This window comes from Centruroides vittatus, unplaced genomic scaffold, assembly GCF_030686945.1.
Source record: "Centruroides vittatus isolate TY-2023 unplaced genomic scaffold, ASM3068694v2 contig_1154, whole genome shotgun sequence".
NCBI classification, from domain to species: domain Eukaryota; kingdom Metazoa; phylum Arthropoda; class Arachnida; order Scorpiones; family Buthidae; genus Centruroides; species Centruroides vittatus.
The window spans coordinates 804,693-934,112 of NW_027120741.1; the positions used below are offsets into that span (position 1 = coordinate 804,693).

General features: G+C 28.6%; 3 protein-coding genes across 7 annotated transcripts; 1 reads left to right on the forward strand and 2 right to left on the reverse strand.

Moving 5' to 3' along the window:
- Positions 1-6,234: 6,234 nt before the first annotated feature.
- On the reverse strand, positions 6,235-17,125 carry LOC136978769 (chaoptin-like). 3 transcript variants are annotated; one of them, XM_067274610.1, is made up of 3 exons: positions 16,907-17,125; positions 11,043-11,572; positions 6,235-10,133 (listed from the first exon to the last, which is right to left on the reverse strand). In XM_067274610.1, exons 2-3 carry the CDS (start codon positions 11,568-11,570, stop codon positions 6,699-6,701), a joined length of 3,963 nt encoding a protein of 1,320 aa, XP_067130711.1. In that variant the 5' UTR covers positions 11,571-11,572; positions 16,907-17,125; the 3' UTR covers positions 6,235-6,698. The 3 variants fall into 3 exon arrangements, with proteins under 3 accessions (XP_067130711.1, XP_067130700.1, XP_067130709.1); XM_067274599.1 differs by having other exon boundaries at positions 17,063-17,122; XM_067274608.1 differs by lacking the exon at positions 16,907-17,125 and adding an exon at positions 13,537-13,553.
- A 13,206-nt stretch (positions 17,126-30,331) lies between these two features.
- On the forward strand, positions 30,332-60,943 carry LOC136978791 (glutamate-gated chloride channel-like). Of its 3 annotated transcripts, none has more exons than XM_067274618.1 (9): positions 30,332-30,514; positions 51,575-51,651; positions 51,976-52,055; positions 52,316-52,380; positions 52,465-52,685; positions 52,765-52,847; positions 53,376-53,516; positions 53,849-54,270; positions 58,907-60,943. In XM_067274618.1, the coding sequence occupies exons 2-9, from the start codon at positions 51,587-51,589 to the stop codon at positions 59,243-59,245; spliced, it is 1,416 nt and encodes a 471-aa protein (XP_067130719.1). In that variant the 5' UTR covers positions 30,332-30,514; positions 51,575-51,586; the 3' UTR covers positions 59,246-60,943. The 3 variants fall into 3 exon arrangements, with proteins under 3 accessions (XP_067130719.1, XP_067130715.1, XP_067130726.1); XM_067274614.1 differs by having other exon boundaries at positions 30,333-30,582; XM_067274625.1 differs by lacking the exons at positions 30,332-30,514; positions 51,575-51,651; positions 51,976-52,055 and having other exon boundaries at positions 52,317-52,380; positions 52,446-52,685.
- Positions 60,944-61,025: 82 nt separating this feature from the next.
- LOC136979089 (condensin-2 complex subunit G2-like) lies at positions 61,026-119,976 on the reverse strand. Its single transcript, XM_067275004.1, has 27 exons — positions 119,669-119,976; positions 116,293-116,457; positions 110,731-110,845; positions 109,798-109,955; positions 107,812-107,949; positions 105,387-105,481; positions 105,211-105,280; positions 102,159-102,251; positions 101,663-101,755; positions 98,898-99,023; positions 95,240-95,335; positions 95,018-95,101; positions 94,347-94,499; positions 92,557-92,779; positions 91,308-91,588; positions 86,874-86,951; positions 86,551-86,796; positions 86,252-86,425; positions 85,981-86,094; positions 81,190-81,345; positions 80,776-80,875; positions 79,601-79,776; positions 79,372-79,512; positions 79,193-79,287; positions 75,121-75,227; positions 73,008-73,131; positions 61,026-61,308 (listed from the first exon to the last, which is right to left on the reverse strand). Exons 1-27 carry the CDS (start codon positions 119,750-119,752, stop codon positions 61,251-61,253), a joined length of 3,543 nt encoding a protein of 1,180 aa, XP_067131105.1. The 5' UTR covers positions 119,753-119,976; the 3' UTR covers positions 61,026-61,250.
- Positions 119,977-129,420: the final 9,444 nt, after the last annotated feature.

Genomic DNA, 129,420 nt, shown 5'->3' on the forward strand with positions numbered 1-129,420 from the left:
CATCAAAAGTAATCGCAAGTTGTGAAGACACGTGATAATTATCTGAGATCACATGATAGCCCATTTTCTTAAAGTTTAACAAATATTGGTCAAGCCTCTATTATTTTATAAATACTCAATATTTATTATGTAAAACCTTCAAATAGGAAGCGGTTAGTGCTCGAACAATTACAAACGTAAGCAGATTCCAAGAGTGTTCGGCAAAGTTGCCAACCTTACAGGAGAAAACTATCGTATTTCACTTAAAATTATCATACAGCGATTTTGATTCGTTACACCCAAGTCCTCTTACGTTGGTTACGGCCGGATGGCTGAGCGATCAAAGTGGCAGCATACCACTCTGGGGGACCCGGGATAGAATCCGGATGGGTCGAAAAAGCCCCAGGAATTTTTCGGGTGGTGGTCTGTCTGGATACGTCAGACCCCGTCCCTCACCACCCGGCCGCCCCATTGTAGGCCTGGCCGAATTCATAATGGACTTACCAAAAGAGACCCTCTTAGTGCCCACAGGACAGAGAGTAAAAAAAAGCCTTCTAAGCGTAGAAATATTAACTAGATTCCCCTACGTCAGAATCTCAAACTTTTTATCAACGAACCCTCTTACAACTAAAAAATTTTTAGACCAGTGTAATAAAATGCATTAATGGAGTACCTATATTTTGTACAAATAGAAGCACAATGGAATTTCAACTCCAATTCATTTGAAGTTAAATAATATACTCACAGCTGTCGAGTGGTGAAGCTATAGAATTTTCCTTGGGCCCGGGGAAAACTTAGAGGACTGTAGCGGTTTCTACCGCTATAAAATTAATAACTGAAAATAAAATAAATGGTAATGACCTAAGGTATGAGAAGCCAAAAAGTATAAAATTGGTTGAATTATCACAATTTAATGTACTGTACTTGGTAACCAGTGGCGTGCCGTGACATTTGATGATAGGGAAGCTGTGTTTCTGTAAGAAGCAGACTTCCAGGGGCAATCAGTTAATTGCGCGTCAGTAATGGTCTAGGGTCCATTCGTACATGGGTGGTGGCTGTAGAGACCAAAGACGACAAGTATCTGACAAAAACCGTTTATTTTAACATAAAATAAACATATACTATGTACTATACAAAATAGTTTGCTTTAGGACAATCAGTCGTTCGGACGTCCTGAGCGTCGATGTGGTTCTTCGATTGTGGCGTTGACAAGTCTGTAAGGCACGGGGAGACTTCGTCCATTGGAGTCGGGGACACGGTCTAAGTTTGAAGTGGCACGGGTTACAGGTTGGCACAATAGACGAGAAACTTTTTTTTTCTCCTTTATTTTGCGTGTTGATACACGGCGTTTTGGTTATTCGGAACGTTAACCGAGTGCCAGGTGTCCTCGATTGTCGGAGATTATATCAATCTCCGTTCTTTCTTTCGTCCATTTTCATTGGTCGTTCTCCCTCAATCACGCTTCTCGAGTGGTTGATCCCTCGTTACTAAACGTAACGAGACTCTTACCTGGAGAGTGAGAAAAGTCAAAATCGAAGACGACTTCTTTCCGCGATTTATGGTTTCTGCCTGGCAGTTTGATATAAACAATGGGTGTCCGACTACAAACGACTTTTACCTATGTTTTTTTAAACTAATAAATTTTTCTCTAAATTAACCGTTTTTTCGCTTCTTTCGTGACGGGTCAGACCTATCCGGAACCTCACATTTCCATAAAAGTTTTAAACAAATACTGGAAATGACAAAAATAAACAATTTATGTATTTTAGTTCTAAAATACAAATAATACATACATAATACAAATTAATACGATACAAACAATGATAGAAAAACTTGCTTTTTTATTTTATAAACTAATTCTATTCGGCGATTTTTTCCGCAAAGTCGTTAATTACTTTATCATAAAAGTCGCTGGTCGTCGACTCCATCAACGTATTTAAAAGCTCTTTTTCTATCGAAAGCGACGCTAGCGACCACAATTTTTCCTCCGACCGAGTGTTCCTGGCCAATGTATGAATTCGCTCCGTGGTCGAAAAACTGCGCTCAACAGACCCACTGGTAGATGGTACCATAAAAATTAATGATATTAAATCATATAATTCTTTTAGTACGTCTTTGTTCGGATCGACATTAATTATAATACTTGTTATGTCTAAGAGTTACTTGTCAATATAGTCCGGACACGAATATAAATATTGCGCTTCACTATGTAATTTAGATAAATCAAAAAATTTCCATAAAATTTACTTAATTTAAAGAATTAAAACACGCTTGGAAAAATTGTTAATAATTTTAATATTATGAAAAACATCTAAAAGTGATAAAAATTCTAAAGATTTTATGTCTGAAAATCTGTCAATATAATTATAATTTTCTTTTAATTATACTGTAATTAAATATAACTTTGCAAAAAAACGTACATAAAAATAACATTGAATACTCTTTACTTTTTAAAACTTAAACAATTCACTTAATCAGATAGCTCCCTGCCAGTGGCTAAGGGATAGAATCGTTGGAAGCGTTACACGTGTGTAGTTTCCACCAGCTAAACCGGCTGAGGTTGGTGCTCTGTAAAGCGCATGCGCCAATGCCCTCTGGCTGCTTTACACTATTCAGTTATTCTCGCCGTGAAAGCTGTCTCGGAAGCGCTTCCATTCCGCCACTGACATTCGAATATACAATAGCAATCTTATCGTTTTTTTCACATATAGTATAGAATTTTTTAATAAGATACATAATGCAGTTATAATAAAATATTAATTTTAATTAATTCAAAGTACGTTAAAATATGAAAATTTATATTTTAGAAAATACAAGGGAGGGTCATTGGAAGGTGGATACGGCGCTTCCACCGCTTCCAATGACGGCACGCCACTGTTGGTAACTAAGGGCTAAAAGCAATGAATAATAATAATAATAATAATAATAAAGAAAATAAAATTTGCAAAACTGCTTTTTATTAATAAAGAAACATTCTATATATTTCATTGTTCAAAAACAGTATGGAAAAAGGAAATGGTATGGAATGTTGTTCAATGTGTTGCCCATCGTTTAAGTGTGAAATTTGAAAATGATGTACAGGTAGGTCTCCTACAACGCGGTACCTTTACAACGCGTTTTCGCTCCAACGCGGTTGGAAAAATGCGGAAATTTTCTGACAACGCGGTTTAGGGTATTTAGAAACGAATTATCTTTCACATAACAGAAAAATCGCAACGGATCACATAAGAGCAGTGGAACTTGATGGAACAAGCTCAGATCTTGAAATAAGGCCAGTCAAACCTTCTCGAACGACTATAATAAGTGACGATGAGGACTGAATTTGTGAGCATAACATTATGTTTCTTTTTGATTTTGACTTGAAATCATAATCTTTTTAGTTTTTATATGATGTTGAATTTTATTTAAGCTTTTTATATACATAAATTTAAAAAATGATGAAAATGTTACACCATAAAAGGCAGTTTTTCTCTTTTTAGAACCGAATCCCAGTTTTTGTATTAAGTTGGTGTCTCTTATAACGCGATTTCCCACAACGCGGTATTTTCAAGGAATGTATCTACCGCGTTGCAGGAGGCCTACCTGTACAATATGTTCGGCTGCCTGTTCCCTTGTGATGCTTCGCACACGCAATGCCCTTAAAGTCCACCAATGTTGCAAAGTTATCATGATAAACCTTTAAAGAAACATGCACGCTCTGACAAAGTGATGGCCATCGTACCTGTAACCAATTAGAATGGCATTCACTAGTTGTCAGCATATTTGTATCCAATCTCGGCTGCATTTCACGTGATTATTCGTATCACATTTCTTTGCTTGCAGCGCCGTAGCGGACAATTTTGGAACTAAAATTTTTATTTGCAAAATCCTTTTTCGCGTCCTCTGAATAGCGTGTACACAAATTTTGGTGTCAATCGACTTATTTTTTGGATCTAAAAAGTATTCTAAATAGGACAACTTTAATTTCGAACACCCTGTATCTTACTGCTAAATTATTAATATTTCTATGGCTTCAATGTTTTTTCCTTTAGCAAACTTGATGTCATATAGTAAGCATTCTTAGCTTTAAAGATATTTACGCGTGCCATAGTTTTAGATTTCGAATAACGAAATTTAAAAGATATTAAACGAATATGCTTTAATTAGAATAAATGTAAAAAAGCTGATCGAAAGAAAGGATAATCGGATGATAAATCAAAAGAATGATCGAAAAAGACAGATGATAAATCAAAATCTTATGATACGTTACGTGCCAGATGATTTCTTCCTACGTGCCACTTTGGGCACGCGTGCCATAGGTTCGCCAACCCTGGTATAGAGCTTATCTTAATAAATTATAGTACTGTATATCACCTTCTCGTTTTCTACCTTCACCATCTATTAACGGGAGTTTACTGTACTCGAAAAATTTCAATTAGGAAGAAAACAAAAAATCAGATCAGGTTATATTTAAAAAAGGAGAGAGAGAGAGAGAGAGAGAGTTTATTAGAGATGAATAATTTTGTTTATGTATAATGAATAAATTCAAAAATCCTGTTGTTAAAAGTTTAAAATCTTTGGCGAGGCTGTAGACGAAAGGTTATTAACACGAGCAGGATATAAGGTTACCAGCTTTCGGAAACGATGAAGCGAGAGAACAGTTTAAAACTTTTGCCACGAATGTATTTACGCACGAATGTATTTTATTATAATTTCTCGAATAAAAATTTAAAAAAAAGTAATATTGCAATTATATTATTACAGATATATTTTTTTTATTTTTATTAATATAGTATCTAACATATTAAAGGTCATTATTATTATTATGTATTTACAGTATTATTAGATTTATTTATTTTATGTATCAGCTCTTTTGTTGGAGTATTTGAATTGGGCACAGACAAAATTCAATTTGGCTTTCGAAATTGCATCTCTAATATCCGATCTTCCAATTTACATAATCTAATGCGTGCGTAAAATGTAAGTATTCTGATAGATGAGCAGTCATTTGAGAAATGTTATCATGTTTTGAAACCCAATTGGCCAATTGTAAAATCGCTAACATTTTATTCACGCATTGTATTAAAATAAATATATATTGTAAATGAATCTGATGAACACATTTTAAAAAGGAAGAAATTTGAGTGCAGAATCCCAGCAATATGCAGGCTGTCACATAGAAAGAAGTATCCAAATAACAGCTGGAAAGTATGGCAACTCAGAATAATGAGTTGAATGTTCCACGAACTCACGCATATCCATTTTGAGTTTTTTATTTGGGATCGATTTTTGTCAGAAAGATGCAATTTTCAATTCTAATAACATGCATTATAACAATAATACAGTATTTACTTAAAAAGAGAAATAAAATACGTTCAATATTTTCTCATTGAAGCGTGAAATTTGTATTGGGTTCGTCGTTTCGGTTCGCTATTGTTACAACTTATACCCCATTCGGTTGAGTAAATTTTCTTACAATGAGTTTAAAACATTATAGAATTTTAATTTAAATCGGATAATCCAACTATTTTAAGTTTCCAAGTTTAATTTTATAATTTATAAAAGTAAATATTCTTTGCAGTTTTAATAATAACGACGTGCAGATTTTTGATTAAAAAAAGCATAGAACAGAATTATTTTCATAAAGATCTGTATTATATTGTATTTTTTTTTTTTTTCCTCGTGAAAGAGTGCCTACCAGTGGTCGAATGGCTAAAACTATTAGTTGATCGCGAGTTCACGCTCGATCAATGAGCTGGCTGTGTAGAATTTTCCGGATTTTTTTCGTGTATAACATCTAAATAGGGACCAATTTCTCATATTTTATATAAAAACGTCCTTCAGAGTGGTTCTTGAAGGACTTTCTTCGCCCACTTGACAGATCACCCATATGTTGCAATGCCGATTCCATCAAACCAAACCAGTTAAAATTTATCAATATTTTTCTATCGAAGAATTTTATTGTAATAGAAAATATTTTACTATTTCTATCATTTGTTTAAAAGTTAATCATTAAGTATTATTTATTTACTTTTAATTTTTAAATTGTAGTTTACCTTTTCATAAAATCACTTTTTGCCAATAAATAACTATTATTGTGATTTTTAGCACAAAAAATAATTATAAACTAAGTATATAAAAAACTTATTTTATTTATATCTACTCATACAAAAATATTTTTACAATCAATTAAAATATTCCTAATTAATTATTTTAGTAATTACAAAAATGTATATTTATAAAAATATAACTTTTCAATTAATTTTAAACATTCCCAATTGCATTTAGAGAATTGAAACTGGAAAAAATTTACTAAAAATCAAATTCAAAATTTGATTTTTAAGATGAAATTTTTTCCGTAACGTTTGAAATTACACAGTTCATTTTATAAATTTCTAAGCTATGTAAACCTTATTTACATGTTTGTAATCGGTAATATTACAGATTACAACGGCGAAACGTATCACGAGAGAACAAACACGAATTACATATAATACCCGTAATGGTGTAAAAATCAGAATCTCAAAAATTATGGCAATTTAATGCTTGATTTTAGTCAATTTCCCTTATTTTTCATCAGTAAAAATTACAATCTGCATCTCTTACTTGGCTTTAATCATAAATTGACTTCATCTTAAGGTGAAAAAAACTTGTCGATATCTCTAGCTGTAGAATTCGTTAAAACCAGAATTACTGGTCTCAAGGAACATTTAGAATTTTAATTATATAGATGCATCGATTCATCTGTTTTCATTATCGCTTTCGGGATAAGTAACGTAATAAGATGGACTTTTTCGAGGTCTTTGTCTTCCCGAACCGATTGGTGGTGCAGGAAGAGGAAGAAGTTTAGTAGGAGCGGGCAACGTCTGTTGATTCATTCTCGGATAGGTAATGGCAAGCGGAAATGGTGGGTAACAAGTGCAGGTGGTCGGTGGAGGTTTAAGACAGGTGCATTTTCCTTGTGCTCTAAGAGCCAAAGGTCCTGCTAATGGACCGGCTGTATAGTGAGGGCGTGCTCGTCTCAGTCGAATGATACAGATAATGATAATCAAGATACATACAAAGGCAACCACTCCGGCAATTATTCCGATGATCATGGTATCAACCTTGGTTAATGTAGTCTTGTTAATTGCACTAGGTGGAACGGACATTGCGGGTCTACGAGATGTCGTCTGTTCGTATAGCACTTCGTAGGACAACGTTGTCTGTATTATCGGTTTCTGAGATTTTGTGCTCGGAAGTACAGTGGTACTGTCTTCTGTACACACTAAGTCGTTCTCTTTCAGACTCTTTACGCGTCGACTACGTAAATGTGGTGGACTGAAGCATAAAAATTTATATGGAAGTGTCTTTTCTCGCAAATACTTCCATAAAGGAACGAGATGACAATCGCACGATATGGGGTTATTCTCTATACCTAACATGGTTATGTCTACTTGTTTATTTAAAATTGCAGTCAAAATATCCGGAGTTATCGTTCTTAGTTGGCTCTTGGAAAGGTCGAATATAATCTTAGACATAAGTGGAAGAGGTCTAAAAACATTAGAAGATAACGAAGCAATTCCATTGTCGGGTAAAGATATCGTTATTTCGGGACTATTAATTCCTGCAAGTGAACTACTCGAAAGTGACATCAGTTCTTTTCCCGTAATTGCCAACTCTTTCAAGCGAGGAGAAAAAATTGAATGCAATTGATCCTGAAGTTGTGGATCTTTGATTTCCACTTTCAATCGTTCCACTCCAATGATATCGGCTAAACAATATTTGATGTCGATATTATGCAACGACGGATAACCAAATATCCACAGTTCACGTAATTTTGTCAATCCACGAAGTCCTTCGCAATCGAATTGAGTAATTTCTGTGAGATTATCCAAGCGTAGCACTTTAACATTTTTTAAATTAGAAAAATCGCTTCTGGAAATATATACTAAAGGATTACTCGATAAAATTAATTCAGACAGACGAGGTAATTTCAACCAAACGTTGTTTAAATTAACCCTAATGTTAGGAATTTTATTCCTAGATAGATTTAGCGAAGTCAACGAGCTTGTTTTCTGGAATATTACATCTTCGATGCTCTTCAATTCGTTACCCGATAAATCCAGTTCTTTTAAAAATGGGCTTTCTATCGTCGGTAAACTTTTTATTCCAACGTTCCTTACGTACAACTTTCGAACACTTTTAGGCTCACCAAATATAACTTGATAAGCTTCATTAGAAAGAGGATTATCAGATAAATCCAGCTCTTTTACGTTAACTAATACATCAGAATTAGACGGAAGATTTGAAATTTTGTTAAGAGAAATATTCGCTTTTTCTAGATACGAGTATTGTTTTTTTAATGCAGTTGTCGGAAATTCCCGAAAATCGTTTCGAGCAAGGTTAATACTTTCTAATTTGAATACAGATTGCCTATTGAAGAGGTCGTTAGGAAGAGAATTCAAATTGTTTCCACTTAAATCGAGATTCAGCCTGTAAATTCCTTTAAAAGTTGCCGGTGAAAGTGAAGTAATGAAATTATCTCGAAGATAAATCCAGTGAAGTTGGCTTGAATTTTGAAATGCTTTTTCATCTATTTTACTTATCTCGTTTTCTTGAAGTTCAACTGTCCTAAGATTCGGTAAATTGGAAAAATCAAAAGCTTGTAGCGATTTTAACAAATTTCGACTTAATATTACATGTTCTAGACTATTTAATGAAGATAATATTTCTGTTGGCAAGAAGGATAACCTGTTAGAATCAAGATTGACGCTCTTTAGTTGAGGGTGGAGTCGAAAAGAGTTTGGATATAGATAAGTAATATAATTATTACTAAGATTTAACTCTTCTAAATTATCTACTTTATTAAATATTTCAGCTCTAAACGAAGTTAATTCATTATTACTCAAATCTAAATATTTTAAAGCAGGCAAAGTATCGAAAGTAGCTTTTTCTATCTCAGTTAATCCATTATATCCAAGATATAGAAACTTTAAGGAATGCATATTCTTAAAATAACTTTCTCTAAGTTCTTTTAATCTATTGTTATTCAATCTAAAAACGGTTACATTTAAAAATGCTTGAGATGGAATGTAAGTTAACAAATTATGACTCAAATCTAAATTTAACAGTCCATGAATTTTGATAAATGAGTCAGGAAATAACCGTTCTAGTCTATTTCTGCTTAGATTTAAATGCTTTAAGTTTGTCATTTGATCGAAACTATCTGGTGAAAGTGTCGATAATTTGTTGTTATCTAAATTTAAAGATACCATTCGAGGAAAATCCAGTCTGGTAACTCGGGATATATCGTTATTTCCTAGATCCAGATGCTCTAGAGTGCTGCTGGATATTCTCAGTTTATCACTAGATAGTTGTGGAAGATTGTTTCCACGCAAGTTGAGCACACGTAAATTGATAAAATTCTGAAAAGTTCCATCCGGAATTTCAGTTATAAGATTATATGATAATGATAATTCATCTAATTGATTAACGGACATCAAAACATTTTTCGGAAGGGCTTTGATTCTGTTATAATTTACATTTAACTTACGAAGATTCGTAAAAGTTGTAAGAGATGGAAAATTCAAGAAAGAGTTGTGTTGCATAGAAAGTTCATTTAGATTTTCTAATCCACGAAACGTTTTATTATTTGGATTGTATATGTTATTCAAATCGATGATTAAAGATTTCAATTTACTGACACCGGTGAAAAAATTGCTTGGAAATATAAAAATCCTATTTCTGCTTAAATTTAAAATTTCTAAATCTTTTAAGACTGTTAAAGATATTCCATCTAACGATTTTATTTTGTTGGAATGAAGATAAAGCTCTTTTAAAGTTGGAATTTTTTCGAGAGAAGTTATAGGTACAGTATGGAAGAAATTATTTGACAATTCCAACACTTCTATTGCTCTTAATCCTGTAAATACGTCTTCAGTTATCCGACGAAGCTTGTTTTTTCTCAATAATAATACTTTTAAATACGTTAAATTGAAGAACGTCCCATCTTGAAGAGACGAAATTTGATTTCCTGTCAAATTTAATGTCGTTAGAGATTGAAGCTTGGGAAAAGATGATCTTGATAATTCTGTTAAATCGTTTTCTTGTAATAGAAGAGATTTAAGCGATATTAAGTCTTTTAAACTTTCTGTAGGAACAACACTCAAATCGTTCAGCTCCAAATTCAATATCTAATAAATGAAACCATTTGTTAGCAATAAAAATGATTCATATTTTCTAGCAAAAGGTAAGTACACTTTCTAAAATCTAAAAAAGTCATAAACAGCAGGGCCTGAAAAAGAGGAAAGCTCGGGTCTGTAGAGGGACAGCGGCGTAGCGAACATAACTGGCGCCCGACACTTTATTGGCGCTCCTCTTCCCCCTCCAGAAACACATATAGTTTGTCTTGGAGACCATTTGGGCGCCCCTCTGAGAGTGGCGCCCGGTGCATAATACACCCCCTTGCACCCCCCTCGCTACGCTATTGTAGAGGGACCCGAGTCCTTTTTTTATTATTTAATACCTCTAACTTGAATCTAGTAGTAATTATTCTATGAATTTAGTGAAATTGGGGATTGTATGGGAAGTTCAGTTAATTGAAGTATAGCAGCCTGATATTATACTACGAATATTATTAGTAGTATGAAGGATGTATGAAGTGCTAATAAAAGTTTAGAAAAATCAATTTATATGATTTCAAGTACATAAAGGAAGAAAAAAAAAGACATGTAATAAACCTAAAGCGTCGTATCAGAAGGGGTAGCAGACTTTGGAAACATTCTAGGCCCCAAGACACGTGATTGTACCCATAGCCCTAATAAACTCTTTAGATTTTAGAATTTGTCTTAAATTCTTTCATTTATTATGTAGTAATGTTTAAAAATATATGTTTAGTAAAACAATATTGCATATAAACAGCATAAATATTATGTATTTCTTGTTTTATGTCATTAAATGACAACGTTGATGGCAAATTTCATGAAGTGCCATTACGTTTAAAATTAGATTAAGAAAGAACTATTCTTAATCTAATAATTTTTTAAAAAAGAAATTTAATCTAAAAAATATAATTCAATTAGTTAAAAACACTGAAATCTCACCTCCAAACTAATTAGTCCTTCAAAAACTCGGGAATCGATAGATTTTAACTGATTAGAGGATAAATCTAAAATTTTAAGATTTCTTAATTGTCGAAGTTCACTGGTTGAAAATATTGGATTGAGCTGATCACCTAACTTATTGTGACCAAGATATATTTCTTCTAAGGTGTTTTGTACACCATCAAACATTCTTTCTGTCAATCTTCGTAGAAGATTATGAGAGAAATCCACAGTTTCCAGAGGTATAGCACTAGCCGTAAATAATAATGTTTCTAAAGTTTGTATTCCGGCGTGTCTTTGACGATATCCATGGATTCTGTAACGATGAGGAAGAACCGGGAAATTGCCAGCAAACGAAACTCTATCGCAATCGACGATAGTTCCGTTTCGTAAATCTTGATCACAGAAACACGGAAGATTCATAAGCCTTCCAAATATATCTCCACACTGTTTTCTGCACGATGTCAGAGTCAAAAAACATATCAGCAGCATCCATTTGAAAAGCGAAACGTCCAAAATACCTTTCATCTCTATAAAAGAAAAAGAAAAATAAAAAAGTAGAAATGAGCGAGACGTCATTTGCATAAAATGGATAAAATTTCATTTAAGTTTTTTCTCAATAGTTAATCTTATAATTTCTATTCGGTGTAGACATCCCATAATGCATAATTCTCACGCAAAATGTAGCAAGGTCGAGTTAATAAGACGAGTCGAACCGGTTCTCGTCATGAAGATGAAGTTAGAATATTGCAGTTACGAAGAATTTTACATCGATTCCGGACAACTGATGATGCATTACTTCCTGATATTATTTTAAAGCTATTAAAGGACATTATAATTTTTATAAAAGTCATCATAAATGATACATATTAAATTATATTATCTCCTTTTAAATTTTTCTAATTTGATCCCGTTGCTTAAATACATCTACTTAATAAGAATGAGAGAGTGATTATCTACTATACAATCGTGAACAAAGCATTTTAATAATACTAATAAAGTAACATTTACTGTAATTATCTTGTTAAGTAAGATTGCTTACGAGTAGCATTTTTAAACAATTGTAAATTTTAAGTTTGAAGGAGGATTAGAATTTGAATTAAACGACATTTTACGTTTCGTTGATAATTTCTAATGCTCTTTAATAGTTAAAAATAGATTTAAAATTAAATAAATTAAAATATATAAATGCGGAAACAAGAAGTTAGCAATGGATAAACATCAAAGGAAATTTTTATGGAAATTCCTTTTGATTCTCATATATAATTTAAAAAAGCTCATTCGTGATAATTATGTAATATTTAATAACTGATTTAAAATACTCAAGGTATATAATATATAAATTTTTGAAATTCTTTTATTTATTATGCTATAACAGTTATAAATTTGAGTTTTAATTATGAAATAATATTTTTTATACTCGATTAAACAATAGAAATTTATTAAATTTACATCTGCTGGTATCTAATAATTTAAATAATTTAATTAATTTATAAGCACGCTTTTATTTTTTCAGAATTATTCTGAAAATGATTAAAAAACAATAATAATTATTATGATTTTACTTCCGATTTTTACTAAATATTTAATTAATTTATTGTGTGATTTAAAAACAAAAGATCTAATAAATTATAAATTTTGTGGCCTAACTAAAAATAGTTCTAAACTGTAATAGAAATACGTTCATACCTTCTATTTTTACCGTAAATATTAAAAAATTTATATATAAAGAAGGTATTAATATGATATAATCTATATAAACGAAGATACAAATAAACGAATTTAGCTTTCCTGCTAAGATTAGCTTATTTAAAATCTTCAGAATAGAAAAAAAAGGTATAAAAGTTCATAGATCGTTGACCAACCATGTAGTCTGTTGTTACGAAATTGCAGTTTCTCTTCCACCCATCCTTAAGTTGTTGCGGTGATTTAGAGCGATAAAAAGAAAGTCGAGCGACTTTTTAACATGCCACAATAAAGAATTCCTCGATGAAATAAAAAATAACCCATAGGTAAATGCTTTCAAAAGATTACTTAATGATAAATTGAAAAACTTTTTCTATTTATATATCTAGCTCACAGAATAAAAAAACATTTTATTCTGCCTTTTTGTATGTCTGTATAAATTATTCAGGTGGAGCGTTGTAGTGCATTGAATCACCCTTCCTTTTATGATCTACGCGTTGCATAATTTAAATAGCTCTTATTTATTTCACAACTATTTCATACAAAATTACACATCTCTCACGTTTTAAGACGTTTAAATTGCATTTCATAACCTATACATAAGAGAAAACTTCCTTCATTTCAAGGATGAGGCTCAGCCCTTTCATTACATCACCTTCAATTTAATTTAAAGACATTACAATTTAATTATTTTTTAATTACTTCTCGTATAAAGATGAATAATTATAACTGATTTCAGAGAAAGAAATTATTGCCATTTTTAAAAGTTATTTCTTTAAACAACCTCAACAAAAAGAAAACTCGTTACCTAATTTCATTAACACAGATTTTTTCATTAACAATAGACAATATTGTCGAAAGATAAACAATGTCATTGTATAAGTATTCTTCATTTACGACCTTCATAAAATTACGAAACAGTTATTAATAGTAGGCATGAATAATTATTTCACTACAGTTAAACTGGTATGCAAAACAATAGGGATGTTTGTCTTCAATTTTAATGAATAAGATAAATCTCTATACTTTCAAAAATGTAATCAGGTAAGTATAATTTGATGTAATCATCTTAATTAATAAAATCTGCATTCAATTCTAAAATCTTCGAGTGTTATTGACCCGGGTTAATTAAACATAAGTTTGATCTATCAAATCTGTGACCGTATTTCTATGTGTTTCTGACCTTGCCATTGACATACTATAGAACCCATCTACCTACAGTAGGTCACGTTATAGCCTACTGGCTAAACGCATAAATTTGATTATATATTTTTTTTCTTCACTTCCATGATAACTGAATATACTCGTATATAAAATTGTTCTAATTATAATCAATACTTTGATCTCTAATTAGATAAAAAAAAAGTTTATAAATATAGGACTTATACGACAGGATATAATTATAAATGACATATTTATTTAATATGCAGTATTTAAATAAAAATAAATTGTTTTATCCCCCTTTTTTTTGTATTAATAGTTTGAATGAAGAATATTTTAGTGCATTTATCTAGAAGAATGGCCTAATTTAATCCATATAAAAAAGAAATCTATGAGCTGTATTAAAGTATTCAGGAAATTGTAAGATTTTGTATTTGTGATTTGGCAGGTTACGCTTTAAATAAGGTAGTAATTAATTTTTGTTCCGAATATCCGGTTAATCTCAACATGAGGTGTGAAAACTTAGTCAACTAGCAATTTATCACTTTGACAGAAGTTGAATTTCCGTCTACCTTTTCAGCTTGATAGATTATCTTATATAATCATAATATAAACAATGAAAGATAAGCAATAATAAAGGACAGTTTCTATTTTCAATATTACAATTGCTCCTGAACAAACTGACATCGAAAGCTTTTGAAATTTTTATATTTATAATGAATGCGATTCATTTCTAGCTAATAAAGAAATATACAAAAATAGAAGATTAATATAAGAAAGTTATTTTGTAACAGGATATGAGAACATACTACAAAGCAATTAAATTCTAAAAGTTTGAGAAGTTTAGAAAGGGGCGGATTTATATAGCATCTAAATGACTAAAAACCAGATCTCGGCATAGAGGATAGGACCGACAGGTTTTAGGGCCTCAAAATTCAAAGAAAACAATTAAATGTGGTGCATTTAGATCGCCTTGTATTATTTTAAATGCTCCTCGAAGAAAAAAAAATGAAGAATGGTAATTCAAAAAAATTGTCATCTAAAGTATTTTTAGTCGGATTTCATCGCAAAATTATAATTTTGAATCGCTGTAAAAGCAAAAAATAAAAATATAAACTGTAAATATCTTTACGAATTGTGATCCATTCAATAGACCATGAAGACAATCGCATTTGTAGATATCATTCTTCTTTTCACACCTGCAATGACCCGCGATATGGTTTTGAATCATTTGTTATAGCCTATAACATGGTGTAAAATAATTATAATTTTGTGCCTGATCGAACAAATATAAGGAGCGACACGAATCCGATAAGAAATGCATTGTTTTAAAAGGCGTTTATCCAAAATTAAGTCCCAGAAACCTTTGTAAAAATGTATCGATAATATACAATATTTTAAGTTAACAATAATGAAATTCAAGCCCCAAGCAGACCTTAAAGTAGCGCTGACCCTGCGAAACGAGAATAACCTGATGCAGTTCCCCAATTCAACAAGTTACAACCTTCTAAGAACTTCAAAAACTTCAAGTATTTTAAAACTATATAATCATATTAAAAAAAACTCATTTTTAAATTTAATATAATTTATATAAATGGCTTCCATTAATTATATTACATTGTTTCAGTCATGCATCAACGAAAAGTTTATATCTTCTTTTAAAATCGTAGTTATTTTTTCTATATAACAAGTTATTAATGTAGGAGTTTGTTAATGGATCCAATTAACTTCATTAAATATGCTATGCTATTAAATCGATCATTAATGGATCTAAAAAGATATTTACTTACTCATGAGCTGAAGCAATAACATAAATATCACATAATAAATGTGGAAGAGATGTCATTAGCAGCTTCCTCGGTGAATAAACATAAATTTTACACACTCAAACATTATGCAATACAGCCTCAAAAACCTTAATATTAGGCCTATCTTATGCTATCTAACATATATCAAGCTATGAAATGAATACAGAACAATTGTTTAATATCTCTTCATTTTGTATTATTTATATTTTCATAATTCTTATTTTATATTTTAGAAATATGAAAGTTATATTAATACAAACTTAATTCTATATTTATAGGCTACATCAAGATTTTCAAGCACACCATTCAAATTTTGGATTCCTTCTTCACTATTCAAACTTTCTATAACTTAGAACTTACAAGGAAAAGTTGAAAATATTTAATAATTATAAGGGAAATGCTTAAAAATCGCAATTTTGATCGTATTTTTAGAAATTAGTCACGTTGTGGTAAGGAAAATCTCTGCAATATTTATTCTAATTGTAAACTTTTCTATGTCTGTTTCTCAATTTCAACGATGGCAGCGAACAGAATGAACATTGTTCTTTCAGTAAATGAAATATCCTGCTTAGATGTACAGTAAGACTTTTGTTCTAACAAAATCCATTAAAAGATTTTTGTTAAAGTAAATGGTTTCCAATTAAAATTCCTCGACCTATATAAAACTTAGGCTGAGATTAAATGAATTCTGTTTGATGATGATAAAACCTGAATATCCTGTTTATTCTGTTATTATATCGATGATTTCTATTTCGAAATTTCAAATATTTCGAAGGTTATTAATTAAAAAATAATATATGATATTTGCGGAATTTATCTACAATTAAAATATTTAAAAACTACTTCCCATGTTATATTTAATTCACAAATATAAATGGCGTATTAACAAGAAAATATCATTTTATATATAAATGTATATATTCTGTTTTTAAATATAACGGTTTCTTGAATTAATTTAACGTGAAATTTATATATTGTAATTTCTATATAATATATAATTAACTGTATCAATGAGCTCTTAATAATTTTGATGCTTTTAATATAAAGTTACCATCATATAAGGGAATTTTTAAAGATAAGTTTTAACAATATTTAAATCTCAAAATTTGCTTAAAAATTAAATAAAATTACGAATATTTTAGTAAAACATAATTGAGTAAGTATCCATGTTCACCAAATTGACCTTGGATGTAGTGTCTGCCTACTTACCTGGACTGAGGTATTCCCCTTGAGGATATCTGTACGAGGAATATAAGCGCGTTTATTCAACACGGATTTAGACTTTCGAGTGTTACAGTAATCTGTCTACATCTTACAAAGTGCAAACAACAAATACATAACTTGCCGGGGCAACTCGAAAACTACCTGTTGAGGTCAAAGACATCGCTCATCTCTGACTGCGGTTGGATCGTCCACACTAACTCAGAAATGCTACCGAAAAACTGGCGATGTGCATCAGCAATTCGCAGGTGTTGGTCTGTCATTTTATTGGTGGTTTGTTATCCAATAACAGGTTTCGTTTTAGTTCAAAATTTAATATACATACACGTTGATATTTATCGAAGGAATTCTAGATCATAAAGGGTATTTCAAAAATAAATCCCCTAATTAATTGTAAATTGTTATAACCTGTTTGTTTTCCTAGCAAATGAATAGAAATTTGTAAGTTCATTTATGTTTTACTAAACTTTGATTAGTAGACCGTGAAATACTATGATTAAATCGTTCTCAAAGTCAGGTTAACACCAGTTAATATAATATTAACCTGAAATAGTTAATTTTGCATGTTCATTGATAAGCAACATATCTTGAATCTATAAAAATCTATGTAAACCAGTTCTTTAATATACTGTGATCAATTTTAACAAATATTTTTAGCATTAAAAATAATTTTATAATTTTTATATGAACTCGTTTCTTTAAGCCAAGTGTTCATTGAGCTTTCTGTATTAATCTAACACGAGAAAAAATTGACATAAATTTCAAATTATATAAATTTCGATCATGGATAACTTGACTCGGTGATGGATCTCATGTGAAATTTACAGTACAGTACGGTACCAATACATTACTGAATTACACATATTGAACATGTTCTAATTGAAATGAAATTGTTTTGAAATAAAATTAATATGAAAATATCGTAACATTACGTAGTTTATTAATTAAAACATAAATAAATAAATAAAAATCAGTAAATTATTTCTTTATTTATGACTTAGAAATCATTGAGTTTTGCCAAAATTATGCAAAAAAAATTATATTTGTAATAGTAATAATATAATTTTAAAACAATTTCTACATTCATTTAATTAGAATTTTTCAATATCCAACATAGATAATGAACGGTGAAACATTCTAATTAAATGAGTATAGAGATTGTTATATATAAATTTTAAGTATTATGTGAAGATGCATAAAATAATTTATTATTGAGTTAAAATTAAATAAGTAATAATGTTTATTAGTTAATATAAGTTCGATTGGATACAAAATTGTATAATAATTCTAATTCTAATTAATTCAACAAAACATTTTAGTAAAAATAACGATAAATTTCAAGAGACAAATTAGGACTATTCAAATAAATGCATAAATAATTCTGATAATTCTTTTTATATATTCAGAAATCTCTAATTATGCAATTAATTTGTTTTCAATAATTTTTATAATAATTATTTCATGTAATTTTACATAACTTTTACATTTTAGATGAAATGTTCTGCTTAACACAAGGAACTTTTGATATTAACGATAAAATTCGTTGCATTTCGTGAATCGATTGAATAATTCATTCGATTGAGCATTCGAAAAGGATCGGCTGATCAAATCTGAAGAGCATTAATCCGTATATCAATGAGATGAAAAATTCGCTTTCAATTTGTTGAATTAAAATTTATTCTAGTGTACTGTACGTTATTATTTTTCTTTCAACAGATGGCGCCATCATCTTAATATCTTTGTCGAATTCCGATGCATATTTGACTAAATATATTGTAGATAGAGACATTCTTTTATTTCTTTACATAATAATTCGCCTTTCTTACACTAAATTTGGACTTTCGTACATTTTCAGATAAAAAAAATCAGCCTTCGTATAGTGGCGATTTTTGCTAGTTTTGACTATTTTGATTCACGGCCGTTTCCTGCAGATGTACTGTACCATGGCTGTTGGATCACGTGATCTATAAATGCTAAGATGTAATCTAAAGCATCGACGAACATATGGATACTGTTTCACGATTATCTTTAGAAAATGATCAATAATTAAATGTTTCGAAAACTTAATAATAAATTTTAAAAGTACTAAATTTTATTTAATTCGTAAGCTTAAAAATATAAATTTTTATAAACAACGTTTACTTAATATTAGCGAGGTTGAGGCCGAAGTTTCAAACGCGAAAACGTGTACGTCGGACGTTCAGCGCCGCTTTCTTGTAAGCCTAGAAGTTTGACAACGTTGTTTGGAAAGTCAGTGGTATCGTGCTCGACATTCCAAACGCCATTTTCAAACTTCTAGGTTTACAGGAAAGCGGCGCTGAACGTCCGACGTACACGTTTTCGCGTTTGAAACTTCGGCCTCAACCTCACTAATCTTATTAGAGTTGCCATCCAACGGCATTGGGCCGACTGGACCGGCAATTTTAAATCAAGACCGGAGGTCGGCAAAACAATTTAAAATGTAAACAAAATTATATTTTTATTAAAAAGTAGGCCTATTATTTAAAATTATTTTTAATATTCAATAAATCTTCTTATAATGATAAGATGACATTATCGTTATAATTATGAAAGTTTTTGTTGTGATTCACAGATGATGGTGTTGTAGTACGTTAAGTTTTCAAACGCGATTCTTACTACTTATTCGCGCTAAGTTGACTGCCGTTTTGAGTTTTAAAAATTGATTTTTCAAGATGAGACAGTCTAAACATTTGTCTGATTTTTCTTCTAGGGGAAAAAACACGTTCACGCAATTGTACATTTAACAAAACTTAAATGAATGATTTAAAAAATTGGTTAACTCGTAATGATGATATTCGTTCGGCTCGTTGCACCATTTGCCGAACATCATAAAGAACACCAATTGCTAAATAATGGTCAACCTTTTTCTATAAAGTGAATGCTCCAATTTTTTAAAAATTCATTCAAAAAGTTTTCTCTATTCCGTGCTGCGATGCATTTGCCGAACGCATCTTTAATATGATGTGAAATGATCAAAGCGGAATTAAGCACAAGAATAAATTTGAACTTTAAATGTAGTATGTTTTATGAAATCGTAGAAACGAATAATAAAATATTGAGTGCTATTAAATCGATTACTAAATACGATTTATAAGGCGCTCGAAAAAAATCTTCAAAATGACAAATTAAATGCGATTTTATTGTTTGTTCATTTTAAATTACAGTAGAGAGTCGTTAATCGGAATCAATTGGGGAGTGGGGTTGTTCAGATTAGTGATTTGTTCCGATTACCGATTATGTACGAAAAAATATATTAACCTGTCCGATGTTCAAATTTTTCTCCGTTGCGTGTCGCTTCGTGTCGAATTTTCGTCGATTTTAAGCCTAACGAAAATTTTTATAATAATAATCGAGGCTATCGTATCGTTAAAAATTATTTCTGCATTTTGTACAAACAAAATAAATATATTGAAGAATATAAAAACATGAAAATTATACTTTAGAAGTAAATCTAGTATCAAAAACGTTCGATTCAGCACGACACAGTCCGACTGAAAATCGTTCCGATTACCGGCGATTCCGCTTACCGGGGTTCCGATTAACGACTCTCTACTGTACTAATTAAAATCCGCGAAAATGTTTAATTTAAGTACCAGATTAGTTGTTCATTAAGTTAATTGATGAAAATTTAAATTTCATTCTTCTCATTTACCTTTCCCCGTCATCATATCGCCTGGCGAAGCCAGTTTCCAAAGGTGTCAACCCTGAATAACCGAATTATTCTTTTGATTTTAAATACTGTAATCATCAAAAAATTAATTTTTTAACTTTTCTATACGATAATGTTAAAGTAACGAATAACTTTAATAAAAACATGACAATCCTTTATGGATATCAAATTATACATATTTTGATACAAAATTAAAAAAAAATATCAATTAACATCATTTGACACATTCAAAAATGATGCAAATTGCTAGGAATACATACGAAATGATACTAGTGGATTTGTCAATAGAATATTTCGAATCAATTCACTTATAAATTCATTCAAATAATTTAATTTAAAATACAGGGTGATTATAAAATCTCGATTCATTTTTCGTGAAAATGGTAACAAAATCATTTACTAGCAGGAGATATGATAGATCCGAGAAGAGTTTCAGAGAGGGAATCACTGTAGTTTGTGCGTGTTTCAGTGGATTAATATACTCAAAAGGAATAGCGGCTGGATACTGTCAAAAACGAGCGGGAGAAAGCACGAAACTTCAATTGTCGAGTAATATAGTAGTTAATCGAATAATGATGTCTTCAGGCCAGTTTGCATTCGAGTTTGGAAATCACATGCCTTGATGATAAGTCGTTTCGAACAAAATCATACGTTTATCAATTCACAAATAATAAAGGGTTCTGTATTTAATATTTATGAAAAAGATCCGTTCACATATACTGACTGGAGCTTTACAAGGATATAGCTAGAGTGCTATAACGAGGTTTGACTGCATATTATACAAGGCATAGAGAAAGGCCTCCACGAAAAAGAAATTTTGTGATTAATTATTAGAGAACTTAGATCAATTATTGTAAAACAAACTGGATTTCGCAAAATTTTGTAGTTTCGTGAAGGAATGTAAGAGGTCCTACGAGACGAAAATGATAGTGGCCCTAAATTTGTATGTATGATATAAACATTAATCATGCGACCCCTTATAAGGCTTGAACCAGTCATCGCTGCTTCATTTCAGTTTTTTTAAACGGTATATAATTGTTAGCATTTCATCTTATTTTTGGTTTGGTTTTTCACATCTAATAATGTAATTTTGAATATATATGATATATATGTATATATATAAGTCTATTTATTCATAAAATTGTGGCTTAACTTTGATTGAGATGGGACAAGAACAAGTAGAGGTACTTGATGTTCCTCAGTATATAGGTTCTATATGTTTTTTAGGATTCCACCTGTTAAAATAGATTGAGAATCATTGTTTTAAAATATAACATGAAAATTAATTATGTTAGTATTTCCTAACAATAAGACAAAAGTATAATCATTTCCTCTTTAACCTAATACTGTTTTTGCACACAAGTCTTCAATATTAAACGTAAAAAATCGAAGTATAAAAAATAATATATAGTGAAATGAATATTGTGATTTTTATTGATTTATGCAATAAAAAAGAAACCTGTTCTTCTTCTTTTTTTTTTTTTTTTTTTTTTTTTTTGTCAGAATTCGAATAAGAGTATTCACTTGATTATGCCTTTCATTAAAAATAAGTAGACGATCCACACTGTCATTTAAAGTACTTTTTCTTAAACTCACTATTGGTATTTTGTAATATTACAAATGTTAAGAATACAATAATTGAACTAAAAAGAAAGGTGATCACGAGCACAGATGAATTTTACGTCCGTTCCACGTATGTCCAGTGTGAAAGGGAAACAGACCTTTCTCTTCTCTATCCTCTGACCAAGCTATTCCTTTCCCTTCGTGACTCCTCAGTTCTCCGAATTCTTGACGATCGGAGATGTGGAGTTATTGGGAGGGGTGATAATGAGTAGCAGATTTTAAACTCTGCTTACATATTTCACTTTTGCCGTTAAAATAGTTAATGCATATATCATTCTGAATATTTACTTTTAACTATTACTTTAAAAAATGGTTAACTCTGTTCCCTATAATGAAAGAGACTGTTTCTATCGTTGTATCATATTTGGTTCTATTCTTCCGTTTATAACTTCCTTTCCTTTTTTTTATTCTCTACGAATAAAATTCTTCCTATTTCTCTCTTCGATATTTTTCAGTTTCCAATTCTATTTCTCTTCTCTCATAAATTATTCGGTTTTCTTCTCAGTTCTCTTTCCAAATAGATGTGTTTCATATCTAATCTCAATTCTCGACATCAGAGTTCTTTCCATTTAGTTGTTTGTTACTAATGATTTAACACCTATTCTAAACTATTTTTCAGATTTTATCTATTTTCGTGATTTCACAAATCATAAAGATCTATTGCTATACCATAAAGAATTTCTTTATCGTCACAGCCAAAGCTTTTTTTATTGTTTTTCATAGGTCATAAAATTTCTCTAAAACTTTCAACCATCTTAATTATATCTATTGAGTGGACCATTTATTCGAATTGAAATAAATATTTTTAACATAAAGTCGTTATTGATTTAATCCAAATATTATTTCTAGATGTAACGAGACCATAATGAACAGAAATAGGTATGTGTTCCAATTTTCTTCTTTACTCTTTACAGAAGATATAACGATTAAATTTGTCTATAATAATCTGGATATCGACGGTACCATTCATCCACTTTATCAGATAACTTGTATTTTCTTGCTACCGGATCTCAATTCATTATATTTACACTAAATTACTTTTCTCCTTCATTAAATCTTCATGTTTATGTGCTAATTTTGCACATACACTCTGTCTTTCTCCAAAATATCAATTTTGAATTATTGTTTTGCTTGTTAAAATTTACCAATCTTATAACCTCTCCCCACGTTATATATATTTTTTGACTGCTTGACTATTTTCACTCTTTCATTCAATTCTATTTCGTCCATCTCTCTTAATTTTCTATAATGTTTCATAATTAACAACTTTTTGACGTTGCTTTAAAACAGTTTTTTGAAATCTCAGAAAGTGCAATTTTAAAATTTTATAGAAAATTAAGAGAGATTGAAGTTCTTTTCAGAACACTCTCTCGTATATTGGCAGACAATAAGCAGAGATAAATTTGTATGCACAACGATCTCTATGAGTCCTGCCATTAGCAAACCAAGATCTAAATTACCAAGATCGTTAATGGTTTCATGACATGGAAACATGGCAGCAAATCGACTTTAGCGACGAATTGCAGTTTTTTGGGGGAAGCGTACAGAAGATCACAATGTTACAGTGAGGAGGATTACTGATACAGTTGAATGGCACACTGCTCCATTGTTGGCGTGCTGGTCTGGATAACTATCTCATATGACAGTCTATCACCACTAGTAGTGGTACAAAAGACCATTAGTAGTGTCTTTTGTCATGAAGACTAGTAGTGTCATGAAGACTCAGGATTTCCTAAATCTAACGGCACAGGATTTTCTGAATCTAATGGCACTGATTCAAGAAATCCTGTCTTCATGTGTTGCCTTATATTGTAGGCTGCAAACAGCCATTTACCAGCAAGCTAATGCTGAATACAGCTTGGGTTTTCCAGGTATGTCTCCATCATGTTGCCACAACTCCTTAGCCTGTTCGGTCTCCAGATTTGTCGCTTATCGAAACATTTATAAGAACAAATGGAACACTATCTTCGGCCATCTACACAAGTGTGAGGGATGTGGTGCAACATCTGTAGGCAAATCTATCCCAGAATAGCATACTGTGCCTGTATGCCTCCATTCCGACTGTATTGCTGCACGTCCACGCAAGAAGAGTCGTACACGGTATTAAAGGTTATTAATTACACCATTGTATTACAGGATTTTGTATTTTTGTTATGTTATTGTACAGTAGTCACAAATTACTATCGTCATTGCGTTCTCACTAATAAAGTCACTTTTGATTCCAGCGTCTTGATGCGAAACTTTTTGTTCTTAATCAATGAGTGTATTTAATACTTCCGTCATGAAAAATATGATTAATTATTATTTTTTAAAACATTAATAATACTTTAATGCTAATTTTTACAATTATTTAATGCAATAAAACTGTAATTAATCGGAAAAATTTTTTGATTGAAAAATGTGTCACGGGGATCCGAACTAAGTACGATTTTTTAAGCAATTATGAAGCGGAATCAAGAAGCATTTTGCTGTTCTTGTTTTCATTTTATATTGTAAACGATTTAAGTCTTTTCAGACATTACAGATTTTTGATATTCCATTACGACGCACAGGCGTAATTATGATTAATAGAGTTCAGGGCATATAAAAATTGGCACTTCTCGAAACCGATTGTCTTCAAAATTTTGGCTGAATTCCACTAAATTTCTGAAAAAATATGTTTTTACTTTAAAGAAAATGGCATCAAAATATCGTGAAAATAAAATTTTTTCGGCATTTTTCAGCCTTTTACTTTTTAAATACATCAAAATGGCGCCTGTAACACGCGCCCCACCTACCATTCTAGTTAAGCCACTGGTTACATAATCTAATCAAATATAGATAAGACAAAGAAGACACCAAATGTTTGGAGCGGTTATATATTTTCTTTTTCAATGTAAATAAATTACGTTTCGGAAGAAAACTAGAATTTACGACATCTCGCTATAGAAAATAATAAATTATAATGAATTATTTTGAAATACAGAATCATATTTGAAATAAGGACACACAAAAAAAAATTTTATTTGGCTTTTCTTATGAAGTATCATCTTACAACGTATTATTCTTACAATTATAAACTGATTTTAATTGATATTTATATATTTTTTAAATTTTATATTAAATAGTCCATTATATATAACTCTATTGTTTATCTATCAGTCACACAATAACAACCGCTGCTAAACGAGAAATTTGAAGAAGTTGACAACAAATAAAAAATCTTAATTGGCAATAATGTAATGTAGAAATAAAGCTATTAGAATTTATCGAAAATAGTTCGAAATGCATGAAGGAGCGAAGTTAACAAAGTTCTACGTTTTCCAAAGAGTAAAATTTTTAATATTGTCCCTGTAAAGGCCACAATGCACTGAAACGAAAACAAATTACTGATTATTTTAAAACATTAATCCTAAATATGTTTGAAAATATGTTTTATGACAATTGTTTTATTTTATGTATCTACCTAGCTAATACACATAGTATACATTATGAGTATCTTTGATGTTTTATAAATAATTCTTTTTAAAATTTCCATTAACCATTTTTCCGTTTATTCGTCAAACTTGCGGCACCAACGTCGGATAATCGAAGTTTTACTATAGATTATTATTATTATTATTTGTGAAATTAGCAATTAACAAAAGAAGTAAGTTTATTTTTACGATCTTTACAATAATAGTTTCAATTTAAATGTTGAAAATGTATTAAAACTTTACATTATTAACTATTACTACGTGTTTCTGAAACCGAGATAATTTGAATTCTGCAGTATTTTTTTTTTTTTTTTTTTTTTTTTTTTTTTTTTTTTTTTTATAAATAGTCGAGCAAGAACAATTAAGTTCGATTATATTTATTTTAAAAATGTTCAAATTTTAAATTTTTAAAAATCGCTAATTTCTCGAAATTTTAAAATTGGAATCTTTAGAATAAAATTTTCATAACTTCGAAAAATATATATATTACGCTGGGGTAATCCCATATTCTTTGCGATATTACGCTGGAGTAATATCGCAAAGAATTTTAAAGATTTGAAAACAGAACACGCGAAGAAGTGTGTTACGTCAGCTTATTCATTAAGAAGCGTAGTTTCATAAGGAAAGTAATGATAAAAACAAAAGAAATTGTTATCTCGATTTTTCGGATAAGTAAAAATTACATCGTATTAGCAACAGCATTCAAAAATGAACATCCTGACAGCACATGGAAAGACAGCGTAACGTAATTCAACTGCACATGTTTGCAATCGTAACCGCTACCTACTGGGAGTGTTACCAGATTTCTGATGCACATAGCGAAGTGGTTACTGAGGGTGACGGTATTACCCTACTCTCCTCTAATCGTTACGAGGTTACAAGTGTTTACAAAAATATTACGTAATGTAGAACCTCAGTTAAATATGTAATTAATAAAACAATGTAACGTTCAGTACGGCATGGGGTACTGAACGTTCCTATTACATTATTATTATTCCTTAGTACATTTATGGGGATTAATCGAGAATATGCAATTTTAGGAGTGATTACGTGCGATAATCTTAAGGAGTGTTACAAGAGATGGGAGGGCAGTTGAAAAGTATAAAAATAACATTACCTAATTTATGGACGATCCCATACTCTGACATGTAAATATTAAAAATATACTGTATAATGATAAAAAAGTTTTTCTATATAATAGTAATTATTCAGAGATATTTTTATAAGAATCCATCATGTTTTCACTTTATACTGTTAAAAGACGACAGTAGATCTATAACATTTTAGACGAATTATCTGGGTTTTTTATTTTCACATCTTTTACTTGATAAATTAACCCATAAATATATTCAAATTTATTAAAAACTCTAAGAATAAAATTTTATTACTCCGTTTTGGCTAAAGGAAAAAAAATCTTTCCTTGATTTTAGTTTTTAAGTCTCCGTTTTTCGCTTCTTATAGTCTTTCTAGTATATTATATTCACGATTCCATATTTAATGTAATTATATTAAATTTATTCTTATTCATATGCAAATTATATTTACTATGATCATCATTTAATTGTCGTAAATATATCCTGAACGATTGTCATTTGCATGCTAGCATTATACTGTATAATTGTTAAGTGTCGGTGTTGTGTTTATTATTTTAATAATTATATTAAATTTATCATTATTTTTTAAACTTTTACATATTTATCTCAGGATATCTTTTAGTGTTTCTGAATCTTTCAGACTTAAAATTCTAAGAATTCTTTTATTTATTATATTATATTATATTATATTATATTATTATATTTATCAAAATTCAAGATTTCTAATAAGACAACAGTTGAATAAGTAAAAACATCTATGATGTTTTTACTTATTCAACTGTTGTCTTATTAGAAATAATATAGAAAAAATCCAGAAAAATAATAAATAGAAAAACTCAAACATCTTGTCATACATATTTGCCATTAATATATACAGAATAAATATTAAAAAATTGTTTATCCTAATAAATAAGCTTTTGCTCTGAGTCTAAATGATGATAATTGTAACTGTAATAACATTTAAAGTGTAAATTCCATTGTAAAACACATGTCTGTTAAAAAATGTGTTTGATCTCGAAATTTGACTCTTTAATTATATGTTAGTGAAGGATGAGAATTCGGATCTCATTGGGGGCCAAACAGCCTTTGATTTTCTTTACATTAACATGTTATTTATTTGTTAACAAAAATTTTCATCTCTTCAAAGGCTGACTGCAAATTGGCTCAATTCCATGGCTCTTTATTTCAGAAATTTTCTACAATTTTAAATTGTTATACTAGATTTTTATACAAAGAAACATAATATTGATTTCTGCATATATAAAAAAATTCAAGATTACATCTTTACTTTGCAAACGATAATGATAAATGATATTTAATAAATTTTTGATGGTGTGTATCAAATTATAAAAGTAAGAAATTTGTTGCTACAACAATATGATTGCACACAAGGCTAACAACAAAACACGATATCAGATACTTTTATTTCCATTCTGAATGGTACAGTCTGGTACATTAAATATCGAAAAAATGTTGAAAGAGATTAGGAATACATGCAGTTTATAAAGATGAATATGATATATTATTATAATTAATATTTATTTTTTATTTTGTATAATATATATGATATACATAATAAATAAATAAATTTATATTAAATATATAGGCTATATTTTTTAAAAATTTTTGCCAATGAAAAATTCAGAAGATAAATTTAATTTTTCTTCTTTTACCCTAACGACAGCGTGGAATTCTTTTATAAATTTTTAAATTCACAAGATGGTCGACAGATTTTTCTAACCAAATGTTTTTAAAAACATCTTTAGATCAATCTAATTTAAAGCGTATTTTTTAACTATTTGAATTTGACATTTTTTTGCTTTTTTTCTTTTTAATAAAACTAATTTAAATTTTAGTTAAATTTTATTAAAAATTATTAAAACACGAATCTCCCATTAACAATTTTTAAGTCTCACATATAAATGAATTTAAAAATTTTGTACATTTTCAATAAAATTTCCATTCTAATGCCAATGAAAATATACAAAATTGACAAATTATTCTTTACAAGAATTAAAATATTTAACTAACATAAAAATTTGTACATGATCATCAATCTTTTACAATTGGAGCAAGCTTATTAATCTGAAAAATAGAGCATATATAAAAAAAAAAGAATAAATACATTGTAACCAATTCATTAAAAAATCTGTAAATTATCAATTTTTAGGCATAATTAACTAACATTAACTTAAAAATAATAAATCTATCGATATAAAATTATATAAAGGTAGTTTGAAACTTTAATATTGATCTACATTCAAGCTTTGTTCCGTTTTACGATGGTTCTACGAACAATTTGGCTTCAATTATCGAATTTTGATATAAAAGGAGAACTTTTATAATAGTTTACATTAGATTATTCACTTGGTTTTTACTAAATAAACAATGAATATTTAACGAAGCGAAGTAAGGAAAAAAAAAAAAAAATTGTTTAGTTCGTGCAATCAATGAAAATAATTCTATTTTATGAACTGAAAGGGGGATTACCAAAATTTTTTCGTACTAAAATTTAGCTCATGATTCGTGTAATTTAATTTAAAAAAATAGATTTATTCTACTATAATGGGCTGATAAATGCGAGCTTTTCTATTTTACACATATCTTATCTCTTAAATTATTAAGTGACTAACTTTTTATAATTTTAGTCCCGTTTATGACGACGTGATATATAAGATCCTTATTAATTATTTAGCCAAATGTGTTCAAAAAATTCCATTTAACAAAAAAAAAAAAAAAAATCTGTCTGGAACATAATTTTCTGTGTATAAGATTGGAAAATTGAACTCCAGAATTATTGGAAAAATATATTTTATCCTTAATAAAAAGATAAAATTTGTCAGCACGTAAATATTTTAAATATTTTATGCATTTAAATATTAAATGATTAACAACTGTTGCTAAGTAAAACACTACTAAAGTAAAAAGAATGTATGTTAAAGTGGGAAAAATTAATAATTATTATTATGAAAATAATACAAATATATAATAAATAATAAATTAAAAATAAATTACTATAAAACTCAACTGTAAAGAAATACAAAGAATATAAAATGCAATTTAAAGTATTTAAACCTACATTTTATAACAATTTTAATATTAAAAAAAATATTAAATTTTTCCTATTTTAAATTATACGATTGTTAGAATATAATTTATTATACTGTTCAATTTAGCTTTGGATCGATTTTCCATTAAAATAATAATATTTCATAGTTTCAACTTCAGACAGAAGAACACGAAAACGTTAGATTAAAATAATAATAATAATAATAATTTATGTAAAAAATAATACTAACTGAAAATACTGATACCGAGAATTTATAAAATATAAAAAATACAGTGAATTTATGCACAAATATTTGAAATAAATACACAGAAAAATGAAAGATTATTGCCTTTAAATAATTAATTTTTGAAAAAAAATACAATTATAAAATGAAATATATAATAATTTACGACTTTCATTTCTTTAATTTTGGAAACCTCACAAATTACAACGTTAGAAGAGCGAACGTTGCAGATATAATGCTAGGCATCATATGCAGATAATCGGATATACGACTGCACAGTGCACGTTCTTTGTTTTATTGGCTAGACAATAGTGCGAGATTTTGGCAAGTCGACCCTTTGGTGGTTAAGTATACTCGAAGCCAGTGCTCACATGTCGTAACTATGGAAACGTTTCGTCGTCAACAACGCCTCTCTTTGAACGGCTCCGTCTCCTGATCAGGTTAGGATTGTGTGTGTGTGTGTGTGTGTGCATGTGTGAAAGTTAGCTTACCTCGGAAGGAGGTGGAGGTAAGATTTCTTTCCTTATATACACCTTCATAAATACCTTAATAATGCTATTTAAATACATTTTTATCTATATTTTAAGTAAAATATACATTATATTCATTTCAAAATTTATTAAAATTTTTTCTATTAACTAAAATTAAAAATTATTATTTAAAAATTTTCTTCATTTTAGCCCTTATTTTTTTATGTTTAATTTTTAACTACACGTGACGATAAGAAATCAATATATATATATTTTTCGTCCTGTTTCTATAATATTTCTGGAATTTTATAGATTTATTATTATAATTAAACTATTATCTAATATAAATTTATAGTTTTAAAGTTAAGATATTGACTTACCGACTATATACAACGCGTCGACGTACTGCATTGCAGCATTGTTACAATAAGAAATAGATAGAATATTCTTTTTTTGTTTTAGAAAAGGTAATAAAATAATGATGAAAAATTAAATCAATAATTCCTGCATTTATGTATATAACAGTAAAAATTTTTTTTATAACTATCAATATCGGGCGAACGTACTTTTATGGATTCGAGGACGATCGTCTAGAAGGTGCACGCTTATTTAAATTGTTTGGAGTAGGTTCTACTGTATTGTCATCGCTCCTTACAAGATCGATTGATCTCATTAAGAATACTACCGATCTGGATTGTTTGCTCGGTCTGTTCTTAATTGGACCGGATAAACAGAAAAACGATCGATATCATTCTGTCAACAATGTCTACCAGCTTCGTTTTAAGCTGCAATTTTGACTTAATCCTATTGATACTTAACGTAATACACTATCTATATTATTAATGAATAAAACAGAACACGTGACAGAAGTGTCCTCCAAAAGAATGCGAGCAATCGATAAAGAATTCAATTAAAATTTGTCATTACAGGAACAATTATTGTTATTTCGATAATTGATTTCCAAAATTGGGAAAACGTTAACGTTTACACACAAAGAAAATTATAATAATAATTAAAATATGTTAGATACATTACGTTAAACTTTAACTGAATGTAACTAGGAGAACTTTATCAATAAAATCATCATCAGAATCATTATAAGTAGCTTATAGTTCTTGAAAGAACATTAAGATTTGGTAATATGGATTTTGATATTAAAAAAAATCGATTAATGTCTTTTATGATTTCGTTTTCTTCTTATTATCTTGACTATCTACAATACAATTAATAAATGTTATATATTTTTTGCTTAAGCGAGACATATAAAAGGTTTAAAAGAATAAAATATTTTCTATTAATTACAATTATCTATTAATCATTATCTAAGTAGAGTTGATGAGATTATTTTTCATATTTTAATTCATTAAACGAACTTACAGAGCTAATGATTAAATTCATTAATTAAAAAAAAAATATGTGTATAATGAATGGTATATAATTGAACGGAGAAAAGACAAGAATATATTAATATATCGATAATCTTTAAAGTTCTTGTACGGTAATTAATGATATACGACAGTTAAATCACGGTAGAAAATGGATAAAGATACGATAATAATCAATACAAAGTAATATATTTTTATGTTTTAAAATCCTTTCGTCTAATAAATTTGAATAGATATAAGGTAAATCCTCTTAAACTATTATTCATCGATAGCAGTTTCGGTTTCAAATCAATAGAACAATTCAAAAGTAGTATTTCACACGATATGAATTTTAAAAATAAATGCAAAAATATCTATATATTTGTATGCCACATTAAATTATAAATATATTAATTTGAATAAATTGTGAAACAAAGAATTAACACTCATGCACTTTAGAGGAAACGATTTTTCCACGAATAGTTAGACGAAAAATACGTGAAACGAATAATTTTATGCCGAAATTTCATTTCGTAAAAGTTTTTTTCTTCTTTTCTTCATAAATTGATCTGGATATTAGCCAAATTTACCTGTAATAACAACACGCCAATCTCTAGCTTAATTCGAATTTTAAGTAGTCTAATTAAAATAATGAACTTTAATGATTTTGGATAACACTAGATGATCATTTTCTCTGTCTAAAATAGTTATCACTTTTCTCTGCAACACCTTCTTTACATTCTTAAAATGCAAGAATTAAATTCTGTATTTTATTCTCCCCCCCCAAAAATAAAGTATTTTTAGAGAGGAACTCAAAAAATTCTATTCTTTCGATTTTCTTTTGACGTGAATCTTATCAGTTGTCTTTAAAACACGAATCTTCTTTCACGATTTTCTTTAACTTAACTTTTTCGAATTTTTTATTCTTTTTAGAAAATGAAAAAAGAAGATTTAATTTAACATTTATTTGCTAACGGTGAATTAATATCCAAACAATAATTTCTGACGTTAATATATTACGTGGATGATTAATTAATTTGTTAGAATTATTTTCTTTTTTAAGTGTTTGTCATCTAAATTCATAATCTTCTGATTAATTATTTTTATATAAGAAATAATCTTTGTAAAATAATCTTAAGTTTTAGTGTTAAAGTTATGTGATAATATACAGGCATTTTTACTATAAAGTAAATAAAATATAATTGTAAAATTTACAAAATCTTTATTATAAACATTTAATTAAAGTAATATTTTAATTTTAATTAAAGAATTAAAACTTAATTTTAAAAAACTTAAAAGTAAGAATAAATGAATTATTAAACTACATTAATTTTCATGCAATTTACAATTTTATTTTTTATTTTTTAAAATTTATTAAAAAAATATATAATTTTTTAAATTAAAATCTGGTTAAAAATTACTCTTTTTAAAATTATATTATACAGTACATTTTTCTTATTGATTTATTGATTCTTTTTTTATGTTTTTTGAATATTATCCTATTCAAATTTTGTCTAAAAATATTTCAAAAATGATTATTTTATTTTTATGAGAGTTATTCTCCCACAATAAATAGAATTTTTTGTTTATTTCTTTTTATAAAACGAACTTCACTTTCAAGATATTTACGAGAATTATTCTAGAATGGATATCATAAACATCTCGCTTGTAAAACAATATTTTACGAAAAAAAGGAGTCATTCTCCAACCTGCTCTAGCATCTTGTACCGGATTCCTGATTATATAAACAAGTTTACACCATGTTTTTAAAAATAAATAATCAAAAATTCGTTTTGATGTGTCTCAATTTATGTTTTTACAGGTTTTATTTTCAACGAATTTCAATTTTTTACTTACATTTTCTAACGATTTTTGATGAAAATCCGTTCCATTTTTCTTCAAATCAATATACACAAAATTTCTTTAACTCGAAACAAAAATAAGAAAAAATAGCGTAGATATTTTAAAAAATAATCCTCTTTATTAATTTTAATAATTTAAGAGAATAAAATAAACATTTTAACAAAAGAATCGGTTTTATTAAATTACTTGAAAGCGAAAATGTTTAAAGGTTAATGATGATTTTCCATTTTTTTAAGCAATCAAATGACATGGAAAAAAATTTATTCAAGCAATAAGACGGGTTAAAATATATCGACTTTCTTATTTAAATATTTTTAAAATTAATTTCGATACTTAAAAATTGATTCAATAAACCACACATGATCTTTATTTTTTAAATTTATTTTTTTAACTTTTCCTCATCTGTTTATCCAGAATGAAACGTGCTCTTCCTCATCACCTTTCGGATATTTATCAATGATAAATTTCGATTTAAATTCTTGATTATATCTACTTTAAAAAAATAATAATAATAAGCCATAACGGTGGGGATGGTCAACTACGGTTTATAAATTGTAGATGGGATAACGTATGTTATTACAGGGACATTACCTAATGGATCTGGAACAAACGGAGCGAGTTAGATTTATTACTGATTTTTGCAACATCCCGGATAATCAAATATAAAAGATAATTAAATGAGAAGTTTAGGCTAGACTAATAAAATTAAGCACTTAGTCACCGTTGTTCCTCTCCTACATCCTTTATAAATATTAGAACGATTATAAAATTACGAACATTGAAAAAAAATTCCTGTAGAGAGAGAGAGAGTCTAGTAACGTGATCAGTGATACTATTTCAGTTTAATTATTTGAAAATTTTACTTTTATTTCGCTTGAACGGAGTTGGAAACAGTCCAAATATTAATGATGATAAATTTTAGGATTGGGTGGAGTCTCATATTTTTCTATTTTTCTTTCTTTTTCAGTAAACGTAAAGTCATAAATACGCTTTACACGTACATATAAATCATTGTCGACTCAAATAGGGTTGACTTAATTTTAGAAACATTCGAGATTTACTAATGAAAATTTCATTAAAATAAATACTACTACTTAATTTTTATATTATATTTTAAATATTTAATATGTTAAAATGCAACTTTTAATTATTAATTTATTGGTTTTATTTTTTTAATTAATAATTTAATGGGGAGATTTTGCTTAAACTTTAACCTAAATTTTTTTATGTAGAAAACCGTTTATGTTTTATTTAAACTCTCGATTTATAGATGAATGATTAACATAAAAATATACTATAAATTGAAACTATTCTCTTGTAAATTTAGCAGAAACAATGGGATTTTATTTCTGTTTGACTCGAAAACTTGTAGTTATAAAAGTGAAATATTTAAACGTGTAATTAGTCATTAGATATTGTATCATAAATAATCATTAGGGCGAAAATATTATATATATATAAAATTAATTAATAAATTTTTTTATTATAAGAAATTTGCAATTACTCTTTTCATTAATTTTTTAAGTTTTGTTTTACTTGAATGAAATATAATTTCAAAAATAAATAATGAAGTAATTTATTAACAAATCCAAGTTCAGGTTAAAAAATTCTAATTACAGTATTTTTATTCTAAAGTTTGTCATAAGACAACACTTAAATTACAGCTGTTTTAAGTTCTACTTGGAATTTATCCAATCTTCAACAAACGAACTTAATAGAAACTACTGAAATTTTTTTTTTTTTATATATATTTCTTCGAAATATATATAAAAAATATATACAAACAGTTATAATTTATTTAAAAATTTTTTATATCACCACGTAACAAAATAAAATAATGTAATAAACTATAGGAATAAATTAAATTTATTAATATAATAAATAATATTGGTTTTATTCTATTATTTTCTTAATAAAATTTAAAATATTTGCAGTTAATAATTTAATATTAATGTTTATATTAAGCATTGCAAATATTTACCAAGTTTGTTTCCTTGGTAGCAGAATCAATAAAGCCGAATTAAGGCATTCTCTCTTCTTCATGCAACGTGTTTACAATTTTATTATAGTGTTGTAATAAATATAAATTAAGTTAAATTCAATAAAACCGATTTATTTTATGTTTTTCTTCTTTAGAACTTGACTATTAAAGTTGTAATTACAGCCAAGCTTTTTGTTTAATTCATTAGAACTTGTGCTTAATTAAGACATCTATAAATAAATGTAAAGTAAGGAAAATATGTTTTAAATATCAATTGAAAATGGAGTGATGCATAACCACTTTAACTTCAGTACAAATTTAGAAGGGTTTTGCTACCAATTGCGTATTTTTACACTTATTTATGTTACTGAAACTCGAAAGATTAATCAGAAAGGTAAATATTTAAATGCTTTTTTTAGAAAATTCGGAGAAATGGTTGCATTTATCAGACTAAAAATTAAAGTTTTAAAATGCCACATTGTTTTTGCAGAGAAAGTAATACTTTTATTTTCATCTTAGTCCTATGCGTGTTTGCCTATAAGTGAAAGCTTTTAAGCTTTCACTTATAGACAAGTAATATCGACTACTATAAAAGTTAAAGTAATAAAAAACTGCCTTTCACTCAATGAAATTTCAAATATATTTTTTAGTAATTGATTATAAATATATATATAACGTGAAAATCGTAAAGGTTTTATGATATTCCAATATATTTTAACTTTAAACATTTGCTTTGTTTATAAATGTAATCTTTTCTTAATAAATTAAAATATTTTATTTAAATTATAAAGGGAAATCGGAAAATCTCTATATTTTAATTTATAAATTATAAAGTAAATTAGTAAAATATTTATTTATAATTTATGTTAAAATTATATTTCATTAACTCTTATCAAAAGCTTTTATAACGTAAGCTTTTGCTTAGGAATCTCGCATTTTTAAGGCTTCAGATAAGAATAAATATGTGTTTGTGTTGTTCCAGTTCTTGAAATTTAATACAAATTACAAATTTTAGGCCTTGTACAATATCAACAGGCTTCAATATCAATATAATACAGGCTTTACATTATATAAACCTATATAAAGAAGATATGGCAAATCCGCGCTTATCGGTGACTCGAACAATATAAAATCTCACCGAATACATAATTTATAATTACATCTAATATTTTAAATTAAATGTATATCTATAATTGGATCTTTAAGTGTTTATTGCAAGTATCGAAATAAAATCCTTCAGCTCAATTCCAAAGACCAAACAAATGTAACTAACTGAAATAATCTTTCGTTTACGGCTGTTTTATTGCTTCATTTCAACCGATCAGCGCCGTAAATAAAAAAAAGTAATGGTTTATTTATCTAGTTTAACCAATATTGACGTGCGAAGTATTTTTCTAATAATATTTTTGATCAAAGTCTATTCAACCATAGTAGAAGGTTACGCACTTCAATGAGTAGATATAGAATAGTTGATAGCCTCTATTCGAGTGCAAAAAATTGTTTAAAACTCAATAAATTCCTGTATCGAAAGTCAGTAGACTGCACTTTTGATACAGGAAAACACATTAATTTCTTTATTATCTCTTGCTCCAGTTAGCGATTTTCTATACATTTTTAAAAATTCTTAACTTAAAAGTTAAAAGAATGCGACAATTATTTAAATTTTGAATTAATTTAAAACTAGATTTAGTTAAATAAATTACAAATGTAACTTTCGTACAACTGATTAAACGTTTATGAAACTTTTAATAGCAGGGAATATAAAAGAATTTTCTTAAGAGCATAACTTTCGAGTTATGCTGTTATTTATGTAGTATACACCTTTGTTATATTTTCTTCAACTAGTTTAACTATATTTTCTATAATTTTATGTATTTATATAAAAGAAGAATGAGAAAAATACAAATATAATAGAAAGTTTCGATTTGGTAACTTCGTAAATGAATTTTCCAGCCAACCTCTCCATCTTTAAATGCAATTTTAGAATGACTAACTAAGCTGTGTCCTATCTACAATTCTAATTAACTTCAATTGGTAGCAAGTAATGAATAATTGATATATTTAGATCATAGTTTATCAGATTAATTTTGTTATAAACTCATTACTAGTAAACGTTAATCACTGTCTCGAATCTAATTTTATACTCATTTAATAGTAATGTAATAAAAAATTAATAATACTAACGTTCTAAGAGATTAATTTTGATTTATTTATGTATCCAAATGTAAAAATTACATTAGCAGATAGTCCATTTACATAAGCAGACCAGTAGAGTCATTGGATTTACATAAACAAAATTTAATCTTTTATATGAAAAAATAATAATATAATAGTTATATAAATTGTATTTTTATTTGTCTTATTCATTTTATTCATTTGTTTTCTTGGCTTTTGGATTGTAGTTTCACATTTATCCTTATCTCGCTTCTCTTAGTCTCTCTATATAATTAATTCATATGTAAATTTTAATTTTTAATAAATTCTAAGAGTCATATTTATTGTTTTAATAAGATCTTTATAAGCAATACACGTGTTTTATAAATCACAATTTAGCTTGAAATAAATCGAATAAAATACGTTAGATAAATTACAATTTTATGGTGGACACAAGTAAGTGGTTTTCAAATGATACGGCTTGTAAAATCGTTGTAATCTGGAAAAATTTATTTTTTTCTCTCCTTTCCTCCGAAGAGTGTTTCGCATCTCCAGGATAAAATCGAAATAAAATGCAATCTACATGCAAAAAGTAAATTATAGCGGAAGTCCAAAACGGAAAATCAAGATAAGAAAATATACTAAATCAGGTTCTTGCAACTTTTTAAAATAATTTTTTTGCAAAAAAAATTGTATAACCGCCGTAAAAATTTATACGAAAATATCGAGTAATTTTTTCACATAGCCTTAGGCTATATGAAAAGGTTTAAGGTAGAATACAGTAAAAACTTTAATTTAGAACTATACTTAATTTTAAAAAAAAATAAAATAATTAGTGTTTTAATGCTTTGTAAGAAGAATAAAAAATATATTTTGAAGCTTTAAACAATAGACGACAATTATTTTTTTAATGAACATTTGTTTTATTTTTTACTTTATAACATTTACTCATTACAACTTCATAAGAAATTTTAATGGATAAATAAATATTAAAGTAAATGAAAAGAGTGAGGCTATTTGCGAAGATTGCCAAAATGCCTGTAAATAGAACAGATAACAATCTTAATAGGAAAAAACGGAAATAATAACTAGAGCAGAAAACCTTAAAAATACAGAATTTTCAGATGTTCTTATCTGTTTATAACGCATAAACAGATTCTAAATGTTCTCAAGTTACTTAATGCAGAAGGTTTTTTTTATATCATTTTTGTTCATTATAATTATTTAATATTTTTTTAAATATCCTTTAAAAATTGATGTCCTTTATAGATTTTAAAATCATTTGTCTTTGGCTCAAGGCGATCCTAAACATCAACTATCCTTAATTTCTCGAAAATTGCACGTTTAAAGAATAGGTGGAAGTATTCTCGTTCTAATTTTTGACCCGAGCATTATTAATTAAGATAAATTCTTTTACGGATTTCTAACTTACAATATAAATTGTGTAGAAGAGAAAGTTATGTTTATTATGACAAATGAATTAATTTACACTATTGTAACGTTCGAATTCATCGATTAGTTCGTTTTATTGATATCGAAAACGTGAGGGAAACAGTTGGGAACATTTTATTCCCAATACTCTTCTATCAATTTTTTCTGCTTGTCGTAGAATAACTATTGGAATGAAAGAGAAATTGAACATTCTATCATAGAAAAAGGATCTTCTTTTTTTATCTAGACATATAACAGCTATAAACAAACCGGCATTAACTCAAGCAAAGCGAAAGTATCAACGACTACTCGAAAAGATTTCAAACTCGACGTTCTCTTTACTCTTCGTGTTCTCAGAAATTTTTCTATTGATTATCATTAATCAACTTTTGAATTGCTATTAAAAACATTTCTATTATATATTTTCATATTAAACATTTTCTATTGTGTCGAGTTACTACAATAGAGGTCGATAGGTGCGGTGAAATTCCCAATTCATTTGAAGTCATTAAGCTATTCAAAGCTCTGTCCATCAACCAAAATCCCATTCTAAATGCAATAAATCGATACAAAATGTAATTAAATTTGTAATATAGTAATTTTAAATTATTATTTGCTGGATTATTATAATTAAAATTATTTCAATTCAAATATTCGTTGAAAAAATTAGTTCTTATACAAGGATGAAGGAAGTTATATTTGGACGTTGTTAAATCTTCATAATTAAAATTTAAATTTAATATTAGTTTATTATGTAAATTTTTAAGTATTTTTAAATTGTGATTCTTAAACTGGAAATTTATGATATTGCTATGAAATTTATCGTCATTGTTCCAATCTATTGTTTGAAATACATCAAGAATATAATTCATTGACGTTTATTATAATTCAGCGAAAGACTTATCATTACTTATTTATCAATATTGATTCGATATGTCAAAAATTGAATTATGAAAATAGTAGTAAACACATCTAATCATCTATAATAAAAACTTATTAGCACGATATTCCACTATTGGACTTCTTAATTATAATCTCTTTCTCTTCTTTGGTTCTTCCTGGTGCCTTTAAGTCTACGTTTTTTAATTCCACTCGCATTGATGGCGTTATCCTGTCATAAAAATTGGCATTTTTAATATAAAACTTGACGTAATTGGAAGTTTTATGATGAACTCTTCCTAATAAGGAAAGATATCGTTTCTATAGTTATATATGAAAAACAGAAGAGCATAAAACTGATAAGGGTAAAGATATTGTCTTTAAAGGCAATCCACCGGTTTTTTCACTTTATTTCATAATTTGCATTTACATTTATTTAGTTTACTAACACCTGGCACAAGAGCCTGTTAGGCTCTTGTGCCAGAAAACAATAACTAACTAACTATTGTGTTTAAACACTTAGTCGTGTTTTAAATTACAATATTTCTTGTATCAAGAAAGTGTTTTCTGTTCTTTAAAACAAATTTTAAAATTATTACAGTGTAAAACAGTTTTAATGATTTATTTGTAACAAAAGGGCCTTAATTGAATTGCTACAGACAAGTAACATAATCATATAAAATAGGAACACACCTCCATTTTTCACGAATAACTTGATAAACTGTGAAAAGAAAAAGAAAATTCAAAGCGTTAACGCCTTTTACAGTATAAACCCTCAATATTCAACTATAGGTAGCCTACAAAAAACATGCATTAAGTTATAATTCGATTTTCTGACAATTCCCTTGCCTGAATATAAATTAAATAAGATACGTGACTAAATTCAATCGAGTAAAAACTCCGATACATTTCTATAATTTAACATTTTTTTACATACATATTTAAATAAACAAGTTTTATTTTTAATGTCTGCATTTAAATTATTTAAAAACAAATAAAGCATAAAAGTAAATTAAAAATACTTCTGTAAAGAAATAATAAATTAAATTAATTAATCACTAGATTTAAGTAAATAAACTTGGAGAAGAATTTTAAAATTTTAATTGGTGATTATAGAAAAATTTATTGATGTTTTTTTAAGCAGTTATTTTTATTTTCTTTTAAGAAAATTCTCATTATTTACTTTTTATTACTAGAGTGGCGAACTATATGTAGTTTATTCATAAACAATAGCTGTCTTCAAGAACAAAAACCTCTTAATCTTATGTATAGAGTACAGATATGTACGGTATCTTGTTATCAAAGAGAGCATCATTCTTCTTAACTAGTTACAATCAGACGGTAAACAGCAACAAAATAATGTGTATTATTTATAAATGGCAAGAGAGGAGAAGAGAGAAAGAGAGAGAAAAAAAAACAGTTGAAGTAGAATCAATATTTCAACACTACTCAAAGCATAAACGTCTGAGTAAATATAGTGCTTCTGTGAATGTCACTCATCAAGCAATGTATCATGCTGCTGCCGTCAACTGTGCAAAAACAGATTTTTCACATGTCACTTCTCTTATCGTATTTCATCTACCAAATAAAGTACCAACCAATTTAACTTTTGATAAAGTTGGTTAACAAGTAACAGTAATAGAAAATAAAAAATCAAAATGACGTGAAAACACAATTGATATAAACAATGCTCTTCTTGAAAATTTCTAGCTGAACGAGTTTAAGGATAGATACAGTTACGTTACATTAAAAATAAAAGTTTGCTATGAAAATATAAATTTTATAGATGATAAACTTTTATATTTTTTAGATTATTTATGATCAAGATCATTTTTTCTAGTAAATATACGTTTTCCTTTTGTACTCTTATAAATGTTGTATGCAGGGAGAAAAAAAAAGAAAAGATATTTTAAGAATTTTAAACTTGTTTCACTACTAAAAAATATTTTATTGTTAACTCAAACATTGAATTTCATTCCTTGATCTAGTTACAGATCTACAAACTAACGAAATAAATTTGTATCAACTGAAAATTAAATTAAAACTTCCACTAGTAAGAAGTTGCGAATTATTATCGTTTGTAGCAATTATAACACGTATCAACGGAAAATAATATCAATTATATTTGCTTTTTAGATAAGAGCCAATTAGTTTGGTAAAGTAGTCAACGAATGATAAATACAAAAATATCACAGAGTTGACACTCTTGTAGATACTTGGAATGTGAAGATGAGTCAAAAACGTGTGTGTCAACAGTTGATATATTTATTCTGGCGTCAAACTTATTCAGTAAACATACGAGTAGACAATAGTGTAAACTGTGTTCTAACGGTCCGTATATTAAGTTAGTCTTGGTCTTTTTTATGTCATTAAGATGTCAATTTGGTATTTCAATTTATGAAATAAGGATTTTCTTCTTTTATAAAACTCGGTTTGGCAACTTTCCATGTTGTCTTTTCTACTATTTCAAGAGGAGAAACACATATAACTTTCATGAATATTTTCCAAATTTTTGATGAAAGAATAGATATAATATAAATATTTCATTTCGATACGTTTTTAGTGTTATTATGGGAGTAAAAGAAGGCATACTACTACTACTACTACTACTACTACTACTACTACTAAAAGTTTTGATTTATTAAGGCAATTTTAAACTAGTTATAAAAATTTTAATATAATATAGGCCTATAATAAAATTTTTACTTTTTAAAATTATATTTATTATTAATATAATAATTTTTGAAGTTATGAATAAGAATTTCATTTCGGTAGGATATAAAAAATGAGAAGGAAAGTTATTTTATTGAACAATTTCAACACATTTCTTTCTCGTATGCTTTCAATTTATGAATTTTACTGATTATTTATAAAAGACGTAAATCTCTAGAAAGATCTTTAAAATATTGTTAAATGATTCTATAAAAACATCTTAAATGGAAAAACTTATGATAATTGTTTCACATGCCATAACATATACTGTACTTCAGAGAAGTATTGTACGAAGTCGAAGAGTTGATTTCAAGAGTGTATAAAAATGTATAAAATTTAAAAAAGCAAATAAATGTAGGATGTAAATGAAAATTTCTCCTCCAACTGAAACTGAATTATATAACTGTGCCCTAAAAATGATTAATTGATTGGTTAATGCGAGGCACTAGCATATCAAGCTTACTTGGTTGGCAACAATATATGCCTAATACGGACAAACCTCAATAGAGGCAGCATTGGTAAAAGATAGGGCCCAGCTCGTATTATCCTATCTTCCCTATTTCTTTTCATTCCGATCTGTTTCGAGTTTGTGTGTTTATCGGGACTCTTCATCTTGCTCTATCTTTCCACCATTCCTCTTTCTACTCAGTTGACATTCCACTCTTTTTTTTTCTGTTTCTCTTGATGTTATCTCCTGATCTGCACTAAACATGATAAATTAGGAAGATCTAGATCAGCTGACCCGTTATAAATACTCACACGGAACAATTAATGGTATTAAAACCCCGTATAACTAAGTTATTAATAAAAAATTCTAATTACGAATACTTTTCCATAGAAAGAATTCAAGATCTAGAGAAAGATTTAGTTTTTTGCTACGAATTAGAATAGAAACAACGTTTTCGATCTTCTAGATCTAGAGTATTCAAATTAGCTATTTATTTTCTATAACTGTTTATAGTTTATGTTTTTAATTAGCGTGATATTCACCAAATGTAATATTTTTTGTCATATAAAACAACTGAATACTTATAAATGGAAGATTGTAATATTGCTAAATTAAATGCTAAATAAGCTTTTTGGGCATTTTTAATATTTTAAATCTTATTTAATGGTACAGTGAAACCTGTCCAAAACGGAGCATGAATAAAACTGAAAAACATTCGTGTCATTCCGATTTACACAGATTTTATTATATTTATCTTCCAAAAGGATAATATGGCAACGTTAGCTCTTGAGAATTATTTACACTTCTTGACCATAATTGATGTAGTACAGAAATAACGTTAAGTCCGAATGAATGATATCTACCGGTGATCGAGTAGATGAAACCATTGACCACCTGATAATCTGTCGCGGGTTCGTACTCACCCGCGGACTAGGCACGTAATGTTTTTCCGAGCTTTCTTCACGTGTTTAACATCTAAATAGGGGCGATTTTTTTGGGATTTAATTTACATTTAACACCTAAATAAAGGTCAGTTTCCCCATAGAAAGTCTCCGGAGAGTCAGCCTTCCTTGGCAGAGCGCCCATGTGTTGCGTTACCGTATCCCATCAAACCAAACCAACCGAATGAATGAGTAATTCGCAAAGATTTTCCTTTTTTTAATTCTTCTTAAATCGAAAAATTTCTTGAATGGCAGCATCATAAATCACTATATTTACAGTGTTCTTCCTTCAAACAGCCACCATCATCAATGAAGACTGTTGGTTGTCAGACCGTGAATTCGAAGCGAGATTCGAATTCACGGTCTAACAATCATCGAACAACATACTAAAAACTTCCTACCAGTTGGAAAATAATCTTTAATTTAAAATATCCGAATATCCTTAACTTTTTATAAGACAAGATTTCTTTGCTAAAAATTGGGATAATTTGAAAAACTAGAATTTTAAATTTACGGTAATAACACATGAAAGAATATATTAACTAATATACAGGCGCTAATATATACACGATATAGTCTGTTTTAAATTCTTTATATGTTTCTATATGGGTTGTATTTGTTTTCGTTACAGTTAAATAAGTATAAGGATCTTTAGGAATCTGTATATGGAATCGTCCACAAATCACGTAAAGATATTTTTATAAAAGTCTTTTCAACTACCATCCCATCCCCGCAACGTGTTGCACATACCCAAACCCAAAATTACATAATGCATACCACAGCTGGACCCTTATTGCTCGTCCCTTTATCCTCGTGAGATGTTGGCATCCCTAATTGTAATCCAACTATTTTTATTCCCGCTATTTTATTTACTTTTTGGACTGTTTCACTTCGCCCTGTGGACACCAAGAAGGCTTTAAATCATCATTTTCACCTCAAACGACTATAAACACGAAAGATATTATGAAAACATTTAATAGATATATAAGTACCCTCAAAATATATGAAGGTTACGATAAACTCTTAAATCAATATGTGCTGTAAGTACTTTAAATCGTCGATTAAATCTTCGAAGCGAGAGAGGAGAGAGAGAGAGAGAGAGAGAGAGAGAGAGAGAGAGAGATAATGACGTCGCTTCCGGTTTGCTGGAGCACGATGCTATACTTGTATGATTGGCAGAATATAGATCACGTGTCATAGATGAAACTCTGATTGGCTACGTGTGACATTTTTCGATGTTTATTCCTTTATATATATAGACTAGTAAATAAGTGAGGTTAAACATCTTAATAAATTTGATCTTAATCCGAAAGACATATTTACAGTTTGGTTTAAATCTCAATAAATCTGTCTTGAATGGGATAAGACAACAACAATACATGGATGATCTGTCAGAGGGGTGTCTTCCGAGAGGACTTTATGAGAAACGGCTCCTATTTAGTATCAGAGCACGTAAAGAATGAAACCCCCCCGGTAAACTCCACGTGGCTAGTTTATTGGTCAAGGCGTGATCCAGTGTTCAGTGGTGTTATTCACTTGGCCACTTGTGAATATGTTGATTAGTAAAAAGTATCATTCAAAGTATAGGAATTTATACTTAAACTGACAGCTTTCTTTCACCCCCATCGCCCATTTAGTGAAATAGAGATTGCTTCATTCACTTCTTTCATTAATAAATATATTTATTAATTATGAAACTAAATTATTTATATTATTATCTGGTAGCTGAAGATGCATAATAAATAAAGTCATGAATTAATCTCATCGAAAATTATTCATTAGTTGTATTGACTCAAAATGAATTTTTATGAAAGAGAAAAATGATTGATGTTTTTATTCTGAAGTAATCTTATTTAAACTCAAACCAATTTCATAAAATTCAAAATTTATTATAGTAATCTTTACGAATTGAAAAATCTATTCGCTACTCGATTCAAATTTGTAATCTTTAAACAAATTTATGTAACTCAAGCTTAGCTGTAAATTTATCTTTTATATAAAGAACTTTACAGAAGCGTGTACCAAAGATCGAAACTTTTCTGACAATCTTCATATTTCACAATGATTCTGCAATGAAATTCCTCCATCGCTCATCTTTTTTATTATTTCTTTATAATATACGTCGAGAGAGCGTTTAATTTAAAATTCACAAGTCACTATTTCGCTTGTAAGACATATTTTTCGAGCGATTTATAAAGTTTCACCAATATAAAGTTTAAAAATGTTACCTAAGATACATTATAAATTTACTTACAGAAGTGAATATCTTTTATATCATTAATTTTGCATCTTTAACTCAAAATAGAAACGAAGAAAAATACCGTTTTAATTTTCTTATCGACGTAGCAACTTTTAAGAAGCAATAATCGTGTTTACATTAAAAACATTAATGGGAATTTTTCAAAATTTAAACTTGTTTTACGATACACTCTTCAGAATATCCAAGAATTCTATGTTTTTTCTTCAAAAAGTTATTTAAACAGCGAAATGGATGATAAAATATTATTAACTTCTATATTACAGACAGGCACAGATGGAATGGAATCAACGAGGACATTTATTTCGGATACAGAAGGACTCCAGAATGAAGTGTTTTATATAAAAAATATGATATAGACGTGCTGTGTATTAACTTTTTTTTGATAAGTGATGAAAAATTTGTTTTATTGATTTTATTTATGTATTTTTATGGATTCGAAGGAAGATTCCGCTTCATATTTGTGACTGGTTCCAGCTCCGTTTTAGCGTCAGATTTTGTAAAAGTAACTGATTATAATTTGCCAAAGGAATGTTTTGAAAGAATTTCTTATGCTATCAAAGAAAAAATCTTCCTCGTGAGCTAATACAGTCTTCAATGATTCTTATCGCTTAATATTAACTTCACGCCGAATATTTTATGTTGAAAAAATAAGTCTTTTTTTTCATATTTACTTACTAGCATCTCATCAATTTAGGTGAATTATAAACAAAATAATCTACAGCTGTTTTTTTAATATAAATGGATAGATCATGGATCTTCTAATGGGCTTCCTTAATGATCTCCTAATGACAAACTTCATATCGGTTTTAACAAATCTGAAGTTAGAAATTATAATATTGATTTGTTTTTTATTTTTAAATTTATTTTCTAAAAATTCATTTAGTTTATCAAGTAAAAATACGAAAATAAATAAAATAATATGGTTTGTAGATATTTTTAACATGGTAAGCATGGAATCAAATCTGGCATCACATTTGTTCTGATTCTAGTTAATTTGCTAATTCCATATAAATTAATAAATTTATACATTATTCATAAAATGATATTATAAATATAAATTTTAAATATTTAAATTTAATTATTATTAGTTTTTTTTGGAAAAGTGAGCAATTATTTAAGCAAAATTTTAATTTAAAAATATAAAATATAATTTATAAATAGAAGCGAATAAATATTTATGTGTAAATTTCTATCTTAAATTCATTCTCTCTTTTTCTTCTCTTTTATTTTTATTAAAAAATCTGTCTTATTTGACTTTTTAACTGAACAGTTCTAAAATGACGTATTTTATACAATTCCAAAGTGAATTTATTCCCGAAAATCTTCCATATTTTATTCAAATTTGATAAATGAATTCACGGACTATATTCATCTCTTCTACTTTTACTATATTAAATCTCAGTTTTATCTCAAAGGAACTTAATCAAATTTAACCACATCAATTTTATTGATATGAAAAATCTTCCATCTAAAAATTTCATAAATATTCTACATTTCTCTATAATCGAGTTGAGGATTTTTCCTTGGATCCGAGAAACTTAGGGTCTTGTAGTGGTTCCTAATCTGTAAATTAATTTTAGTTTTACTAACATAAAATCTTTAAGGCCTCTTTTCATTAATAAAGAAACAATTTACGTATTTCGTTCGTTCAAAAAAAGGTGGCTAAAGAGGCCCGCTTTACTCCCAGGCATCCAAACTATGCTCTGTATTAAACGGCTTCTGTGTTAGAAGGCTAAATTATATTAAAACCAGATTAGTTATACGAGCAAAGCTAGACATTTTACGTATGCATTAAGTAGAAGTGATAATCCGGCTTTAACGTTAATGTTCGTACATTAATATTGTTAAGAGCGCAATATTATCCAAAAATAGGCACTTCACGATTCATTAGTTGGAGAAATGTACAAATTAAAGCATAATGCTTTAATTTGAATATTGTTTGAACGAATCCTACGAAAAATTTGACCTCTGACATTTGTGTCCTTAAGATATTTTCAACAACTTATTCTTATATAACTATTTTATATTTAAAAGAAATTACATTCATTTTAAATGCAAATTTTTCTTATAATATTTTAAAAAATGGACATTAGAAGAAGGAAATTATTTATCTCTTCGGGCATCACTTTTTAAGAATGATAAATGAAAATTAAATAATAAATAAACAAATTTGATCTGTAGTTCTAATCTTAAAGAATTAGAAAATAATTATTTATCAATTATTATATGAGAATAAACTCTGAAAAATTTTATTTATAATTTTTGTAATGATGTACTGTACATAATTTATTACATTTGTTACTTTAACTCATGGATCATTCCTTTCTTTAGAAATTTATTTATATAAATTAGTTATTTTTTTTATCGCTAAACCATTTGAAGAACAACTGAAAAAAACAAATTTTTCTAAAAAGTAAACTCAATACATATATTTGTTTGTTTATTTTTAAAGTTTAGAATTTCTAAAAAAATTTTTAAAGCCTTGAGATTTAAAATATGATCTTTCTACAAAATAGCCTGGAAAATTGAATTCAGATCATTCTATACAAACCAACAAATACCAGAAGTAGTATAAAGAACAGTAATGGATCGTCAGAAGATGTATGATGTAGCATTGAATCGCAGTATGCTGTATCGCATCTCCAAACACAACTCATGTTTGACTCGAATACAGTTTATTCTATCAGCCAGCATATTGAATTTTCTTAGTAGATAGCGAATAAGATTTCCCACTAAACTATATTAATTATAAATGTAATTGACTTACGTATTCGTCCTATCATATTTGTTAATTCCTCACATTATATTTATCATTAACCCCTCGAGGTATACTTTTAATAATTTCTTTTATAAATTAATTTAATTTTTATTATAATTTCCTTTATGAAAATTATTATTGTTGTTGTTAAAACTTAGAAAAATATTAAATATTCATCTTTAATTTATTTTATAAACGAATAAATTCTATAAACCATTAAATCTAGAAAAAAATTAAGAAATTTAATTTGTCAAAGTATGATAAATGGCGACTTTTTCTTTTTTTAAAAAATAATATCCAAGATCAAATCTAAAATGTTAAAGATGTTTTTTATACATAGAAAAATAAATTGTTCGAGACCATTAATCGTCACACTCAATCGCAGTGATAATGTTTCATAAAAATCAATATTTTTCTATCTGATTATCGAAGAAATTTCTTAGGCAAAAAAGAAATTAAAGCATCAATTTTTACTAGAAGCTATACCAGATATAATGTTATCACTTATCACCAGATCGTTCATCATAAGGTTTTTCTCTCCCCAAAGAGAAATTATTTTAATGGAAAAAATTGAATAAAATTAAGCGTTAAAGTGCTATACTCAACCAGTTCAGCTGTAAAGCTCGTATAACAAATTACATCAAAAATGCTCAAGGTTATACATAAAACAGTCTGCAACTGTTATTTAAATTAATGATTTCAACGTGAGGACGAAACATAATGAATCACTAACTGAGAAGAAAACTTTATTAATCTTCTAGACGATGGCTGAAAACTTTTCTGTGCTATAAATTTCCATTTTATCTGTGGTACCTCAAGGAAATTTAATTTTTTAAGCCAAGCTATTACAGGTAGATTTAGTCGCTCACGTAAAGCTATAACATAATTAAATATAGAAATATAAACTATTTTCTGAGGTTAAAATATCACGGAGTTGGAAATAACCGAATATATTTTCATTCATATTTGATTTGAAATCGTTTATCTGACGTTTTAAGTAAACAATAAGAATTTTAATGTTCCTTATATAACTCAGATACGTACAGTACGTGTATACAAACAGCAATATTTACACTTTTAAATAAACAGAAAATTTCTATTTTAATCGTTTTTAAGTCAGAAATTTCCTGAAATTATTAGATAAATCGTATATTTAATGAAAAAGAGAAGGGACAGAATCGGATAAACCCAAGATTCATGCTCGTAAGCTGACAAATCCATAAATTTTTGGAGAGATGACAAAATTAGATTTTTTTTTTCCTTGATTTGTGTTACGTGTCGCCTTAGAACTCGATACTTTTTCCGTTTATCAGAGGGGAAAATATATATTTCTAGTTCTTAGATTTTTCTGAACTTTTAAACTTTAGGAAAACATCAATTTTATGGCATCAAAAATGTCGATGTTTATTGCAATGCAGAATTCCTAGTGTTGATTAGAATGATGAATGATGGAATTGAAGAAACTTATTCTCATAATCCAGATAGTTCTTTCCATCGAGACGATTTATTACATAATATCGAACCATTCATAAATTTTAATTAAAACGCTTTTAGTTTGATCCACATCTCTTTAAATTCCCTTCGGTGTTGTACTACGTGTGCCAAATTTCAACACTTATTTTTACAAGAGTTTTAATGATTAATGTCTTCATAAATATTAAAAATTTCTTGTGTGCTAAAGTTATAATAATCTCAACAAATTCCAGTAAAAATTCAGATTTTCTTTAAAGTTTACCATTTAGAATTAGAGTAGATGTAGAGAAACGCATTCATGTTTTAAAGTACAGCAAAAACGTATACATTTTTTTCAATATAAAGATATAATATTTAAATTTATATTTAAAAATAAACCAAGAATATGTTACTTACTCAGTTTCTTCTCGATGAGTAATTCATTAGCTTCAGCGAGGGATTTCTTATATAAATTATTGATAAAGTTCTCTAAAAGAAATTCTGTTCTGGTAACATCACGTCAAGAATGAAGAATGATAAAAACTAAATTTTAGCTTGACAATTAAAAAAAGAAAAAAAAATTCTTTTTTATATAATGGTTTTTGCCTTCTTTAAATTATTCAAAAGCTTATTTAGATGATGATTCTATGAGGGATATAAAAATATTAGGTGACGAGCCGACAATTGTATCCGTTGGTTGCTATGGTATCCATTTGTATGCACGGACACTACCTGTCATGTGACAAAGCGTTGTTTATCAAGTGGTCATTTCTGGATATCTTAACAGAACCTCTCGAAGATGGGTGAATGGTTCGCTCTCGTAGCGACTTGGTCGTTTGTTGGAATTGCTGCTGGACAACCACTGTGAGTATATATTTTCCTCTATTGCATCTTCTTTCGCTTCATTTTTTCTATAAATTCGCGATAATTTTAAATGGTAAAGTAATATTACGCACGCACGAAATTTAAAAACGGATCGTTAAACGTAATTTTTATAAATTACAAATCATTTCTTAAAATCAAAAAATGAAAATATCGATCTCTCAATTTAACATATACCTTTAAAAAATTTAAATTACATAATACGCGATTTTGTGTTTCCTTTATTCTAGTAAGAAAAATCGATTGTTTAATCGATTTAATCGATAATAATTTTTATGATTTAATTTACTATTATTATTATTTTAGTTTTATAAATAAGACCGATAAGGAAATTCTGGATCACATTTTGCATCCAAGTCGATATGACAGGCGAATGAGACCAGGAGGTAAATGAATTCCAAAAATATATAATCATTTATATTACACTTTTTTTTTCTTTAAAGAAAAAGAATTAAATCGACCACATTTTTACATTATTGAGACTGATAACTGATAGTTTGAATTCTTTGTTTAGCAATTTATAAAAGAATAATGTTGTATACAACATAAAAATCGATTTATCATAGTTAAAAAGTGATTTTCTTGTGTACTATAAAGTGTTATCATTAGTTAAAAGACAGCTTAAAATCCATTATTCATCTTTCAGATACTCCCATTGTAAATATCACCGTCCTTTTATTATCATTGTTATCACCGGGAGAATCGAGTTTGGTAAATTTTTCTCTTATTTCTTATGTTTTATTTATTCAAAAACTTATTTATTTTCCCTAACAAAGTAATAAGTTATCTTACTAGACGTACGAAGTAGAATTACTTTTGCATCAGAAATGGGTAGATAGTAGATTGATGTTTGATGACGAAGGTACACACAAGTATCTGAATGCTTTGAAACATTTTAATTATACTTGGTTACCGGATATTTACTTCATCAAACATGGAGAAGCCAAACAACCCATTGCTGCACCTTACATAGCGCTTAGGATTTATCCCAACGGAACAGTTAACTACACAATACGGTAGCCATCTCTCTATCTTGTTGAATATAATTAAACGCTTTTAATTGTAATTAATTGAATTTATTAATTTTATTTTCAGGCGCAAGATGATTCTCAATTGTCAAGGAAATCTTAAAATATTTCCTTTCGATAATCCAAAATGCTCATTCGCGATGGAAAGTAGTAGGTGGAGAACTTAATTTTATCTTATTTTATGTATTAAAATCCTTTAAAATTCATAGTTAAATATAACCAATATACATATAATAAGAATTTTATAAACTTACGTCCATTTTAATCGTATTGTTTTATATAAAAATTATTTTAAGTTAGAAAGAACTACATGTAACGGGCTATCTTCATCATAAAAATACTATTTGATGATGATGAGAATAATCTTAACAGTATATAAACTGGGATTAAATAGTATTAAGACGATCAATTCTTGCCCAGGCTAATTTAAAATTGGGATTTAAATAACAATAAAATATCTAAATTTAATTATAAACCTTAAAATTCTAAGGATTTGGTTGAGCTTCCAATTTAGAGATCCTAAGGCTGAGATTGTATTTATACTTGCAAAGTTAATTACATTGTAATTATATATTTTACAGAGCTTTTAAATTTGTGTTTCTAGCATAAAAGATAATTAATTTTAATAATTTAATGGTTTGAATATACTTTGCCTTTTTTCTTTCTTTTTTAAACTAGTTTCATATGAAGTTTCTCAGATGGAGCTCAGATGGTCAGTTGAAGAACCGCCAATCCAAGAGGCTTCTACTTTGCAGTACCACAACGCCTACATGGTAAAGAATTATTCTGGAGTATGTGAACCACATCATACTTGGAGAGGTATTACTAAGTTACGCTCTAAATATGGCAAAAATATTAATGAAATGTTTAAAAATTTCACATGGCATAATTTTATTCGGTAGCAATACGAAATCAGCAAATAAGATTTATGTCGAGTTGAATATAATGGCTATTTAATTAATTACACATCTTAGTTAATCTATCATTTTAAGTAGTTAAATGTAAATTGCACGCAAATAACGTCTACATTAATGGCAGATGCTGTATATTATGGATGGTTATCGATCGGTGTACTTAGGAGAAAATTCACATTCTATAAACATGATATGCTTCTACGAATATTTTAAATATGCAAATTTATTTTTCTTCAGGTAATTTCAGCTGTTTGCACGTCCTTCTAGTCTTCACCCGCGACAAATCCTTTTATTTCAGCACCGTTTTTGTGCCCGGAATGGTACTGGTGACAAGTTCCTTCATTAGTTTCTGGTTGGATATTACTGTAGTCCCTGCACGCGTTATGATAGGCGTAACCACTATGTTGAATTTCTGCACCACCACCAATAGATTCCGATCAAACCTCCCCGTAGTGTCTGACCTCAAAGCTATGAATCTGTGGGACGGCGTCTGCCTCTTCTTTATCTATGTTTCCATGCTGGAGTACGTTGTAGTGAATTATTTGCACAGGAAGTTACCAAGGAGCAGGCCTCCTTCGGCGCTTCCTGTACCCACAGAAATTGTGAGAACTCCGAGCGGACAGAGCCACGTACGACAACGTCGTGGAAGTGATGGAACTGTAAGTCTCACTCCATTCTACCTTTTGCTATGGACTTATATTAAACTAATCTTTTATAATCTAGATACTACGAAACAAATACTTAATTTGACATTTTAGAATAGCACGTAATAAAAATACAGAAATTCTTTACGGTAGATTAATACATTCCAAGTCTACATTCTTCCATATATGAAATTAATTATTTAGGGAATAAATAATAGATGAAATTCTTAACCTATTTATATCTATAATTTAATTAACATTCAATCAATTCATTGATATAAGGATAAGTCCTTACTTAGACTTCAGAATTTTTAATTTGTTTTTAAAGATTTGCAGTCGTTACACTTATTAATTATATACCGTGATAATAATTATTATTGAAATTTTTACATAATTTTACTACTCGAAAATTTAAATTACAAATTAATACAAGAGAAATAAATTTAAAATTTAATTATACAAAAATGAGTTATTAATTTACGAATATTATTTAAATAATTTTAACAGAATTTTCCAATAAATTTTATTATTCTTTCGAATAAACAACGCACACTACGACTAAAATTGTATCATTATATTATTCGAAAAATCTGCATTTAATTTCAATTATACTTTCATTTACGGATTTAAAATGAATGATGTTAATATATGATCAATCGATTTTATCGCCGGCAACTTAAGATTTTATGTCAGAACTGTCATTTAGGTGACAGTTCGATATGATCCTGCAGGACACGACCTCAAAGCTCTTAAGTCTTTGATGCCAAATCCCACTGGTCCAATGCAATTTCCTCTTTCTCCATTCATAAGAATTCGGCTTTTTTCTTAGAATAATTGGCTCTCTTACAATAAACACGTAGGAATATGTGACAGATAAATCAGCTTCTCAATTGAGGCTTTATCTTTCTCTCCTCCCTCTAAACTCTATTATCTTCATAGAAATACTTACACTGTAGATATATTTCAAATTAATTCGGTTTTATATAGCCCGAGTAAATACATTTATAAATATATTAAAATGATAATTTAAAAAAATTTCATTAATATTTCCGGAAGTTTTAATCATAATTTCTTAATAATTTGGAAATTACAAGACATAAAAAAATAAATTTTTTAAATAGTTTTGTCGCTGTTAAAATGTAAATCTTGTTTATTTATTTTTTAATCATTACATTATAAACTGTAATTTTTTTTGTGTAAAATTAGCCCTTGTTTTAATAAATTACGCTTCATTAGTTGGAAAGTTAACACAAGACAAATAACTGTAAGGCGATTCGATTTACATCCTTTCTTATAATTTAATCATCGGCTAGATGACTTGATCTTTTATTTAACTTGCTAATTGATTCTGATCGTGAGCTTTGATGTTCTTTAGTAACCACGAATATGTAGAAGTTAGCATCCAAAGAATACAAGAAAACAACAACTTTAATCAAATTTTGTTTCTATTAAAAGTAATTGCAAAACTTAAATTCGGTAAATTGAGTGTAATTAATTTTTTTTACATCTAATTAAACGTTTTCTGAAAGAAATTTATACGCGACTAGTGTATGTTGGATTAATATATACACAGCGTGTATTAAATGCCACAAATATGTTGGATAGTACAGTATAATGATAAATATTACAGATAATTTTGTTTAATATACTCTATTTTAATATGTATATTACTATTATAACATAAATACAGTAGAACGTCGTTATCCGAAATAACGGGGAGGGATGAATTTCGAACGGGAAGGGATTACACTTGTAGGAAAAGAATAAAAAGATAAATACCTCGAATAAAGTAAAAATATTAATTTTGATTGTAGTACAAGAGTAAAAAACAAAAAAAAATCGAGAAATTTAACAGATAAAAATGATAAGCAAGGAAAAAATTGTCTAATTGTTTTTAATAAAATAAGTATTTTGTTGCAAACTGTAATGTAGGTACTTATCTCTTTTTTTCTTTGAATTCAAAATTTCATATGTAGTATAATGGTAAAATCAATATTAAAGTGGAATATTAACGTAGTAAAAAATTATTTATTACAGGTTTTTCTAAAGAAGTCACTTATTTTGTTTTTCTTTTTAACGCTGCTACATTCCTGGCTGACTCGATCGTCGTGAGAGTTGAAAAATCTGCTTCAGGTTGCAATTCTAACCATGTCAATGCTGTTTCAAATGCATCAAATGCTTCATTGTGCCTACGCACAGTAAAGCATTTGATGCAATAGAAGCCTGCGACTCGTTAATCGTACTTTTCTATTTGTACTGTAATAAATAAAACATAACATTGATATTAATAACAAAAGTTATTACTTAACGATTTCGTAATTTCTGGAATTAGTACTCTGAAGTCGGTTCGGGGGTTAATCGATTTTTTGGATAATCGGCGCTCTACTGTATTATTATTATTATTATGAATCAATCTAAAAATTATTGAGAATATGTATGAAAAACATTTAATATAGTAGAAGTAACTTATCGTACAAATGTATGTAGTAGTAGAGTGTAATTCTTTAGTATAGCAATTGTTTCTTCCTTATGTTTTCATTATGCCCGAAGTTATTTATTAACACTAAGAAAAAGTTCTCAGGCAAAGATCCAAATTGTGCCCTTTTTTATAACCATTTTTCTGAAAATAGTTTCTGTAATTTAATTCAGAAAAAATGTTTTAAATTTTATTTTTAAAACTTTATTACATTTCTTTTGTATTTATTCCAAAAGCAATTATAGTGAATATGATAAAAATAATTATATTTTAGAAAAAAATCCCATTTATATCAAAAAATAAATGTGCCAAATGGCCGAGGCGGTTAAGGAATCAGTCTACCGCTCTGGGGCCCGGGATCGAATTCGGACGAATCGAAAAACCCCAGGAATTTTTCGGGGTGGTTCGCTCCAAATATGTCGGGCCCGTCCCTCGTCACCCGGCCGCCCTATTGTGGGCCTGTGCCGAACCCATAATGGCTTGCTAAAAGAGGCTCTCTTAATGTCCACAGGGCGGAAAGAGTAAATTAAAAAAAAAAAAAAATGTCGGTCCCATCCCTCATCATCCTGCACCAGTGGCACGTTATAGCTTAATTGGACTCAGGTAAATTTAGATTAGGAGGATCCATGTAGTGTTGACTTCGGGAAGATGTTTTTGGGGAAAGATTGATTTGGGGTCCCAGGCAGATTTCCTTTTTCCCCTAAGATAACGCGCCATCGTACTGCATCCCATCATCGATCTGCCCGGACCCACGATGGGTCTGAAAAATGCCCACTTAGGGTCCACAGACGTCAAATAATAAATAAATTCGTTATAAATCAGCTAAAAGAGATTGAAAAAACATTATTTTTTAAAATAAAGCTTTCGTGTCATAGATTTCGATATAGCTCTTTATTTTATTGACAGTTTCGAAAAGATGTTATTGAAAAGTCAGTCATCCGATAGGATAACATCAAGCGATAAGGATTTGTTATAGGTTAAGCTATTGTATGAAATAATTGCAAGTAATCAATAAGTGTCGAGTGCTAGCCGTGCTGTAAATCACGGTTGAGAAGTGCTGCGGATTCGATGTCATAGTATCGTAATAAAGATAATCCAATAGCAAGAAATATAACAAAACTGATTACTATCTTTTCGTCCAGTAAATTGGATCTCTTAACTTGCCACCTATTTTGTTGTTTTATTTTTTCTTCTATCGATAGCTATTCGTGTAAATCTTCAGACAGCTACTACTTATTCGCTGGCAAATTTAATTTAGTAAACGAAAAAATAGTGACTGAACTTTTTCTATAATGTAACATTAACTTTCTTTTATTTTTAAAATTTTATCCACATCATAGATAATTATTTTCCTACCAAAAAAGTTAACTGGAACATTCCCGATATTTAAAATAAATAATATGTCGAAGTTTTTATATATTTAATTATATTTAAAAATTTGCTACATATAATTAAACATGTTTTAAACATGAATTATGTAAGATAATTTTCTGGAATTCTGAATCTTTAAATAAGGACTTATGATGCTTTTAAATAATAAAAACAAAAATTTGAATTTAAGAAATTTAAATTGTATAAATGAATTTAATAATTCATATAAACTCCAAGAATAAGTAATAATATAAAACGTATTAAGAGCATTTTTTAACTACTTGATAAATTATAATTTTTATCTATGTATTGATAAAAATTTTAATAAAAAAGAATTTTTTGAAAATTAAATAATTAAATTTATCATTAAAACTGATGAACTCAGGAAAATTAACATAAGAATTCAATCCACTTAATTTACATGGTCATTACATTTATTATAATGGAAGCTTAGTCATTTTTATAAATAAAAAATGGGATACTTAAACTAAATTATCTTGTATAATAAAAAAGTAGTAAATGGAAGCTGAAGTTTTTCATACTTTGTATTTGATATCAATTTAATTATATATTATTATATTTACAATGCATTTTCAGTTTTTTTAATTCAAATAATAAATGATACTGAATGTATATTAATATCTAGTTAGTTATAATTTTTTAAACTGTTTAGATAAGAAATAAAAAAATTAAATTGTTTAAATGAATATTTAATTTCAGTTATTATTCAATTTTGTAAAAAAATTTATCTTAAATATAAATTTAAAATGTATTTTAATCAATTTTTTTGTTATTTTTAAATAGAAAACAAATTCAGAATCTCCAGGTTCAGAAACTAATGATTTAACACCACAGGAGACACCAGTAATGACAGATTTTTCACAGCATCAAGCACAACAACCTCAACCTCAACCTCCCGGTCCACAACCGACTTTGGCACTATGGGACTGGCTCAAGAGAACACAAATATTAATCATTGAATCTTCCTCCAAACAGAGAATTCCAGCTAGCATCGACAACGTGTCAAAAATAGTGTTTCCTGTATTATTTGGAATATTCGTGTTTGGTTTCTTTCTTGCTCATTCCATTATATTACCATCGCAGTCGGAAAATTGGAATCTTATCATAAATGAAGATTATTAAAAAAAAAAGTTATTAAAACAAAATATAGCAACAAATTATAAAATGAAAAGAGCTAGCTTGCTGGGCAAGCATATTCTATGCATTCTACAAAGCAATTTTGTTTAATGCTCTGAAAAATATAAGATTACACAGATTAACACCACCTTCACTATTATATATAAATATCACTTGCCAATGTTCAACAACGAATACCATGCTCATAGTTTGTGATACATGGCATAATAAACAATTTTCGGTGCCTACTGTATTGAAATCCGGAAGACACATTTCACAATATATGTGCCTTAGTCACAAACTGTGTAGTGTGTTATATTTCATACTTTTACTAGTTTACTAGTTTTCATTGTAAATTTATTCATTTATAGATATTTAAATTATTGTGAAATTCTACATAAACTTTTCTTTTTTTTCTTATATTTAATTCTACAAATTCTGTGTCAAAACTACATTTTTTATAATATTAAGTTGAAGATAAAAATCTTAAGCAAAAAAAAAGTTTCTAGATTGTATTGCTCCAATGTAAATATCGATTTATACTTGAACAAAATTTTAGTTTATGATAATTTAATTTTATATACATAAAATGTAAAAACTTTCCTTAATTAGAAATATGTTATTAAGTAGAACAAATTATTTATGTAAATGGATACAGTATATTAGCAATCTAATTAAAATTACAATTTTGCTGAATTCAATTTCAAGCATATTAATATATACGGATCTCTAAACGTGATACATATCCTTTTAATTATGCTAGATACTTGTTTAACCTTAGAAAAGTTATAGAAAGAGAGCCTAACTTTGAAAATATCACATATTATATCAATAAATAACCAGCATAATCAGTTAACAACTTTTATAAAATCGCTATTATGCTAAATTAAAAAAAAATCCTTTGCTCATTTGTCTTTCCTCCAATATTTCTCTATTTTTCCAGATATTTACTCTCCCATTTACCATTGTTAAATTATATGCCTAAAGGCATATTGTACCATATCTGTATTATAAATAAAGTAAGTCCCATTATATTTTTAATAATGAACTATTATTGTCGTCGTCTATTATATTTAACTTTTACTAGCGATAAATGAAAATTTATTTTAACTGGTTAAAACTGAAATTTTTTAAAATAGATGTGAATTCCTTTCCTAGTTTTGAGTTATTGTATATTGCCTGCTGTAAATAATGCCTGAGGAAATTTAGTTGTGATATATCTGTTAGCCAATAGAATTTGGATGCTTAATATGCATTAAAAAACCAGAAAAAAATTTTAATTGGTATTGTTTAGAAAATTGTGTTTATTCAAAAATCATTTTATATAATTCTGATATGTCATAAAATATATAAATAAAAATAATAAATGTTTTTATATTGCTCTAATGCTATTTATAAAGGCTATTTTTGTTATTAAAAAAATAAATATCTGTGGTTTGTTGCTTTGCGTATGATGAATAGTTTATATATGTCATTATATATTTTGTTAAAAATGTTATTTGTCTCTTGTTTACTTTAAATATAAATATTAAATCATATTATGTCTAATGTAAAATATATTTTGTGTGTACAGCACTACTGTTATCTTTCTTAAATATTATACACAAAAATGAAATTTTTATCTGTCTATTTTTAAATGCAATAAAAATTTATCCTAAAAGATTATATGATTTGATTCTAATAAAAATAATAGTAATAATTAAATATTGAAATATATTTTAATGATTACAAATCATTTACATACAACAGTTAATGAGAATTAATATACTAACTTAAGTATTTTGGTAACAAGTTTATAAAAATTATGGCACTTTTAACTGACAATAATCAGACTAAAACAGCACAGTATAATTAAACTAAACAATTAATACTGTTTATTAATGTTTTAAATCAATATTTAAATATAAAAATGTATTATTTAAATACAATATAAATATATAAATGTAAAGAGAATTGACACATTCATTTATTATTTTCAAAATGTAAAGTTTCAATTTACATAAATATGTCTTTAATCAATGGATGCCTTCAATTCATTCAGTAAGTTCCAGGCATTCTTTATATAAATTCTGAAATGAGATAATTTATTACAGACATTTATAACAAATTAATACTGTATTATAAAATTACATAATATACCTAGTAAATTAGAGATAATTCAATTGAAGATTGGAATAAAAAGTAGAACAACCTTTTTCCTTTTAATTTATAATATGATAGTAAGATTCCTAAAGCAATCTGCAAAAATCTCTCAAATCCTGCTTTATAACAGAAGATATCCCTACAAGATGAATAGAAAAACTCAAAAGTACTAGACAAAGTACATATTCCCTCTTCACTGATAAACTCCAAATTCTCCCCTGACAGATTTAACATTATTTAAATATGTAAGATAAAAATTAAATGCAAGTTTTTAAAAAATACTAAATATCCTTTATTTTCAAGTTTTTTAAAACATTATTATTTTATTGCACTACATTAATTAATCCAAAAGTTTTTTCATATAATCTGTAAATATTCCTCTAAAACGATTAACCTCTGGCATATAAAACATGAAGAAATGGATAAAGATTCATAAGCAAATTTCAAGAATCTGGTCCTCTCTCTAAAATTCCTCTTTACTATTCAATAAATCAACATGATATTGGCATTATATTTAAATCACAAAAATATAAGTTATTTTTATACATGAAGTTAAAGTCTTAATCTATTTTTCAATAAAGCATTAGTGATATTTTAAAAAATACAGTATATAAAAATATTCTTAACTTTTATTATAGTAATATTAATGGAGCATTTAGAAACAGTTGAATAATTTTATAGATAATTAGAAAATTTTAGGATTATTTACGTTTCATTTTGATAAATTCAGTAATTCACCTTCCCAAAATATATTATGAATATATAAACAGAAGAGATTACCATTCTGAATCAATTGGCCAAGGGAAGAATTGCATAAACTATTCCCTACAAAATACTCCTATTTAAACCCTTAAACATTTTTAAAAACACTAATTAAAAACAAAATCGTACAGAATGACGACTTTCAGCACAAGAGGATTAAAAATAAATCGTATATTGCAAGGAAGGCATCATCATTGTCGTAGCTTGAGTATCAAACAATTCGTTATTTATAAAATAAACAGAGAACTACTTTAAATTTATTGAGAAAAGTAGAGTGTAAAATATTTGTAAGTATACTTTTCTTAATCCTTTTCACTGGTCACTATTCTATTAGAAATTTTATAATACATTTATCTATTGGATTCATCGCGACAATCAATAAGCCGGTGACTAATAAAAGATTTAAATGCACGAAACCTGGAAATAGGCAATTACTCCGTTAGTTTGGCAGCTAGTAAAATTATTAATTTTCTACAATCCAATTTTCAAAACAATACTAAATAATTAAAGTTTTCTATAAAATTATAAACGACGAAGTAATTACATTTACTTTTTAATTTTAACGTCATAAGTTATTTTTCAAAATTCCATGATTAAAAATTCTCATTTTTTAATGTAAACAAAACCAGAAGTAATAAATTTATTTAAAAATGGCTTCATTAATAGGAGCAAACAACAGCAATAGCAAATCAAAAGAATACATAATTCTTACTTTGTTTCCTTCCTTCAAACAGAGTGAAAATCCGATTTAATCAGTTGAAAATTGGGAGTGAAATGTATCTGCACTAATATTTATCTAAATTTTCTAAATTCCTGTATTCAGTTCGAAAATCACCCAAACTATCTATCGGCAGAGTAATCACTGATATTGAACACATGTCTTAGATGACGATTTACTTAGAACGTTTTTTTATTTTCATTCCAATAGCATCATCAGAGCAAGTGGCATTCGAAACTTATTTATTATCATCTGTTCCCGTATATCTCAGGTTGCTTGTATCTTTTCTAGAATTCCAATTTCCGGGTAGAATTTTGAACTGATTTTCCTGGAAATTCCACGTATATCCCTGTCCTACACATTTCATTCCATTCTTTATCAAAAGAACGTTGAAAAACTATCATAGCATCAGCTTGAGAAAAGATTTGACCCCTTACGACGGCATAGTTTACGTTTACATTCATTTCTAACTAAGAATTTATTTTAAAATCTATCTTTTAAATTATAATTTAATATAGAATAAACCAAGAATAACTGACGAAGCAGAAAAACTGAGATAATTTTTGTGTGGTATAATTTAAAAAAGGAAATATATTCAAATTTTAAATTAATAATTTAATTAATAAACTTATTATTTAAATGAATTAATTAAAATAATAATAAATTTCATTATTATTCTTTCTCATTGGATATGAATAAATACATAAATTGTACATTTATCTGGCCTATTTAGGCTAGATAAACGTGCATTGAAATCGATCCAAGTCTAACTGGGTTAAATGTTAAATAATAAAAAAATATTCCGAAAAGAGGAAAACATCTCAAATTAAAAAATAATTAGAAATGGTAAAAATGCTTTAGAAAATTTAATTAATTTAGTATAAAACGGGAAATATAAAAGTATTTACAAGCAAAATAAACAACTATTTTTTTTAATTAAATTAAGAGCAATGATAAAACGAAAACGTAACAAAACCACCATTTATATCGATTTAAAAATATCCTTATCGTAGATTATAATTTCTAAAATAAACGATTTAAATATAATTTAGGTGATTATTTAAATTAGAATTTAAATGGTAGATTGTTAAAATGTTAAAAAAAAGAAAGTTTAAATTGATTTCGTTAATACGAAAGTAGCCCGATTTTCTTCGTGATTATTTCCGTGATTTTAATGTATCCACACGACACCGTCAATTCTAATTTAACGTCAATTGCATCATAAAAGATGTTACTCCCCAACGATCTTTTTTTATTGATAAACTAGACCACTCCTGACTATTTAAAACTGATAAAGAATAAGCAATAGCGGAGTTTTATAGATGTGTAACGCCTCCGCATATCTCGTTTTATAGATTTTCCCTTGAAATAAACCTCGGACTCGAACCTGGTTCCTGCGAGACAAGGCGTAACCCGTGATCAAGAGGACTTTTTTCCGAATATACCCCGAGGGACACTATATGAACTCGTAGCATGCGCATTAGGAAAGTAACGTTTGTACTTGGTAATTTTTGGTTATTGGGCTGCAATTTGAAAAAAAAAAAAAATTGTAGACCTATAAATTTCCACTGTTGTCCGTCTGTTTGTCTTTCCTTAATCTCGAGAACGGGGGCCGTATTCTGGTCACGTTCTCTGGTCCAAATGATTAGCCAATCAGCGACTGGCTTGTGAAAGACGAGAGACCAGAGATGGTGACCAGAATACGGCCCCGGATTTAGATAGATGAAAGACAGACCAGATATGGAAACCTTAGTGTCGGGAGGACCGAATTTCAATATTGCACCGAAATTTATCGGTCGGACTATTTAAGTATAGTTATAAGGCAGTAATCGGCAACTGTACAAAGTTACGTCGTACAGATGACGTCATCAGCAGAAAACACGGCGGTAACTCGGTAATCCGTCGCCCGATTTTAACTAAATTTGTGTGTTATTTTGTTTCTATTATCATTTGAGATATGGGATTCTTGAAAAATGTGGTGGTATTTTGTGCCGTTTTTTCTGTATTTTATTACAACCAACCAAACAATCTCAGACATTCAGTAGTACATATATAGATGATTCTTTTGATCACTTATTTCATCTGTATTAGGAAACGTTTCTGGACAACAGATCTCCTCCCCCGATAAATAATAAAACCCATAACAAAAAAAGAAAAATTAATAAAATACATAAAAAGAAAATTAACAGACACAATAAAACATAAATGAAAATTGCAAAAAAAAAAATATAAGACAGAATACATAAAAAATGCCTAAAATATTAAATACCTATAATGCTAAAAGTAAGACATAAAAATATAAAAAACAACATATTAACCGATCCGGAGTACAGAATATTGCCATGGGGCTATGCGGTAGAAAAAGGATCTATGTGAAATAGAAAAGCGGTAAAATGGTGTCGCGTGTATTCTTTACGGATATTCTAAGACGAAACCAGGAAGCCGGAATAAAACCAATAAAATATTTATAATAGAATATGCGATCATAGTATTTGATTCTTTCATATAAATTGGAAAATCATGCCTAAACCTTGCAACGTTTGGATTGTTAGTAAACGGTAGATTAATTAATTAATTTAACAATAAATATATCGAGTTCTCTCAAAATTTTATTGAGAAGGGAAGGGGCTGCGACAGACCAAATCGGCAGGCAATAATCAATAATAGATTGTAAGGTAGCAAAAAAAATAGATCGTAAAACAGATTTAGATGAGATAGGTTTGCAGAAACGCCGCGAATTGCTATTGCTTTAACGATTTTGTCGACATGAATATGAAAAGTTAATCTATTGTCAAATATAATGCCAAGATCACTGTATACATATAGAGCAGACATATTCTAGAATATTGGCATCAATGACAAAAAGAGAAAGAGGAGGGTTCTGAATCAAGGAGAAGCACATGACTACAGTCTTATTAATGTTGATTTTAAGGTTTGACCTTGCAAATAAAGTTGATAGCAGATGTAAATCACATTGAAGAACTGCTGGGTCAATGTTAATCAGTTTTATATCATCTGGGTAAGTAATAACAGTGAACTTGTTCTGATTAAGTAGTTGATCAATGTAAAACGGAGAATAAATAGGCCACTAAGGATTGATTAAGCAACACCATTTAAAAAAAATTCTGCAATGAGTTGCATAGCTTTTCTGGCAAAAAAGTTAAAATTATTTGTGGAGCACGTGTAGGAAAGAGAGGCCATATACCAGTGTGGGCCACAAGCTGTTTCAAAGAGCATAACCAAAGGGTGCCCACAGGGGTCGGTGTGCGGGCCACTCCTGTGGAATGTTATGTTCAATGCATTCTTGGAAAATAACTTTGGTCAAACGCATAGTATTGCGTACGCAGACGATGTGTTCTTGATATTAGAGGGTAGATCGAGAGCAGTCTTGGAGGATAAGGGAAACAGAATGCTTCAGAGCATCTATGAGTGGGGCGAGAAGCACAAGCTTAAATTCAACACACAGAAAACGAAAGCCATTGTGTTTAACAGGCCTAAAAAGAGTAACCTCTACCGGAGACCGCCCCACTTGAAAATGAACGGCAGCACCATCAAGGTGGAACGCACTCTAAAATATCTAGGTGCTATTATTGACTTTAGGCTAGCTTGGGATAGCCATATAGAATATATTACTGGGAAAACAGGACTTATATGTCAGGCATTTGCTCAAGTCGCCAAACGGAACTGGGGCCTCAATTCCAAGGCCATGTCGGTTATTTATGATGGCATTTATGTACCAATTACAACCTATGCGTGCGGCACGTGGGGGTGGGCTGTCACCAAGGTTCACCCCAGACGTAAACTATACTCCTCACAGAGACGTGCTCTTCTGTTGATCTCAAGAGCTTACCGCACGACCAGCAACATCTGTCTACAGGTTCTGTGCAAAAAACCGCCTATCGATCTTGTTATTACTCAGAAGCAACGTTACTGTAAATTGAAGTGGGGAGGTAATATACAGACTGAAACCGAAAACATAGACAACAAAGATATTGAATGGCCATCACCTTTCGGCAATACCCTTCCACCTTTTGAATCCTATCTGGTCACCCATGACAGTACTTCTAGTGCGGACCTAAAAGTTTACACAGATGGGTCATGTCATGACAATGGCGTGGGAAGTAGCTACGTCGTATACAATGAAGATAATGAAGTATACCACCAAAAGTTCCGTCTGCACTGCAAGTGCACTATTTTTCAAGCAGAGATGTGGGCTATCAGCAAAGCAGTGGAGCATATCAGCACTAATTATAACAATATGCATGTCTCTATCTTCACCGACTCACTATCTGCCCTCAACCTCTTAACTAGCAGAAACCAACATCCAACTGCAGAAAAAATCAGAAGGGATTTACATGCTTCCAGTTGCACTTTTGACATAAACTGGATCAGAGCACACCAGGGTGAGCGGGGAAATGAGAGAGCGGATACTCTGGCCAAGGAGGCTGCCACGGACAAATCCCTCTCCATTTCGTATTGCAAACTGAGTCAACGCACACTCCGCAACTTTCTGCGTAAAGAGACTCTTACTCTCTGGCAGCAAAGCTGGGACCAACATGAAGATCATATAACTCACACCTTTATTCCTAACCTCGAGACATTCCTGCAAAATAGTTGGTACACCCCCAACTACTATAATTCTCAAGTATTCACAAATCACGGAAGGTATGCTGCTTATCTGGTCAGGTTTGCCCACGGCACATCACCACTGTGCCCGACTTGCAACGTTGGGGATGGTGCTCTACACTACCTAAATGACTGCATGATATTGGATCAGCATAGACTTGAGTTACAACTTTTACTTCGGGAGCAGGGTGTGGGGTGGCCCTGCGATCCGGCTGACTTCTGGAGGACACGGGAAATTTTCCAGGCTTTCGACAACCTGGCTAGAAAGATTAGCCAAATCACACATAACCTCACTTTCCGCTAGGGGTACCACGGGTGTTCTGTCCTTTTGTGCTGTCCCCATGCGCTGGCACTGTAAGAGCGAAAGCATGCTCGTACAGCCAGCTGGGTTCCTTACTCCTATTTGTTATTACGGTTTTGCCGACACGCGCAAAGTTTGTCGCGCGGTTAACTGTTAATTCACTCTCAATTCTTTCATTTATGTCTGTAAAAATTTATATATCAGCATACCTGTAAATTTACCTGTCTTTATTCCCGGTAGTGCCCAAAGCGGAACCGGGACATGTACTAAAATTGGTACCTAATAAACTTAAAATGAATGAATGAATGAATGAATGTGGAGCACGTGTTACGAAATTTTATTTAAAAAACTTTTTATATTATTATAAAATGGCAAAAAAGTTTAATTTTGAGGGTAGAGACAAGTTTTGTAAAAAATTATAAATGCTAATAGTGAATAAAATCATCATTAAGTCCAACCTCACTTGAGATATGACACATGCCCCCCTTTATCTTCACACCCTCTTGACCTTTAACCACCAAAATTTAATAGCATCAATGCCGCTAATACACAAGCCTTCCTGCAAAATTTCAGAAAATTTCGACAAAAGTATAGAAGTTAAGTTTCAAAGTGGGTGAAAAAATCATGCCCCTCCCATACACTCTCTATTTTACAGTTCATGTGTTGAAATTGGATCATAATACCATAGAAACTTTCAGCATATTTGTATTACAGACCCTAGGGTGGGGATGATGTTCCTCATGATACCAACTGTTTCGTTTTTCAACAGAACAATAAAAACCATTATTATTGTTTTTTGTAATACAGTAATTTCTGAGGGTGTTAAGCTTTTCTCAGTCTTAGATTGTGAACACACAATTTATATTATATCCATTGAAAACAAAATAAAGTTGTAATTAACAGGAACATTTAAAAATGCCCAACCTAAAATTTGAGAAAATTTGTTAAATAATTCAAATCATTAAATGTTTTATATAACAGAATTAAAATAATTCATCTTAAAGTATAAAGATTAAAATGAAGAAATGGGATTCTATAACAGCAAAGAGGGGGGGAAACAGTGAAAATCTTACACAAAAAGATATGGTAAATAAATTTAATATGGTTTATTTTTAAGTAAATCATCCAAAAATTTAATTCAAGAGAGAACAATATAAACCTTAAACTGATATCTGATTATGTCTGAATGGTATAAATTTAGAATTTCTTATCCTTATGAATTACTTATCTGATATTTATATTTACAAATGATAACTTTTAGTCAGCTGACATAAATACATACATACAAGAAAGACATCAGCCATACACAAAGTGTTTAGCCAGCAGAAAAGATGATAAGGGAAAGGGGAGGGAAAGGAGGAGGGAGAGGAGATAGACAGTAGAGAAAGGTAGAATCTTTCTGAACAGCGTACATATGGCTACAGTATCCTCTATGTTTGATGTTGGCATGCAATTTTTATGCTGCAAGGCTGTAGTCCCCCAAAAAAACTAAAAGAAAACCTGAGTGTAGTAAACACCAATAATTGAGTGCCACCACGAATAGCTAAGTGTAGAAGTTAGTGCCAAGTGGCTGTTAGTAGGAAGACTTATATCTACTTAATACTAATAAAACTGAACACGATCGCAAATCTTAATACTACTTAACAACTAGACAGACAGCAAAAAGGAAACAAACACAATGACAAACTAGTGACAGACAGCTGATAATTGAGTACATGATTTCCTATTGTGTTTGCTATTTAATAAATCAACAATTTTCACAGCACTTTAAACCCAGAGAAATTTGTTAATACAGTAATAAAAGATAAAACCATTTCAAATGTCTGTTTCAGTTTCCAAACATTCAGGTGCAAAGTTTCAGAATCAAGTTTCCAATTAAAAACTAACAAATAAAGTAATGATTATTTTATCAACCAATAAAAAATAATAGACCAGTTGAAGAGTGGTGCTAGTGGATCAAGCTTAGCTCAGGAATATAGAGTTGGAGATGCCATAATATTGGACATTAAAAAGAACAGTGATGCCATTAAAAGATTTGTGAGTGTACTTGACAGTGAAGATGGAAGCTTGGCACAAAAAAATGATGAAAATAGCAGAAAACCAGGACTGCAATTTACATATGGTTCATGCAAGTATGTAGACAAGGACAACCAATAAGTGGCTCTTTGATTTGTGAAAAAGCTCTTGGAATGAACAAGAAACTAGGGGTATTGCTTTAAAGCAACTACTGGCTGGGTTATGCATTTCAAATCTAGGCACGGAATTAGGAAATTTGACATCCAGGGTGAAAAACTGTCTGCTGATTCTGAATCAGCTGAACATTTGAAAGTGTCTTTTAAAAACATGATTGATAAGGAGGGCTACAAAAAAACCAATGTCTACAATGCACACAAAACTGGTTTGTACTGGAAGAAAATGCCAACAAAAACCCTATTTTCTAAGAATGAAATGCCAGCACCTGGTTTTAAGGCAAACAAATCACGTATCACTGTTATGGTATGCAGAAATGTTACATGAACACACAGGCTACCTTTGCTAATCATAGGGAAGTCTAAAAATCTGTGGTGTTTTAAGGGAGTAAAAAAATTGCCAGTTACCTACAAGAATCAAAAGAATTCATGGATGGATACAAGCATTTTTAAAGAATGGTATGACACTGTATTTATCCCTGAAGTCAAAACACATCAGCTTACAACTGGAAATTCTGAAAATGTTTTGTTGTTGATTGATAAGGCCCAAAGTCATCCCTCAAACATTTCACTGGAAAGAGAAAATGGAAAGCTTAAAGTTGTTTTCTTGCTTCCCAACGTTACTTCAGTCTTCCAAACAATGAACCAGGGGGTCATTGAAAGCTTCAAACATTATTACAGAAAGGCATTGCTACATATGGTAATGATTGGGGAAGAATATGAAAAAACAATTCAGCAAGTGTACACTGAAATTAACTTGAAGGATGCTGTGTACACTGTACATGGCAGCAGAAGCTTGGGCTACTGTCAAAGACATTACACTAGTACTGCTCGGAATAAGCTCCTACCATCAGGTGAGTCTTTTTGGTGGCTCTTCAGGTGCAGTTTCACTGCACCTGAAGAGCCACCAAACAGCCAATTTGTATCACAACTGTTTGGGCTGGTCAAACAATGTTCTGGATCTGAAGAATGCAATAAGGAAAACATTCAAGACTGGCTTGAATGTTATGCGATGACCCTGGCTATCAAGTATTGTCGGACAATGAAATCATTGCCAGTGTCATCGACAACCAAGACCCTTGCAACGACAAGGAAGAACCTAGCAACAACGACCATGCAGAAAAAGGACCATTCAGCGGGGAAGTTTTTCACTGCCTTGAGATGACTATGAAGTGGTTAGAACAACAAGAAGAATGTGATGCTATCCAACTGCTGTCTTTAAAACGTGTGAGATTTAGCTGCTAAAAACAATTTTGGACCTCTTTTCCTAAACTGTAGACCTACTTTAATGTACTGTACAGTACTACTTTATGTAAGATAAGTATTTGTAAGACATGTGATACAAAATATATACAGTACAGTTTTGTGCACTGTATATATTTTGTATATTATACAATATTAATATTAATATATTTTTTCGTAAATGATCAGTTATCTGAAAAATCAATTATCCAAACAACCCAAGACCTGAATTGTTTCTGATAATCGATGCTCTACTGCAGAGGTGGCCAACCTTTTTCTTACCATGCGCCAATTTTTTGACAGACAAGTTCAGATGCGCCATATAACTCGAACACTTTTTATACCATCTTACGTTCATTGTTAGGGGTTGATAAATAGAGATAAGAATAAATCTGCTTCGCTTAGGGGAGAAAAAGGAATAACTTAATCACACAGTTAAATTAATTAATTTATGCCAGTTTATTGAAGCACCAATTTACAATAGTCAGCAATGATCTCCTGTACAAGAGAGTGATCGCTTCATGATGGTGCTATAGCTGCCAGGACACCACCGGGCTCACTCAGAACTAGTGCTGCCAGATGTTTTTAGTGTTTGTAACCAAATTTTTTTAAAAAAGTAGCCCAAAAGTAGCCAATCCCGAAAAAATTATTTTAATAACCCAAGATCTGTCGATAAAATTAAAAAAACCATTCGTGATTTTCCGGCAATAACTTTAATCACAATAAATGTTTTCGGCCATTTACATGCCTGTAAACTGATCGGAAATAAAGATCGCAAGACTCAAAATACATGCATACACTGTAATTTACTATGTGGAGAACACTAATTTTATCTGCAAAGTAGATTGCAAGCGAATTGTGCAACAAATGAACTTGCCAAGACAGACTATAAAAAAATTAATTTTTCTATGTAATATTCTTAATCGCAAAGAAGCCAAATCTGGCAATGTTGCTCAGAACTGACTGAAGTGCCACTTGTAATCGTCCAATGTGCCACGTTTTGGCCACCCCTGCTCTACTGTATAGGCCTATATATAAGATGAGCAGTTATTTATTGTGACATCATCACAAGGTTGAGCTGCAATTTTTAATCACATTTTCAATTTATTTAATTTAAAATATATGCTTTCCACCTCAAATTACTAGTGGCTTGCCCCCTGTACATCATACTTTTCCCTTTAACAATACAGTCATGTTGGTCATCTATCTAATGCCCTTCAGGGAAAAATTTTTGAATTGAAATAACATGACTTCTGGTTTACATTGGAAGTTCATATATAGTTAATTGGGACCTCCTGCCCCTAAGGTTTCCAAATCTAGTCTTGTCTTTCATCTATCTAAATCCATTCTGAAGATTAAGAAAAGACAGACAGATGAACAGATGTCAGTGGGCATTTATAGGTATACAATTATTTCAAATTGCAGCCCAAAGGCATAAACAAATAGCAAATAAACAAGTCATATAAGAAAATCTGATTTCCAAGATTCTAGAAGAATGTAAAAATGAAATACTTAACTAGACTGATGCATTTTTGTTTTTATTCCATATTAAGATTATTTGAAGACTTCCTATAACATTTAGTAAGCTGGTTTTAATTTATAAAATTGCATTGCATTTTGCAATTCAATATATTAAATCAAATTACTAATGAACTGGATTCTCCAAATGATGGACAAGTAGAATATCAGTAAATAAGAGAAATTATGCAAAGATATAGCATAATAATTTTTAAAATAAATTTTAACTAGTTTATAAAATTATTTTAATAGAAACTTAATCATACTTACTTATCAATATCTACAAAATCATCATCATTCTCATTATCTTCATTTCTAGAATTAATTTTTTCTAATATTACACTAACAGGTATTATTATTTCTTGGATATCACCAACTTTCAGTTTACATGTTGCTAGTAGATATTTAAAAATAAATGAGTAATGTTAATAAAAACTATGTATTAATAAAATATAAATACAGAATATCATATGATGAATAAATATTAATTAATTAAATAATCCAATTTTTAAACTTAATAGATGCCATAATTATTTTAAAATCATTTTGGAACAGAACAAAAATCAAAATCTTAATAATTAAAATTAATAAAATGATTTACTTCATTAAAAATACACCCTAATTATTAAAATACAGTAGTTGCAAGATGATAATTCTGCCTAGATCTAGGTCATATTATGTAATACAGTAATCTTGTATGTAGTTTCATATGTCAATAACTAAAGATGTACAAATATTAAAACTAAAATGTAACTAATATTTGAGAGCCTAATTTTTAATGTTTTTTACTTAATCCTTTTGTCAATATACAATTAATTTATTTTATTTACTGTTAATGATCTTAATTGGTGACAGTCAAACATGCTTTAACTTGAACAATTAAAGTCATTCAGTTTCCTTTCTCTTTGACTTGTAAATATTAACAATAATAACTTTCAGTAATACTGTAATTTAGAAATGTGGATAAAGACTAAAAATGAAAATGATGCAGTTTTGTTGAACACCACTGAATATTTGGTATATAAAATTGATGTTACATTGTTTATCATAGCAAAATTACTCTGTTGATTAATACAGGATATCTCTCTGAAGAATCATAGGATTTCAAATGATCATATTTCCAAAACTTACCAACAGAGAATGGTTAGCAATATAATATATGAAGTGTCCCAAGATTTTATTGCTTATCTCATAAATATTGTATGTAAGCTCCCTTAGTAAGACAACACACTTCTAGTTGGTAGTCCAGTTCTTCCCACACTTGATGTAGCATGTCTGGTGTCACTGATAGCAAACATTCACAATTCACATTTTAAGTTCTGGCAAGTTTGTGCATTGGTAGCCTGCACACAGTCTTTTGCATCCTCCAAAAGAAGCAAGTGCAAGGTATGAAATCTGATAATCTGGTAGGGCACAGAGTCATTGGGTCCACTGTGTCCAATCCAATGATGTGGGAGCACTTCACTTAGGAAATTATGAACATCCAGATGTCAATGCCCATATTTTAGAAAATGTAATTGGTGAAATCTTTGTTATGGAAAGAGCTACATTGGCAACATGTCCAAGTAACAATAATCAATCACAATATCATCAACAAAGAAGAAAGGCCCATATATCTTTGCTTTTGAAATAGCACAGAAGACGTTCACTTTGTGTGACACATTCATGTTCAGTGTTTGAATGTGCATTTTCTATGCCATTCTGTGATTGACCATCCTGCTGACATGAAATATGGCTTCATCACTGGAAATGATATGAGCAGAAAATTTATTCAAGCATATAAAGTATTCACTCTCCAAACACCACTTACATGAAACTTGGAGTTTCCATTTCCAACTGTTTGCCATGAACAGTTATTAGACAGATGTGTTCAGACCTTCTTGTCCTTTTATTCAATTGTTGTACTTCTTAAATTTGTTAAGTTAATGAATATTGGACTTATCATACAAAAAAAGGTTTTAGAAGAGTAAAATTTACCCTTTTAAAACATTTTCCTGTATGATTTGTTAACTTGACAAATTTAAGAAGTTACTAGAAAGATAATTATAGACATTTAAAATCCAGTGATTCTTTTAGAAATGTCCTGTAATATAATGTACAGATATTCACCTCAGCAAACAAAACAAAGCTTTAAAATAAAATAGTACCAAGTTTTTGGGTTGCTGCCCAAATTAAAAAGGATGTTTGGAACAAAATATTTACAATGGTCTTATAAGAGCAAAAAATAAATAAATAAATTACTATTGGTTCATACAAAAATGAGAATTTATTTATTTTTGCTCTTATAATAATGGGTATAATAATTTTACATATAGTTATACACAGATACAATACATAGTACAATATTATATTAAACACAGTCACAATGCATATTTTGACTTACCTCTATCCTTATAAAGAGTATTTATAAGATGTACAATAGCTAATAGTGAAGAAGAGGTTGATAAACTGTCATTTTTCACACATTCTGCTAATTTAAATATAAATATCCTAAAATTGATATAAAAATATAATATAGTTTATCATTAAACTCATATATATCTGTAAAAAAAAAAAAAAAATAATTTTCTTAAAATTGATAAAAAGAGCACTTTCATCATTAAGAATACATTTTTATAATTAATGTATTAATGTTTAAACTGTTTAATAATTTATTAACCAAAACCATTAATTACAGATTTATCCTATTCCCAATAGAAATTATTACTTCACAACATATGAAAATTACATAATTCTCCATATAGATATTTTTTTATAACTGTCTCCGTCTCAATTACTAGAGTAAATTAAATACAAACAAAACCTTTTTAACCAATAACAGAACTTTAATGCAACGTCTGAATGTTTTCGGTCTTCACCAAGGCCTGCCTCAGGTTTTTAACTAAACTGGCTTCCAAACTGGAATGTTAGAATGATGAAGTTCAAAGATGTTTGAAAAATCTATTTTAAATAAAGACTGTGATATGGTGGCGCTTGTGTGGAAGTACCTGTATGAAAGATTCGAGCAAAGTCAATCAGCTGTATGAATTTGACATATTCAAAAATTTAAAATCAAGTTTTTGAATATATTTGAACTTCATCATTCTAACATTCCAGTTTGGAAGCCAATTTAGTTAAAAACTGGAGGCAGGCCTTGGTGAAAGCCGAAAATGTTTGAAAGTTGTGTTAAAGTTCTGTTACTGGTTAAAAAAGTTTTATTTGTATTTAAAATATTTTTTAAAAAATATTTGGCATGTTATGTCAAAAGACATTCATTGCAATAATTTTATAAACATTTCTTATTTTTCCTATAATATTCATATTAAATATATACCGTATATTCCGGCGTATAAGACGACCCCTGACTTTTACAGTTAAAATATAGGGTTTGGGATATACTCGCCATATAAGACTAACCTTCTTCCAACGCCCACCAAATAAAAGTAAAAATCAGATTTGATTTCAATATGGTAATTTTAATTCAAATGCTTATGACATGCAGGTACTTAGCAGGTAAACTGTCACTTATAAACATAAGGCTGTTTGTCACCAAACAGGAAAAATTCGACAGAAAAACACACTCACGATAATCGCTATTGTTGATCGTGACCATCTTTTTTGCTATCAATTCTTTTCTCCCAATAATTTTTTTTTAATTTCAAGAAAAAGATCAATTCTAGCCCAATTTTGAAGTGAGATGTTGCAACGTACTGGCCCGCCCTTGTATCCTATTACCATACCTCCTTCTCTGCCTCCCAGATCTCACACATGCGTGTCTGCACCGCTTCACTGCAGTCCTCAGGAGTGAGATCTGAGAGGAAGAGAAAGAGGTACAGTAATAGGATACATACAAGGGCGGGCCAGATGAGTGAAAGATGCATGTTTTTCTAGGCACAGCGCCGCTCTATCTCTATCCATACCCCGGGCATCCCGGCCAACTGCAGCACCTGCCCTATAAGACAACACCTGGTGTATAAGACGACCCCCCACTTTTGAGAAGATTTTCCTGGGTTAAAAAGTCATCTTATACATTGGAATATATGGTACATTTTATTGTGTTATATATTATACAAATTTTGACAATGCTTTCAACAAAAAATAAAAAATTAATTTTGATTTAATCTGTTAATTTCACCTAAACCTACAAGATTAAAATATGGTTTTGTAATAATTATTTTTAAAATAATAAATAAATAAATAAACAAATATACTCTATCATCAATAATAGAGAGTTTAAATATATTGATAATTAAAGTGTTTATTTATCCCAAAACATATGTCTACAAAAATTAAAAAGAGAACTATAGTCCTTTCTGTAATAAGGTTCTTATCTAGTCTTGTCTAGTCTTGTGTTCAATTATACTAGCTCTCCGATGGCCTTTCTTTTCTGCTAGACTCATTTACACCATCAGTCAGAAAGAGGACAAACTTTAGAAAATCATATCTTTATTTCCCTGAATATGCATTTCGGACATTAAGTCCCTTTTCAACTCTATGTGATATAAATGGATATGAGAAGTACAGGAATTGCGACAATAGATACAATATGGATGGTGATTATTGATTAACAGGTATCTGAGCAAATACAATGGTTTGATACATAATAAAGTACACAGTTAAAACTATAAAATTTAAAACTGTCACATCGTATACTGTAAAACCATTAAAATAATAAAATAAAATGATGAAGTAAAACAAGTGCACTGTTAAAATAATAAGAATATAAAAAATTAATTACAGTAGAATCATAATCTATGGTACAATTCACAGAATTAACAAGGCTTGTTAATTCTGTAAATCTTAGTTAAAAACTGGAGGCAAACCTTGGTAAAGGCCAAAAATGTTTGAAAGTTATGTAAAAGTTCTGTTACAGGTTAAAAAGGTTTTGTTTGTATTTAAGATATTTTTAAAAAATCTTTTGACATAACATGCCAAATATCACTGGTTTTAAGGCTTGTTAATTCTGTGAATTGTACCATAGATTATGGTTCTATTGTAATTAATTTTTTATATTCTTATTATTTTAACAGTGCACTTGTTTTACTTCATCATTTTATTTTATTATTTTAATGGTTTTACAGTATACGATGTGACAGTTTTAAATTTTATAGTTTTAACTGTGTACTTTATTATGTATCAAACCGTTGTATTTGCTCAGATACCTGTTAATCAATAATCATCATCCATATCGTATCTATTGTTGCAATTCCTGTACTTCTCATAACCACTTATATCACATAGAGTTGAAGAGTGACTTAATGTCTGAAATGCATACTCAGGGAAATAAAGATATGATTTTCTAAAGTTTGTCCTCTTTCTGACTGATGGTGTAATAAGTCTAGCGGAAAAGAAAGGCCGTCATAGAGCTAGTATAATTGAGAACGATAGTCATTTGAGCTATAAAAATTCACAGGAAAAGAAATAAAGGCAGAATTCACTACATGGAACATGAAATATACACCAGTAAATCTGTAACGCTAAAGATAATCAATAGATTCTTCTAAGCAAAAAGAATATGAAATGTATTTTAAATGTGTAATGATAGTTACAAAACCAAAGAGACTAAATAAATATAAAAAGTTTGTTTTTTAATATTTATTCAGTCTTTAACTTGTTTCCTTCTTTTTGAAAATGAATTTTAGAATATTAAACTTTTTACAACATTTTCTCTTAAAATTCAGTTAAATTTCATATTATTATTTTAGTAAATATTATGAGATTCAGTAGCTATCTCAAAATATATCTGTTAAATCATCATAAATATGAAAAAGAAATTTAATTTTAATAATTAATTTAAAATTAAATTATTTCATGTTCATTTGTTGTGAAACTGTGCTGTACTAGATTTTCTTTAGAAGTGTTGAACACAAGATTATGTTATTAACCAATCACATGGCTTTTTTTTCACTTTTATTTAGTTGATAACTCAACTAAATAAAGGTGGAAAAGAAGCCACGTGATTGGTTAATAACACAATCTCGTGTTCAACACTTCTAAAAAAAAAATAAATTATTTCATATCGTTACTTGGTAATAAAAGATAATAAATGAATTATCTTTTATTACCAAGTAAATAGAGTTATGTAATTTGAATTTTAGTAGTTTTAAAATAATGTAATATAGTTATTCTTCAAATTCCTGAATATAACCTAATAAATATGACATTAAAAAAATTAATTTTTTATTGAAATCATTGATCTTCTTACCACAAATTTAATTGTATCTATTCTTAATGTTTAAAACTAGTTTCATTTTAGCATTATTATAAAAGTATATCTAAAATATAAACTCAATAAATATAAAATTCTCAAAAATAAAAGAAATTTATAAAAATTTTTGTTATAAATATTTTATATAAAAAATAGTTAAATCTATAATATATGTTTCATTATACTTAGATTTGACTATTTAAAAATGTATTCAAAATAAGTGCTTTTATAATAATTAATATAAAATATAATAAACATAAAAATTTACCTTATTAATTTATTTTCAGATGCCAAGACTGTAAGTAAAGTTGAACTTAAGACTGGCAGATCATTAATCTTATCACATTCATCAAAAGTTTGATGCTTTAATATGAAAATAAGAAATGAATTAATCACTTAAATAAATAAACTAATCTAATCACACAATTAAAAAATAAAATTTTATACTTTATTGATCATCATGGTCATTTCTGCTAATATAGCTGACATCACTACCACAATGATATTTTCAAATTCATCATTGAATATATGTTTCTTACAGAGAAAAAGAAGACTTTCACTGATTGCAGGTTTTATTATTGTTGAAACCTATATTAAAAAATAAAATAATTTTGAATTTAATGTTGAACTTTTATGAAAGATAACTATTTCCAAACTTATAAAAAAAAATACTTACCTTAATATTTTCTTCAGCATTTTGCTGAAGCATTGATGCTATATACTGAAGAGTTTTTGATATCAGATCAGAAATACAATTATTATATTCAAAATTTTCTGAATGTAAAGATGAATATTCAACAATTTGGTACATAATTTTACATATTAATGGTAACAGTCTATCATGTAAATGTGCTGTAAATAAAAACAATGTCTTATGAAATACAAATAAAAAATTTTCTCCTTATTTAATATAGTAAAACATTATTATTATGTACTACAAAGTATTTAACAATAATTTACAGTTTGTAATTTATAATTTTACTTTTCTTATTCTTCATTCATTCAATTTTGTTATTTGATGAATAACAATGAATCATATAACACAAAATTATATTTAATTAGACTTTCAGTTCTAAAGTATATTTATTAACAAAAAATTCATAAATTAATAAATTCAATTCCTTTTAAAAAAAATTTAATCATCATCTTTGTTTATTGTCTGTAAATAGAATTATTATTTGAGATTCTTCAGTAACTACTACAACTCAATGTTGATTATTCTTATTAAGACATTTACTAAATGATTTATCTACATGATGTCTGAATGCATTAATAGATTCAAATTCTTCAAGAAAGTTTCAAAAAAGAATAAAAAAAAAAAAAAAAAACACAGCATACAGAACCAGTATCAAACATATAACACTGAACTTTTGTAATTTTTTGTTCAAAAATTAGCTTCAATAAGCTTATATATTCTTGGTTATGTATATCTTGATTTTTTTTCTATAAAATTCAATTATCATTTCAGTTTTAAATTAACAGAATTAAAAAAATAAGAAATTTGTAATATGGGTTTTCATTTAGCATATTTTTTTTACTCTATTAGCAATTCCTGTGTAAAAGAAATTCAATGATGATATGTTAAGAAAAAGAAAAATAGTGCAACATTGGTTTTGAATGCAAATCATAAACAGAAAGAAAAATTGTGCACCAGATAAATCTATATTTTAATAAATCTGAAGAAATTAAGTAAATTAGAAATTTTTGTCTTAACTTCACTCTTACTGTGACCAATATAGATTAGAGAAAATTAAAATTTTAGATGTATTAGAAGTATTTTGTTTAGATTGAAAATTTTATTTGAATACTTTATATATATATATATATATATTATAAATAAACTAGACATACCTATTTCAAGCATTAAACAAGCAAATTTTGAGACCGATAAACAAAAGTTATTGTTTCCATATCCAATCAAAATTGCATCTATACAGACTTGAAGTAAATGCTATAAAATATTAAAACATATTTGTTTAGTTGAATACCAGGTTAAATGTAAATAAACTTAATACAAAGTTTATGAAATTATAACTTCTAATCTTACTTATGAAAATAAGCAGTGTTTAATGACAAATTTAGAAAAATACTCGGATTATTAGTTATATTTAATATAATTTTTTAAAAATATTTAATATTTAAATTTACTTATATTTATAAATTTCATGTCCTGCAGAATATATTTTTTAATTATTGTTATTTAAGCCTCTGACTGAATCTATTATAAATATGAAGAAACTACTACAATATTAATTTTGATTTTACCTCAATACATGCAAGTTTTAAATTTTTTAATTTTATTTCTTCTTCAGATAATGTAACATCATCTCCTTCACAGAGTCCTTTTAATTCATATAATATGTCTTCATTTATCCAATAAATAAAATCTTCTATTATACTTAATACATTTATTTCAGTATCCTGTAAATTTATAAGTATAATAATTTATTAATTATTATTAACTTTATAAATAATGAGTAAAAATATATAATTGTCAAATAAAAGTATACTTTTATTTGACAATTAATACATATTTAACAATATAAGTCTAGATATTATGTATCACTTTGATTGCAATACTGTAATGATAAAAATCAAAGTACTGCAGATAAGTTATTTAGAAATGGTCGATTAGCTTCTTATGTATAAATTATGAGTATAAATAATTTGAACTTAGCTCTTTCAGTCTAAATGCCAACCTAATGCTAGGAAAGATTCTGATATATCTGAATAAATCAGATACAAATTCATAATTTATCATGGTTAGTATACAGTTAGAGAATTAGTCTCAATTTCTTGTAATGGCAAAATTATAGCTTATTTTGTAATCTTTAGGTGCTGGTGTCTCATATTGAAATCAATCAAGAAATAATTCATTATTGACTGATCTGAATGTCTTCAAACAGTATAAGTTTTAAGACAAATTTTTAACAAAATGTATCTTCAAATACTAATATATGTAAATATATTAAGTATTTAAAAATATACACACAAATTTACAATAAAAATTTATAAAGTTGAATATTTTATTTTTTTCATAATCTGTAGAAAGTTCCAATAAGATATGACAAATATGAACGTATGAAGATCATTGAATTTATTCATTCATTTAAAGTTTTATCATTTAATTTTGGTAACATATATAGAAAAACTATTGCATTTTTTAAAAGCATCAAGCAGATAAGAAATTACAAGTTAAGTTTTTATTAATGTAATTCCTTAGATTATTAATCTTTAGATAATACATATGTATGACAAATTTTGTTAATTAAAAATATGGAGTGCAAAATTTACTATAATTTATTATTGCGGAAATGGAAATAAATTAATTTCAATATAACAGTTTACATTAGCAGGTAAACCTTCCATTATTTCCTAAGATATCTTATTATTTTTTTAACAAAAGTGTTTGTTACTGACACACAGTCAGTAACAAACACTTTTGAACAAACAGAATTAAAGATACTAAAAATTCAGATAACTATTGTAAATGTTGAAAATTCAAAAAAATATTCTGAACAAAAACAATAATTGACATTTACTTTATCAAAAGATGTGCTGTACATTCTCACTTGTACACATTATCTGTTGCAGTTTCTGAATTGAAAATACAGTGGACCCCGATATAACGCGCATGTCGGGCGGGAAACAACACCCGCATTATACCGAGCAACACAATAAATTTACTCAGAACAATTTGAGCTATATACTAAAACATCCCATCAACTACATACATATTATGTATTTTAATTAAAAAAACCAATTTATTTATTAAATGCTTTATTAGAATTCACATAACATAGTTATACATCTTAATAAGTAAAGAACATACTGTATATGTATTATTTTATTTACGTACATACGGTACGCTTGAAAATACAGTACTGTATGTAAAAACAAATACTATCTATAACTTCACTAAAATCTATGTATTCAACATCATTCCAATTACAAAACATCACTTAAAAAAGTGAGTAATTTTTGTTTGTTTGCTTTTTGATAACTTCTGCATCACTTCCCTTTTGAAAGATGCTAATTGCAACAATCTGACACTATTAATATTTTCTTGTGATTCAGCCCATTTTATAACAGTTTCCATGGCTGTTATTGTTTCTTTGGTTGTTGGCGGTATATCAGCTATCCCACTGGCACTTTCTTCATCATCATCTGTTTCTTCTTGACAATCTTTGTCACCGCAAATGGATTTGATAATCATTTCATCAGTCATATTCTGACAAATATCTTCTCTAGCATCCACATCTAACCAATCAGTCAAAGAATCATTAGTTATTTCTGGCTCATTCAATATTTCCCGGATACGAGAAATTTCAGCCTCAGTGAAGATATTATCTGAAGCTGAATCTGAATGTGTTGTGGTTTGGTCAAGATCAACTTGATTATTAGATTCATTTAATTTTTTCCAACAGTTTCTAATTGTCTCTGATGTGATTGCCTGCCAGGCAAGTCCAATACTGTAGGACACGTCTTTGAGATCCATTTTTTTTAAAAATATGTTGACGTCAATGTCTGATGCTAATAATGACTTCATCATTTCTCTTCGGTAATTTGTTTTGAAAGCACTAATAATGCCTTGATCTAAGGGTTGTATAAGAGCAGTAGTATTTTTTGGAAGATACATTACTTTTATTTTACCATCTCAGACACAAGGTTATCAGCTGGTGGATGAGCTGGGAAATTATCTAAGAGAAGCAAAGCTTTTGGATCTAGACTCAATCCTCTCAGAAATTTTTGCATAGAGGGAACAAAGGAATTGTGAAACCAGTCATGAAATATGTTAGAAGTCATCCAAGCATTTATGCTGTTTTTATAAACAACTGGCAGAGATTTTATATTGATTCACTTGAAACATTGTGGGTTTTGACTTTCCCCTATAATGAGTGGTGTCAACTTGTAATTACCAGCTTTATTTACACAAAATAAAGCTGTTATCCTTTCCTTGCTTAGTTTTAATCCTGCCTTTTTGTGGGTTACTTTTTAGATCTAAGGTTTTATTTGGCAACATTCTGTAATATAATGCAGTCTCATCACAGTTATAAACTTGTGCATCAGTATACCCTTCTTTCTTAATGGAAATTGTGAACTGTTTGGAAAATTCTGCAGCACCTTCAATATCAATAGACTTTGCTTCACCAGAAATGGAAATTTGGTAGATGCTATGTCGTTTTTGCCAACACCACAACCAACCGTCAGAAGCCTTAAAATCGCCTTCTGCTTTTAAGCTTACATGGAATTTTTTAGCCTGCAACTTTAAAGCAGTTCAAGATACGGGAATACCTTCACTTCTTTTTTTTGCACAAACCATGCATAGAAGCAATTGTCAACATTTTGATTTTTTCCAAGTCTTGTCTTTTTTCGAGTAAGCCCAGCATATTGGTCAAGTTTATCAACAAATGATTTCAGTTTTGTCTCCTCTGCCATCCAACCCCTTTGTTTCTTCGGATATGCCGTATTCTCTTCTTATGTTTGCTTTCGAAACTCCACTCTTTACTTTAGCAATAATGTCAAGCTTTTCTTTCACACTGTAAGCTTTTCTTTTACTCATCATGCATATAATAATTAAACACTATTCAAAATACATGCAGGAACTCAATACATACACAATTACTCAATACACAGTAACAATAAAATGTGCTACTCACCAACGCAGCATGAACCTGTATAAACGTGTTTGAGCTTATCGTGTCTGAACATCGCCCGCGCTATAACCGAGTGTGCGGTATAGCGAGCAGCGCTATAACGAAGGTCCACTGTATTGTCAAAGGCTTATCAAGTTTCATAAAAATAAAAATTATATAATAATGATGCATATAAAAATTAAAAACGAAAAGCACAATTCTTAATTTTCAAGTTTTAATAGATATTTTTGAAATCAATTACATACTAATTTAGAAAAAAACAATGTGTTAACTTCAACATTTTAAATGGAAAGTAAAATTAAAAATTCTTAATAAGTGTTAATAAAAAATGAAATATAATCAATATTTCTATATATGTAATAAAATAATGAAACATTATTCGTATTGAGGATGATAATGATCATATACATTATTTAATTTTATTCTATCCACAAATTTGTAATGAGTAATTCATTGATATTACATCCAAAGAATTCATAATTCTTTCAACACTCACTTTTTATCTGCTTTTAAACTAGAAGTGATATATTTTGGCACAATTGCCTGCTCAGAGAAAAAATGTTGTAGAGAAAGTTTAAAAAAGTATTCCCTTCCCCCACTTAAACATTGTTGAACTATAGGGTTATTTCTACAAACTCAGATAATGTTAGAACAAAAAAGCAAGTAGTATTAGTCTCTTCTAGTATAAAATTTAAGTGATTTTATTGCATATTACTTCTATAGTATATTTTACACATCAAAATTTAAAATCAGTCAAAACACGAATCTTATTTTCCTAAGCAAAAAATGAACTAACTGAAGTAAAAGTAATATTAAACTAATTCTAAAATAAAATTTCTTAAAAAAGAATTATTTCTGTAATTATTTGAATATGTGTAATTTGCAACACAGACATCCCTGTACACTTTAGGACATTTCTAAGAATGTTCAGTATACAAAAATTAGATATTTTCATACAATTCAATATTTGTAAAACTCAGTCTTTTTTTTTTTTTTTAAATCTCATCTATTACTTACAGAACTATTAAATCTTGACTTTTTTTATTCCATCTTATCTATTAATTAATCTCATTATTACCTAAATTATTTAGTATAAAACATTTATTAATAAAATTTACATATTTATATTTTAAATTTTGTTCAATTCATATCAAATATTTTTTAATTTAATGTATTATGGGTAAACATATTCACATATACTAATATACAAGAGTTTATTATATTTAAGTTGGCTATTTGGTAAAAGAAATTCATTAATAATACAGCATCTTTTCATATATTATTACATTTGTATTTCTAATATGCAAATAAATATAATCTAGCTGTATTTAAAAATATATAAACATAATTATTCAGATATTTTATTTTAGTTTAATTTAAGTTAAAATAATGAGCTTACATTTTTTTGAAGCAGCAATATCAATTTGCTATGTAAAATAAAAGCTTTTAGAAGAAACTCATCAGAACAATGATTTAAAAATTCTTCCTTACTAAAACGTTTTTGCAAAAGTTCCTGAAAAATAATTGAAGTCATAAGTAAATTCTAATAAAAAATGAAACAATAACACTTTTTAATTTCGAATACTTTATTGATAGCATAACATTCTTAAAAATAAATATAATTTCATTTATTACTATATGTAGTTATATTTTTAAATACAGTTACAAACCTTTACAGAACTGAGTTGATTTATTATATGTTTAAGTATTGATGCTTGATGATTTAAAATTCTCTCTCTACACAATGGAAGTTGTAATAATCCTTCAAGTAAATTCAGAGCTAATAATGGTTTTGGCTTATCAATTTCTATAAATTTCACTCTCTTTTTAGTCTGCACTTTTAACTTAAATGGAAAAATAACGAGTAAAATTAATAAATAAACATTAATTATATTAATTAAATAACAAAACTTATAATTTTTATTCTAATTTATGAAAATATAAGAAAAAGTTCAAATAATCTGCTTACTTCTTTTTGAGAAACTTCATTAGGATTCTGTTTTAGACCATGTGCAATCCAATCTGATATAAGTTCTAAAATATCAACTGCACGACCATGATTACAAAGACTCTCTAATATGTTACTAAAGTCCAATGATTTACTATCCTCTGGAAGATTTTTTAATCTATTAAAACACTGACCATAAAATGTTGGTACTGAAGATGATGGGAAAAAACTTGAAAGATATATTACAGAATCACAAGCATCTTTATCCTGAATTTAAACATATATATTTTATTTATTTATTTTTATGTTACAAGCATAAATTTGTAATAAAAATATTCACATACCTTAAAATATTTAAACAGAGTACTCATAAATCCTTGTAGATTTGCAATAAGTAATTTTAACTGTTCTTTGTTTTTTGGCTGAAGTAAGATAACAGCATATATTTATTTCTTGAAAGACTAATTTTTAACTTATTTTATATTTTTTATGTAATAAAAATTTTATATATATATATATGTGTGTTTATATGATAATATAATATTGTAGGATCTTCTGCATAACAATTCACTTTTTTTACAAAAACAAAATATTCAATGTTAATGTCCAGCATGTTCTGTACAATGAAGTAACTTTATATATATATATATATATGTATGTATGTATTTACAATAACCAACAATTTCTGTAAATGTTATAAATTTGCATATATTGCAAATTAATCACATTTACTGGTGATTATGCATACTTTCCAGTTCAGTGGTAAATGCAATAAAGTGTATTTAATTAATTAAATTTACTGAACATTATGCATAATCGCCAGTCTAGGATGGCAAATTTGATAAATAATGCATTCTCGTCCATTAAATCTTGGTTAGAAAGTAACCAAACCCAGCACTGAACTGAGGGATTACAATTTGTGAATCTCATGAAGAGTAGATTATATCATCAAGACATTAAGTGTAGTCTTTATTAAGCCATGTTTGGTTCACCCTTAAAAGTTGGGCTGAAGACAACATGCCTTCATAATGATGCTGTAGCAGATGTTTGCACCAAAAAAGAGCTACAAGAAATAATTGAATTACTAGTCAAAATCAATGCCAATTAGAGGAACCTAATAAAAATATTTCAGAAAAACTATTGAAAATGAATAGCCATCACTCAACTAACCTGATGTGACTATTCCAGAGTAGTCAACCAAACTAATTTAGTATGGAACTGATCAGTCTTTCTATGATCAAGAACAGAAAGAAAGAAGTTGAAAAGAAGCAAGAGAGCATAAAGGTAGGCTTTAGAAGTTCAAGCAAAGAAAATAATAAAATAGCAGAGCTAAAGTTTGCTATTGCCAAAATAGGAGATACAGTGTAGCTTCAAGCTAAGAATACCAGATGTGAACAGGACAAGAGGCAATTCACAGAATATGACAGTAATATTAGCTACTGAAGATGACAAGTACTATAACAATGCCAGACTGCAATTTTTTATATTTTTAATAATTTTTAAATTTAAAATATATGCTCTCACCTCAAACTAGTAGTGTCTTATCCCAGTATATCATGCTTTTCCATTAGCAATAGAGTCATGTAGGTCATCTATCTAATTTCTTTCAGTGAGAATATATAGGTCTACAATTTTTTCAAATTGCAGCCCAACAAAACATTATGTAACTCAAAATGTTGTGATAGTTTGCCATGTTTGAATAAGCAGTAAGAATTATTAGAGTTCTATAATTTTCCTAATAAATTTTTTGATATTTTTATACACACACAGTAATTCTAATATTATGCAGAAATAAATTTTTCTTAGTTTTTTTGCATTCATTAAATCACTCTGGTATTAATAAAACAAAAAATGCATTTTTGATTCATTTTATTAAAATTTAAATCCATGAGTTACTTTATTAAAACAACAAAAGGTGGAAAATTTCATATTTATGAAATTTATGAACTACATTTTGGAAATTATGCAAAAATCACTTTAAAAGTAATACATTCAGTGATAGTTATGAAACGTACAAACTTCATTTGAAAATTATGTAAATTGCTAGTAAAAGTGCAAAATTTACTAAAATTTATCAAACTCAACAAGATGATTAGTGATTATGCATAATAATTGCCTATTATGTATAATTTCCAGTTAATCAATTTTACCATAACATACATAAAACATTCAAAAAATCAAAATCAAAAGTGCATTACCAAATAAATTAATTTACTATATTTATTTCATTGAACTAAAACAGAGACTTACATCAACACATGATCGAAGTTTTTGGTAAAGAAAACAGTGAGCAAAAATATTCTATGGTGGTTATTGTAATTATTAATAATTTCTTATCAATTTAATTAAAATACAGTAGAGTGTCGTTTATCCAAAAGCCTATCAACCAAAACGTATGTTAACCAAAAGCATTCCAGTCAGACTGTGTCGTGCTGAACCAAATGTTTTTGATACTAGATTAACTTCCAAAATATAACTTTTTTGTTTTTATATTTTTCAATGTATTTATTTTGTTTATACAAAATAAAGAAATAATTTTTAATGATACAATAGCCATGATTATTATTTTTAAAAATTTACATTAGGCTTAACATCAACGAAAATTCAACGCATAGCGACACGCAACGGAGAAAAATTTCAACATTGGATAGATTAATATATTTTTTCGTACATAATCGGTTATCCAAAAAATAAGTTATCCGAACAACCCCAATCCCCAATTAATTTGGATAAACGACACTCTACTGTGGGGGTGTCAAACTCAAACTGCTTAAGAGCCAATTTTTTGTCTCAAGTATGACAGTGAGCCAGATGTTTTGAGATTTTGTAGCCAAAAATTTTCTAAAAAGTAGCCCAAAAGTAGCCAACTCAAAAAATTCCTTTTTAATAACCCGAGATTTCACAATAAAATAAAAATAAAAACACCACTTGTGGTTTCCCAGCAATAACTTTAATCAGAGAACAAACATTTTCGACCAATTTACAGGCCTGAAGCAGGTCTGTAAAATGATCTGGATCAGGGATTGTAAGACTCAAACATACAAGCATTAACTGTAATTTATGCATTTTGTGCGCTAAATAGTGAGAATTGTGCAATAAATGATCTTGCCAAGATGGACTTTAATTTGAAATTCAAAAGATGAAATAGAGAAAACAATGTAAACAAGAAATTAAACACAAAAGTAAATCAAATAAAATAAATATCTCCAAGTAATATGAATAAATAAAAATAAAAACAAAAACAATAATAATTGAGTTCAACAATTTTGTTTATTAAGTATTATTTATTTATAAAATATCCCATTTCCTTTCGTATTAAGATAATAAAATAATAAACAAATAGCATTATTGAATTGATGTCTGGGCCGCAACTAATTGTCTTGCGGGCCATGACTGGCCCACAAGCTGTATCTTTGACATACCTGCTATACTGTATACATTTCTATGTTCTCAAACTTATATGATGTAAGTAAAGGTTTGTGAAGAATTTTTATTCAATTATATATTTTGATCTTAGAATATTCTCATAACTGATATTTTAAATGTTATAAAACTCATATTTATTTCTGATATAATTATAAAATGTTTAAAATTTGACTATAATGATGCAACTTGAATAACTTGAATCATAAATTTATAATTTTCAAATCAGAGATTATAAAATTATCCTAAGTATGAAAATATTTTCAAAAAAATTTAAGTAAAAAATTTTCAAAAACAGATACTGTAAATCAATCACTTTATCAATCAGTAGATGATTTATCATAATGATTAATAAAAAGTATTGTGATAATTAGATAATTATTTGTAAAATAAAAAAACTCTTCACTTTATTTAATTAATTACTATTTAAAATATATACAGTCGAGTCTGCATAAGTCGACACCCGGATAACTCGACACCATTGGTTAAGTAGTCAGTTTCTGTGGTCCCGGCCAACTTACATAGGCATTAATGTTAAAAAATCTCCGGTTACTCGACACTGTTTAACTCGTCACCACTGGATAAGTGAACATACTTTTGCTGTCCCACACTCTGATAAGTTGTCACCCCCCTCCTGAAAAAATGAATTCACTCCGCATGTGTGGTGTGAACTCATTTTTTTTCAGGAGGGGGACTCAATTTATTTATTAATATATTATTATTATTAATATATATATATAATGCCGTAACATTTTATGTATTTTTATGTATAAAATAATAACAGATAAACAAAAAGAAAATATACAATCTACATCAACATCACACCAGAATACAATTTTGCATTTTCTCACACCAGAGGCATTAAGAATCCTTAGACGTTACTTGCCAACAATTGACAATTGTGAAGATGATGTTTTCAAGGCATTCATGATTGTTGAAAAAGAAAGTCGAGACAGTTAAGTGCTCAAAACAAACAACACTAAACGAATTTTTCAGTTTTTCATCTACAGAGTAATTGTAAATGGAGGACACAATGTATTGTAAGCCTATACTACTGTATAATGCACTACTGTATTTTATTAATTGTAGTTTTATGGTTTTTTTCCCGACTTTGCTTTAGTCGTCACATCGGATAACTCCACACATTTCCACTTTCCCCTTGGGGTGTCGACTTATGTGGAGTCGACTGTATATATATATATAATTAAAATTGTTATAAAAAAATACTTTGTTGTTTATAAAACTTTTGTTTGCTTATGAAAGTAAAAGTCCTATAAATATAAAATTATTTTAACAAAAAAAATGTAACATTAAAATCTCTAACTATAACTGAACTTTTAAATATTTTAGTTTACCTCATGTAATTTATTGTTGATGCCTGACCACATAATAGACATAGCATCTAAAACACCAATAGAAACTTCAGGATCATGAAATGGTAAGTCATTCCTATTATCTTCAGTATCAGTAATTATATTAAGCAATTCAGTTGAAATAATTGAAAAATTCTCTTTATTTTCTATGTTCCGACATCTGGGATGAACTTCAGAAATATTAGGTGGTGAATCACTTAAATTATTTAAACTTTTCTTTGCATACAGATATATTCCTCTCCCAAGTAAAATAATGCAATTCACTGAAAAAAAAAATAGTAGTTTGTTAAGAAATCTATAGAAATTCAATTTCTTAATTAATGGTACTTAACCAATTAATAGCAAAAACCATTTTTTGAAAATTCATTTTTAAAAAGTGATTCAAATAATACATCAAATATATATAAAAAGGATAACCATCTATGTAACATAATTTTTATATTTCTTCCATTTCATAAATTTAAAACAAAAGTTTCTTATCCTTAATCATTAAATTAATATATGTAGCATTAGATATAAATATATTAAATGTATTGGAGTTTAAAAATCTGAAAAACAAATATTGGTTTTCTTTTAATGAAAATACATTTTTCAAAGAAAATATAAATTGTCATACGATATTTAATAAATTAAAATCCATGTTAAAACAATGAAACTGTAATTAAATAAGCATTTGTATTTTAGCAATTAATTTAAAGGAATATAATGTAGATTTTCAAAAACATATGGCAAGCTTACATATACTAATGATTTAACTGCTATGAAACAAATTAAAAATATTATGTTAAGAACATAATCATTTTAAGAATTGTTTATGCTAATAATTTTACAAGAGAATTTTGTAATGAAATATTGAATATTCCAAATGATATCATAAAGACTTCATTTTTATACATCGTTAAGACTTAACTTCAAATAAACTTCATCTGTCTTAAACAATTCCATTCATCTCAACTGAATTTAGAGAATTATTTTATGAAAATTGCAAAAAATGTCTTAAAATAGGCAAGTTTTGATTCTGGAACTAAAACAGAAAATTCTAACTATTCATAACACTGAAACTTGAAATATAATATTTTTCATTAAAAAAACAACATAAAAATATGTATTATTGAAATTTATTTAAACCATAAATAACTTAAATCATCATTGTGCTATTATTTCATATTTGCAAGTTTATAGTAAAAAAGTCATAAAACTGAAGAAGCATTATAATACTTGTTCAAATTACCTGTTGCTTCAAGTCCAATATATTGATGTACATATTGAAAAAAGACTCGAGAAGCTGCTCTGTATTCTTTAATCAAAAGTAAACATCTTTGTAATTGTACAATAGCAGGCTTAGATACTGGAATATAACTACTATGAATAATATTCACAATATGCCGAACAACTGATTTACTGTCTACTTCTAAGCGAGCCATTAGATGTTCTATTGGAACAATTTCCCAATACTGAAAAAAATTACATTAAATTAATAAATACAAAAATTATTAATTTAATAAAATATAAATTATTTGTAATCTACTTCTCTTTTTATTTAAAACACTTTATTGTTACTTAGTAAACATTTTACTAAATAAAATAATCATTAAAATCTATTTCCTGAAATATACAAGACTATAACAAATTATTTTATGATCACAGTATTAAAAGTATTATTTCATTATTAATCAATGCAGTGATGTATACTAGAATGATTGTTCTAGCATACATTGAAATATATGTATTTAGGGGTAATATTGCTTAATCTGCTCCAAGTCCACAGCCTAGAGCAAATTTATCATCTAACATAACCATTTAAACAAGAAAAACTAATACAAAATCAAAAATATAAGCATAAGAATATAAAATTAATTATTTTAGTTTTTATAAACTATACATGTAAGTTTCCATCTATTCTGTAATATTACAATGTAAATTGATTGATCTAGAAATTTCCTTCACAACCTGTGCACTTTTATATCTTTGTTTTTTTAAATCATACTGACAGTTGATTTAGTCATACCACATTCAACAATTGATATCCTACAATTTTTTCACTTTCTCACTTGAAAATTATTTCTTTCTGTTTTTAAAGTTAATTAGTTTTCTTACTCTGTTCTGCAAAGTCATAGCTAAAATTTTATAGCAGAGTAATTTAAAAATATATAATTTTATTGCTAAAGATTAAAAAAAATATATTTGAACCCCACAAACTATAATAAAGACAATGTCTAATACTCTAATCAAAGCAGAAAAACTTGACATGCCATGCCATGCTCCTGTGCTTACTATGTTGGCTGCCAACAAATCAAATTGTTACAATAAAACAATTTGATTTGTAGATAAAACTGTTTGTTGTAACATTCATTTGTTCTACATACCCTACTTTGTCTTATTAGAAAATGTTATTAATGAATTTTAATAGTAAAAATTAGAAAGGAAAAAAACTATAATTCATTCCAAAGACTTCTTAATTACCTTATCTAAATTATAATTATTAGTCTCATAATCAGGTAGTCAAATAAGTCAAATATCTTTCTAACCTCATATTTTCAGAAATTTGTTCTTCATTCGAAAAAACTTTATAATAATAATAAACAATTCAATAACACAGATAAAAATAGAGATAATAAAAATATAAATAAATTTAATTAAAATTTTCTATACATTTTATTGGTCAGATACATATTAATGTAATCACACATTCATTCTATACAATTGTTTCTTATGCATTAGAAATTTTTCTGAAGAATAAATTTCTAAAGAATTTAAGGTTTCAAAAACAACTTATTTTGTTTTTTGTCTATTAGGGTGGTTTATTATATTATTAATAACAAATAAATTATAAATTAATTTGAAAACTATTTAAAACTTATATAATATTTAAAAAAATTTATGAATTTAGTATAAATTATATTGAATATATCAAACAATATCATATTGATATTTTAAAAATTAAATAATTATTTAAATATAATTGGAATTTTTTAAACATCTGTTTGACATATATAATACAAGTGTTACAAGTTAATTTACCTTTAATGTTCGAAGATGTTTTATTTTCAAAAGAAGATTACAAAATGCTATCCTCACTCTCTCAGCAATATCATGAAAACAATTTTGTAAAGCTGGGAAAATAGTCTTTAATGTAGGATGAGTTAAAGGATTATCAAGCAATACTTTAAAGCCCTAAAATATACATAATTATATTATTATATTCACAAAAAATTATTATAAAAACCTTTAAAAATAAATCAATAAAATTTAATTATAAACCCTTGATTCAATTGAATTAGCTGTAGAATTTGTTAATTTTTGTATACCGAATTTCAGATTCAAATTCATTATAAAAGTGAATTCTTGCAAATTTTGGTTTTTATGAAAATTATTGTTTTCTAAATCTCAAACTAGTTTACATGTACTCCATTTAACTATATTAAGAATAAATAAATAAATTTTAATCTGTAAAAAAAATTCTAAAAGGTCATTAAATATTTTCCTAGGACTGATGTTATTTTACCTTTTAATAGATAATAAATGTAATACTCCAGCTTCTGTAACATTATTTGTTTCATTACTGGCTACATTAAATTCATTGTAGTAAAATATTTCGTTAAATTTTCCTACTTTTAATACATTACATATATATAGATATATACATACATACATACTGGAATATGTTAATAAATCAATTTAAATATAATTACCTTAAATACAGATGCTCTTACTTCAGCTGATGATGAATCAAAAGCCAAATCAGTTATTAATATTTGTATTAATACTTTGATTACCTGGAATTATTCATTTTTTAGAAATAAGTCATTCTTAAACATTTCAAACTGTAATATAATCTTAGATATAACTAATCTTAGATCAATCAATATCATTACGGTCTTAAATATAAATGGACATATTTCTTAAAAAATTACTTCAGACGGAATATCTTCCCAATGCTGATTGAGAACAGTACATGTTCCTATAATTGCAATTGAACGTACTTCAGGACTAGAATCTTTGAGTAGACACTGTTTTTGTAATAAAAAGTTTATTTTAGTTATAAAAAGTTACCTTAAATTTAATATATTTCTTATGAGATAATTAATAAAAAATGAAATATTTTAAAATAAAAATAATTTAACATAGATTAAGTTTTTATAATGTATGGAATTTTGGTGGATAATTTAATTTGGAGTTTTGTAATATAATTTTAGACTTATCAATTTTTAATGATGGTTTTCCATTATCATTTAGAGCTGTAAATTTCAATAAGCAATGGAAAAAACAGGATGGGAAAAAAAGGAATAATTTTGATTAATGCAACTGTGAGGACCGGGTTAAACCGGCCCAACAGATTTTAAAATTTTATTGTTCAAATCCCCTCCGGAGATAGCGATCAAAATCGGAGATAGCAATCATGATTCAAAGGATGTGCAGCCTTCCGCCGTCAAACACGCTTCCCTCCTCTCCGGATCCGACCTCTGAGTCACGGAGATCAACTCATCACCCTCCGTCGTGATTGGTGATCGCAGCGGACGAGACCTGGAGTATATAAAGGGGAGAGATATCTAAGAACGGGGTGGCTGAACGTCCGAAGAAGACGAACGTCCCAGCAAATCCAAATCCGAATTGAAGGCCAAACCCGAAGACGCCGGAGCCGCCAAGCCCGATCCTTCCGCCCAGCGCCAGAGCCGAAGAACGACCGACCCTCCTTTCACCGACCGATCAGTCCTACGATTGTTGTCGATACATCAGAAGACGAGGTATGATTCCCCCAACAATTGTGAACTCTCTCTCCCCCACGATTAGGGACGGGATGCATAGATTCTCTGTATTATGTTCTTTATCCAAATAAATCATTATCTGTGTTATTTATCTTGTTATTTCGGATATTGCCTTGACTTATCGTTGAACCCACACACTTCCTCCACTCGATCTGACACTTAATTACCCGATCCCGACGAGTCGGGTTATCATAAAAATTTAGCCATCCTTGACAGTGGGGTGGGTCTTGCCGACCTGTTCGCCGAAAAAAAAAGAGGTAGGACGGAGTCGTACCTCCCGGTGTTCCCACACAACAATTTGTAAATTTTAAGACTGATTAAGCAATAGCATGCATTGTCTGATTGGAAACTCATTCCTTTTTAATATTTAATAAACATCCCAAAACCTGATGCATTGATACTAAACCAAATGATCACCGTAATTAATCTGGCTATTATTTTTGCTATTATTAATAATTGGATATTAAGTAATTTGGTATTAGAGGTGGACGCTAGGCACCATCTCTTATCTAAATTAATAATAAATTATTATCATCAGTATTTATCAGCAAGATATCCATTATTTTATATATCCATTCATGGAGACTCATGGTGCTAGCTGGGACAACTCCTATGCCCACAGCCTATGTACTCCTCCACTAGGGCAATCAGCAAGCTATCGCTTTACCAGGCATAATATATATATATACTAGCAGGTAGGCCCGGCGTTGCTTGGGCAAAAGTAATGATAGCAAAGATTAAGATTACTACATTATAGTCACAAAAAAAGAGTAATTTCATCAATGAACTAAGTTTTTCTAAAGAAAGGTCGAATTTGAAAATTGAAAGTTCTAATATTGTTCGATTTTCACGTGTTCTGATTATATCCTTTGATTTTCATCGAATGTTCTAAAGAAGAAAGGTCGAGAAAAACCAAACTAATCTGTTCCAACATATTACTGGTTTTCTTTTTTCTTTTTTTTCCAGCGCCCGTAAATCTTGCACGTCGCTTTCTCTTGTTCTCCATTGTTACTTAACACTTTGGTACCCTAACTGTGTACCAAATTTCAACTTTCAACTCCTAACCGTTTTAGCAAATATTAAGATTATTATGTTATAGTCAACCTTACCCGTTTTCACAGAATGCAGGAACTTGGTCCTCCCTGTTTCCAGACTAATTACAGAATTTTTAGATGAGTCTAAAAATATGTTCGATTTTCCCACAAAAACGAAAAAACTGCATCTGCGTCTTGCACATCACTTTCTCTTAACACTTCCATTGTTACGTAACACTTAAGTCTTAACACTTCCATCATTGATGGAAGTGTTAAGACTTAATCCTGTCCCTCTCCCCCTTGGGGAAGAATTTCGAAAAATCCCTTCTTAGTGTGCGTTCCCGTGACGTACCCTAACTGTGTACCAAATTTCAACTTTCAACTCCTAACCATTTGGACACGTCTCGAAATGTATATAGAAGCTTTAATCCTGTCCCTCCCCCCGTGGGGAGGAATTTCAAAAAATCCCTTCTTAGTGTGCGTTCTCGTGACGTACCCTACTGTGTACCAAATTTCAACTTTCAACTCCTAACCATTTGGGCTCTGCGCTGATTATTATTATTATTATCAACTCGTCTCAATTATATATATAGATTGTTCTGGGCTAGTCCTTTTCTTCCAGACTGTTCTAAATTATTTTATCATTATTAATTTAGATAACAGATGGCACCTAATGTCCACCTTTAATACCAAATTTAATATCTAATTATTAATAATAGCAAAAATAATAGCCAGATTAATTACAGCAATCAGGGTTTAGTATTTAATAAAAAAATAAACAATTTTATTCTTAAATAGATTTAAAAAATCATATTCAAAATGTAATACATTATTTACTCTTGATAAAAACTATTAATGATTATTGAATAATATTTTGAAAGTTGCCTTATATACTAATAAATATTTTAACTTTCATGTTTTTGTTAATTAATTCTTGCCTTTATAGTGTTTCAAGAATCAGTCAAAGTCATTTCCAAATAAAACGTACTGTATGGATTAAATATTTCTAAAAGCAATTATTATAAGCTCTTTAAAAATGATAAAATTTTAAAACAATAGTATTTTAGCCTTACCAATAGGTATAAAATCAAAATAAGTGAAACGTGACTTCTTAGTGTTCTCTTAGCCGAAAGAGGTCCATAGACCCCTTCTAAGGAGAAAAAAATAAAAGGAAAGCATGAAGTAATATTGAGAACTGAAGGCAGTTTTTGTGCAATGTTGTCAGTCTTTCCAGATTGAAAAATTTTTATTGGTTGAATGGAAATTTGAGGAATTTTTTAGGTTGGCATTTTTTTCACTTTGAACTTTTTTCAGTAAACTAAAACATAAAAATTTTGACATGACATTTGAATTACTTGTAAAATTTAAACATTGCAATCAAAATATGTGATCACAGTGCTCATTCAAAAATAATTTCTATTTTTAAGTGACAGCTTAACAAGTTACTTTTGCTTTCCATACTCCAAACTGATACGGCTATCAGCACCTTCTTTAATCAGTAAGTAAAATTTCTGGTAAGAAACAATTTGAAGTGACAAAATAATTAAAAACTGACAAATTGTTGACAATTTCTTAAAATTTTCCAGAGTGACCCCTGCATTTATAGCTCTCAAGTAATAAATATTTTTCAATATTTTTTCAATTTTTAATAATATTTTTGAAAGCTGTAAAATTAGTTCATATAAATTTTACTCATTTCATTATACATCAACATCATTTCTTAACTATACTAGAACTATTGTATATTACAAATTTAATAATTTATAAAATACTTCAATAAGATTAAACTGTTTTTGAAGCATTTCATCTGTTTCTTCAACATTTGCTTCTGGATTTCCTAGTGGATAAACAGCAAAAAATATATCTGCAGCATTAGCTCGAACTATTCCATTTGCAACCTAAGTAATTTTTAAAAAATTCTGTAAATCATATTTAGTTTTAGATAATTTAAATACGAATTTTTTAATATTAATTAAAATATAATAATTTATATATTTTTTTAAAAATTTTAAATAATTATTTAATTTTATTTATTTTAATTGATTCATTTATGATTCAACTATAATTAATTTAAATTTAATATAAAGATTTTTAGAAAATATTTCACACACAATAATAATAACTATGAAAAATAAGGTTTTATTGCAATTAAATATTTCATGTAACATTTTTAGACCCACTAGGTCCATCATAGCTCTTCAAGTAGAACAAAGAATGTAAAATATAACTGGCAAGTGATTCTAGAATAATATACATTTAAAATTTTATATTGCTATTTTATATTTTATAAAACTATAAATCTAATTTATTGAATAATTTAATACTACAGATATAAACATTGCCATCCATTAATATATTAATAATTAGACTATTTAGAAATGATTAATTATATTTATAAACATTTAAAGAAACATTGGCTGAGAATATGATTCAAATTCATCTCTTGCTTAACACATTTTTTCAGTTAAATTATATGTAATTTAACTAAGTTATAAACATGTCATTTCAGACATATAATAATATATTCATCTAAAATTATCATAAATAATTTAGTGCATATTTGTAAAATTTAGAATATTGCATTATTAGACATAAAACAAGAGATGAAAGTATTTAATATCTTTTATGTTTCAGAATCATAGCTAAAACTTATTTTATTATTAATTTAAATTTTTTAATACCTATTGATAACTATTTATATATAAATTATTGTACAGTATTTGAACAGAATTGTATTATATGTAATACAGTAGAGCGTCGATAAGTGAAACGTCGGTAAGTGGAATGGCCGGAAAGTGGAACGATTTTCAGTCAGACTGTGTCGTGCTGAATCGAATGTTTTTGATACTAAATTTACTTCTAAAGTATAATTTTCATGTTTTTTATATTCTTTAATATATTTATTTTGTTTGTACAAAATGCAGAAATAATTTTTAACGATATGATAGCCTCGAAGATTATTATAAAAATTTTCGTTAGGCTTAAAATCGATGAAAATTCAACACGAAGTGACACGCAATGGAGAAAAATTCAACAGTAAGCGATACGCAACAGAGAAAAATTTGAACATCGGACAGGTTAATGTATTTTTTCGTACAAAGTCGGAAACTGGAACAAATCATTAACTGGAAGGACCCCAATATTTTCAATATTTTGGGACCCCAGTCCCCAATTGGTTCCACTTATCGACGCTCTACTGTACTTCTATTTACAATTCTTTATTCAAAATACTAGTCTTATAAATGCAATAGTAATTATTTTGATGTAAAATTCAATATTTACAAACCAATAGAATATATATATATATATATATTTATTGGTTATATATGTGTGTGTATCTGAAAATATTTGCAATTTAAATTTTAATTAAGTTATTTTTAATAAACTGATAAGATAATCCTTAATAGCATCAAATAACATCACTACAAACCTGATAAATTATATAACTACAAGCCAACCAATGCTGTATGTCACAGGCTAGATAACAGCTATAATACTAATAAATTATGAAACAATTTGGTACCAGAGGGGGGCATTAGGCACCATCTTTTGATAAATTTAATAATTATAATTTTTAATTTAATAAGTTAAATAATTTAGTACTACTAGAAGAAAAGAATCGGCCCGAAGCAGAACTCGAACCCTCAACTCCTGCTTACTGTGCAGATGTGTTGCCATTAACATTACGATACAACCATTGATGGTTGTAATGTAATGTTATATATACTGGAAGATGAGATCGAACTGGAGGTCTGGGTAGCATAATTGGCAACACATCTGCACAGTGAGCAGCAGATGCATTGCCTGGAGCAGGACTTGAACTCACAACTCCTGCACAGTAAGCAGCAGGAGTTGTGGGTTCAAGTCCCACTCCAGACAGATTCTTTTCTTCCAGTAGTTCTAAATTATTTAAATTATTAAATTAAAAATTATAATTATTAAATTTATTAAGAGATGGCACCTAATGCCCCCTCTGGTACCAAATTGTTTCATAATTTATTATTATTATAGCCATTATCTAGGCATTGGTTGGCTTGTACTTGATAGCATTGTCCATTTTAGCTTTTTTGGAAAATATACTCTTAAATTTCTGTTAAAGAATTTCTTTCTATCTTCATAAGAAATTAAAATCGGCATTGATATAAACTAATTTTCACAAATAAAACATTGACATTTTTATGCTTTAAATCAAACAGAAACAAAATATAACAATTTAAATTTCCTATAGAAAACTTAATCTGAATAAGCAAAAAATTATACTGTCTTGAAAAATGTTTATTATTATTCATAATCTGAAAATCAGAATTTCTATACTTAATATTGTTTGTAGGAGAATATTTAAATTGTCTTTATCTAAAATAAATCTTTTTTCTTTTTTTTTTCCTTAAAAAGTTTTCTTAAAAAGAATTGAGTCAACTGTTTGAGAAACTGAACCATAATAGATTATTAAGAACTGTCTTATCCAGCTTACCAGCATAGAATCTTAATTTTTCTAAACTAATATGCATAACATTTTACACAATAAAATTAATCTTACTTTTAGAGATCTCCAGATAATTGGATCATAAAGATTTAAAAGAAGAATAGCAACATTATTTTGTTTGCGATGACAATGAAAATAATTCAAAAGCTAAAAATAATAAAATTAAATAATTTGAATAATAGAATAAAATAATTTCATAAATTAAAATAATGAAAATGACATAAAATTGCAATACTTTAAAAAATTAAGAATTTTTTTATTATAAACAAAGAAAGATTTGCTTTGAAGGAATCAGTTCTATATTATTTACATCTACATTTTTGAAGTTATTTGTACTTCATCTTAAGCTCTCTCTCCAAACAGTTAAATAATTATATAGAACTGGTTTCTTCAATGTAAGTGTCTTTTTAATTTATAAATTTTTAAATATAACATGTTAATTAATGTTTTTATTAATTATTAATATTAAAACTTAAAATGTGAAAAATATGTCTATTAAAAAATTAAATGTATTTAAATATAATTAAAATATTTATTGAACCTGACTTACTTTCTTCAGAATGGATGCTAATGAATGTGGAACTTTTCTTGGAAGATGAATAGCATAATACATAAAGTCTTGAATACAGTAGATTTCTAATTTCTGTTTATGTTTAAAAATATATAGAATAAATAAATAAATAATATATATTAATTCTTTTACTACAAAGTTTACAAAATTATATATTAATTTAATTCATATTTCTTTTCATTAAAAATTAACATTAACTTAAATTTTCATTTATTCTATTTTTTAACAATTCTGAGATCAAGTATTATGTCAATATGATCAAATAATTTTTACTTTTTGCTTCATGATAACTTTGTAACAATAATCAAACTGATTTCTGTAGCTGCTCCCCAATTTATTAGGAATATATTTGTCTATAGAATCATCTCTATTTTTTTAAGAGTTACAACTTTATATGCAGTCAATATTATTATAATGCAACAACCTAGCTTTCAATTATATTATTTAAGTTTGGTAGCCGGATATTCGATTTTAGATTTAATCTTCTGTGTGAGCTATTTTATAGAAATACAATATCGAAAGATAATTTCAAACCAATCTACTAGATCTATCAATACTAGTCGATATCATTATGTTTATAGCTAGTTTAATTATGAGCATAATGACTACGGCTAAGAAAAGTTTTTCAAATATTTATACTTCAGTCTTAAAACATCATTTAAAATGGTTAATAACATTTTATAACTGTAAGAAAGCTACAAACAAAACCAAAAACCTAAAATCAACTATTTTGTATTTACATATAATTTTGTTAACACAAATCTGACAGTTTAAAAATTAACCTATATAGTGACCTATAGCTTTTACATAGCCCAAGAATTTGGCATATCATTTGGCGTATTTATCAGATATATTATCTGTGATTTTTTTGTTTTCTATAAATCGAATTCGCATTCCAGGTTGGTTCATTCCATGCTAGAAGAAAAGCTGATGATAATTAATGCTCCTTAAAAATGTTTATTATATAATTTCTTTGAATAAATGGTATACATAAAATATTTAAGTATCAGGTCAGTCCATAAGTTCATGCGTATTTTTATCTACAAAAAAAACAGCAAAAAATTTTAATTAAATTTTATTTCAATCTATAATGTATTCACCATTATTTTCTACAATTTCTTGCCATCTTGATGGTAGCTTTTTAATCCCGTCTTCGTAAAATGATTTCGGTTTTGAATCAAAATATTCAGAAATAGCCTTTTTTACATTGTTCTCATCCTCAAAAGTTTTCCCTTTTAAAAAATTCTGCAAACTGCAAAAAAGATGATAATCACTGGGAGCAATATCTGGCGAATATGGTGGATGAGGTAAAATTTCTCAGTTGTAGCTTTCAAGTTTCTGTACAGTTATTTTTGCAGCGTGTGGTCTGGCATTGTTATGCTGCAAGAGAACCTGCTTTCTGTTCACTAACAATGGTCAATTTTTTTCAATTTTTCATTTAAACACTCTAATTGCTCACAATACATTTGCGCTGTAATTGTTTGATTAGGTTCTAACAGCTCAAAGTGAATTACACCTGACATCCCACCAAACAGACAAAAGAATTTTTTTTGGATGCAACCCACCTTTTGCAGTCTGTTTTGGCTGCTTGTCGCGATCCATCCATTGTCTTTTTCTCGTCACATTATTATAGAGGATCCATTTTTCGTCTCCAGTAACCAGCCTACCAAGAAAAGGTTCTAAAGCAATACGGGATAAAAGAGACGTGCAAATGTTTACACGTTGTTGTTGGTTAGCTATTGACAGTTCATGTGGTATCCATTTTCCTAGCTTTGAAACTTTTCCGATTTGTTGTAGGTGTCTATGAACAGTTCCATGGGATGAATTTAAACGTTCCACAATTTCATCAACTGTTAAAGATGGTTCTGCTTCAACTAGTGCAGAGAGAGCATCATCATCAAAGTCAATAGGTCTTCCAGTACGAGCCTTATCCTCCACACTAAAATCATTGTTTCTAAATCTTTCAAACCACTTCTGCGCAGTCCTTGCACTAATTACAATTTGATTATGTACAGTATTTATTTTTTTGGCTGCATTTGTAGCATTCTCACCACTTAAAAATAAAAAGTATAAAACATGTCTTTTATATTCATCGGTTACTTTCATTTTAATGAAAATAAACAACTGAAATGTTCACAATTCTGAACAGTATTATATGAATGAGATCCAATTTAACACTTCAGTGTAAAAATTATCACATTAGACTGACATTTTTAACAGCAAAACAAGATTTTTCTCAAGGTCATAAAAATGCGCATGGACTTATGGACTGACCTGATATTTATTTTGGCATGTAACCCATTATCGTATTTTACATTAATTTATATGAAAAAAATTGTTTCGCTTAACGAGTGTTTCACATTAAGAGTAAGACTCTGAAACAAATTATGCTTGTTAAGCAAGGTTCCACTGTATATAGTTTCCTGTCATGCTTGATGGGGAACCTATCTAGTTTTTTATAGTTTAATATATTTTTAAATCAGGATTTTTATTAAATAATTCAATTTAATAACTAAAGAGTGATAAAATATGTATAAAAATTTATTCTGTTAAAATATTTTTTTAAGTAGTCATTTTATATTTTTTGGTTATAAATATTTCTAATTACATTATTACAATGTTAATAATGATTTAATCTGAATACAGAAAAAATAAAACAACGAAAATCAAATATAACGGTAATTAATAAAAATATAAAAACTGTATATTAAATTCTTATTTTAAAAAATAAATTAATTTTTTATTATTACTATAGAAATTCTTTACTTAATATTCTTAATAATGAATTATTAATTCAAAAACAATAAAAACATTAAATGCTATTTCTATCATTCCTATATGAAATTGTTAATTATAATTTTTTGCACGATTTGAAATAAAATTATTATTATTGATGTTATGCCAGAGCAAACTCAAGGCATATTTTTATTATTATTATTAATTAGATATCTTTATTTTAATTAGTGACATCTTTAAAATTTTAAACATTCATTTATTAATTTATATAGTATAACATAAAGAAAATATATACCTCTTTAATATCTCCTGAAGAATTTAACCATGCTCTGAAATAAATCTTTCCATAACACTCTGCATGCTTACTAAAATTATAAAACATAATTGTAATTTAAAAATTATTTTAATGAATATTTTATCATAGAAAAAAAAATTATATTTTGTTCTTTCTATTATATAAAATATACTTACTAAGAACAATTTGGTAGATATATTTTGATAGCTTTATGTAGATTTTCAATAAATTTCACATTTAATCCAAATAAGAAGCTAATGAATTTTGTTCCCTTTAACAAAAATTATACAAGTTATTCTTTTAATATAAAAACAGAATAAAACTATCTATTAACTATAGAATTAATTAATTTTACTTAAATATTTTATATTATAATTATATAATATATAATAATGATAACATTTTTTCCTCTCTCAAAAAATATATAGTGTGTAAAAAATTTTAAAAAATGATAAAACTTTATATTACAATTCTCATTTCACATGAAACTTTAATTGCATGATTTCAGTTTAACACAGTCAGAGATACAATAAAATTTCATTTTACACCATAGGATCAATTTATCATGGTATTTTGAAGAATATATTCTTCAATATTTTACTTTCAGTATTTTAAAATTTAGTATTTTTATTGATAAAATTAATGTTTATTGTTATGACATTGCAATTGTATCACTGCTACTTATCAAAAAGATGAAATTCTTAATTTTGTAATATTAGGTGTATAAATATTACTCCCCTCTTTTTTTAATAGACAGCATTAATAATACTGCTTGCATGCAACTGAATCTGGCAACACTTCTATTTGAAAGGTTTGTCAGCATTCTTTAAAAATAAGTATGTGACATCTGTTTGAATTGTAAATAATAATTATTTTTACCTCATTAAAAATGTCATTTTTATGCAAAAAAAAAAAAAAAAGGAAACAGCATTTGTGAAAAGTTTTACTTCATTATTTTATTGCAAAAAAAACTGCGGCAAAAACATACTGTTTTCTGTTGGAAATTTACAGTAAACATGTTCCATCAAATACAACTTGCAAAGAGTGGTTTTTGACAGTTTAAAAATAATAATTTTGATACAAATGACAGAGCAAAACCACCAAAACATCTCAAGATGAAGAATTGAAGCATTACTGAATGAAGATCCTTGCCAAACACAATTGAAATATGCTGCTGCATTATATGTTATCCAACCACACATTTCTCAATATCTACATGTAAATAAGAATGGTTCAAAAGCAAGGAAACTGAGACCCATATGAATTGAAAGAAAGGGACATTGAACATCAAAAAATCATATTGTGAATTATTGCTTAAAAAACAAAAAAAAAAGTTTTGTTCACCAATTTGTTACTGGAGTTGAAAAATGGATTCACCATGACAATCCTAAACGATCAAAGGCATGGGTGCACTCAGCTGAACCAGATCCATCAATGTCAAAACAGAGTATTCATGGAAGTATGGTAATGTTGTGTATCTGGTGACACTAAAAGAGCATAATACACTATAAGTTGTTGCAACTGAGTCAAATTGAACAAATTAATCAAATTGAACAAAGCATTGAAGCAAAAACATCCAAAATATGCCAAAAAACATAACAAGGTTATTTTCCAACATGACAATGTTTGCTCAAATGTTGCAAGACCAGTCAAGGACTCTGTAGAAGTTGGAATGTATTGCCTCATCTGTCGTATTCACCAGATATTGTTGATCCTTCAGATTTCCATTTGTTTTGATCCATGCAGAGCGACCTTTCTGGAAAGCGGTTCAGTTCTTATGAGGATATCAAAAACTGGGTTGATGACTAGATTGCTTCAAAACAACCAGACTTCTTCCTTCATGGAATTTGAATTTTTTGCCTGATAGATGAGTGAATGTTATAGTTTCTGATGGAAAATTTTTTCCTTCATTTTAGAAACAAAGTAGACATTTGTTTGAATAAATCTATTTAGTCAAAAAAGAGTACAATCATATGTAAATACTCAATATGTCAAGTCTTCATATTGCACGATTTAAATTTAGATTGACATTAGAAAATTTACAAAAGATTAAACATGAAAAAACCATGTTCTGAAAATGAATTTCATTGATAAAATAAACAAACTTTCTTAGTTTCAACAAACGTTCTTAGTTACAATTATCCATGTACTGGTACATGGATAATTGTAACTAAGAAATCTTGTTTGTTTTTTAAACAGAAGATTCCCACTTCATTGAAAGATTTTTAAGAAATATACTCAAGTATAATTGAGAATGTAATTTTAATTACTAATTTTTATAATTCTTCAATAGGTTATAAAATATAAATAAAAAATGCAAAAATATATTAAAATAATAAAAATGAATAATTAATGTAATTTGAAGATAGTAGAAATAGTCTTTATAGTTTGCTTTGTTTAGTAATTGATTTTGGAAAATTTTACATAATAAATATATTTGGTTTACCTTTGTGTATAATTCAATTATGTACAAAGATTAATTATTTGTCTAAATATTCAAAATAATAAAAATTAATAACTTAATTACTCAACTAAAATTTATTTTTAATTGAGTAACAAAGATTTAATTAAAAATATTTAAAAAGTAAATTTTTTAAATACCTCTTCTACATTCAAATACAGTTGTGATATAGTGCATTTTTCTAAACATGATAATATAGTTTCTTTATTTTCATCTTCTTTATCAAAAATATCTATTAAACCTTCTTTCATATTCCATACTCGTTTTACATCATGTTTCTATAGTCATTAAAAATTATTATTATTATTAACAAAAACTATAAAGTAATTTGTAAATTAGTATTATTTAAACATATAATAAATAATGTTCAATTAAACTATTTGTAAATACACCAACAACTGCCATAAATGATTGGGCTAAATTTTGGATAAATGATTATAGATTAGAAATAAATTTGGCACTAGAGTTAGGCATTAGGTGCCATCTGTTATTAAAATTAATAATTATAATATTTATATATATTGGAAGAAGAGATCGAACCGAAGATCTGGGTAGCATAACTGGCAATGCGTCCACATGGTAAGCAGGAGTTCCGGGTTCGAGTCCCGCTTCGAGCTGATTCTTTTCTCCCAGTTTAATTTAAATTAATTAATTAAATATTATAATTATTAATTTTAAAATCCTGGCTATTTTATAGTTATTTATTATATTATATTTTATTAATGTTAATATATTTTTAAAATTTATTTTAGTTTTACTTGTTTTACCCACTTTGTTTTTAAAACATTTGGTTACTCCAGCAAGTCACTATTAAATATCATTTTAGGTAATTTAATCTTTGTGGGTTTTACATGTATGTAGGATAATAAATAGTTATTAATTTTATCATAATTTATTCTGTAATTTCATCAAATTGTATAATAAGGACTGAAGAGGGGTGACCTAGTTTATTATTTATTCTATTTCTTTCTTTTTTTATATGTATATGTTCGTATAACATATAAAAAAAGAAAGAAATAGAATAAATAATAACGTAGGTCGTATAATCCACCAATCATGAGACAACATACTTGATGACATGTACAAACAGCAAAAGGTATAAATAAATGTAAAACTCGGTACCATTGATGATGTAAAGTTCATGGAGAAAGCTACTATGATGTAAGTTGGTGTTTATCGGTTTTAATTGTAATCTTAAAGTATATTATTTTATTATAATTTTGTTTTTTATATAGAGGAATGAACCTAAGTAATTTGGCAAATGTTAGATTTATAAAAATATCTCTTATGTACAAGCAATTAGGATATGTACTTACTGTAAGTTTTTTAAAATTTGATTTTATAGTCAGGTTTTATTATATACACATTGTCTTACCTGTTTATTTAATTGTTTTAGCTGTATTTGGTAATACTGCTGGTGAGGGGTGTGTCCTGAAACAAGTATATGTATATGTGTACAGCAAAAATTACTACTGCAGGTGAATTTAATAAAAGTTTTGTTTTCTGATCTAACTGCCAGTTTTGTATCAAATATTAAACACCAGTTAATGTCCTACTAATAATCATTGTCCAAGTAGACAGTAAAAAATAAAAGAACAATATAATTGTGTAATATATTAATAAAATTCAACATATAAAACATATTATAACAAGAATATGAATTTCATTATAAATTATTTTATTTAAATATATTTATAAATTATTATAAGCCATAACTTTTATCAACAAATTAATTATAGAAAAATATTAGTAGGAATAATAGGAGTAACTTCAAATCTAAATCAATGCTGTCTAACTATTTTAATAATCAGTTTCAATATATTTTTTTTTAATGCAATAGATAGTAGATTAGTGTATTAAGTGTTTTATAGAAAGCAAATTATATTCTTAATAATGTTCTATATTTATTTTCATTTTATTAATAATTTCTTGTTTAAAAAAAGTATTAAGATTAGATAAATGTTTCAAAAATGTATTAAAGTTTTTATTCATTCATGACTTTTACACTTATCGTGAAATACATCTCTAAGAGCAAAAATAATCTTCATGGGCTAGATTTGATTTGCAAAGTTCCAGTACTGCTAGTTTCAATCACACAAAATTTTTATAATAAAGTATATAATTACCAATGCTTTAGATCTTAAGCTCCTCTGTAATAAATATACAATAGAATTGCTGTAAATAATTTCCTTTTCTTCAAGATTTTTAGTAAACCATAATTCACATAACTGTGATATTTTGTTCTTTATCTGATCATGATTATCTGAAAAACCTGGTAATATTCCTTAAAACAAAAAGTATGCACATAAGTATTATTAATAACAAAATCAATATCAATTACAGAAAATAAATTATAATTTAAAAAAAAACTTAAACATAAAAGACAAACATGGAACAGAATATATTTATATAAATGAATTCTACTATATTCAAAACTGCATCAAATTAAAAATCAAAGCATATGAAAATACTAATGTGTATAATATGTTCTATGACATAGTTGATAATCAGGAAAAGTTTTTTAGTGCTTCATTTTTTCACTAATTTTTTTAAGAAAAGCATTTACTGTATAGAATGTGAATTGTAATTATATTTTTTAAAAATTTTCAAATTAAAAACCTCACAGTTAAACACAATGCTATTCATATTGTGAGATTTTATAAGATGTACGGTACGTACATATATGTAGTAAAACCTTTCATTATTGCATCATATTTTAATGATCACTTTCTTGATTTAATTTTTCTGCTTTAAAGCACACATTTCCAACATTTGAATTTATCTACTTTCTAATTAATACAATGCTACATAGCTGGTTCTATTATAATAAGTATCAAAAACTTATTAAAATTTATTATTTCTATCTATTGTATTCAATTACTTAATTTTGGAACTTTATAGTGTATTAAAATCTATAAAGACAATATTTCTTAAAAATCTAATGTGTATAGTTTTTATGTTTAAAATTTTAATCTGAATTTAATTATTGTTTTGTAATTAATTAGTTTCCATAATTACAAAATAAATCTTAGTTAAAAAAAGAAAATAAAAATACATACCATGAAGAAGTACTACACATTGAATCAACTGTTCTGGAATATGTAATTCTAATACAATAACCATCTTTGCCAAATTTACAACAGTGTCAATAACTTTTTTTGCTTTTTCAGACTCCTAGAATAGAACATTTTATACCTTAATTAAATTAACAATTTTTATTATTAAACAGGCCTAACATTTACATAAAACTTAAAATAATAAGAAAACTTCAACAAATATCTTATAACTCCTGTTTTCCTCCATAACTGTAAACCAAAATTTTATGAATACTGGAGATGATTAACTAGAAAATTTATTATGGAAAAAAATTCAAAATTTTACAGATAATTACAAAAATTTTTGTAAAAACATTAAAATGCTGTAACTTCCAATTTTTTAATTTGTAAAATATATTATGAAACACCTGTACATTCTAAAATAGAACATATAGACTTTATGTTATTCTTTTGATCTGATGCTGATCTATAAAATAGGCCAAAAATGTTTGTCAATTCATTAATTTTGTGAATTGTGAAAGTTAAGGTTTTTCTTTATGAAATGATGTAATTCAAACTACAGTAATACTCAACTTAAAGCAATACACAAACTAATACTCATTTTGTAATATGGTGTCCAACTTTCATAACTATCAATATTACTCATTTCCTTCAGTTCACTCAATGTAAATTTAAAAGTATAGTAGTAATGAAAGATGCATTTTATAAAGTCCATAAACTTGATCTTTTACAAAGTACAGAAGTATAACATAAAAAATCAGCTAATATTAAATTTGATGACTGTAAGAGCCAACACATACTCTTTGACTGATCTAATATTAAAGAAAATTTTTGTTCAGAAATAATGTTACTTCATGGAGATGTGCACTAGAGCTTTGTACATATTGAAATATATATTTACTTTAACATTCAGGAATTAATGTAATTGCAATTCCAAGACTTCATAGTATATGAAATTATTTTTTCATGTATAATAGATCATAGACTATTTGAGACAGCACTAAATGTCTTGACTTTCAAACAATCCTTCACTTTCTGACAATCTCGTTCAATTTTTCTTTCAGATCCCCATATTCTGCAGTTATGATAGTTTTATCTTCTCTGATATGTAAAACATTGCTTCAACACAATCTCTATCTCCAAAGGTAACTTTCACAAAAATCAACTTTGATTTTTGACAAAATGTCTTGAAAAAATCAAAAACAATGGGGTTTATCATCCAACTGTGAATCATGCAAAATCTGTAGTCTGTAGCCATAGGAACAAAAGCAGTTATGAACAAGCCTCCAAACAATCATTCTGCAAAGAAACTCATCTAGTCTACATCTAGTTTTTTTTGTTAACTCAAAAAGAATGTTTTCTGGATTTGATCACATCTTTCTGAAAACTGCAGTTTTCCCACTTCTTTTTGATACCAAATACTATCAGCCTCTTGAAATTGTTTTAAACATTAAATAGAATTATCTGTAGGTAGATCTCTTTCATACTGAGTTCTGTAATGATGAAGTGTTGTGAAAATAGATTTGTTACGCAAAATCAAAGTACAGTAGAGCATCGATTATCCGAGTATCGATCAACCGAAATGTCAGTTAACCGAAAGCGTTCTCATAGGCAAATTTAAATTTCTGCTAGTGCTGTGGCGCTGCAATATTTGGCTATGTCTTGGGCTACTCCAATATTATTTTTGTTGGTGTGCATGTTTTAGCTGGCAGCACTGGTGTGACCATGAGAGGGTACTTAAGGACGTACCAGGATTTGAATGAATTTCAACATGGAATAGGTTAATATATTTTTTTTGTACATAATTGGTTATCCAAACAACCCCAGTCCCGAATTGTTTCGGATAATCAATGCTCTACCATATTCATATTATTTGCTCTTGAACAGTTACCATTTTAAAGTAAGACATCATATTATCTTCAGACATTAATGCAACAAGTATAGCATTGCCAAATAAATTTCAATTTTATTGTTTCTTGAAGAATTATAGGATACAGAATTCCCAATGATTTAACATCATTATATTGAGCATAAAACATATTCTGTTTGAATCCATTTATTGTTAGGTGCTTGATCTAATAATGAGATGTGAAGTATCTCAAAAATATTTAATCGTAACTGCATTTTACTATTTAAACTGTTTAGTGTTACTTTGTTTTAAGATTTCCAATTTAATATTCATCAAGTGATAAAAATTCAGAAAACTTTTTAAAATTTCATTATTAATATAAACTGTCTTGTAATCTAAAATATGATCAATTTTCTGATTTAATATGATGAAAGATGTAATAATAATAATTTTAATGATTTTCAAGACAAATATTTCATCTTTATCTCTTGAAGCAAAATTTATTATACGTCAGAAAATAAATTAAATATTCACTTCAAATAAAAAAAAATCTAGTGTTATTATTTATAATTTTAAATATACTGTTTAATTGAAATTATATTTTTAGAAAAATGAATCAAACACAGCAAATAAATAACACTTATATAAATTAAATGTATTTCAATTCATAAAAAGAATTACAGTTTAATTTAATACATATTCAAATATCCTATATAAACTTAATCTAAAAATGATTTTCAAAAAGCTAAAAATGTTAGGCTATATGTAGAAAAAATTCTAGGTATATTTCCTGTTCTCTAGCAAGACCAGTCTATAGCTACACCACAAAGAAATTTGGTCTCACTACAGTGGTGCTAGGGTAACTCTACTGAGCCTTATTTAATATGTTGTGTATACTGGAGTGTATTTTTGATGTAGAGAACTCTCAGCTAGCCTCTAGACCAGGCTTGGCCAACCCGCGGCCAGTCACGTTAAATTGTGTGGCCCTCTAAGCGATATTATATATCTATTAGAACTTTTGTTTCCCATTATGTGTATACCAAAACAATTAAATAAATGAAAATTTGCATGTGTCATTGTTATAATGCACAAGTATGAGTACGAACTCTTGGTATAACAATAAAATCTTATTCATTTTGTATTTGTTTTACTTTTTTAAAAGCATGTTTGCCTAAATTGTGGCCCACCGTAATGTTACGTATGATCAAAGTGACCAGCGAAACAATTTGGGTTGGCCAGGCCTGCTCTAGACCAACAACAGCAAACCTTTCCCTAAAGATGAGTCAAAATTAAATTTGAAATTTAGTAATTCCAAACTGTGGTTCAAATATTTAATTTGAGTAATTAAAAAAATTAAGAAAAACTACTTACAAATTTTACTTTAAATAATTTTTTAATCTAAAATTAGAAAAATACCAATAAAATCTACATAAGTGAAAAAAAAAAAAAATATGATTACAAAGGAAACAAGTATATTGTTCAAATAGAAATATTCTGTTATTTATTTAAAGATAATTAATCTTTCTAAGGTTCATAATTAGTGGCCATTAACACTTTTCATGACAGCTTTAGGATCTTTTGCCTTCAAACTACATAAACCAAGTTTTAAAATCTATCAACTATTTTTTACAATTTAAAAGAATCTAAGAATTTCTAAACATTCAATGTTCAACCTTGAAATTGTCACATAAGTCACAGATTGGTCATCATTGCTCTAGACCAGTGATTCTCAAACTTTTTCAATCCACCGTCCCCTTTGTTCCATAAAGTTATACCCATCGCCATCTAACCCATTTTCTCTTGTGTGAGAAAGGATTGGAAATATTCTTAAGAAAACTTTTCTATGAATTTCACACTTTGTGCCCTTACCATACATTGTTCTCAACATCTGGAAACCATTAAACGCAATGTTTCCTCTTATCAGTTTAACAGAGGAAAGGGAACGGCTGTCAGTAACCCCAACTTTTGTCTTTGGTCACCGTTCAGTACCCTGCCTCCAGAGCCCCATAGATTTACTCACCACCCACAAGGGGGCGTTATCATCCACTTTGAGAAACGCTGCTCTAGACCAGGGCCAGATTAACCAATAGACAAATTAGACAAATGTCTAGGGCCCGTAATTCGGAGGGGCCTGGTTTCAGTGAAGAATCTTTCTCTGTTTTAAAACGAGTTAAAAATTATTTAAGAAATTTGATAGGACAGGAAAGGCTGTCTTTAACAATGCTTACTAAAGAAAGAGACACTCTCAAATGGCTAGATTGATCAATTTTCTGAAATGAAAATCCAAAACGAAAAATTTTAATATTTTAAAGACTGATTAATGACTAAAATTACATACATTTTTCGTTGTACCAGAAACTCTTTTGTTGTACAATTATTATTGTATTAGTGTTTGTATTCTCTATTATTAATAAAAATTTTAAGTGACATTATTTAAGATTTGTTTAGAAGCAATTTCTTTAAATGGGGCTCCCCCCCAATTTAAATTTTGTCTAAGGCTCGCTAAAGGCTTAATCTGGCGCTGCTCTAGACCATTGTAGAGTTAATATAATATGAACATATTGCAAACAAGATAACTGCTGGCAGCAGCTACTACTGTATTAGATAATCAAATAAAAAAAAATTAAGAAAATGCCCATAAAATGCCATCTGCACCATCAACACTTGTTTCTTTAATTTTAACTTCCTTAACTTACCATTTATTTGACACCTTAAGTTGTGCCATTTCAAATTGTTGAATTAATAGTAGATTAATGTTCACTCTGTTCCACTTATGGTAAAGTACCTTCATTCGACATTGTAGTACACATAAACACACACTGAACAATTCCACTTAGAATACAGAAGTCTATTTGAACAAATAAATAGAATTAGATCTATGTGTCATTTATACTGAGACTCTAGCTAGACTACTAGTATCCTAGCAAGAGCTGAGATAATCTCACTAATGTCCACACAATGTACAGAGCTCTAGTTAAAGCAAATCAGGCTGAAAGGTCTATAATGTACAATACATATAACTTTATACTTAAATAAATTTACTGTTGGATTTTAAAAGTTTTTTGAAGATTTATTCAATCATTTATACTAAATTAACAATTGACATATACTCTAACACAGTGGTTCCCAACCTTTTCTAGGATGCGGAACACTTTTGTGAGCAATTTTCTTTAGCGAAACACTTACTTAAGTTAATATGAAATACATAAGCTTGTCATCAGTTATTTTATTAGAATTGAGCAGTTATAATTCAAAATCTCTACTCATATTATTAATGCCAATTTTAAGACAGGAAAAAATATACCTAAATAACTTTAATGGGAAACTTGTGCCTGATGTTTTTTACATATTTCATTCAGTTTTTATCATTGCCTTTATCTTACTCGAAACAGTAGTACACTCCATAAGTACGAGTCGTACATATATATTTAAGTTTATGAAAATTTTATGATTTTAATTTTTTGATATTCGGCGGCTCGAATACGATTGTACACTTTCCGATTTGCGACTAAATCTGCAGAACACTTGGGAGATGCTTATGGAACACGGGAACCGGTGTTCCGCGGAACACTGGTTGGGAACCACTGCTCTAACATAAAGATAATAGACATTTTTGTGTATTTTATGTTTCAAAGAATTAAAATAATTAATAAAATTATATATACATTACATTAAAATAAAATTTTGACTAATTGATGTAATAATGAATTTACTACCTCTTCAGAACAAAGAGCTTGTTCATCATTATTTTCACCAGCTGCCAAAGCATTTACAATATGTTTTTCACAGATACTATAGACAGTCTGAAATACTTCTTGTAACTGTGCTTTATTCAAAGATGGTAAAATTTCTTCAATATTAAAATATGAAGTTTTTGAATTCTAAAAGAAAAAATACATATCAATTAATTTTCTAAATAATTTAATGTACATTTCTACATACATTATTATTATAATATACTGAAGATAAATCAATATTGTAATACAGTTGGTGATTGGTTAACGAACAAATTGGATAACAAACACTTTCGTGAAAGATTTTTATGTTCGGATAACAAATAACTCACAGAACAAACACAACAAGAAGCAACATAAAATAATGAATACTGATTGATCTTCCCTTGCCTTCAGGCAACAATTCGAAACTTTTTGTAGTGTGAAAGACATCAACATCGATGCTCAACCCAGTATATAGTATTCCTCCAAACTTTGAAACTGTCCCTTGTAATTCCAGCCTTTTATTTTTCTGACAGAAACAATTCTTTTATAGTATTTAAGAAACTGTCAGATAGACACTTGTTAAGTTTTGAGTCAGTTTTTATTTTTGAAAGGTGAGAGTATAATAGCAAAGGTAGAGAGTGGGCAGATGATGTCTGATGTTGCTGGGCAGTATGGCTTGAACAGGTCTACAGTAGGCCACAGTTCAATCTTATCTAAAAAAGATACAGTATAATCAAGAAGACTCAAGCAGCTAAAAGAGTAACAAAAATCACATCTGAAAAATAAAGAACATTGAAGGTCTCATAATGGAATCTGAAACCGATCTGACGACAGAAGGCCAAGAACTCTTGAATGAAGAACACCAAGAAACTTGGCGAGATATGTTTTCTTCTGAAAAAGAGGATTAATATTGACATCTGCTATTAAAGATCTTTTAAAGAAGTGAGAGGATGTCAGAACAACGGTCTTAGAATGGCATCCAAACCAAGTTGAGGTTAATAGGCTAAGGGATTTCTACAGTTACAACACTATTAATCAATTCTGAAAAATCCTGAAGAGAAAAAAGCAATCAACATTGGACAGATTCTTTAACCCCCACAAATGGAAAAAACACGACTAATAAAAATGCAAGACTGTGTATATATGTATTTTTATTATTAGATATAAATAAACGTAGTAAGAAAGTAAATATTTTTTTATTTTTTGGGGTCTCCAGAACAAATTAATGAAATTCCCATAAAAACCTATGCTAAATCAATAATCGGTTAACAAACAATTCAGATAGAGAACAAAGTGTTGGAATGGATTATGTTCATTAACTGATCACCCACTGTACTTTATTATTTAGATTTAATAGACAAAAACAAATATTCTGTAATACGTAAACTTGTACAAGCATATTATATCAAACTGTGAAAAATTACTTATCAGTTAACATTACATTTAAAAAATCTGCATATATATGCAATTTTAACAAAATGAAATTCAAAAATAAATCTTAATCTATTTTGTATTTGTATATGTAGATAGTATCATAATTTGAAATTTATATGCAGACTTAATTCTTTGGAAAAATTAATTGTAGATAAAACGCAAGATTCATATTTATTCTATACTAAGTTTTTGATAATGATATATTTTAATGACTTATCTGCCTAGGTAATTCTAATTAAAAACATTTATATGAGTAACTGACATTCTTGTGTTTTGTATATTCTTGTATATTTTGTGAATATAAAAGAATTTCTTATTAAAATTTAAATGTTTTTTTAGCAAATATTTTCAACCATACAAATACAGGTCTATATAAAAATCAAGTTTTCTGACATAACAAAAATAAACAGTTATATTAAACAGTATTAAATTTGAGAAAATGCATCCTTAAAATAGTGTTTACATGAAAGAAAGCAAAGTTCAAATAAACAATTATTTAAATTCAATGATATATCTAGTTATTTATGTATAATTCTTTATCTTTTTTGTCCCTAACTTAATTTGTGAGAACTTGCTAGTAATTTGTTTACAACAGAGTAATAGTGAAGGAAAATAAAATGTTAGTTACAAAATGTTTTATTCTATACTTGAATACACCAATCTTTTTTTGCCTTTTTTATATACCTTATCCTTTTTTGATTAAATTTAAATAAAAACAACAGTTCTTTTGAAAAGTATTAATACTATCCTATATGATAGTAATAATTAGTTCTGGTATACAGCAAGTTTATGAAAACTGACTATAAAATTTGCCATTCTATTATCTGTTGAAATATATATATTTTTCATTAACAAAATGCAGAATTACCTCTGATGTACCATGTTTATTCACTCATCAGAGCAAATATTCACTTACTGAAAAATTTAACAAAATTATATCAGTATTAATTTAAGATAATAGAAAGTTTGACTGCTCACTAGATAAAAATATACTTTTATGGATGCAATACAAGATATCGAACTGTATCAAATTTCAAATATGTTTCTTTGTTGTCTCATAAAAATAAATTTTTAATAAATTATTAATTTGTAACTATTTTTAAAAATAATCAATCATGGCATAAATTATGGAAAATCATTATATTTCATATTATTATTATATTGAGTTTAGTGAGTTATACTCAGTTAACACCAGTAGCTGTGTACTATGGAGGACCAGAGTCAAGGCATAGCAACCAAAACAAGACAAAAATTAAATAAGTGTGTCAGTGTGTGTGTCTGTATTCAGAAATTTCCTAACAATATGACACATATTCAATATAGTGGCCTTCTGTAGTGTGATGTATGTGTTTCTATTCAATTGTAATGTTCCCAGGCTTTTGTATAGTGTATATGGTATGACCAGTAGAGGAGAGAACGACAGGTACAATAAGCACCTTATCCATCCTCCACAGATGCCTTATATCCTGGGTTAGTTCTGTGTACTTGCTGATTTTTTCAGTGCTTATATTTTGTATATCGCGAGTGTTTGGAATGAATATGTCTATAATGTATGTGATTTTATTATATTTGTCAATGAGTGTGATGTCTGTTGTAAATTGTTTATCTGTGATTTCAGCTCTGTCAAAGTACATTTTGTGCATGTTGTTTTCCAATACTGACTGTGAAATGTATTTGTAGTATGATTTGTGGATGTCAAATAATTTGCATTCTTGCCAAGCTCCTGGTGATATTTGCTACTTGATCATGTCTATGTAAATAATCTGTCTGTACCAAGAGATTGCAGAAGTGATGTGTTGTATAGTTATTATTATTAATTCCTGTAAAGAAAATAAACAAAGATTTTAAGTTAAATAAACTTAATTCTTTATATATACATAAATTTCTCTATTGATCAATGCAATGATTTATACACAACAAACATGAAATCGTTACGTACATGTTGTTCCATTAATTCCAATAAGAAATCGGCATCATCTCTCCCTGCCACTCGCAAGAAATTTGATCTGGGACTAACAGACATTTTACTGCAACGTAAATATCTTAACTATTATAACATGAAATTTTTAACACTGTTCAAATCAAAAATAAGCTTCACTCATTATAATACATATATTTCTTGCATTTACATCGACTATATTTAATTTAATGTGATAAATAATCGCCGAAATTATATCTTTTAAATGACAAGTTCTTTAACGTCTTTAGTGGAGTTCGAAATAACGCGCTTTTCCCATATTTCAAATTTGGAAGTAAGACGCCATCTACATATTTTGAATATATATATTTTTTTTCGATTGAAAATAATATGTACGAAATCCTGAAATTAAATCGATTATAATAAATATATTTACATTTATGATATTAATTTACTTTGTTTAAAGTTAAATTTCGATTTAAAATAATGGTTATACGGTAACACCCCGCTTAACGCGGGGGATGCGTTCCTGGACTACAAAGCGCTAAGCGAAACAGCGTTAAACGAGACCATTTTAACATAGAGTAAATAGGGATAGGGGAACACGCGACCAAAAAATAAGCAAATTTTACTATAATTTTAAGTTATTTTTATATAAACTTTTGCATAATAATATATGTTAAATAACACATAAACATATGCGCACAGAAATGTAAAGTTAATTTTTTGTGACAAAGGTCCTGGCTCTTCTGAAATTCTTGTTTTTTGCGATGAAGTCGTGTAGTTTCATTGGTCGCTTTCTTTTTCTTTCCTTAAGCAAATGTCGGTAGCAGAAGATCGCATCCAAAACGCCTGGTTTTGCTTTGGCACTCCTATCAAAATCTGGATCATTCGCTACAATTTGATCAACGATTTCGGTTATCGTTACCAAACTTTTACTAAGGAAATCTGTAGAGAAATTTTTTGGGTTCTTCGTCTTCAGAATCTCTATTTTCCAGTTCTACACGAATTCCTTGTTCTGCCAGTTCTTGAAGTCGTCGTTGGTAAGGCTCTTACCAGAAACCTGCAGTAACTCCCCAATATCCTGCTCGTCTACATCTCTTGTATCCAGTGGCGTGCCGTGACATTTGATGACAGGGAAGCTGTGTTTCTGTAAGAAGCCGACTTCCAGGAGCAATCAGTTAATTGCGCGTCAATGATGGTGTAGGGTCCATTCGTATTCATTTGTTCGATAAGCCAGTAAAAACTGTAGACGTTCTAAATGTATTTTCAATATCACAATTACATTCTGAATCACTAGCCACGATATAAGGGCTAAAATTAAAAATAAATTATAAAAACTTACTCGGTGAAATAAAATGTGCGGTGGATATACATATCTGGTACAATATATTGTTCAATTGTATTAATATACTTTTAAAGAAAATTATAATTAAATGTAGCTTTGTAAAGAAACGTACATAAAAATAACGTAAAATATTCTTTACTTTTTAAATTTTAAAACAATCCACTTAGTCAAATAGCTCGATAAGAGTCGCTAATAGATGGAATCAGAGACGGTCCAGGTAGATGTGCAGTGTGTGCAAGCCAAATCTCAAAGGTGCAGATAGTGGTCAATGTCAAATGCCTCTTGTTGCATCACTAGTGTACCTGAATAAACGCGACAGGGTTGTTGTAAATTTTAATTGTAAAAAAATGTAATTTTGCCTAATTATAAACTAATGAGTTTGGATATAGCATCTATGTACCCTTCCATTAATAAAGATAGATTGAAAGCAGTTTATGTAAGTATGGTGTCTCTGACTATTTAAAAGATTTAATTATCTTCACATTGGATAATAATTACTTTACAGTAAAAGAACATTTTTATCGACAAACAGACGGTATTTCTATGGGTTCTATTACGGAACCCATGTGTAATATCAGGGCCGGATTTACCAATCCAGGGGCCCTGGGCACAAATTCGGTGGGGGCCCCCCTTTAAGAGTAGGCAAATTTGATGATTTAGAAAATTTACACAAAATACTGTACTTTCAACTAGATCTCAACTAGGAAGTTGTAAATTTCATTTAAAAATAAGGTTATTGTAAACATACATATATTTTACTGTGTAAAACTAATTATTTTAATTTAATTGAAAAATATCTATGTAAAATTTTTTCCCGAAATTTTCCGATGTTTCATAGGTTCTTTTCCCGGGTTTGGTTTTCTTTGCCTGTGGCCCTCATGATAAGGCCACACTAGGATGTCGCAGTAATAGGGGAAAAAAAATAATGTTTAAACATAGTTTTGTGGGGGCCCTGGGCACCGGCCCCAAACGTCCCTATGTAAATCAGGTCCTGTGTAATATGTGAAAAGTAATTAATTATAAATCATACTGCCCTTTAAATCAAAAATATAATGTGTATCTGATGAAAATAACAAAGATTTTTTTTTCTAGAACAACAAATATAGATAAAAGAGAGAAAGAAATTGAAGATACACATAAGAAATATATTCTAAATGGATACCCAAAGAGATGATGATTAAATGATTGGTACCACAGATTTTTAAGAAATAGATTTAAAGTTAAACGTCGTCAAGAAATAATACAGTATGTATCAGCGGCCGGATGGCCGAGCGGTCAAGGTTAGCAGCCTGCCGCCCTGGGGGACTCGGGATCGAATCCGGACGGATCGAAAAATCCCCAGGTATATTTCGGGGGAGTGGTCCGTCCAGATATGTTGGTCCCCGTCTTTCACCACCCGGCCGTCCCATTGTAGGCCTGGCCGAACCCATAATGGGCTTGCTATAATAGGCACTCTTAGTGCCCACTGGGCGGAAAAAGTTAAAAAAACAGTACGTATCGTTTCCGTATATAAAAGGTATTTACGAAAAATTCAAGTTTTTTAATCAAAAATTAATTAGATTGGCTCCATCCTTAATTATACTTTCTTTTGCAAAATATCCTGAATCTTAATTAGATGAGCGATAACACTTTCTAATTAACGGGCTTTAGTTTAATAAAGCATTTTATTCGTAAAAATGCTTTATTAAACTAAAAAAAATCGTCATTTCTTAGTATAAACCCATAGACTACATGATGACAGTCGATAGAACATGGCGGCGATGACTCGTGTGTCGCTACTCTGATATCTAGGTACAGTACTCTAGTGTAGGCTATTTGATTTAAAAAGAATCTTAATTAGCATTAATAAAATCAAATTCCTTCATGTATAAATGTTAATAAAATAATACTATATAATAATTGATTGCTTGTGATATGATTTATTATCGATTTAAATTCTTTTACTTAGCTACAGCACATTACTCCGCTTAAAACCAATATAAACATAGGATGATACAGCCAGTGTAGCACAACGATTGACAGAAGCGCCTCTTGCGGCTACCTCCTATAAAGGGACAGAAAATAAGCTCGATTCCGACACTATATTTTCTATCCACTTTACTTGACACCGTTGGTTAAGTAGTCAGTTTTCTGTGGTCTTGGCCGACTTACATAAGCATTAATGTTAAAAAACTCTGGTTTACTCGATACCGTCGTCGGAGTCGAGAAAAATGTGTCGACTCCGGCATTTCTCTCTTTTTGTTTTCCACAGAAAAATTTTTAAAGTTTAATATTTGAAACTGGCAAAATGCAGTTTCTTGGTATGGACTCTCAGGTAAATGAATAAGGGTTCATTTCGTTTTCCAAATTTGCCTGCCAAATATTTCAGAAAAAGTTTACTAGTTTACATTGGAAAATTGACAAAGGGTGGGTTTATTTGTATGAAGTTTCTCATTCTATTCAGTACATCAGAACCATACAATTAGTCAACAACAAAAGGGAGATAATGATGCAGCAATTTACCAATTTATTATAAATTATTTTGACCCAATTGAATTTGAATATCTGTGAATAATTCTTTTATTATCCCCGCTCTAACTAAGTACTCTATTTTACTGAATGAGTCAGACTAATTGATCAGAGTAGGCTATATATTTTTCTTTTCTGAACAAGAGGCTGAAGTAGCTAGATCTCACACTTTTTATTTGGACTAACTTTTCTGGAAGGGTGAAATTGAAGTGAAAATATTGTAGAATAAAGGGGCATACTATAGATTACCACCTATGGAATTTCGGGACTTTGAGTATATATCTGACTGAACTGAGGGGACCGAGACGAGTTCAACGATACTCTATGTTTGGACCGGAGACGAAAAATAAGAGTTATTATACTTTTTTCGGCGATCGCGCGATGATCAGGAGTCGCGTCGCTCTCTCCGCTAAGCCTATCGCGTGTTTAACAGGCAGTCCGGCAAGACGGCCATATATACCTTCAACAGAGGCAGATGTTGATCCATGAGCACACTGTCTGCAGCTGGAGTTAAGTCCTTTTCGCACACCCTCGCGGTCGGCTAGTACTACGCGCCACTTTCACGGCTTGTCCAACAAACCTAACCTATCCCTCTGGGAGATGACCGTAGTCCAACGTCATGGTTTGCAGACTTTACCGCAAGACAGTAGTACTAGCAACTACGGTGCCGTCTGCATGATAGCATTAAAAAAGTATGATAACTTGAAAAGTATGATGACTTTCATATTTTTTGTCTCCGGTCCAAAAGTAGAGTACCGTTGAACTCGTCTCGGTCCCCTGAGTTCAAATATATACAGTGGTACCTCGTATAACGTATGCCTCGAATAACGGACGCTGCGAACAACGGACTTTCTGTTTGGCCGTTACTTGACTCGAGCAACGGACTGGCTGCGAACAACGGACTTTTCGGCATAATTGGTGACTGCTCCATGGGTGCGTTCTTTAATAGCGGTCGCTCTGCGTCTCCGCTACTACCGGGAGTGCGCTGCTGTTTGTAGGCATTTAGGAACGACGGTGAAAGAAAGAAAGATGGCGGCGCCCGCGCTATCGATAGTATCGTGATGGAGTAATCTATAATTCTAAAATATGAGCTTTAAAAGGCAAAAGAAAGATGCCAATTGTAAAATTTAACCATAAAATGGATTATTTGTTGAAAGAGCATTCAAAATAGCCTCGAAAAAAAATTCATAAAGACACTTACATCACCGCGTGCGCTAACTCGCGCTTTCACAATTTCTAAATTCTCATTCATAAAACCACATAATGGACCCGGAATCGAAACTATCTGAGCCATGGAGGACGCCATGTTGCTTTCCACCGTAAACTACTGCTACAAGCGGCCGTTTTTGCCGTTCGACGCACTCCCACCGGAATTTAGGAACGCGTTCCGCAGGAATTTTTAAACGGATGTCGCTCGCGCAGAGTTACGCGGAAGAATAAAAGAACACACCCCATGTTAATTTTTTTATGATACATTACGGTTATTTTATGCTGCGGAACGAATTAGATGTTTTAACATGTATTTCTATGGGAAAATGCGTTTCGTATAACAGACGTTTCACTTAACGGACGTGCACCTGGAACGGATTAAGTACGTTATACGAGGTACCACTGTATATTCAAAGTCCCGAAATTCCATAGGTGGTACAGCTAATCTATAGTACAGCCGAATAAAGATATGTAGAACATTGTAGATATAGAATTTTATCGCCCCCTTCTCCTCTTATTAAATATTTGTTAAAAATTAATTTTTTATACAAATAAATATTAAAATATTTTTAATATTTAACTTACAAACTATAAAAGTATTTGGGTAAACGCATCGGGCTCCTTTCAGAGTTCAGAGTAGGATACCGGCCTATAAGTGTCTCTGCCCCCCATAAAATGACTTGGTATTTAATTTTTGCCGAAATCGGAAGTCGGAGTCGGCCTACTAAAATTATCAGGAGTCGGAGTCGAGTTTTTTTTTTTTTTTTTTACCGACTCCGCAGCCTTGATTGGGAGACATTCCCTCAGCAGATTGCCCACGCGTCACGTCGCCGGAACCAAACCTAAAAAAGCTCACCAGGTGGCAAAGGGAAGTGACTTGAACAGACAAACAAATGACGATAAGACGATGCGAAAGAAATGCTGCGGTAAAATTCTTTCTTGTACATTTTAATTTTTTTATATGAAAATAGTATGGAAAGAATAAGCTTTCAAATAGTGAAAGAATTTTAAAAATCGCTTCAGTAAATTACGAGATTACCTGCAGTAAACAATAAAAAACACATTCTTACTTTATACAGTATATTAGCATAGATAGATATACAAAAGTATAAAATTTTAAATGAAATCTCGTTGCAGCTCAGTAATAAACTTTCCATGGACCGGCACCAGTCTGCTTACCACAAGTTTGTGTGACACTGTTACAGACTAAACCTGGACTTTTCAATAAACAGAAGCTCCCATTCATTAAAATTCAACGTCGATGTTCTTGACACCATTCTTAAACGGGCTCTTTGTGTATAGGATTAATGAAAAGCGTACTCGGTGTATGGCGAAAAGACCATTTCTTCCTGTAACGGTTTGTGCAGAAACTAACACCAGTGGTCGTAGACAGTAGAGTACCTAGATATCAAAGTAGCGACACACGAGTCATCGCCGCCATGTTCTGTCGACTGTCATCACGTGGTCTATGGGTTTACATTAAGAAATAACGATTTTTTTTACTTGGATTTGGAATAAAGAGAAAAAACTCGGCAAATTAGATTCAGGTATGTTGGTATTATAATTGATTTTTTTTACTTTAAAAAAGCATTTTATTCGTAAAAATGCTTTATTAAACTAAAAAAAATCGCCATTTCTTAATGTAAACCAATAGACCACGTGATGACAGTCGACAAAACATGGCGGCGATGACTCGTGTGTCGCTACTCTGATATCTAAATACTCTAGTAGACAGCTTTGCAGAGCGCTGCCTACCAGACACTCTTCTATTTATTTATTCATTTACTTTTTACTCATTCCGCCTGTGGGCACCAAGAAGGCCTTTTGTTGTTTTTTTTTTTTTAAATCAAAGTCATTGTGGATTGGTCCCATAATGGAGCAGTCAGATAGTAAAGGATGGGGCAGACATATACGGAACGGACCACTCCGAAAAAATTCCTGGGGTTTTTTACTCCCTGAATTCGATTCCATGTCTCTCAAGAGCGGCATTATTAGTAGTACTAATAATAAGTTGCTGTATATGAAATAATATACAGCAACTATTTAGCGTTAGTGTTTCATATACTGCAGTAGTATAGTATATGAAATAGTCAGTTCTTTCAATCAAAATGAACTTTTGTATAATTATATGTGAACACACTTTAGCAAAGTATTTTCATTCAAGATTCATATCCTTATTGCAAAAAAGTGAATACAAACTTATACCTGCAGTACGGCTGACTAGAAGTGTTTTTATATGAAATTTATATAGTCTACTCATTATGTATAATACAGCTACATTGTATTTTGCATAATTGTATTTTTTGTTATTGTATATTAGTATACAAACATAATATTTGTACAAATTACACATACAGAGTAATTACTGTTAGTTACAGTATAATCTCGGTAATTTGACATGTATGGGATCGGAACTGTTTCAGATTTAAGGAAATTGCTGGATGAAGTAAGGTGAATTCAATGGTTTAATTATTTGGAAAGAAAACATTTGCTTATTTGCATCATAGTACATTTTACTAATCAAAACATCAAGAAACTAAGATTGGCTTGTGACCTCCTGTTGGTGGGGACCCTGACAATTGCCCTTTTTATCCTATGGGGCGCGTTATCCTATGGACAAAAAGTCCATAGGATAACGAGCCTGAAACTCACAACTAACTGCCAGTGTTCAGTGGCTTTAACAACTCGGCCACGATGGAGTAGAGTGAACAGGCCTCTCTTTTTCTGAGCATGTTCTATATTTTATCTCTATGTTTGGTTAAACGCGGGAAGAATTTACAAAATATCCGAATATAAGCTACTGCATCTAGTGTTCCTGAAACATTGTAAAACTATACGCTATTCATTTTACAGTGATTGAGAGACTACTTCTTATGTACGATACTTTAAATCTTATTACTTTATTTACTTCTAACTCATCTTCTTAAAGAATGTTTTTGTTTTTTGAAAATATTCTGAGAAAGACATATCTATTGTGCTTACATTTATTAATGGCTATATTTCACAATAAGTTTGAGGAAATTGAGAAGGAACAAACTGACCGCATTTCCGTGTATATAAGGGCATGCTCTTATAGATACGGTGAAATTAGCATTAAATTCCACAAAGTACTGTACCTAAAAAACTCACTATTTGAAAAGAAATATTTTATAGAATAGGAAGCATTGTTTTTATTTTGGCATTTTATTTTTAATAATAGTTACCACAGAGATTTCACTGAATGGCTACTTTATCATTACATTTACATCAACACAGCAGTGCTGTTCTCTTATAAGCCAAAACAACCAGGCACACAGCGAAGTATTCTCCTTATAAGCGAAGCAGGATATGTGTTTCAAAAGCGATTTTCATATATAAGAGCATGCTTTTATATGCGTGAATATACAATAATTACTGAAATTTTGATCATTCTGGAAAATATTTCCAGTTGAAATTACTGCAACACAAATTACAGTCATTTTTCAAATTACTCTTAACACAAAAAATGCTATTGCAGCTTGTAATCATCTAGGGAGCGGGTTTTTGATAAAGTAGATTGTTTCATGATGAAAGCAATATCACTATAAAGGGAGTACTCTTGAATTACTTATATAAATAGACTATTTATAGATTTCAATTGTTTTAGGTGACGGAACTTAATAGAAAGATAATGAATGATATTTTAAGACTGTTGAAGTTTTGAAAGAAAAAGCAGTTTAATTGATGTAAAAATATAGTCAATTTTATAATCTACACAAGTTTTTTGAAGTCGGATATCGGTAAACTGTTTACTAAAATACTTAACCGGATTTTCTTAAGATAAAATTAATTAATTAAACTCAAAATTTCCTGAAAATATAGAAAATATATAATATATATATTCCGCTTTTATTACACAATGTAAATATTGAGAGTGTTTTCTCAATGGTAATGGTACAATAGACTAATGAACGCAGACCTTTATTGATTGAGTTTGTGTAAAATTAAATGATAGTAAAATAATTTTTAAAAAGTTATGTTGATTTTACAGATATATTCTAAGCCAGAATTATTAAGGAGAGGTTTCTAAGAGAAATATGATATAGACATGGAAATAATTAATACTGACAATAAATGAGTTAATCTACGTTATCAATTATATCAGTAATTGCTAATAATCACTTGTTTTACATTTTCTTCGGATATCCTACATTTTTTTTCATCTTTTTACTTACGACCATCTATTCACCCTAAATGAGAGGAGCAACGTTACACGTTTTGAATATTAAGTAAAATATTGTGAATTTGTCGGTTTTTTACTTTCGTAAGGAATTTTATTCAAATCTTAAAGAATTTTAATCAAAAAGAAATTTCGATTGAGCTTCTTTCTTAACTGTGTTCATTGTGATGATCAATTTTATTGTAAGCTAGATACCCATGTAATAGGCAAGAATTGAATTATGCTGTATAGCCTACGAGATATAGCATTTCTAAAAATTCTAAATATTTTTGTTACGTATTTTAATGAAGAAAGTAATTATTTGAAGAACTGCTGCAACTATGTAAATATATTGAAGAACATAATCCACGTGTAAACTGTTAAAAACACTTATAAGAGAAATAACTAATTTCTCATGATATAATTATTATTATTAGAGACATTTATTCACAAAAAGGGAGAGTTTCCCTGTTATAGGGGGTGTTACATTTGATAAGGATTTCTCATGTTATAATTTTTGCGAAGATTAAT

Bases quoted from the DNA above. Each gene is read 5' to 3' on its own strand.
- LOC136978769 (XM_067274599.1), bottom strand. The intron at 10,134-11,042 runs GTGAGATTTCAG...TTCATTTATTAG, and splicing joins AAGGACTAATTAGTTTGGAG to ATATTGAATTTGGAGCTGAA.
- LOC136979089 (XM_067275004.1), bottom strand. From the start codon at position 119,752: ATGTCTGTTAGTCCCAGATCAAATTTCTTGCGAGTGGCAGGGAGAGAT. The intron at 86,797-86,873 runs GTATGTGAATAT...GTTTAAATTCAG, and splicing joins CTCTGTTTAAATATTTTAAG to GATAAAGATGCTTGTGATTC. The intron at 79,513-79,600 runs GTAAGTATTTTT...TTTTTAATATAG, and splicing joins ATGCTGAAGAAAATATTAAG to GTTTCAACAATAATAAAACC.
- LOC136978791 (XM_067274618.1), top strand. From the start codon at position 51,587: ATGGGTGAATGGTTCGCTCTCGTAGCGACTTGGTCGTTTGTTGGAATT. The intron at 51,652-51,975 runs GTGAGTATATAT...TTATTATTTTAG, and splicing joins ATTGCTGCTGGACAACCACT to TTTTATAAATAAGACCGATA. The intron at 54,271-58,906 runs GTAAGTCTCACT...ATTTTTAAATAG, and splicing joins GTCGTGGAAGTGATGGAACT to AAAACAAATTCAGAATCTCC.